The following is a 121,896-nucleotide window of genomic DNA, read 5'->3' as shown; positions in this document are numbered from 1 at the left end:
GGAATAAGACGGAAATGAGCGCCACAGGGAAAGCCACTCTAACGACGAGAAATGAGAAAACTAACGAAACATTTGAGGTGGAATATATAGTTGTACCAAATAATCTAGCATGCCTTCTAGGTAGTGATGGGCAAAAGTTAACTAAAAAGTTGCTAACTTTTAGTTTAACTAAAAAAAATTAGTTAAGGCCAAAGTTTAATTAAAAAAAAATAGTTTAGTTAAAATCCTAGTTTAATTAATTTTTTTTAGTTACAAACTAAAAAGTTTAATTACAAATTTTACAAACTTTTTTAACATACATACGGTCAAAACCAATAAATATTTAGATATATGTAATTCAGAGAATATATATAATGAATGATAGAGAGGAGAATAAACTAGAGGGTGCACAGGTCACTAGAAAGCCTTTTGACCTTTACCCTATAATGGCCGCTATTCCCGCCTTTTAAAAAAAATACACGTGTTCATTATATTTCTAGCAAGTTTCACTGCTTGATAAATCCTGATAATTCCTTGCTTCTATAGATCTACATTTTGCTGTTTTTTTATTAAACACCAGTGTGTTCCTGTATGGCTGCAGGCAAAGAATTTTGCTTTACTATATAGATCTAAAAGAAATGTCGACTCTTTTTATTTTAAAACTTTTTACTAGATAGATCTAAAGTTAGAGTCTAGTGACGTCTAGTCTATTACTAAACTATTAGTATTAGTCTATTACTACTATTCTACTATTACTATTAGATCTATAGTCATAATAGTCTATATTTAATTATTTTAGTCTCTTAGTCTTAAGTAGAGTCTAACTCTTAGTAGTCTTAGTCTTAGATCTAAATGTAAATTTAAAATTAGAAGTCAATAATATAGATCTATTAGTTTAGAGATTCTACTATTCTAGAATTAGAGTCTAGATTAGATCTAGATATATCTAGAAAATTCTAGATTACTTATTAGGCCTATACTAAGACCTAAGATGCAAAGATGATAGATCTATAATATTAATGACTATAATAGGCCTATAGTAATAATAGTCGTCACTATACTAGATCTAATACTAAATTAACTAAATCTAGACTAGATCTACATCTACTTCTATTATAATTATACTTATATCTACTATCTAGATCTATTAGATCTAGTATTATCTAATACAGTATATTATATTATATTATAGATCTAAATACCCATATCTTGTTATAATCATAATAATCTAAAATCTCTAGACTCTAGATCTAGAGTTACTAAGATATCTACTAGACTCTATTTATCAGTCTATTTAGATCTAGTAGTAGTAGTAGTAGTAACTAGTATTTCTTAAATTATTTTTAGATTAAAATATTAATTATTTGATCTTGGTCTAGAAGCTAGATCTAATTCTAGATCCAGATTATATTTCTGATCATTTCGTTTGTAGAAGATATTAGATCCAGAATATTCTAGAATCTAGAGTTAGTTAGCGAGTCAACATGCAGTTTTATCATTACTTCTAAAAAGGTAACTTATATTAGAACTTGGACAATTACTTCTAATTTCTTTCTATAATAGTATCATTCTAGTCTAATCTAGTGATTCTATTAAGATCTACATCTATCCCATAAAGACATTTAAATCTTTTTTCATGTGCACAAATAAATGTTTATTACATTTTGTTAAAGAGATTGGTTGCTGTTTATATTTTTCATTTTTGGCTGTTTCGTCCTTAAAAAAGGTCAAAATAGTTAGTAAAAGTTTAACTAAAGTTTCTTAGTTTAGTTTAACTAATTTTTTCAATTTGTGATTAACTAAAAGTTTAATTACTTTTTTTTAGTTCAAACTTAGTTTTAGTTTAACTAAAAAAATTTAGTTTAGTTCCCATCACTACTTCTAGGTCATGAAACTTTAACAAGAATGAAGTTAATCAAAGTCAATAAAGATAGATTCATAGCATCAGTAGTGAATAACCAAGAAGAAGACTGTAGTCCAAAGTTTACTGGTGATTTGGGTGACTTAGGAGAAGTGTCTTTAAAGATTGATAGCACCATTAAGCCCAAGGTTCTGCCGTGTAGAAAGATCCCTATTGCTTTACAAGAAAGAGTTAAGGAAGAGTTAAAGACCCTAGTGCAGAGAGGAATCATAGAACCAGTGATAGAGCCTACAGAGTGGGTGAGTCAGATGGCAATTGTGGAAAAAGCTAATGGAAAAATTAGGATCTGCATAGATCCACAAGCCCTGAATAAAGTTTTACTAAGGGAATTCTATAATCTTGCTACTTTAGATGACATATTGGCAGATTTGAACGATGCCAAAATATTCAGCAAATTGGATGTGCAAGAAGCTTTCTGGCATGTCAGACTAGACACAGCGTCATCTAATTTGACAGCAATGATAACCCCTTTTTGGTAGATACAAATGGAAACGATTACCATTTGGACTGAAAGTGAGTTCAGAAATTTTTCAGAGAAGATTAAATTTAGCACTAGAAGGACTAAAAGGTTGTTTCAATTATGTTGATGATATTATAGTGGTAGGAAGAGAAAGAACGAAAGAAGAGGCACTCAGAAATCATGATATTAACCTATGAGAGCTGATGAAGAGATGTCAAGAAAAGAAGATTAAACTGAACCACGAAAAGTCTGTTTTTAGAGCAGCTGAGATTAATTTTTTGGGTCCTATTATTACAGAAGCAGGAATAAAACCAGACCCGAACAAAGTATCTGCGATTTTGAATTTGAATGCTCCAAAAGATATTTCATCAGTCCGAAGATTCCGTGGCATGGTTCAAGATTTGTTCCAGACTTGTCGACAGATTTACAGCCCATAACAGAGTTGATCAGAAAGAACACACCATTTGTTTGGTCTGATCAATGCACACGAGCTTTCAACAAGATAAAACAGAAAATATCGACTCATGGCACATTGATATATTTTGATCCTAACAAACAGCTTACATTACAAGCAGAAAGTAGCCAAAATGGGTTGGGAGCAGCGTTATTACAAGATGGCAGTGCAATAGCATATGCTTCAAGATCATTAACTGATACTCAGAAAAGATGGGCACAGATTGAAAAAGAATTGTTAGCAGTGGTTGTTGGTTTGGAACGTTTTGACCAGTGTACGTATGGCAGGACAGTTATAGTTCAGAATGACCATAAACCACTGGAAAACATCCTTCAAAAACCACCCAGTTCTGCTCCGAGAAGGCTACAAAGTCTAATGATGAGTCTTTATCGTTACGATATCCAGTTTCAATAAGTCAAAGGCGAACATTTGTTCATAGCTGATACTTTGAGTAGAGACCCATCAGAGAAAAAGAGTGATATCCCTGATGTTCAGTCGGACTGGCAATACCAGATGCAGTGCTGGAGAAAGTCAGAATCGAGACAGAGAAAGATAGAACAATGCAAACACTTATTCAGTATATCCTAAATGGATGACCAGACAAACATAATAGTCTACCTGAACTCAAACAATATTTTTCACTAAGAGACATGTTAACATACGAAGACGGACTCTTGTTGAAAGGAGAACAAATAATCATACCGATATCACTTCGCAAGGAAATAGAAGAAAAACTCCATGAAGCACATCTGGGAGTAGATTCAATGAAAAGAAGAGCAAAAGAAACAGTTTTCTGGCCTGGATTATCAGCTCGAATACAGGAAATAGCCAACTCATGTTACATTTGTCAAAAAAATAAACCAGCAAATCAGAGAGAAGAATTAATACAGCACGAAATAGGTTCTAATCCGTGGGACAAGATTGGAATTGATTTATTCCAAATGTGTGACCAACAATATCTAGCTATAGTGGACTATTATTCAAATTTCATAGAGGTAGAAAACATGCAGTTGACAACAACACACGCAATTATAAAGAAACTGAAAGTTTTATTTGCAAGATATGGGGTGCCCAAAGTCTGTATATCTGATAGCGGACCTCAATTCACATCGGAATATTTTTCCAAATTTATGATGGAATGGGGAGTGACTCATTTGAAATCCTCTCCAGGACACCATCAATCCAATGGAAAGGCTGAGTCAGCAGTTAAAATTTTGAAGAACATAATGAAGAAATCTAGAGAATCAAAGTCAGGTGCTTATGAAGCTCTTCTGGAATTTAGAAATACTCCAAGGCAAGACACAAATCTAAGCCCAGTTCAGATGGTTTTTTGGTCGGATGACTCGAACACTGATACCAAACAAAAGGAGTAACATTAAGATTTCTACATGTCAAGAGAACATTATGAGAAGGGAAGAAAAACGTCAGATGAGTGTAAAAACATCTTATGATAAGAGGTCAAGAAATTTAAGTCAGCTGAGAACTGGACAGATGGTCTATTTCCAATCTCCTAATGACCCTACATGGAGACGTGGAAGAATCCAGTCTCAAGTCAATCAGAGAGCTTACATTATTCGAGGTGACAATGGTGCAGTGTACCAAAGAAACAGAGTACATATTAACCCGAACAGAGAAACAGAAGAAGATATATTCCCCGATACTGATGACAACTTAGAGGACAATAGAACTCATAATCAACACATTCGCCACTCATCAACTCATCATTCCCTGCGACCAAGGGATCAGTTGAAGAAACCGACAAGATTCAATGACTATGTGTCTTAATGAACTATTGAATGTTGATTTTTAAATGTGATATGTTTCATATTCATTGAAGCGTATATATGTATGTTATGTTTATTTGTTTATGTTGTGTTTTTTTTTTCTATGATACTCCACGAAATGTTTTTTTTTTTTTTAATTGTTTTTTTTTAACGAAAAGGGGATGTTGATATGGTGCGCAAAGGTGCACGCGTTCAATATAATAAAGATCATTCTCCGCCATGACACTAATGGTTGTTGTTGGTTTATTACTGACTGAAGCTAGATCATAATTAACAAGGTGAAAATCTTGTCATCTGTACACAATTGTATCTTAAAGAAATTCAAGAATTTCTTTTTCGTGTTGCCGATATATGTAATATTGTTAGAAGAATAAATCTTGTTTAGTTTCTCTTTATTACATTGTTACATGGTATTCATTTTGACAGTATGGATAAGGTTAATAATTAGTATTTTAAAAAATATAAGTGTACACTAAATGAATATATGGAGATGCTGTGGCCGAGGGGTAAAGCATTTGGAACCGGAAGTCCTGTGATCAAATCCCGGTGAAGACTCTAGGTGGACAACTTCGGGGGCCGATTTTGAATTTGTATTTCACACAAACTGTCTTTGTAACCTTGATGTTTTTTTTTTCATCCACTTGCAACCATTTCCCCCCTTTTGTTTTATTGAACGTCAAAAATGGTTGCTCCAAATGAAGTATACATTGTTTACAATTAATAGTAAAGAAAAAAAAAACACACACACACAATCATTTTAAATAGCATTTTATTGAGAAGAAATCTTAAAATCCTTTAGGCTTGCAAAGAAATACTGTAATCTGGAAAAAAAATATTTTTAAAGATTTTAGTTGTTAGCGATATTTTGGTTATTTGTTTATGTAGAGTGACAGTCTTTGGAATAGGTAGATGGCAGTCTTGAGTCTGTTAAGTGACAGAATAGATGTTAGCGACAGTGGCGAAGAGCAGTTAGTAAGACGATGAGCGACATTCAAAATGTCATCAGATGACAGACAGTTGTACGGAACTCTAGTATAGTCTACGGTGCTGGGCTCAGTGCATGGAGGAGGGTGTAACCGTAGAGGACTAATTGGCAAGGATGACTCATTGGCATGGAATGACTCATTGGCATGGAATGACTCATTGGCATGGAATGACTCATTGGCATGGAATGACTCATTGGCATGAAATGACTAATTGGCATGGAATGACTAATTGCTGTTTTGTTGTTTATTTCTATAATGATTATCTCTATTATGTTAAAAAATACTTTTATTTTATTAGTATATTATATGGAAGAAGAATTATTCACTTGTGTCGTGTTTGTAGTTATCAATTCATTCATCAATTAGTTATTAAATGTATCAAATGATTTTCATCTGGGCGTCGATGCCTTATATAGGCCTAGAAAATTACAAATTAGTTTCAATAAGGAGTTTGAGTTCACGAGGAGTGATGGGCAAAAGTTAACTAAAAAGTTCCTAACTTTTAGTTTAACTAAAAAAAATTAGTTAAGGCCAAAGTTTAATTTAAAAAAAAAAGTTTAGTTAAAATCCTAGTTTAATTAATTTTTTTTAGTTACAAACTAAAAAGTTTAATTACAAATTTTACAAACTTTTTTAACAGACATACCAATAAATATTTAGATCTATGTAATTTGGAGAATATATGTAATAAATAATAGAGAGGAGAAATAACTAGAGGGTGCACAGGTCACTAGAAAGCCTTTTGACCTTTACCCTATAATGGTCGCTTTCCCGCCAATTCAATGTATTTGAAAGGCGAGAAAAATAAACGTGTTCATTATATTCTAGCAAGTTTCGCTGCTTGATAAATCCTGATAATTCCTTGCTTCTATTGATCTACATTTTGTTGCTTTTTTTTTAAACACCAGTGTGTTCCTGTATAGCTGCAGACAAAGAATTTTGCTTTACTATAGATCTAAAAGAAATGTCGACTCTTTCTATTTTATTTTAAAACTTTTTACTAGTAGATAGATCTAGAATTAGAGTCTAGTGACGTCTAGTCTATTAGTAGGCCTATTAGAATTAGTCTAGACTACTAAAGTCATAATAGTCTATATTTAATTATTTTAGTCTCTTAGTCTTAAGTAGAGTAACTCTTAGTAGTCTTAATAGATCTAGATGTAAATTTAAAATTATAAGTCAATAATATAGATCTATTAATTGAAATCTATATTACTTTACTTTATTAGACTAGACTAGAACTATTAGTTTAGAGATTCTACTATTCTAAAATTAGAGTCTAGATTTGATTATTAGATATAGATATATTATATCTAATTACTTATTATACTAAGACCTAAGATGCATAGATAATAGATCTATAATGACTATAATACTAGACTAACTGTATCTAACTAACTAATAATAGTCGTCACTATACTATTACTAGATCTAATACTAAATTAACCAAATCTAAAGTTCTAGACTAGATCTACATCTACTTCTATTATAATTATACTTATATCTACTAACTAGATCTGTTAGACTAGATCTAGTATTAACTACTATAGAGAATACAGACATAAATACCCATATCTAGTTATAATCATAATTATAATAATCTAAAATCTCTAGCTAGATCTAGAGTTACTAAGATATCTACTAGAGACTCTATCTAGATTTTAGATATAGTAGTAGTAGTAGTAGGCCTAACTAGTATTTCTTAGATTATTTTTTGATTAAAATATTAATTATTTGATCTAGGTCTAGTAGCTAGATTTAGTTCTAGATCCAGATTATGTTTCTGATCATTTCGTTTGCAGAAGATATTAGATCTAGATCCAGAATATTCTAGAATCTAGGTCGAGTTAGTTAGAGTGCAGTTTTATCATTACTTCTAAAGGTAACTTATATTAGAACTTGGACAATTACTTCTAATTTCTTTCTATAATAGTATTCTAATTCTAGTGATTCTATTAAGATCTACATCTATCCCATAAAGACATTTAAATTTTGTTTCATGTGCACAAATAAATGTTTATTACATTTTGCTAAAGAGATTGGTTGTGCTTTATATTTTTCATGTTTGGCTGTTTCGTCCTTAAAAAAGGTCAAAATAGTTTGTAAAAGTTTAACTAAAGTTTCTTAGTTTAGTTTAACTAATTTTTAGCGGCCCCCGTAAGGGGAAAAAGCCGCTATTAGGTTTGTGCAAAATGTCCGTCTGTCCGTCTGTCACACTCAGATCTCGAAAACTAGAAGAGATATGAAAAATATTATTTCATCATTAAATCCGGCTTGAAAAGTTTAGGTGCAACGGCTACTTTTGGTTTTCTAAAAGCAAACCGTTTAATTTATAAAATTAATTATGCAAGCGATTTTTTCATAAAAATACACCAATTCTAAAACAATTACGTAAATGTAAGGGAGGCAATGTTGCAATATGCTAACAAAGATGGACAATTTTTGTGTATTTTCAGTATCACTAAGTCAAATATATTTTTAAAATGTACAGGAAATGTTTACAACAAATACAAATAATAGTTAAAGACGTTTTTTCTGGTCAACTAGCTGCTAAAATTAAAAGAAAACATTTCTGTTTGTTTATAAAGGCTAATAATGCACTTTGTATGTAAATATCACGCACATTTTTTTAAATGGACTTTTTATGCAGCGATTTTCGTGCAGTAGCGTAACGTCGCAACATGATCAGGTGCTAAACCAATTCCTTAAACTTTTTTTAAAAATCAGATTTTATTTATTTTTTGTTTAGTGCCCCCATCCGAATAAAAGAAGCTTATTTTTGTGCGTTTTGTCTGTTGGTCGGTCTGTCCGTCACGATTAGATTTAAAAAACTAGAACTCTAAAAGCTATTGAAAATCTGATTTACCCTTTAATGTTCCTCCCATAACATCTCAATAGTTTTAAGTATCCGGATTTTTTTGTGCAAAACTAATCAACGCCAACAAATGTTTGTTTGCTCTTCTAACTTATATTACATTCAATTTCCATGCTTAAACGTTGCAAAAACACATTATCAATAATATGTTGTTCCGTTTTTTATGTAAATAGCATATTAATGCTAAATCAAAATCTCTATACTGACTTATATTTCATTAAGTGTAAAAATGTTCCGGATATTGTTTTATAAAACATGAATTATGCCTAATGATTGTTTAAAATCGCATAAGGCTTTAAAAAAAAAGTAATTTTCTAGAATTGATTACTGAAAATTACTTTTTAGACATTTAATTTTCTTGTAAAACATAACATAGAAGTTTTGTAATTGATAAAGAAAGTTCCGGATTTTGTTTCTTACAAATCGTCGCCAGAAATTTCCGAATTTATTTAAAAATCTACTAACGCCAAATAATTGTTTGAACTCCCTCTTCTAATTAATAAATAATAATAATAATAATAATAATAATAATAATCTTTATTATCCGTAAGGAAATTTGTCTTACAATTTGTGCATTACACCAAACAAAAAACATTATAACTATAAACAAATAATCTTCTCATTTACGAAATAATGTTTTTACGGATTTTTATGAAAAATATTTTAACTCACTACTCTCTTACAGTACATTTAACTTTCTACCTAAAACATTAAAAAATCTAATTATCGTTAATATTATGTTCCGATTTTTAAGGAAAACAGAATCCAAACACCAAAGTAAGGTATGAAAATCTCTCCACGTGGCTGTAGTACATCTAATTTTTATACGAGACCATCCAAAAAATTTAATTAACGGTATTACATTTATCTGAAATTCTCTTTTTCTTTTACTATTTATACAAACATCCGGAACAATCTATTATATAAACTTTTCAATTGTGTTCATACCTAAAAATTATTGCGATGTTTTGAAACGTAAAATAAAGGTTAATCAATTTTTAATAACTTTTAGTTGTTTTTTTTATATCAAGATAACGGACAGACCGACTGACAGACAAAACGCAAAAACAATGTGGCTTTGATCCTTTTTAAATAATATGTATTAGAACTCAGTGCACCAATGTCTATGAACCCTCGTTAAATATCTCGTGTAAATAAAGACATTTTTTTTTATGGTACCGGTACTAGCCTATTGTGAGGTAATGGAATTTTTTTTCTTTGACGTCATATGAATGGACTCTTTAAATGTAATGTTAAAAGAACGCACTCGGTGCACCAATGTCTATTAACCCTCGAAAAAATTGCTTGTATTAATGAAAACATATTTTAGTCTAACTAAGCCGTGTGACGTAGTGTTTTTTTTCCTTTGACGTCACATGGAATGAATTCTTTAAATGAAATGCTAAAAGAACGCACTCGGTGCACCAATGTCTATGAACACTCGAGAAATGGCTCGTGTTGATAAAGGTGATTTTTAGTCTAGCTAGGCCTTGTGACCTAGTGTTTTTTTTTCCTTTGACGTCATATGGAATGAATTCTTTAAATGAAATGCTAAAAGAACGCACTCGGTGCACCAATGTCTATGAACACTCGATAAAAGGCTCGTAATGATGAAGGCGATTTTTATTCTAGCTAGGCCGTGTGACGTAGTGTTTTTTTTCCTTTGACGTCATATGGAATGAATTCTTTAAATGAAATGCTTAAAGAACGCACTCGGTGCACCAAAGTCTATGAACACTCGATAAATGGCTCTTATAGATGAAGGCGATTTTTAGTCTAGCTAGGCCGTGTGACGTAGTGTTTTTTTTCCCTCTGACGTTATATGGAATTAATTCTTCAAATGAAATGAAAAAAGAACTCGGTATAGTAATGTTTATTAAGCCTCGTTATGTGACTCGCGTTTAAAAAAGGAATGATATCTTGATTTAGATCTAATCTAGATTTTTTAAACTAGATCTAGATTTTTATTACAGTATATCTAGATCTGGATTTATATTCTAATTAAAATTATTTTAGAGTCTAGATCTAGAATTTCTAGATCTAGCTTAGACTAAAATAGACTAGATTAAGATGCAGAATTTCAATTTCTAAACTTAAAGTGTAAAAAAAAAAGTGTAGATTTTCATTTCCAAACGTTTTGATCAATATTGTAATGTTTTAATATACTAAAACTAATCTACTATTTTTTTATTAAATTTAAATTTACGGCAAATGAATCTTTGAAACATTATTACTTTTGACCATCGGATGGCTGCCTGGTCGTGCGGTTTGCGCGCTGGACTGTCATTCAGATTTATGGATGGCCCAGGGTTCAAACCCTGCCCGCTCCCATCCCCCGTCGTCCTGCGGGAGGTTTGGACTATGAAGTAATTATCTTCAACTCTGAATGAACATCCGAAACGTGTAAAACATTTTACATCAATATTAAATCACCTCTTGAATATTATTTGCGAATATGCAGATCCGACAGGGATCCGACTTCGACGGGGGCCGCCTCTGAGTTTGTGTAACACAAACTCTCTTTGTAATCTTGTTTCAATTTGTGATTAACTAAAAGTTTAATTACTTTTTTTTAGTTCAAACTTAGTTTTAGTTTAACTAAAAAAATTTAGTTTAGTTCCCATCACTATTCACGAGTATTCATTATGTGCTCATTAATGTTGTGACATTGTTGTCATTAGTTTTAAAAATATAAATTTAAAGTACTCTAGTAATCATGCAAACAAAGTTATTACATGCAGTAAGAGTGAGAGTCATCACTAGACACAAAGAGCCAAGATAATAAACACTGAGACAGGTAGTGAAGTGAAGTAAGAGAGGGATGGAAGGGGAGTAAGTTCGTGATGACAGCCCATACCACACGAATAGGCAACCAGTCAAGTATGACATCCACACGACTAGGCAGCCAGTCAAGTATGACATCCACACGACCAGGCAGCCAGTCAAGTATGACATCCACACGACTAGGCAGCCAGTCAAGTATGACATCCACACGACCAGGCAGCCAGTCAAGTATGACATCCACATGACCAGGTAAACAGTCAAGTATGACATCCACACGACCAGGAAGCCAGTCAAGTATGACATCCACACGACTAGGAAGCCAGTCAAGTATGACATCCACACGACTAGGCAGCCAGTCAAGTATGACATCCACACGACTAGGCAGCCAGTCAAGTATGACATCCACACGACTAGGCAGCCAGTCAAGTATGACATCCACACGACTAGGCAGCCAGTCAAGTATGACATCCACACGACCAGGCAGCCAGTCAAGTATGACATCCACATGACCAGGTAAACAGTCAAGTATGACATCCACACGACCAGGCAGCCAGTCAAGTATGACATCCACATGACCAGGTAAACAGTCAAGTATGACATCCACACGACCAGGCAGCCAGTCAAGTATGACATCCACACGACCAGGAAGCCAGTCAAGTATGACATCCACACGACCAGGAAGCCAGTCAAGTATGACATCCACACGACTAGGCAGCCAGTCAAGTATGACATCCACACGACCAGGTAGACAGGCAAGTATGACATCCACACGACCAGGCAGCCAGTCAAGTATGACATCCACACGACTAGGCAGCCAGTCAAGTATGACATCCACACGACCAGGTAGACAGGCAAGTATGACATCCACACGACTAGGCAGCCAGTCAAGTATGACATCCACACGACCAGGCAGCCAGTCAAGTATGACATCCACACGACTAGGCAGCCAGTCAAGTATGACATCCACACGACCAGGTAAACAGTCAAGTATGACATCCACACGACCAGGTAAACAGTCAAGTATGACATCCACACGACCAGGTACACAGGCAAGTATGACATCCACACGACCAGGTAAACAGGCAAGTATGACATCCACACGACCAGGTAAACAGGCAAGTATGACATCCACACGACCAGGTAGACAGGCAAGTATGACATCCACACGACCAGGCAGCCAGTCAAGTATGACATCCACACGACTAGGTAAACAGGCAAGTATGACATCCACACGACCAGGCAGCCAGTCAAGTATGACATCCACACGACCAGGTAAACAGGCAAGTATGACATCCACACGACCAGGTAAACAGGCAAGTATGACATCCACACGACCAGGCAGCCAGTCAAGTATGACATCCACACGACCAGGTAGACAGGCAAGTATGACATCCACACGACCAGGTAAACAGGCAAGTATGACATCCACACGACCAGGTAAACAGTCAAGTATGACATCCACACGACCAGGTAGACAGGCAAGTATGACATCCACACGACCAGGTAAACAGGCAAGTATGACATCCACACGACCAGGTAGACAGGCAAGTATGACATCCACACGACCAGGCAGCCAGTCAAGTATGACATCCACACGACCAGGTAAACAGTCAAGTATGACATCCACACGACCAGGTAAACAGGCAAGTATGACATCCACACGACCAGGCAGCCAGTCAAGTATGACATCCACACGACTAGGTAAACAGGCAAGTATGACATCCACACGACCAGGTAAACAGGCAAGTATGACATCCACACGACCAGGAAGCCAGTCAAGTATGACATCCACACGACCAGGCAGACAGGCAAGTATGACATCCACACGACCAGGTAAACAGGCAAGTATGACATCCACACGACCAGGAAGCCAGTCAAGTATGACATCCACACGACCAGGTAGACAGGCAAGTATGACATCCACACGACCAGGTAAACAGGCAAGTATGACATCCACACGACCAGGAAGCCAGTCAAGTATGACATCCACACGACCAGGAAGCCAGTCAAGTATGACATCCACACGACCAGGAAGCCAGTCAAGTATGACATCCACACGACCAGGAAGCCAGTCAAGTATGACATCCACATGACCAGGTAAACAGGCAAGTATGACATCCACACGACTAGGCAGACAGTCAAGTATGACATCCACACGACCAGGTAAACAGGCAAGTATGACATCCACACGACCAGGTAAACAGGCAAGTATGACATCCACACGACCAGGCAGCCAGTCAAGTATGACATCCACACGACCAGGTAAACAGTCAAGTATGACATCCACACGACCAGGTAAACAGGCAAGTATGACATCCACACGACCAGGCAGCCAGTCAAGTATGACATCCACACGACCAGGTAAACAGGCAAGTATGACATCCACACGACCAGGTAAACAGGCAAGTATGACATCCACACGACCAGGTAAACAGGCAAGTATGACATCCACACGACCAGGTAAACAGGCAAGTATGACATCCACACGACCAGGTAAACAGGCAAGTATGACATACACACGACCAGGAAGCCAGTCAAGTATGACATCCACACGACCAGGAAGCCAGTCAAGTATGACATCCACACGACCAGGAAGCCAGTCAAGTATGACATCCACACGACCAGGAAGCCAGTCAAGTATGACATCCACATGAGCAGGTAAACAGGCAAGTATGACATCCACACGACTAGGTAAACAGGCAAGTATGACATCCACACGACCAGGAAGCCAGTCAAGTATGACATCCACACGACCAGGAAGCCAGTCAAGTATGACATCCACACGACCAGGAAGCCAGTCAAGTATGACATCCACACGACCAGGAAGCCAGTCAAGTATGACATCCACACGACCAGGCAGACAGGCAAGTATGACATCCACACGACCAGGTAAACAGGCAAGTATGACATCCACACGACCAGGAAGCCAGTCAAGTATGACATCCACACGACCAGGAAGCCAGTCAAGTATGACATCCACACGACCAGGAAGCCAGTCAAGTATGACATCCACACGACCAGGAAGCCAGTCAAGTATGACATCCACATGAGCAGGTAAACAGGCAAGTATGACATCCACACGACTAGGCAGACAGTCAAGTATGACATCCACACGACCAGGTAAACAGTCAAGTATGACATCCACACGACCAGGTAAACAGGCAAGTATGACATCCACACGACCAGGCAGCCAGGCAAGTATGACATCCACACGACCAGGTAAACAGTCAAGTATGACATCCACACGACCAGGCAGCCAGGCAAGTATGACATCCACACGACCAGGCAGCCAGGCAAGTATGACATCCACACGACCAGGTAAACAGTCAAGTATGACATCCACACGACCAGGTAAACAGGCAAGTATGACATCCACACGACCAGGTAAACAGGCAAGTATGACATCCACACGACCAGGTAAACAGGCAAGTATGACATCCACACGACCAGGTAAACAGGCAAGTATGACATACACACGACCAGGAAGCCAGTCAAGTATGACATCCACACGACCAGGAAGCCAGTCAAGTATGACATCCACACGACCAGGAAGCCAGTCAAGTATGACATCCACACGACCAGGAAGCCAGTCAAGTATGACATCCACATGAGCAGGTAAACAGGCAAGTATGACATCCACACGACTAGGTAAACAGGCAAGTATGACATCCACACGACCAGGAAGCCAGTCAAGTATGACATCCACACGACCAGGAAGCCAGTCAAGTATGACATCCACACGACCAGGAAGCCAGTCAAGTATGACATCCACACGACCAGGAAGCCAGTCAAGTATGACATCCACACGACCAGGCAGACAGGCAAGTATGACATCCACACGACCAGGTAAACAGGCAAGTATGACATCCACACGACCAGGAAGCCAGTCAAGTATGACATCCACACGACCAGGAAGCCAGTCAAGTATGACATCCACACGACCAGGAAGCCAGTCAAGTATGACATCCACACGACCAGGAAGCCAGTCAAGTATGACATCCACATGAGCAGGTAAACAGGCAAGTATGACATCCACACGACTAGGCAGACAGTCAAGTATGACATCCACACGACCAGGTAAACAGTCAAGTATGACATCCACACGACCAGGTAAACAGGCAAGTATGACATCCACACGACCAGGCAGCCAGGCAAGTATGACATCCACACGACCAGGTAAACAGTCAAGTATGACATCCACACGACCAGGCAGCCAGGCAAGTATGACATCCACACGACCAGGCAGCCAGGCAAGTATGACATCCACACGACCAGGTAAACAGTCAAGTATGACATCCACACGACCAGGCAGCCAGGCAAGTATGACATCCACACGACCAGGCAGCCAGTCAAGTATGACATCCACACGACCAGGCAGCCAGTCAAGTATGACATCCACACGACCAGGTAAACAGGCAAGTATGACATCCACACGACCAGGAAGCCAGTCAAGTATGACATCCACACGACCAGGTAAACAGGCAAGTATGACATCCACACGACCAGGAAGCCAGTCAAGTATGACATCCACACGACCAGGTAAACAGTCAAGTATGACATCCACACGACCAGGTAAACAGTCAAGTATGACATCCACACGACCAGGAAGCCAGTCAAGTATGACATCCACACGACCAGGCAGCCAGTCAAGTATGACATCCACATGACCAGGTAAACAGGCAAGTATGACATCCACACGACCAGGAAGCCAGTCAAGTATGACATCCACACGACCAGGTAAACAGGCAAGTATGACATCCACACGACCAGGAAGCCAGTCAAGTATGACATCCACACGACCAGGCAGCCAGTCAAGTATGACATCCACATGACCAGGTAAACAGTCAAGTATGACATCCACACGACCAGGTAAACAGTCAAGTATGACATCCACACGACCAGGAAGCCAGTCAAGTATGACATCCACACGACCAGGCAGCCAGTCAAGTATGACATCCACATGACCAGGTAAACAGGCAAGTATGACATCCACACGACCAGGAAGCCAGTCAAGTATGACATCCACACGACCAGGTAAACAGGCAAGTATGACATCCACACGACCAGGTAAACAGGCAAGTATGACATCCACACGACCAGGAAGCCAGTCAAGTATGACATCCACATGACCAGGTAAACAGGCAAGTATGACATCCACACGACCAGGTAAACAGGCAAGTATGACATCCACACGACCAGGCAGCCAGTCAAGTATGACATCCACATGACCAGGTAAACAGGCAAGTATGACATCCACACGACCAGGCAGCCAGTCAAGTATGACATCCACACGACCAGGTAAACAGGCAAGTATGACATCCACACGACCAGGCAGCCAGTCAAGTATGACATCCACATGACCAGGTAAACAGGCAAGTATGACATCCACACGACCAGGCAGCCAGTCAAGTATGACATCCACACGACCAGGTAAACAGGCAAGTATGACATCCACACGACCAGGCAGCCAGTCAAGTATGACATCCACACGACCAGGTAAACAGGCAAGTATGACATCCACACGACCAGGCAGCCAGTCAAGTATGACATCCACATGACCAGGTAAACAGGCAAGTATGACATCCACACGACCAGGTAAACAGGCAAGTATGACATCCACACGACCAGGAAGCCAGTCAAGTATGACATCCACATGACCAGGTAAACAGGCAAGTATGACATCCACACGACCAGGTAAACAGGCAAGTATGACATCCACACGACCAGGCAGCCAGTCAAGTATGACATCCACATGACCAGGTAAACAGGCAAGTATGACATCCACACGACCAGGCAGCCAGTCAAGTATGACATCCACACGACCAGGTAAACAGGCAAGTATGACATCCACACGACCAGGCAGCCAGTCAAGTATGACATCCACATGACCAGGTAAACAGGCAAGTATGACATCCACACGACCAGGCAGCCAGTCAAGTATGACATCCACACGACCAGGTAAACAGGCAAGTATGACATCCACACGACCAGGCAGCCAGTCAAGTATGACATCCACACGACCAGGTAAACAGTCAAGTATGACATCCACACGACCAGGTACACAGGCAAGTATGACATCCACACGACCAGGTAAACAGGCAAGTATGACATCCACACGACCAGGTAAACAGGCAAGTATGACATCCACACGACCAGGTAGACAGGCAAGTATGACATCCACACGACCAGGCAGCCAGTCAAGTATGACATCCACACGACTAGGTAAACAGGCAAGTATGACATCCACACGACCAGGAAGCCAGTCAAGTATGACATCCACACGACCAGGTAAACAGGCAAGTATGACATCCACACGACCAGGTAAACAGGCAAGTATGACATCCACACGACCAGGTAGACAGGCAAGTATGACATCCACACGACCAGGTAAACAGGCAAGTATGACATCCACACGACCAGGAAGCCAGTCAAGTATGACATCCACACGACCAGGAAGCCAGTCAAGTATGACATCCACACGACCAGGTAAACAGGCAAGTATGACATCCACACGACCAGGCAGCCAGTCAAGTATGACATCCACACGACCAGGAAGCCAGTCAAGTATGACATCCACACGACCAGGTAAACAGGCAAGTATGACATCCACACGACCAGGTAAACAGGCAAGTATGACATCCACACGACCAGGTAGACAGGCAAGTATGACATCCACACGACCAGGTAAACAGGCAAGTATGACATCCACATGACCAGGCAGCCAGTCAAGTATGACATCCACACGACCAGGCAGCCAGTCAAGTATGACATCCACACGACCAGGTAAACAGGCAAGTATGACATCCACATGACCAGGCAGCCAGTCAAGTATGACATCCACACGACCAGGTAAACAGTCAAGTATGACATCCACACGACCAGGAAGCCAGTCAAGTATGACATCCACACGACCAGGAAGCCAGTCAAGTATGACATCCACACGACCAGGAAGCCAGTCAAGTATGACATCCACACGACCAGGCAGCCAGTCAAGTATGACATCCACATGACCAGGCAGCCAGTCAAGTATGACATCCACACGACCAGGTAGCCAGTCAAGTATGACATCCACACGACCAGGTAAACAGGCAAGTATGACATCCACACGACCAGGAAGCCAGTCAAGTATGACATCCACATGACCAGGTAGCCAGTCAAGTATGACATCCACACGACCAGGTAAACAGTCAAGTATGACATCCACACGACCAGGAAGCCAGTCAAGTATGACATCCACACGACCAGGCAGCCAGTCAAGTATGACATCCACACGACCAGGTAAACAGTCAAGTATGACATCCACACGACCAGGAAGCCAGTCAAGTATGACATCCACACGACCAGGCAGCCAGTCAAGTATGACATCCACACGACCAGGCAGCCAGTCAAGTATGACATCCACACGACCAGGAAGCCAGTCAAGTATGACATCCACACGACCAGGCAGCCAGTCAAGTATGACATCCACATGACCAGGTAGCCAGTCAAGTATGACATCCACACGACCAGGCAGCCAGTCAAGTATGACATCCACACGACCAGGAAGCCAGTCAAGTATGACATCCACATGACCAGGTAAACAGTCAAGTATGACATCCACACGACCAGGCAGCCAGTCAAGTATGACATCCACATGACCAGGTAAACAGGCAAGTATGACATCCACATGACCAGGTAAACAGGCAAGTATGACATCCACACGACCAGGTACACAGGCAAGTATGACATCCACATGACCAGGTAAACAGGCAAGTATGACATCCACATGACCAGGTAAACAGGCAAGTATGACATCCACATGACCAGGTAAACAGGCAAGTATGACATCCACATGACCAGGTAAACAGGCAAGTATGACATCCACACAGCCAGCCAGTATGAGATCCACACAGCCAGCCAGTATGAGATCCACACAGCCGGCCAGTATGAGATCTACACAGCCAGCCAGTATGAGATCCACACAGCCAGCCAGTATGAGATCCACACAGCCGGCCAGTATGAGATCCACACGACCAGCCAGTATGAGATCCACACAACCGGCCAGTATGAGATCTTACTCTGGCTAAAAGCGGCCAACGAAAAGTGCAAGTGTTTTTGTGTTGGTCAGTGTTTCTAGCCTAAACGATCACATTTCACTATTTCATTCTATACAATCTTTACGAATCAAATTGAAACAGCTAACAATTACAGCGATCACATCAGCTTTAACTAGGCTGTTCATTTATGAAATAGGAAATCTTTTAAAATTGACCTATGTAAATAATACATGAGTTTGTATTTAGCGCAATTAAATAACAACAAGCAGATCTGAGCTGGTTTTCATGGATTGTCTTCCTTTCTTGTTGGTGCTTTCTTTAACTTCCCACGTCTTCCCTTAACTTACTGGTATTCTTTCTATCCACATTCAACACTTTCAGAACAAAATAGTGATGGAAATAAAGTGATCCAAATATAATAGACTGTAATAGTAGACAATCACATTACAAATATTTGTACATATCTTACATCATCCATGTATCCAGTGAAATGTTTAAAGTCAGTTCCTCTACCGATCTGTAAAGCACATTTACTGGGCTCAATTGATCCTGAAACATAGATATATGTCAATGTTAAGCCTAATACTAGCACAAGTTATGAGACTCTAACTGGATTGTACAGAGAAACATCATGTCTTATGTCCACATGACGTAAGCACTAACCTGCAAAGAACGTCTGGTAGGTATTACCATTAACACTTCCACTCAGAATATTTCTATCTGCCATTAGTACTGCATCTTTCCAGCCCGATGCCTGAAAATAATAGTGCAAATAAAAATAAAGACACTTGACAATTCTCTAAAAAAAATTCGTTAAAAAAAATAATAAAAATTAAGTTACGTGGTTGGAATCAATATTCTGTCTATGTAATACAGAGATGGATAGTATGCAGAAGATTCGTTGAAATATGATGTGTTCATTATTGCTGAATAAAGTAAAATAAAAGAACATTCACAAAAAATGATGACTTGCTGAAGTAAATTATTGTTCTCACATTATTAGGTATAGAGACACTGGCGTTCTGGCCTTTATTGGTCCGCAGGCCGACATCCACACGTCCTTGCCCTGTTGCCATATACAGAGAGCTGGGCTTGTTACAGTCGCCATTGGCCACTAGAGCTTGGAGTTGTCCAGCTCCCGAACCACGCCCTTCTTCTTTGTACCTGTCAACATTGAAATATTTTATTTTAGAAAGTCTAAACATATTTTTAGTTCTACTTAGTTTATATTTAGATCTAAATATGAGCGTTGAGACTTCTACGAAATGAAGTTCTTATGTATACTGTCACAAACGTATTTAGCAGTTCAGCTAATGATGTCTCCATAAGACAGTGCTCAAAATGTTCGTAATCGTCTGATAGATTTATTCACCTCTTTACTGAAATCTTATCTTATCTTATATAATACAGACGTTACTTCAAAAAAGAAGATGATTACGTCATATGCGTCATGCATTTAGTCATGCATATTAACCAATGACTTAAATTCTGCCAAGTCACTGGTTTTCCTGGCTAGCTCAGGCAACCCATTCTATGCTCTAAAAGCACTAGGGAAGAAGGAGTATTTGTACACATTTGTCCTAGCATAGGGGATGAGGAATGTGCCTTTATCTTTGTGTCTTTCAGAGTATTTATTAAATTTTGTTTTTGTATTTGAAGATTATGGTTCAGCGTTTTATGTATAATTGCTACTTTACTTTTGAGTCTTCTGTCCTGAAGGCTTTCTAAATTTAGTGATTTTACTAAAGGTGTTACTCTAGTCAAATGTGAATATTCGTTTGTTATGAATCTCACTGCTCTATTTTGTTTCATTCGGGAATTCCAACTGAAGAGTGTTCACAACAGACCAAATTTCATTTTTTAATAAAAATGATTATATTTGTGTGGCTAATGGCTAGCATTTTTTTCCCAAGATATAGGCTACATCAACTGTCCAATTTCTTGGAGAATCATTAGAGACGTTTTCAAAATCCGTGTCCAGGTTCCAGGCTCCATCAATGCAGTTTTTAAGAGGAGAAGTAGGAAAAAAACAACAGATAAGAATTTCTTTCCTGAAGGTTTGTGTACGCTATTCCAACAACAGGCCTATGACTATTTACAATGTGAAGTATTGCTTGCATAATTTGGACTTGCACATTTCTGGCTACCATTTCTCCTTGTTAAGTACATGATCTGTAACCCCGTAGACGCCACGTAATAGAGTCAACTCAAGATCCATTAGAAATAAATAATGAATGTTAAAGTTGTATTAGAAATAAATGCAATGATTTATTAAATTTGTCCTGTTATCGGGTAAAATTGTAATTCATGAAATCGTATTATTCAAAATAAAAAGACGTAAGCCAAATTTAAATTTAAGATAATTTTATTTAGAAAAAAATTATAACGGTCAAACCAGAGTTTTCACAGTGTGGCCAATAAGATAAGTTTTTTTTTCAAAGATATAGTGAACAAGTTACATATAAAGTTTTTAAAACAAAACTATTTCCCCCTATATAGAGCGTGTTATGACAAAACCCTAGATCCAGATATAGGTCGAAACCAACAGGCATAAAGAGACAGTAGTTTGGACTAGAATACTGGATCTAGTTAGAGATATAGTATTTATTGCTAATGTGTATTGACAAAATTTATTACAATTATATGTACCGGCATATGTATACCGGTATATGTATATTGTTAATTCTAGCAGTTCATCTAATGATTTCTATATAAGACGTTGCGAAACAGTTCATAGAATCTACGCAAGTCGAGTGGTTGCTGAGTTAGCTTGAGAAGTCTGAGAAGGCTTTAGATCACAAGTTCAAATTCAGGTCGTTCCTTTTTTTTTTTTAAATACATTTTTAGCGGCCCCCGAAAGAGGAAAAGACGCTATTAGTTTTGTGCGAAATGTCTGTCCGTCGGTCCCGTTTAGATCTCGTAAACTAGAAAAGATATTGAAAATCGGACATCACAATATTTTAGACCATTCAAAGTTCTGATGCAAGGCTACTTTTTTTTTTCTGAAAGCGAAAAATCTAATTTTTAAAATCAGCTATGCAATAGATTTTTTTATGAGAAAAAGCTAATTACAAGTTAGACCTAATTTAAAAAGAATAGTACATTTTTGTGAACTTTTTTTTTATTGCGGAAATTTTTTTTTCTAAGGATTCGAATAAGAGATTGATTAAGTAGCTAACACTTGAGGATTTATTCTGTGGATTACTTGTGTTTCTGTGTTTTTTTTTGTGATTCTGTGGATTTTTGTGTGTTACTGTTTAGAGTGGACGGCGCGAGGGTTGTGTAGTAAAGTACTGTGTAGTTTGTAGTGTAGTTATCGTCTCTTTTCTGTCTCTGTACTTGTGATAAACCCTTGTAAAAATGTCAGTTAAGACATTTTTTATTGAAAAAAAGGACCTGGATGGTGGACTTGTCCACGCCCCAGGTACTTTGCTTCTAAAGCTGTCAGGCCAAGGGGCTGTTAAGGCCACTATGGCTAGCCTAATAGAGTGCCTGAAACTAACACCGGACGAAGTGAGTTCTCTCTATCGCTTCGAGAACCCCTTTGTCTGGTTCCTGGTCCCAACATCCGCCCGAGTGAGAACCCGTATACTAGGGAAATCATTCGGGAATGATAAGGACTTCAAGGTAGATGTCTGTACCTTAGAAGACGAAAAAATCAGGGTTACCCTTCACTGGGTAGCACCAACCATAAACAAATCAAAGATAGGAAAAATCTTTGGAGCCTTTGCAGAAGAAGGCTCCAAGATAGAGCCAATCAAGCTAGGCAACTCAGATAAGTGGGCGGCTTGGATCAAACTCCGCAAACAGACTGAACTCCCCCATTATATTCAGTTACGATACGAGGACGATCCGAGGACCTACAAGGTCCTCGTGACCATCCCTGGACGTAGACAACAGTGCTGGCATTGCGGACAGGATCAGCACTGGTCTAACCAGTGTCCAAATAGGGCGAACCCCAGACGGGACCAAAACCACACAGAAGGTGCAAAGGAGGTAGGAGGGAAAATCTCCTATGCCATGGCCCTTAAAGGGGAGGGAGAGAAAAAGCAATCCGAGATTGATCAACAGCTAAAAAAAAGATGGCTTCACAATGGTTGAAAGCAGCAAAGGAGGGGGAAAAAAACAAATAGAAGCTATGGGAGCTACTCCAAGTGGTCTCCCCCCACCTAACAGCCCTGAAAACAAATCTAAGCAAAGTAAAAAAATTAAAACATCCGGAGGGGCAAGTTCAGCACCCACCACCCCAACCAAAATAACAAGAAAGAGGGCCCCCTCTCTATCTTCCTCAACAGAGGATCTAAACGAGGATCCCCGGGTAGAGGAGGAGAAAAGAGAGGAAGAACAGTTCAAGCTCGAGCTGAACTTTCCAGACTCCCCGTCAGTGCTAGTCATAGATGAGGGCGAGGACCCTAACACACATTCAAACACATAAACAACAAAGCAACTCTTAAAGATAAAACGCACACACACACAATAGAATAACAAACACGCAAACCAATCACACACACACTCATGGCAGACATCAAAATTTTGACACTCAACATCAGAGGGCTTAACAATAAACACACATACATAGCACACCTCACAAGGAAATACAAGCCAGATTTTATCTTTCTGCAAGAGACCAACACACAGTTAGAGTACAAGGCCAAAAAAGCAGTCTCTCTTATGGGCCTCCGGGAGGGTTATTTTAATTTAGGTAGAAAGCCACGAGGGACAGCCATTTTACAAACATCCAATAGGTTTTCAACCACACACTCATATCAAGACAATAGCGGGAGGATAGTAATAATTAGGACAAGCTCACAAAAACACACATACACGTTAGTCAACATTTATGCACCCGCTCAAAAAAAAGAGAAACACGAGTTTTTTGGAATGCTAAGTGACATTCTACACACTCAGTACGCAGGAGAAAAATTGATAGTAGGGGGTGATTTAAATTACATTGATTCCCAATTAGACAAGCAAAACACAAACACAGAGGGTCCTACTCCTCATGTAACAATTAAAACGCATGACTATTTGGGGGGAGTCATCAAGGCTTTCCGGTTAGTAGATGCCTTTAGAGAAGTAGAGGTCACGGGCCGGGTCACCACGTTCAGGGACAAGGCACACCAAATAGAAACACGGATAGATAGAGTGTATGTGTCAAGGGCGTGCGAAACAAAAAGTGTAACACATCTCGTAGAGACGTTACAATATACAGACCACAAAGGAGTCTAAGTGGAACTGCTGAACCCAAAACTAAAAAAGAAAAAACAAAAAACACCGATCTGGAAACTTAACAACGACCTCCTCAATGACCCGCTCTATTTAAAAACAATCGCAAACCTCCTCAAAAATATAATACATGACTCAAACACACCCCATTTCAAAGTCACACAATTATGGACGCTAATTAAAAGCTCCATTAAGCAGCAAAGCCTAATACTGGCCACACTAGTCAACTCAAAAAGGAAAAAAGAAGAGGAAAGACTTAAAAATTTACTAACACACGAAGAAGACGAAGCAGCAAAAACACATATACTAACACAACTAGAAGAACTATTTAACTATCAATACAAAGGAGCGGAATTGAGGTGCAAAAGTAAAAAAATAACCGAAGGGCCAAACAAACTTTTTTTTATCAGTGTGACAAGTCAAAAACTCGCTGTCAGAGTCACTCAAATTTATCAAAGCATTAATTATTATTTTTCATTATTTATTTATTTTATTTTAATTATTTCCACATCCTACCCCTAAATTCTTCACCCGCACCACCTTTTTCCCCTCCAGGCTAGACTTAGTTGACCACCTTGGAGATAGCTAAGGCGCGTCCTGTCATTTATCTGCCCTTGATCGGGGAAAAGTAAACACACAATCTCTTTTGTCTTACCCGCCGGATGTCTGAAGGACGGTCGCGGTTGACACCACCTTGGTTGGAATGCCAACCAATCTTTCCCCCCCCCCTTTCTCCCACGTCTCTCTTTGGTCTAGGAGATCAATAGAGTCAACACGCCTCGTGACGGTCCAAGTTGCGACTCTTGTCGGACTTCACCCACGTGTAAGATAATTCTTAGCCTAGGACATTTCCTGTTTCCGCCCGCACTTTCCAGGCCTATATAAAGTAGATCCAAATCAAATCAGACCCTCTTATTTCTCATTGTCGCTGAGCAATCGAGTCTGGACTACTTCATTTATTCATACTCTTAAGAGGAATACCTGGTGGTAAGCCGAACTTAATCACAAGTTCCATCTTAATTACTTTTGTGCTATTTCCGTTGGATATTATCATGTGTATTTTGCTTATTCCATTTATATATTTAATTAGGGCATTGTGTATTTCTCACTGGCGTAAGTAGAAAACATAAACATGTCCTATGTATTTATTTGTTTATTGCATTACTCTATTAATGCTACGTTGCTCAATTGATCGTTGATGCAACCATGTATATATTTGTACATCTTATTTTACTTCCTTTATCTCGGTTGACCGCCTTGATAATTTTACTAGCGCACTAATACTGCGTCTAGAAAAGAGTTATGAGTTTTCTCCCCTGTAGTCATTTCACTCTAACGAGAGTTGCGCCTCTTGAGCGGACACCCTCTCCATTCAAGAGCGCTCCATTGTTCTCGACCGACGGTCGTATGTAAACAAACCGTCTTGGTCACTGATCACCGCCCATTTCACCCCCCCCCCCCTTCTTTCTCTATCCACCTGTATTATTTATTTGAGATTATTATTTCCCCTTCTTTGTACATTTTATATTATTACTTTCCCTTTTAAGTACATTTTATATTGCTACTATCAGCCATCTGTTTTCCAAATCCCATTTATCATCATCTCCTCATTGTGCTCTAAAGCAATTTCACCAATCTGACGAATGCACCTCAGTCGAGGGCATCGATAAGATGTATGAGAGACATGTCCTAACTTGTCTTTATTTATCCGCAGCCTCCCTCAGGTGTCTGCCTATTTATGTGCTGAGTGCTCTTCAGCACTGCACTTTCCTACTGAGATCTGCCTATTTGCCGCTTAGTGTCTACTCGACACTACTCAACTCTACCACTTGGCGCTATCGGCCTTGCCCGCCTATTCGACAGCCCACCTGTTAACTTGTTAGGTGCGACGTCCCTATAGACCCAGATCTGTGTGAGACGTCATAGCTACGCCAAACCCTCTGCAACTCACTGGACAAATCCTGTCAACTACGCTGCCCACGGCAGATCAGCTCTGCCCGCTGTAAACTTGTGCCCACGGTAGCCGGCCACCCGCCCTACTGTGCCCACTACAGATATTAGAACTTGGGATTGAGACTCCACAAGAACTATATCACCGGCGTCCCTCTATCCGCTAGAGCGCCACCCCCAGCTGCAGAACCTCAAGCCAGGACACAGCCAGCTGCGACATCAACAGGACAACCAGCTAAGTCAGAGGACAAAGTGACATACTCTCTTATTAAGTGCAAGAGTGATGATTAAACATAGTATTCACTAGAGATAGATGCAAACCCTCCCCCTTTTTATTATTATCTGTAAATATTTATGTAAATAAATATTCTTTTATTTTAACTTTGTATCTTTCTTTCATTGCTTGTCTCGTTCTGCTTTCATTGCTTGTCTCGTGCCTGCTTCCGATTTATATGCTGACGGGTTGGGGTGTGATAGCTTTAAAAATAATCATCCCCTAGACATTAAACGCGCCAAACACACGTCACATTTCACCACCTGTCACAAGCAGCAGAACAAAACATTCCAATTGACAGAACTATTGACAACATTGTTGATAGTAAAGGAGAAACTATACACGACCTGGACAAAATAACAGACACATTTACGAAACACTTTACTAATTTGTATGACAAGGAACAGACGGACGACAACGCACAAAAAGTATTTTTACAGAACTGCAAAGAAATACCAATGACAGAACAGATAGAGACAGACGCTCCCTTTACGCTAGACGAACTGAGGGCTGCTTTAGATACAACACAAAACAACAAATCCCCTGGCCCAGACGGTCTGACGTTTGAATTTTACAAAGCCTTTTTTCCCCAAATAGGACCCCTACTATTAAATCTATACAGCGACATGTTAGTGACAGAACAGTTACCTAGAGATTTCAACTTAGCATACATCACACTTCTACCAAAAAGACAAGAAAACAACACCTCACCTAGCGACTTTCGACCGATCTCACTTCTAAACACCGACTACAAACTCCTGACGAAAATGTTTTTTTTTAAGACTAAAACCCCTCATACCACACTTAATAGGACAGGACCAATACTGTAGCAACCCAGACAAAAACATCGACGAACTTAACCATTTTTTAAGAGACATTATATATTACTGTAAAGACAAAGACTTGAAAGCAGCCCTCTTTTCTATTGACCAGGAAAAAGCCTTTGACAGAATAGACCATGACTACCTTTTCAAAATACTAGACAAGACGAAGACAGATGGAAGAATGAAGAAATACATAAAGCTAGTTTACACTGATGCCACAAGCAAACTCATAATAAACCAAACCCTTAGTGGCAGTATCCCTATTAGAAGATCTGTTAGACAAGGGTGTCCCCTTTCTCCCTTTTTATACACCCTTTGCCTAGAACCCCTTTTAGAAACCATCAGGCTAGATAGTGGAATCACGGGGATAAAAATCCCAGGCCCCACTCCCGTAGTTAAAGTTAAAGCATACGCTGATGACACCACCCTTTTTCCCTCCTCAGAAAAAGACATAGCCGCAATCATAGATAAGTTTATTCAATTTGGGAGGGCAAGCGGGTCAAAAATTAACATAAATAAATCTTGTATTATGGGATTGGGCAGGTGGGAAATCCCCTTAAACATCCCCTTTAACCTTAAAATAGAGAAGGAAATTAAAATATGTGGCATCACGTGGACAAGCAACCCAACATATTACCACACACAGCAGTGGGAAAATATTTTAAAGAAAACCAAAAACACACTTAAAAGATTTCATTATGCAGCAACTACTATATTTGGTAGAGCAATACTAGTAAACAACCTGGTCATCCCGAAGATAGTTTATTTAGCAAACATCACAGAACCTCCACCAACTTTTATACCAAGCATAAACACAATCATTAGGAATTTTATATTTAAAAGCACTATCAGAAACATTAAACACACAACACTTATACAAAACAAAGAGGATGGGGGGATAAACTTACAGGACATCAGAACCAAAATACAAGCACTTAGATTAAAATACATAGGACAAGTAGCCAAGAACCCAAACAATTTTCCATTAACAATATACTACTACGGCTTAAGGTTAAATAAAATAATTCCAATAAAAAATGACACCCCACACCACTTTGGTACAAACACACATCCATTTTACAGATCCATATCAAGAATACTCCCCGGCAATGAACATCTAATACACAGTAAATTAAAAGACACATACACAACACTTAAGAAACAGTTACAAGAAAGATTATTCAATAGGATCAAATGGAGTAGAGAGTTAGGTGTAATAGATTTCAGAGACACTTTTATAAATCTACACAGCAAACACATTACACCCAAAGCCAGAGAAATAACATACAGACTAATCTTCGGGATGACCCCTGTAGGAAGTAAGAAAAGAAATGTACACACATGTGTTTTCTGTCACACAGATAGTGGTAACAATGAAAGCCATATGTTTTTAAAATGTAAAATATTTGATAATGTTAGATGCACTATGAAAGTCCTACTAGAGGCAAACTGTAACACCAATGTTAATCTTAACCTATCTATTGTTTTAAATAAATTGCCTAAAATCACAAGTAAGATGATTCATAAATTTAATCTAATAATAGTGAGTGAATACAGAAGTCTTGTGTGGCACAGTAGAATTAAAGTTGTTAATAACAATGTATCTTTAATTCCTTATAATCTAGAGTTCATATTTAGAAATAATTGAACATAGAATTAATAACTATACTGGTTAGATAGAAATTGTAATTATTGTATAGTTTATTGTCCTTGACTAAATTGTCAGACCTCAGAGATAAAAATCTAAATACTGTAATCAATCTGTAAAGTTACTCTATTGGTATTATGTCAGTTAGTTTAAGTGGTTATGCTAGTGTGTGAGAGTGTGTATGTACCTGGGTTAAAGAGAGTTTGGGCTAAGATCGCGGGATAGGAATCAAATTGAACTTTATTTATCTATGGAAAACTACTAAAGAACTGTCTTTTAAAGGGAAGTCAAAACTTTTTAAGAATTATTTCTCCCTCGCGGTTACGTCCTCTTTGATCACATGATCGGAGAGCATGTCACAAGTCAACATCAAGTGTGTCTGTACAACACTCACAGAACACGGCAAGCCCGTGGAAACGTAACAAGAACAGTATGACAATGTCTATATCTTAGCGGCAGCCTCATACTAGGCATAATGGGAAACAAAGGAACAAGAAAACAAGACGCAACTGAATGGAGCCTGCGAAGAGACTAGAAACAAAAATAACCAAAACCAATAATCCTAAAGAATATAGACAAGGTCAGACTATTGAAAGTCAAGAATCTTTTATGAATAATGTAATAGTTTAAGACAAATTAACTATTTTTTATTTATCAATTTTATTAATATTATTATTATTATTTTTTATTTTTTTTTAAACCCCTCGTAATGAGAGAAAAAAGAATCCTTAATCGACACCCCTATCCTCAAATAATTTACACATGACCCTAACAGAACCCTGAACAATTGTAATACAGCAGTACCTTTGCTTGGTTAACTATCCGAGAACAATTCCAACAGACCGAAGGGCCACCTTGATGATGCTAGAGTAGCCCTCTTACATCTCAAGGAGACCTTTAAAAATTGTCGTGAGAGGGATTTACCTGTTCCCTGATCAGTCTTTTTTAAATACATAAGGCATACAGGGCAGCTGTATAAAACCTATATTAGCTTGCCTTGCCTAATTACTTGCTACTACCTGGGAACATGGCATTGCTACAATGTCAATTTCCGGAAAGATTGTTAGTGTTGCTGTGCAGCTTTGTTAATGAACTCATTTATGTAGAAGATTGTTACTGATAAAGCAAAAATACTGAAGCTACTTATCAAGGAAGTCCTTTTTCTCTGTAATACTTTATAGAAAAGATGTTGTTCTGTTGTGTAAAATTAAATATTATTATATGTCTAAAATACTATTTGACGAGACAGAATGGAGGCTTAGGATGAAATCAGTCACTTTTTCCTCTTCGTACTACCACAAAGTTCAATACATTATGTCCCCTTTAGCCATAAAGTGACAATGACAATGCCAAGTGCTTAAAAGGAAACATAAACTAATTGGATACAATTACACTACAGAGTTCCTTTTGTTTCGTTTAATTTTTTTTTGGGAAAATGTCTACAAGATAAGATAACTTAAATGCAGTTTGACTACAATTGACACCTTAACGTTGTCAAACTATTGGATATTAAATGAATTGTAATTTCTTGACCACTCATGTTTTATTTTTATTTTTTTTGAAAATGACTACAAATTAGTAGAAATTAAATGAATTGTAATTTGTTGCCCTAAAAAAAAAAAAAAAGAATTATAAGACATCAGTTAGGCCAGGGGAGACGCGGTGGCTGAGCAGTAAAGCGCTTGGCTTCCGAACCGGGGGTCCCGGGTTCGAATCCTGGTGAAGACTGGGATTTTCAACTTTGGAATCTTTGGGCGCCTCTGAGTCCACTCAGCTCTAATGGGTACCTGACGTTAGTTGGGGAAGAGTAAAGGCGGTTGGTCGTTGTGCTGGCTACATGACACCTTCGTTAACCGTAGGCCACATAAAACAGATGAACTTTACATCATCTGCCCTATAGACCACAAGGTCTGAAAGGGGAACTAGTTAGGCCAGGTTCACATCTAACTTTACATTCACTTTCCCCTATCCTTTGATCTGCGGGACCGTTGGGGCACTATACAAGATCTGTTAACCTTCTTTCTCCATCCTTATCTCTCATTTGTCTTTGATATAATTTCATTTGGATGTTCTTTCTGAAAATATTGAAGCCTGCCTGGGTGGACCACTTCGGGGGCCGATTTTGAGTTTGTGTTTCCACACAAACTGTCTTTTGTAACCTTGTTATAAATGCTTTTCTGTTTTTTGTTTAGATCTATTACTAATTTAATTACATTTCTATTGTTTCTATTTCATGTTTGTGTTCACTAAGCCTAAGACGGCAGCCTAGTATAGGCCTATAGGGGATTAATTCAGCTTATATCATCACTTCAGTCAAGAACTACCTCATCCCCTTGTTTAAGATACCAAACAAAATAATTTATTACCAATAGTTAATTAACTAACTGGTGTTTATTTAAAATTGATTTTTGTGTTGTCAGGTAAAAGAAATAATTTTACGAAATTTCAGCTTGATCCAAGAAATAACGTGTACACATTTATGACCAGACAGGCAGACAGACAAGACAGACAGACAGAGTGAGTTGATATAAGCTTGTTTTAAAAATGGACAGGCCTGTCACTGGAAGAAATTCTACTTAAAGCAAACGATGGTCTTAAGTCCTAAGATAATGTGTGACGCCCCAATGGACTAGGACTAAGGACACAGTTTTCTCTGTATGGCCCATCAGCTAGTCATTTTTCCCAAATGTTTACATCAACTGTCAAATTTCTAAAAAAATCTTTAAAGCCGTTTTCGAAATCTCGCTTCAGTGTCCAGTTTCAAAGTTTCACTGACCTAACTTTAACAATGAAGTTACAAAGTTTAATTGATATTAGTTTAACAATGTAGTTACACAGTTTCACTGATCTTAGTTTAATAATGTAGTTAGAAAGTTTCACTGATCTTAGTTTAATAATGTACTTACAAAGTTTCACTGATATTAGTTTAACAATGTTGTTACAAAGTTTCACTGACCTTAGTTTAACAATAAATGTGTCACCATACTCAGCATTTGAAAACCTTGGAACACGAATCAAACTTTTGCCATCAAAGTGACCAGTGCCGTCCACCACTTTGACTCCATCCACCTGGAGGTAGTTGTTATTGCCGGACTCATCCCGTATATCTCCATTAAATGGGATGTACAGCTCGGGTTGACACACTGGACAAAAAAGGTCCCACAAAATGGCCATGAGGTGGTGTAAATGATAATAAATAATTTGGACATGTTCATTGTACAATGAACATATCTCGTTCTAACAAGACAGTTATTATTTATTCCCCCGAAAGGGGAAAAGACGCTATTAGTTTTGTGTGAAATGTCTGTCCGTCCATCCGTCCCGTTTAGATCTCGTAAACTAGAAAAGATAGTGAAAATCCGACATCCTAATATTTTAGTCCATTCAAAGTTCTGATGCAACGGCTACTTTTTTCTTTTCTAAAAGCAAAATAATCGAATTTTTAAAATCACTTATGAAAGCAGTTTTTCATAAAAATACACCACTTTTACAACTATTCACTATTAATAGTAACAAATACGCGAGGCTCTTTAGTAGGGGAGATTAATAATTATCATATTTTAACACATCTATGTAAATGGTTTTACACTTTTTGTTAAAATTTTTTAATTTTTTTTTTTACATTTGTATTGCTACGTTATGTAAGTTCTGTCCTACTATCCTATATTTACCCAAAAATAATGTTTACTCTTTTAAGAGAAAAATAATATATTTAGTATGCATATAAGTTGGGCATTCTACGAACGTAAAATGCCACAGATAAGTTGGGCATAATTTAAAACCACAATTAATAAGTAGGACCTCATATAATCGCATGAACAAAGCGGACAAATAGCACTCAACTAACGGAAATGTTTTTCTCTTTTTTTTTTTTAGGATTTGAATAAGAGATTGACCCTTTACAAAACAATTAGATCAATTGGGTATTCATTATAAGACATCAGTTAGGCCAGGTTCACATTTAATTTCATATTCACTTTCACCTATCCTTTGGTCTGCTGGACCGCTGGGGCACCACACAAGATCTGTCAACCTTCTTATGTTTTTTTTCTGAAAATATTGATATCTGCCTTTTTACCTGCCTGGGTGGACCACTTCGGGGGCCGATTTTGAGTTTGTGTTTCTACACAAACTGTCTTTGTAACTTTGTTTACTTAGCATTGATCTTTAGCCTGTTATGAATGTCCCTTCAAACTTGTACTATCCCAAGAGGATACGAACTCGTCACAAAGCAACATAGTTATATTCTTCGCAACAAAGATCTCCGCTATAGTTTTAACACAAAGCATTCAATGTAGCGGAGGTGCGATGGCTGAGTGGTGAAGTGCTGGGCCTCCAAACCGAGGTTCCGAGTTTGAATCTTGGTGAAGACTGGGATTTTGATTTCGGGATCTTTGGGCTCTAATGGGTACCTGACATTAGTTAATGAAAGTTAAGATGGGTGATCGTTGTGCTGGCCACATGGAACCCTTGCTAACCGTAGGCCTCAGAAACAGATGACCTTTACATCATCAGCCCTACAGATGGCAAGGTCTGAAAGCTTTTTAACTTAGCTATCGATCTATCATATTGTCATATTGTTTAGACCAGCTATCGATCTATCATATTGTCATATTGTTTAGACCAGCTATCGATCTATCATATTGTCATATTGTTTAGACCAGCTATCGATCTATCATATTGTCATATTGTTTAGACCAGCTATCGATCTATCATATTGTCATATTGTTTAGACCAGCTATCGATCTATCATATTGTCATATTGTTTAGACCAGCTATCGATCTATCATATTGTCATATTGTTTAGACCAGCTATCGATCTATCATATTGTCATATTGTTTAGACCAGCTATTGATCTATCATATTGTCATATTGTTTAGACCAGCTATCGATCTATCATATTGTCATATTGTTTAGACCAGCTATCGATCTATCATATTGTCATATTGTTTAGACCAGTGTTACCCAAACTGTGCTCCGTGTAGTGTTCCGTGAAGCCTGACTAGGAGTTCCACTGGAATAATTAACTAGTAGGACTACACGATAATTAATCTCCAAGAAAATGAAAAAAAAAAAAAACAACAACAACAAAGCTGCAATAATAGATTAACAAATAAAATATTTCTGGTCTCGTTTTTTTAAAGAGTATACCTCGAAATTTCAAAACAAGAATCTGTTTTTTCTACAACCTATTTGTGCTAAAACAGGATTTTTTTTGTTGCATTAAAGTCAAAGTAAACAGGCTTAATGCCACATACGAAATTGGAATTTACAATTCAGCTCAGCAATATGGGCCTTATTTCAAGAAGTGATGCTTTTCAGTACCATCAAAGTCATTCAACCTTTTTTATACGTATGTATATTTTTTTAAATACTTGTTTGTAAGTATTATACTTGAAAATGCTTAATATGGCTTAATCATTATTTAAGTATTTTAAACAATAAAAAAAATTCTAGCTTAAAAATAAACGAAGTGTTCCGCTAAATTTTCCGAAATGTGCGGAATGTGCGAAGTGTTCCGTTAAGGAAAAAGTTTGGAAGACACTCTAGCCTAAAAATAAGCTAAGAATTCGCCGAATGTGCGTAATGTGAGAATTGTTCCGTTATGGTGAAAGTTTGGGAAACATAGGTTTAGACTAAATCGGACGAAAATCTAATCTGTACACTTTGGTATTAAAACAGAGATGAATATCTGATCATCACCATGGTAGACTATCACACCAAGCAGGGTTTCAATAGTTATTTAATAATCTTTTGTATTTTGAAATACTTTTTCTAAGACTTACATATTTCTGTGGAATTAATCTGCGAACTCCAGGCACACATACAATCATTGACATTGAATGTCGTGCCTTGGGCACAGGGCATTTGCACCCATCCTTGTCCAGGTAGATTCTGTTCGTAGACTAGAGGTCGACCTTCTACAGCGCGTTTGTCACAAATATCTGTGAAGTATTATTAAAATAAATTAATGTTTCCATTGAAAACACAGCTCATTTTTCACAAAGCTTTTATCATCTCACTCTGTCTGTCTGTCTGGTAAATAGTTTGTACACGTTATTTCTATCATACCCAATCTCGGATCAAGATAAATTATTTCTTTTACCTGACAAAACAAGAATCAATTAAAAAAATATTAAACAATCAGGTAATTAACTATTAATGATTTTGTTTGGTATCCCAAACAAGGGAAATATATTGTACGTGACTGATAGGTAGTATCAGTTGAATTCCTGCCCTTTATACTTTGTAGCGAGAAAAGCTTGAAACTAACAAATAGATAACTATAAAACCTTCACTGGCACAGTGATTAGTGTATTGGCTTGGGGAGACTTTAGCCGTCGACTTTGAATTCAGGTCGTTCAACTTTTTTTTTGTTATAAATACTTTTAAAAAGCGATCACCCACATACCATCTTCTTTCTCCCTAACCCCTTTCCAACTGGTCTAAACAAGTGATAGGATCATAGCATATTGAGAAAGCTAAAAGCAAAAAATTATTTATTTTTTTTGGTCAATTTAGCTCAAACACTCCCTTGCCAACGAACTGTGCAAGTAACTTACCAAAAATGTTGGGTGCGCCGCACACATCTTTACATTCGGAATTCGGTACGCAGTCAGAAGTAATGACGTCATATGAATGCTGAGGTGGACAACAGTAGCCCTCGGATTTTTCATTTTGACAGATCCAGTATCCTCGACAGTTGGTCATTGAAGGGTAACGGTCAAATCCATCCTTAAGGCACAGATCTAAACAGAAAATAATAACATGTAGATCTACTTATAATAACTATTTGATGCCGATAACAAAGAAAGGTGTGGGTACGTATTTTGTAGCAATCTGGTTGAAATGTTTTGATTTTCTTAAATACGACAAACATATTGGAGAAATAAGATGTCAGAAATCTACTATATACCACTCACTCACTATCTGACTGATGTATCAAAATATCTCATCAACTGTCGTACGGATTTGCATGAAATTTCGTACACAGGTTCCTTTACCTCCTTGGCGCTTACTAAGAACTGGTTTTGACATATTCGCAACCTGACAACCGGAAATAGCGAAAAACCACAAGCTTTCTATCAAACCTTTGTATTTTATTTTCGGTATTTCCCCAAAAGGCTGCAATTTATATATAAAAAAATTAAAAGCAAAAGCACCTTAACTTCGTATTTTGAAAGCAAATCTTTCATAGACTTATATATTATATCTAGACTGGAAATTGGAAACAAATTATTATCCGCGATTGATCAATTCACAGACCTATATATATCCTATACTCTTAAGCGAGTAATTCTTGTATGTATGTATATATATTTATATATATATATATATATATATATATATATATATATATATATATATATATATATATATATATATATATATATATATATAAATTTTATTTCGAAAACGGCTCTAACGATTTTCTTTAAAATTTCACGGTATGTGCATAATAGTGAGAAAAAAATTCTCAACTCATTGGCCACATCGGGAAAACTCAAGGTCGACCGTTATATCGGTTAGAAAATGGCTCATTATCGAAAAATTTATTTTGGCTAGAATGTTTTATGAATGAAATTTTCTATATGACGTCAATGGGGAAAAAAACTTGACACCGCTTACGTCACTAGGCTCACAGCAGTACACGAAGACATTTCTTCGCAAACAAGAACATGTTTTAATGATTCAATTGGCGTAATTAAACATTTGCGCACCATCTTAATTTACATTGATCCATTACGAAACTATGGAAGAAAAATAAGGAAATATCTTTATGTATGATTAGTTATTGTGTTTTAAAGGCTTTATAAATTGTTTACACTTGAATTGCGTATACCCGTAGGTAGCTTTTACTTTGTTATTATTTTGCTGGTGAATTATTGCAATGTGTTTAAGCTTCGAAGTCTGCTGTCCAATACCAAAACGTAGGAAATGGTCATAACACAGCTTATCTATGCCTTACTTGCACAATCAGGGCCGGCCCTAACATTTGCGGGGCCGTATGTGAAAAAAATGAGGATTGCGCGTGGACCAGTAAGGGTATTGATAAGGATAATAAGTGAAAATAAAGATTTTGTATTAGAAAATAAATTCGTATTTGCATTACATTTTTATTAAATGAAAGCTGACGATGCCGTTTTTTTATATCACGCGTAGGACTGGCGTTTACCATATTGATTGACACCCCAAAGTGACAATTTTGTCTTTTTTAAGGACATTTTTATGAATTTCAGGAGATTTCCAGGAGCTCGTTGAAAACAAGGAGACCACGGGAACCTTATTATAAATTATAATGGTTTAATTTAATAATTTACACCTAGAATTAGCGCGGGGCTTTTGAACCTTCGGAGTCCACCACTGTGACAGCATAGGCTTATGGCTGCTGCCTTTTTTTTATTTGTTAACCTATAAACCTCGGTAAAACAGAAGTCATGTTCCAAAAGTCACCCAATAAAACCTACTCAGCCCAAAGATCACTGCCATAGACATCCCTTAAAGTGGTAGATAACTTCACATTATCTGGGAAGCATTGTATCAATTGACGCATTGCTTTAAAGAGAGTTTGATATGTGATCATGGATAGTCGTGCTTTTGGACGCCTCCAAGCGAGAGTGTGGCGAAATAAATCGCTCGCCTGTCTACAAAAATCAGTGTCAACCAGTATTCTCTCAACCCATCTATGTGGATCTGAGACATGAGTACTTTATAGAAAGCAACTAAGACTTCTTGAACGACTTCACTAAAGACCACAATACAAACAGCGATATTCTTGCAAAATGGTATGAAATTCGAGTCCGAAGATAAGTGAGGAATGCAGTATTTCCCTTTGCTGTGCAGCCCCAACTGTGACCTACATATTTTGCCACATCCAGGGCAAGAATAACCATTATCCGTTATGCGTTTGTTCTCGGCAGCAGATTTTCTTTTTGTCTCAAATGTGTATCCCGCGGCCTTCGCGAGAGACCTCCAGATGTCTCGTTCGGAGGCCGCATACAACCAGGTGCTCTCTTCTATGTCAGCCAAGAAAAGTTGACGACTAAGCTGGTCTTTGAAGAATTTCCGTGGAGCGCTTCTGTCACGTCGACCACCTTTTAGCTCACAAAAAAAGACTGCCTTTGGCATTCGTTCGTCTCCCATACGGGATACGTGCCCTACCCAGTGCAACTGACGGACCATAAGAAGTCCCTCTATACTGTCCATACCGGCGTTGGCAAGGACATCGCTGTTTGTAGTGCGGTCCTGCCACCGTATGTCCATGATGGAGCGCAAGCATCTTTGGTGAAAGCACTCAAGAAGTCTTAGTTTTTTCTGTAAAGTGTCCATGTCTCAGAGCCATAATGAATATACTAATTGCAGTATTAAATGTCATGAAGTAACCATTTTAGAAGTTATACTGCAAAGACTTTCTTACAAGCCTATACTAGCCTAATAGTTTTACGCGAAAGAAGCAATGTAAAACGTTAAGACGTGAGCTGTGGTTTACTATAGGCCTACTATTGGAGGGACTTTCTATTCTAATCTCCATGTACAATTACATTGAGAATTGAAAGAACTAAAAAGCAACTCTTCGGATTGATAGTCTTTACCCGATAGTTCATTTTCGTAATTACAACAATATTCCCAAAATAACTTCGGGTAAATATCCTTCCTTAACAAATTATTCATCCGAGCGAGGCTCGGTCACCTGATATTAGATATTTATGTACGTAACTCTTTCTCAAGCTCTAAGGGAAGTCGCCCCAATTAATCTTTTCTGTCTTAGAAAAGTAATGATCTTTAATTTTCAAAGTTTAGAAATGATGCAAAATCATTTCTCGGATTTTCTTTAGAATGGGTAATTAACCACAGAACTATATATTCACGCAAATATATGAAACAAATACATTTACTGTTAGTTTCCGTTGAGATAATGTATTAAAAATCCTAGTTCGAAATAATTCATGTCTGTAGGCCTTACATTTAAATAGATTGATTACCTAGATCTTTCTAGATTATGTATCTGAAAATTGCAAAATAATAATTATGAGACGAGAGTATTCTTATTTTTTTATGTTGAATTACTAGATCTAGATCTAAACATTAAATTATATGTTACAACTTTACTTCTTAGAACTACTTTACAAAACAATGCCTTGTTTCAACTTAAAAAAAAAAATTCACGACATTTTTTGTAGTGTTAAAAGATCTCCATGTCCAGTCTAGATCTAATATCTATCTCTCTAAGTCAATGAAATCTTTCTTTTCCCCTTACGTCATTTACGTTTCCTTTTAGACAGAGTCTCAATAAAAAAAAAACATAACCGATATTAAAAAGCATAAAAAAAAGATCGGGTGTTGAGGGCGGGAGGTAGGGGGAGCAGAACAAATGTTACTAGAATTCACAGGCTAAAAGCATAAGTGCGTATGTGTGTTGGGGAGGTATTATAAAGCGGGTCTTTCCAAATCAAGTCAAAAGTCTTTCTAAATCAAGTCAAAAGTCTTTCTAAATCAAGTCAAAAGTCTTTCTAAATCAAGTCAAAAGTCTATGTGGGAGAAATTACGATTTGCAGGGGAAAAAAATGTGGGTTCTGGAAACAGAGAGAGAGAGAAAAGGAAAGAGAAAGAGAGAGAGAAGAGAAAGAGAGAGAGAAGGGAAGAGAGAGAAGGGAAGAGAGAGAGAAGGGAAGAGAAAGAGAGATGGGAAAAAAAGAGAGAAAGAGAAGGGAAGAAAAAGAGAGAGAGAAGGGAAGAGAGAGAGAAGGGAAGAGAAAGAGAGATAATAAAAAAAAGAGAGAAAGAGAAGGGAAGAAAAAGAGAGAGTGAGAAGGGAAGAGAAAGAGAGAGAGAAGGGAAGAGAAAGAGAGAGAAGGGAAGAGAAAGAGAGAGAAAGAAGGGAAGAGAAAGAGAGAGAGAAGGGAAGAGAAAGAGAGAGAGAAGGGAAGAGAGAGAAGGGAAGAGAAAGAGAGATGGGGAAAAAAGAGAGAAAGAGAAGGGAAGAAAAAGAGAGAGAGAAGGGAAGAGAAAGAGAGAGAGAGAAGGGAAGAGAAAGAGAGAGAGAAGGGAAGAGAGAGAAGGGAAGAGAAAGAGAGAGAGAGAAGGGAAGAGAAAGAGAGAGAAAGAAGGGAAGAGAAAGAGAGAGAGAGAAGGAAAGAGAAAGAGAGAGAGAGAGAGAAGGAAAGAGAAAGAGAGAGAAAGAAGGGAAGAGAAAGAGAGAGAGAGAAGGGAAGAGAACGAGAGAGAGAGAGAAGGAAAGAGAAAGAGAGAGAGAAGGGAAGAGAAAGAGAGAGAGAAGGGAAGAGAAAGAGAGATGGGAGAAAAAAGAGAGAAAGAGAAGGGAAGAAAAAAGAGAGAGAGAGAGAGAAGGAAAGAGAAAGAGAGAGAAGGGAAGAGGAAGAGAGAGAGAGAGAGAGAGAGAAGGAAAAAAGATTGAGAGAGAAAAAAGGGAAGAGAAATAGAGAGAGAAGTGGAGAGAGGGAGAGATAGAGAGAAAGGAAGAGAAAGAGAGCGAATGGAAGAGAAAGAGAGAGAGAAGGGAAGAGAGTGATAAGGAAAGAGAAAGAGATAGAGAGAGAGAAGGGAAGCGAGAGAGAGAAGGGAAGAGAAAGAGAAAGAGAAAGAAGGGAAGAGAAAGAGAAGGGAAGAGAAAGAGAGAGAGAAGGGAAGAGAAAGAAGGGAAGAGAGAGAGAGAAGGGAAGAGAAAGAGAAAGAAGGGAAGAGAGAGAGAGAGAGAAGGGAAGAGAAAGAGACAGAGAGAGAGAAGGGAAGAGAAAGAGAGGGAAAAGAAGAGAGAGAAGGGAAGAGGGAGGGCCGTTTGGCTTCATTTTAACAGATACACTAATTCACGGGCTAAATATGGGGATCATTTTTTAAAAAATTGAGCGAATGTTCCACCCAGATAAACCATATAAAGCCTGGAAACAAATCAAAAGGCATCCCCGGTATGTAATGCTAGTGCTTATAGAGGCCTTTCCTATTTGGTCTGAAAACTTCTTGTATTCTATACAACTAGTCGACCGGCGGCGTAGCATACGCCGCTATTTTGTAGGACCCGCACTTTCATAAGACCCGCGCTAATTCTAGGTGCATAAATTATTAAATTAAACCATTTTATAACTTATAACAGATTTCCCGGGCCTCCTGTCGATTTACCAGGAGCTCCTGGAAATCTCATGAAATTGCAAAATATACGAAAATGTCCTGGAAATATCCGGATATTATTAAAACCTTTTAAAAACTCATATAAATCTCCTGCAATATATAGACGAAAATTGTCATTTTGGGGTGTCATTCAATATGAAAAACGCCAATCCTACACGCCATAAAAAAGAACGGCATTATGCAATAATTGTGGAATCTAGTGAAAGAAGCTTCTCACGCCTCAAACTATTGAGGTCAACAATTCTCAAAGATAGATTGAAACATTTGGTAATTCTTGCTATTGAGCGTGATCTATGTAGGAAATAGAACTTTTATGATGTACTGTATGACTTCGCTACACGCAAGGCTCGTAAAGTAATTCTGTACGTAGTAAAGAATGAATAAAATGCAAAGACGAATTTATTTTCTAATACAAACTCTTAATTTTCACTTATTATCCGTATCCCTACCAAAACTGGGCCCCGCGAAATCCTTTTCGCATAGGGCCCCACAATAGTTGGGTCCGGCCCTGCTATTTAGTGACGGGTGAATAAAGAGTAGATTACTTGTTCTCTTTCCATGACTTCTTGGTCACAATGGTTAAGCCCGGCTATGCTATTTAGTGACGGGTGAATACTACTTGTTCCCTCCCCTATCTTTTTTTTTCGCATCTAAAATTACATGGGGTAACTTTAGTCCGTCCGACTTGCAGATATAAAAGATATATCTTCCCATTACTTGGTGTTCAAACTCTTGAGCCATGAAGAGAATTATATATATATATATATATATATTATATATATATATATATATATATATATATATATATATATATATATATATATATATATATATATATATATAGGGGTGCACCGGATATGACCGGATAGTAGAATTTGATATTCGGCCGGGGCCGGAGCCGGAGCCGGATACCTAAGTGTCTTGTTAATAGCTTGTGTTGCTGAACGTTTTACGAAACTGTTAAATAACATACCTATATTGGTTGGTTTTATTTTTTTCCCTTTTATATACGTTATTGTTTTAAACTCTGTTACTGATTGATTTATTCAAGCTTAACAGTATTTCTAAAAATCTGTATAGCATGAGTGTGTCTGTGTGTATGTACGATGCCACCAACTGTAAAGGATGTGTGTAGGAAGGTCAATGTAAATAATGTTAGTATATATTTAACTAGTTACTAATGTAAATCTCACAAGTAAAGTGCAATCTGCCTTGTATAGTGGTCGGATGTATGTGTTCATGAATTTCAGAACAACACCCTGGTCAGATATACCTAGTGAGCCTACACATGAAGTCCTAGTGTAGTGTGTATAGTTGTTTGTGTTAATCATCACGCATTGTTTTTTCCTTGAGCATACGCACGCAATAGAGTTGGGTGTCAGTCAAAAAAGACAACACATTGGCATCATTGGCATGGTCAGTCAAGCATGTAGATAAGTTATACCCGTCCACTAGTTAGAGGTCAAGGTTTTTTTTGTTGTTTTTTTTTTTACACTCCACTTTTCACTTTACACTTTCTTTGTTTGCTAGATCTAACTGCGGTACTATTATTCAATTTATTTTATGCGATTTTAAAATTTACTGTAAGGTTTTCCGTTATTTATGTGTAAAAGTCGTCCTAGTCTGATACACAGTGGCTAAGTACGCATCTTAAGCTAAAAAAATAGTAATAACAAGGAGTTAATTGACTGTCACAAATTATTAAGAATATTATTATCAAATCAAGACACATATTTGCAGGAATAATATTCAAGTTAACACGTTAGAAAAATTATTTAACCGTAATATTTATTGACAGTGTAATATCCTTTGTTAGCACGTTGTGTTTTTTCATTCTGGCTTAAAAATGGTCAATGTCTATCAATACATTGGGTGTCAAGAACCAAAGAAATAAAATAAAGAGTAGTGGGTGTTTAGCTCTCCATTGAAAGATAGCCCTGGTCGTGTCTTCTACTAAATAATTAGTTACTGGCTTACTGGGCTATATAATCTCGCGGTTTGTGTTCTGTGTAGCTAAAGGTCACTCGTTTAGGTGTGTGCGATCTTTAGTCCAGCTTACTAATTGAGATTTATGTTCAAGTAACTCGGCACACTTGAAAAGGTGTGGCCTCTAGCCCAACCACGTGATTAAGATTTTTCTCCAAATAAGCAAACTCTTTGTCCGGATACCCGTGTAGATGTTTGGCTTGAAGTCCAGTCCACCCCCCCCCCCCCCCAATTAAGATTAACTACTAAGTAAACAAACATAGTTCCCTCGTGTGACCTCTAGAGAGTGCTTACGTCCATCGTATCTGACTTGTGGTCACCTGTCAATCAATGAACTCAATGGGGTGGACTAAACAAATAAAAGGGGGAGGGAGTTGTTCATCTGGAATTATACCTGGTTACCTTAGAGGTGTGGCTATGGTAATCCAGCCTCCGTAATAAAGATAAACTACTAAATAAACAAACTCAGTTCCCTCGAAAGGTGTGACCTCTAGAGAGTGTCAATACGCTGACATGAAACCTACGTCCATCGCATTTAACTTGTTGTCACCTGCCTATAAAAAAAACTCAATGTGATGGACTAAACAAATAAAAGGGGGTGGGAGTTGTTCATCTCTACCTCTGGAGATATACCCGCACAGCTAGACAGACGTCTGGTCAGCATGACGTAGTCAAGGAATGTAGCATTTTAACATGTTAACATTTTAACATATATATCTCCTACTACCCAGGCTTTCTGCAAACTGCACCACACGACACAACGAACTTAAATAACCTCACAACTCTACTCTGTATTCACCCACAAGAAGATTTTTTAACACTACAAAAAATGTGAAACTTTTTTAGAAAGTTGGAACACGGCGTTGTTTTGTAAAGTAGTTAATAGACGTAAAGTGTTTATTTTTTTCTACCCTAACCTATGTAACATATAATTTAATTTTTAGATCTAGATCTAGTAATTGAACATCAAAAACAAGAATACTCTCGTCTCATAATTATTATTTTGCAATTTTTAGATACATAATCTAGAGAGATCTAGTAATCAATCTATTTAAATGTACATAAGATGATTTAAATCAAAATGAATTATTTCGATCTAGGATTTTTGAAACATTATCTCAATGGAAACAAACAGGAAATAGCTTTGTTTCATATATTTGCGTGAATATCAGAGAAATGATTTTGCATTATTTCTAAACTTTGAAAACTAAAGATCATTACTTTTCTAAGACAGAAAAGATTGATTGGGGCGACTCTCCTTAGAGCTTGAAAGAGTTTACGTACATAAATATATATATATATATATATATATATTATGGGCGTAGCTTGGGGGGAGGTTGGGGTTTAACCCCCCCCCCCCGAAATGAAATCGGAATTTAGTGATTGATTTTTTGCTTTTATTTTGTTTATTTTAGGTAAGATTTTAATACTAAACTATCACTTGCCCTAGCACAGCAAAGGAGTTTTTGAGTTTATAACCCCCTACCAGGGTTTTTTGAGTTTAAAACCCCTACCAGGGGGGTTTTGAGTTTAAAACCCCTTACAGGGGGGTTCGAGTTTAAAACCCCCTACCAGGGGTTTTCGCAGTTAAATTCCCCTCTTCTATAACACAAAACAAAAAAAAACAAAAAAAACTGCAAACGAAAATATCCCAAATTTCACGAGCACAGGTAAGGGAGATTTTTTATTTTTAAACCCCATCCAAAATTTTTAGATAAACCCTCTCAAAATTCTATGAGCGTAGCCAAAGGAGTTTTGAGTTAACCCCCACTCCCTCTTTAGTAGGGTTTGAAGCTAAAAAATACCTCTTCAATACCCGGTAGAAAAAAAACGCAAAAAACGCACTCAAAATTTTATGAGCGTAGCTAAATGGGTTTTGACTCAGTTTTGAGTTTCAACTCCCCTTCAGCGGGGTTTGAAGGTAAAAAATATCTCTTCAATATAAAAAAAAAGAAAATTACAAACTCAGAAATCTATGATCGTAGCCAAAGGGGTTTTGGGTTTAAACTCCCCTCCAGTGGAGTTTGAAGCTAAAAAATACCTCTTTAATATAAAAAAAAGAAAATTACAAACTCAGAAATCTATGAGCTTAGCCAAAGGGGTTTTGGGTTTAAACCCTCAGCAAGCGGGGTTTGAAGCTAAAAAATACATCTTCAATGTAAGAAAAAAGCAAACTACGCACTCAAAATGCTATGAGCGTTGACAAAAGGAGTTTTGAGTTTAAACCCACCTTCAGATTGGTTTGATGCTAAAAATACCTCTTCAATATAAAAAAAAAATTACACACTAAAATTATTTGAGCGTAGCCAAGACAATTGAGGGTTTTGAGTTTTTGAGATGGCTTTTTAAAAGTTTAAAACCACTCCAGATGGTTTTGAGTTGAAAATCACCCTACAGAGCGTTTTGAGGTGGAAAACCTCTATCTTCAATATTATTCTAAAGAAAACTACAGTTACTAAATTCTATGACCGCAGCTAAATGGGGTTTCGAATTTTAAAAAAACCTTAACTCCAGAGATGTTTTAGTATAAAACCCCCAAAAGATGAATTTGACAATAAAACTTCACTTTTCGATATAAAATCTAAAGCAAATTACAATCAAGAGCGTATTCAAGAGAGGTTACACATTTCTACCAGTGGTGGGGCTCATTTAATAAAGTGCAGTGAATAGTCATCTGCCAAAATTGAAAAACACTAAATGTGGCTCAACAAAGATGGCTAAGACAGATTTTAGGAGTCAGTTATAGAGATCGGGTCTAAATCAAGGAAATCCTATGCCGAACTGAGAGTCGACCCTTTAGTAAGATTGTGACAGAGCGTCGCATGAGGTTTGCGGGACATGTTCTCGGACAAAATGAATTAGGCATAATAAGAGTTGCGATGACAACCTAGTAACAATTGGCTCCACACATTCATGGAGGTCCTCAGAGCAGGTGGGAAGAGGCATCAGACATTACCTTTGACAGATTTTTGTGGAGACAGCTTGACGGCGAACGGCGCGGGAGGGTCTAAGTTAGAATAGTACATTAGGTTTTTGAAAATAAAAATTTTTAATAGCAGGAAAATGGACTGTCGATACCTCAGAATATGCATTTTGTTGGCTTTCAATATCAGAAATAGTGCTTGGCGGCGGGGCTTCGCCCCGCGCTGGGGGAGCTCTAAGCGCTCCCCCAGACCCCCTTGCTGGCAATAGCGGGGAATCTACAATTTTCCCACCAACTCCAGGAAGAACATATTCTAGGGCACAAAAAGCGTCTTCCTAAAGAATGATGGGTCAGAATATATAAATATATTTTTTTCGCGGGGGGTTCTCCCCCCCGAAAAAAAATCCTGGCTACGCCCATGATATATATATATATCGTTCAAAGAGGAAGCCTCTTCCACCGTGTTATGCACATATAAATTGTTTCTACCCTTCCTCTATTAGTACAAGGAAAAGAGGGAAAAAAGGAGGACTACGGCAAAGACTGAGAAGAAGAGGGTTTCGCCCACCACTTCCTACGATTATTCTAGCTAACGTCCGCTCAATAAGAAATAAAGTGGATGAGATCTGTGCCCATATACGCTACGACCACGTATTTAGGGAAAGTTGTCTATTAGCTTTTACTGAGACGTGGTTAGAGGAGGATGACAACGACAACCTGATTGCTATTGATGGTTTCTCTTTCGTGAGATCTGACAGAACGGCTGAGTCTAAGAAGAAGAAAGGTGGGGGGCTTTGTGTGTACATCAACCTCAAATACTGTACCAACTACACGAGACTATTGAAATGGTGCAAACCTTTAAATATCTTGGTACTATCCTAGACAATAAACTAAATTTTACTGCAAATACTGATTATATCAGCAAAAAAGGGCAGCAAAGATTACGACTACTAAGAAAACTGTCCTCGTTTAATGTTAGCGAAAAGGCCTTGGCTATGTTTTATCACGCTCACATCTGCAATATTTTAAGTTTCAATATCACTGCCTGGTATGGCAATCTGAGCATTAAAAATAAAAATAAGCTTAATAGAATCCTAAATGCTGCTGGCAAAATCATTGGCAAAAAACAAACCCCATTTGGGCAGTTGTTTGAGACAAACATCTATAAAAAAGTTAACAAGATCCTCGAAATAAAGAATCACCCTTTGTGTCAGGATTTTGTGATTTTACCATCACAAAAGAGATACAAGACACCGATAGCAAAGACAAACAGACACAAACACTCTTTTGTTCCCATGGCAATCAAATCATTAAATAAGAACAATCTGGTATAAACTTTGTCACATGTAAATTATGAGTGAGTCTGGTGTGAATGTACACTTTGGTTTCTTATAGTTATAATGTTTTTTGTTTGGTGTAATGCACAAATTGTAAGACAATATATAGGTCTGTGAATCGATCAATCGCGGATAATAATTTATTTCCGGTTTCCAGTCTAGTATACTATATAAGTCTATGGGTGAAACGAAATATAGTAGAGTCACTATTGCGGAACAGTTTGCAGCTACTTTTATTTTTCAATTTTTTGTTCCGTAATGGTTAGACCTATGGAGAAACTGAAAGCATCTAGGCATTGCCCATCCATTTTCCGATAAAAATAGACGCATTGTTTAGTTTTTCAACAGATATTTAAATTTTACATTCAAATCGACTGAGTTGTGGTCAGTCACAATTACGAACAGGAGTTTTTAAGAAGTCACAATTGCGGAACACGGTAAAAATGTCGGAACAAAGCCTATATAAAGCTTATATTTATTAGTCTTATATAATACTTGGACTCCTTATCCTTAATTAATTTTAATTTTACATTAAAGCTTAAGACAACACATTGTCACTTTATTATTCTTTACCTCTTTAATTTAATTGACGTCACACTACCCTGATTATTTTCCACTATTCTTTAATTCTTTTTTGTTATATTAATATTATATAGGCCTTATCTTATCTTATCTTATATAATACAGACGTTACTTCAAAAAAGAAGACTTTGTCTATATGACATTATTTGATATTATGATTTGTCCTCTTTTTGCTGGACGTCTGGTAATCATAAATTATATATTATATGTAATATTATTTTCTAAATGATTTTAAATTATGTATACTAATACAAACTCATATTTAAATTCCAATAATCTAAATCACTATGTAAATATTAAGCTAAATGCGCAGGTCAAATAAATGACGTCTATAGTGTTCCACAATTGTGACTATCTTTAAAAAGGTAAAAACTGGGTAAACACCTCCCGATTTTTTTAAAATTAAATTCCTGGTAGATGGCTACGAAATGAAGTTTTTCCACATTCATTTATAAACCGAAAAATAGGTGTATCATACAGGTGATGTGTCATTATCATTTTTAAAAAGCCTTAAGGTCTGACCTATGCGGTTCTCCTGGTACGTGAAAAATAATGGACGATTCCACATCTGTCAACCTGGAGTCAAAATTAATTTTCTGCTGCGAAAGGAAAACCCTTATATTGGAAATGTAGAGAAAAGGACCATGCGCAGTACCGTTACAATAGTTTAGCAGAAAATTTCAAAATAAAGTAGATTTTAACTAATTTCGACGAGCTGTTCTGCAAACATACCTGCTCCGCAAAAGTGACTCTACTAATCCGATTTTCAACAAAGCATTTAGTTTTTGAGATCTAAACAATGAACATAATAATTATCATCAATTTTACCATAAGGACAGTGGGCGATGTTTCCATTGGTACAAGACAGTGTGTTCTGATCCCAGTGAGTTCCATGCTGGCAGGACTTCATGACAACGTGGACAGTGCCATCTGGCAGAAAGTGACACTGAATGAACTTTGAACAGTCTGACCAATGAGCCTTGTACCCGACTCCATTTATTTCCTGGCCACCTTGACAGAGCTCTAAAAGAATCGAATTATAACGAAGGTGAGAAATCAATGAATCAATCAATCAATCACATGAAATTTGTAGGGGAAACATTTTTTGCGATTACAAACGTGTATTTAGATTTAGATATTTGAAACAGTAGCCTGAGGAAGAGTGTTCTCTTGAAATATAGACCTATCATTAAGCTCGCCAACTAACGCCTGGCCAAGCATCACATACTAGATTGAGTTAACATGTAGTAAAGTAATCAAAATAGAAAAATTGTATTTGTTTTTACATAACTGATGAATGAAATGTCTAATAAAATGTATAGTCTGTACTTTGTATATTTGCATTGCACTGACCTAAAGAAAAAGAAAATAGTCAAGGAATGTGTTGGTCAAACGTAGTTTTATTTGTTTTTATATTTAAAACAATAATTTGTGTCCTAAATAAGAAACCATAGACTAGAATAGAATAGAATGGAATGGAATAGAATGGAATAGAATGGAATAGAATGGAATGGAATAGAATAGAATGGAATGGAATGGAATGGAATAGAATAGAATAGAATGGAATGGAATAGAATGGAATGGAATAGAATAGAATAGAATAGAATGGAATGGAATAGAATAGAATAACCTGGAATGTTTGGTTTCTCTGTTGACGTTATTGATGACGTAGTAGTGGTCAGTCTGGTTGTCGTTGAGGAGCTTCTTGTTGTTGAAGAAGATGACCTAGTTGTAGGATCTGGTACAAAAAAGCAGGTCAGATATAAAAATACATTCTCTAACAATGGCGTCAAATAAATTAGACCTAGATGTAGGCTACATGAATCTTTAGACTCAAATGTACATGAATCTTTAGACTAAAATGTACATGAATCTTTAGACTAAAATGTACATGAATCTTAAACATTTTCTGTAGAAAATGTTGACAATAAATCTTGATGGGGGTGGGAAAAAAAATGCACAAAACAATTGTTTAGATGGAGACACGCGTTTGAAAATCAAAAATGTGTCTTTGTCATTGTTTTTTTTTTCTATCATTCCACAATGACAAAATGAGGTCGAGACTTTTAGTCGATCAATGAGTTTACGCTAATGTATAAATGTATTACAGTCAGCAAAGTCTCGAGAAGCGTCTGTTTAAGCTTAGTCCTATCTTTTCTTTTGTTGTTTCCATGGAATAGGAAATGTTTTTCCTAATGGTGGCATATTTCTAGGATTGAAAACAAATATATTCGCGTCTTCTCTACCTTCTACTTAAAATAACAGTTTTCTTTGTCTTACTGACGATTACTTCAATGTGAAACTGATGACTGTCACGTCATGTACGCGTCAAGGTCATGGTTTCGAAAAGAAACTTGTTTGTTAGTCACTGGTGTATTTTGAGAACATTTTGATTGTTTAGAAGTTTCATAAAAGTTTGTTTAAAACTAAGACGACATTTGGAGGTGTCCATACATACAATGGTTCTAGGCAGAGTGTATAGGTAGAAGCAATAACAGTTTCGGGGCTTCAGTGACTGCTGTAGATGTATTGAAACTAAATTGTAGTGTTTACTTTATCCTAGTGATTTCAAGTTCTAGAATAAATGTTTTGTATTTATTTAAAAAGTCTGTTAGAGTTCATGCTTTAAACTAGTATCTCCGGCATTACGATAATGTTTAAATGATCATAAAATAGTTCCAAAGGTGTATGTCATAAGAATTCAAATAACAATCTATCCTTTAAAAACTATCTCAACCACAATCACCACAATTACATCGTATTATCTATTAACTCCAATCGTTAGAATGGCATTTCGTAACAGCGATTACTTTGCTCTTAATAGCTAATGGATGAGAGTTATCGTAAAGAAGGGATTGTCGTTTTTGTGTAATTGAATGATTTGTAAACACCAATCAATTTCTTTGCAATAAACCTACATGCGTATCTATATGCGTATCACTGACCTAAATCAAAAGAAAGTTAGTTTGGAGAGTAAACCTTGCAATTATTTCATAATTTGGTCTAAACCATAGACGAATCTCACTATCCAGGCTCTCTTCAAACTGCGCCATACTTGACAACGCAGGGCTCCAAAGTAACGTAACACTTTAATAGTTGAATAAATAACTGTACAATTGGCAACACCTACACTGTACAAATATCTCTCCGATAACACCATTCCGCGGTATCAACTCTTGCACTGACCTCTCCGTCTCGTTCCGGGCTTGCACTGGGTTCAACAGTTCAGGACTGACTTTACACACTAAGCTCGTTGTGTCGGACTCGATCACAGACCAAGATCAAGACGCCGTTCGTCTCAACTGTACTTGATAGTACTCCGCACTGAACCGTCGTAATGCTCCGTACAAAACCACACCGCTGAACCACACTGAACTGTGCTGTAGTCGACCGGACTGTAGTGAACCGGGCTCTGAACCCCTGTCGTGAACCTTCTCTCGTGAACCTTGCTGTATTGAGCCCCTTTTCTCAACCGTCTTGACTTCGACACCTCCGCTCTTTATATGGGGTCCCTACTGGCCTTCTAGAACCGGACGGAACATCGCTCGACGTTTCTAGCTTCGTCACATGACTACATCCCTCGTGACGCTTCTGAGCTCTGTTCACGACGGCGATCCTTCCCGAACCGTCATGTTGACACTCGACCCTGCTGGCCGTCGTAACTCGTCACGGTTGACCGCTCGTCTAGCGCTGGCCTGGGGCGATTTGCGTCGGCTGACTACACACACACCACTACCCCTCTCTGTGCCAACACCAGGTTTATAACAATATGTATATCTAGACTGGAAACCAGAAATTAATTCTTATCCGCTATTGATCGATTCAAAGACCTATATATATATAGATTTTTATGTACGTAACTCTATTTCAAGCTCTAATGGAACTATGGAAGTCGTCACAATCAATCTTTTCTGCCTTAGAAAACTAATGATCTTTAATTTTCAAAGTTTAGAAATAATGCAAAATCATTTCTCGGATTTTCTTTAGCATAGGCTAACTACATATTCACGCTAATATATGAAACAAAGCCATTTCCTGTTACTTTCCATTGGGATAATGTTTCAAGAATCCTAGATCGAAATAATTCATGTCTGTTAATTTTAATCATCTTATGTAGCTTACATTTAAATTGATTGATTATCTAGATCTTTCTAGATTATGGATCTTATTTTTTGATGTTTAATTACTAGATCTAGATCTAAAAATTAAATTATATGTTACATAGGTTAGGGTTGAAAAAAAAAAACAACTTTACTTCTTATTACTAATTTACAAAAACAACGACTTGTTTCAACTTTTAAAAAAATTTCACGACATTTTTGTATTGTTAAAAAATCTCCATGTCCAGTCAAGGTATGTCTATGGTCTAAACTTTAAAGACAAACTTAGTTTCTGCAAATGATCTTTTCTTTTCAATTGTTATTTAAAAAGTGAATGTACAAAGTCAAAATGGTCGTGAGAGTCTTTACTTATGAATCTACAGATCTAAACATGCATGGTTATGTAACAGAATACAATTATAAAGTGAGCATTCAATCTTGAGCTTAACACACATCTAATTCTATATAGATCTAGAAATGTTTTAATGTAAACATTTTAAACAATCATGCAGTCTAAGTAAGTTTCTTTGAAGACAATATCTACACAATGCACCAAAGAAACACATTTATTTGAAAACAAAAAGCTATTAATGACGTGTATCTAATCCTTCAACACCTGAGTGTTTGATCTACTCAATGGTTGTAGAGTGGATTCAGAACAAGAACCAATTCTTACAAACTCCAACAGTCTTTTATTTCACGCACACTTTGCTGCATGGAGTATAGAAACTTTTTGGAACAACAGGAAGAGTCCTAAGATGTAGTCGAGACAAGAGAACAAAACTCAAAGCAAAACAAAGTTCAGAGTAACTATCTAAACAATAAAAGCACTTAATACCAACATGTCAACTTTAAACAACTTCACTATATAACTAATTCCATCCCGTTAATACTCGACCTATCTTTAACCATCGACCAATCCCTAATATTTATAAAAACATTTCTCATACATACATGACCTTCCAGTTGTCGATGACGTCAGTGGAAGCCGAGTGGTCGTTAAAATGGAGGAGGATGGTGCTGTGGTAGACGGGTAGTAAGTGAACAGTGTTGGTGGTAGAGATTGTTTGGTTGTGCTTTTGACTAATGTCGATGTCTTGAGGGACCAGCCCACAGACGACGCTGATGTTGGTTTTTGTTTGGTTGAATATTTTGAACTTTCTGTGTTCGTTGGAGTTTTGGGTGCTGTTGTAGATTTCGTTGGTTTTATTGTCCCTTTGGTGAATGGAGAACTGCTTGGCGCAATGGTTCTCGATGTTTGTTTCGTAGGTTGTTTTGTTGGGTTAGAGGACTGTGGTGCTGTTATTGATGGTGCTGGTTTTGTTGGGTTAGAGGACTGTGGTGCTTTTGTTGATGGTGCTGGTTTTGTTGGGTTAGAGGACTGTGGTGCTTTTGTTGATGGTGCTGGTTTTGTTGGGTTAGAGGACTGTGGTGCTGTTATTGATGGTGCTGGTTTTGTTGGGTTAGAGGACTGTGGTGCTTTTGTTGATGGTGCTGGTTTTGTTGGTTTAACTGTTCGGCTTGAGGAGTGGTAGTTTGGTCTGATTGTGGAATGTGTTAGTTTGGAGCCCGTAGTACGAACTAAAGTTGGTGTTTGGGAAAATGGTGACGATTGAGATGTAAACAATTGTAATGTAGTCTTGAAACCTGGAACAAAATAAAAGCATGAACAAAATGTTAAGAGTCTTAATGGTTTTGCATTCAGCACAATTGTAAATCTACATAAAGTATTCGCAGATATATTGCATCAATGTAACAATAATAAGGTGACCAATGCAAACATATATTAAAAAATCGAAAAGCACATTTTGAACTACAGTTCCGGTCATTTCATCCCCTTTCACTTAATCCGCGGTCATTTCAGCGCCGGGTTATTTCATCTTTGGTCAATTCATCCCCGGTCACCTCATCCCCAGTCCTTTCATCCCCTGGTCATTTCATCCCCTGATCATTTCATCCTCTAATCCAACAAATAATAATTGTAAAAAGTATGAAATTAACAATATTTTATAGATTTATTTTCATTTACATGACAAAAAGAGTGACACATTAAATAAGAAAAGAATATAATGTCATTCAAAATAGAAACATTTAACATCAATAGATATAGAGCTACTGTAAACATTGTCTTTGCGTGTTGATTGAAATCAAATCAGATGAAAGTAAGTCCAGGAGACGATCTATTCAGTCGTATTGCTGTACATTGTTGGTCATTTCTTGGCCAGTGTTTCGTGAACTCGGCATTCATTAGAATAAATAAAACGTTATAATAGGGCTTGAAAAGACACGCCCATATTCAAGAAAGAAAGATTGACAAATAAAGTGAAAGCTGGCCATCATGAGATAAGTTATCAACGTCATGATCCTAAGTATTTCCCTCTTTCCACCCCACCTTGGCCTTTGATCATGATGCGCAGGATAATATTGACATCAAATAGAAACAATATAACAAACCACGCATTACACTAGATCTACTTATTGACATCTATTATTAGCGGTCCCGAAAGGGGAAAAGACGCTATTAGTTTTGTGCGAAATGTCTGTCCGTCTGTCCCGTTTAGATTTCGTAAACTAGTAAAGATATTGAAAATCCGACATCACAATATTTTAGACCATTCAAAGTTCTGATGCAACGGCTACTTTTTTTTTTCTTAAAGCGAAAAATCTAATTTTTAAAATCAGTTATGCAAGCAGTTTTTTTAAAGAGAAAAAGCTAATTAGTATGCATTATAAGTTAGACCTAATTTAAAACAAATAGTAATCTTATAAACTCCATTTTTCTGAACATCCGAATAAAAGATATACTAATTTCAAAACAATTAGATCAATTATAAGACATCAGTTAGGCCAGGGGAGGCGCGGTTCTGAGTGGTAAAGCGCTTGGCTTCCGAACCGGGGTCCCGGGTTCGAATTCTGGTGAAGACTGGGATTTTCAACTTTGGAATCTTTGGGCGTCTCTTAGTCCACTCAGCTCTAATGGGTACCTGACATTAGTTGGGGAAAAGTATAGGCGGTTGGTCGTTGTGCTGGCTACATGACACCCTCGCTAACCATAGGCGACAAAAACAGATGAACTTAACATCATCTGCCCTATAGACCACAAGGTCTAAAAGGGGAACTAGTTAGGCCAGGTTCACATCTAACTTTACATTCACTTACACCTAGGAAAAAAATTATTTGGGTTTAGAACTCATCTCAATCGTGACTCTTATACTGAAAAATCGTTTGAATTAAAACTTTTCCTAAGCAAAGTATTTCTTAAAATAATTAAGATAAATTCATGTGAAATTACATAAACTCTGTCTCTGTCTTTAATCTGCGGGACCGTTGGGGCACTACACAAGATCTGTTAACCTTCTTTCTCCATTCTTATCTCTCATTCTCTCATTTGTCTTTGATATAATTTTATTTGGATGTTCTTTCTGAAAATATTGAAGCCTGCCTGGGTGGACCTCTTCGGGGGCCGATTTTGAGTTTGCGTTTCCACACAAACTGTCTTTTGTAACCTTGTTTCATTTCTCAACAAGTATGAAGAGTGGAGGGAAACACTATAAACACTATATAACTGTCCAAAATATCAAAAAGTGTTCTAAATAAACATAGTTATATATTGGATGAAATGAGGGCTTAATGACCAAGCCTTAACAAAAACAATTACACAATGACTAAGAAAAAAAAATTAATTGGGGATGAAATGACAGGGGATGAAGTGACGGGGGATGATGTGACCAAAGATGAAATAACAGAGGATGAAGTCACCAAAGATGAAGTGACCAGAGATGAAGTGATCAGGGATGAAGTGGCCGGTCACCTGAACTACTAGAAATATTAAACTTTGAAAAGATTTTAATTTCAATATTAGTGAGCTAGATTTTTAAAAGTGTCGGTGTACGTGTAATGTTGTAAAAGTGTAATGTGTAAGTACTAAGTTTAATGCTATGTAAGTGTAATGTTGTAAAAGTGTAATGTGTAAGTACTAAGTGAAATGCTATGTAAGTGTGATGTTGTTAAAGTGTAATGTGTAAGTGTAATGTTGTGGCTCTAGTTAGACAGAGCTCAACTCAGTGGGCGTAGCACAACAAAGGATCAGAGCTACCTGTTACATGAGACAGGAAAACCAGTTCTGAACAAGACAGGATTCATCCACACTAGGTGAATAAACTGGTTGGAGCTGACACACGGTCAGTCTGTCGGAGATGTCTTTGTCACCTCAAGGGTGTAACCACTGGGCGAATACGGAAGGGATGGGGGAGGAACACATTTCTAATTTGGATCTTCATCAGATGTGGCAAAATATGCAGGTCGACATTAGGTCTACGTATTCACGTCAACTACAGGGGAGACTATATTAATAAGGGAAATGATTTTCCGGTATTTTTTTTGTTTACCTTTATTCCAACGATTGTTTTTTTTTTTTTCGGAAGCGATGTTATAAAAAAATTATGCATTACTAAATGAAATGTTTTCTGTAATAAAGCTTCTTATAGCTTTTTAGTTTTTAAATAAATGTTTAACTTTTGTTTTAAAAAAGAATGCATTAAGAATGTACATAGCTCAAGCATAGACAACAATTTATAAGATATGTCTCATACTACAATTTTGGAGTGATCCCAATATAATTACGAAGTCAATTTTAAATTGATACTTTGAAAAGTTTCTACTCTGAGGTCGTAAATGAGAGATGGTTCTTTACCAAATTATCAATTTAAAAATCATTCAATAAGTTATCATGAGGTATCATGTCGTCAGTCGGACAAACACTACAATAGCAATAGGCGGCCTTAGCAGAGCGCGGGGCCCTGAGCCTATAGATAGACCGTACCACATTACGCTAAAGGGCCATTTTACCTCAAACGCTGTAAGCCTTTTTTTTCTACTACACATAGTACCTTACGTAGGTACTGTACTATTAGCCTTATTATTGTTAGTTCGTCTAACGACTTGATACCATAGGATACGGAGATTTATTAATGTTATTATTATTACATTGTTAATATTTATATGTTTTCAATTACCAAATATTGATGAAGATATAGTTAAATCCTAGGTGTCACTTACAAAGGCAACATCGTGAAGGAAAAGATTAGAAACATGAAAGCGAGAATCGATTACAAGGTCGCCACACTTTGTCATCAGTGTATATATAACAATCAGATGCCCTTGTACCTTAGCGAACTGATTACTCCATATGTCCCCCAGAGAGCCCTGCGCTCAATGGACTCAACGCTTTTAGTGGTGACAAGTTTATCCCTCAAAAGCTACGGTCTGCGGGTTTTTCAGTGCACGGACCAAAAGTATGGAACTCACTCACTCCCCATTGATCTCAGACAGACAACATGCTATACCACTTTTAAGAAGAACATTAAGACCTATCTATTTAAAACTTTTTTAGATTAATTGTTATTTCAGCTGTCGTGTTTGTGTTTGTAATGTTATTACAGCGCCTTGAGCCTACATTTTGTTTGTTAACAGCGCTTTATAAATAAATAATTATTATTACAGCAATTGGACCCCACGATGACCTGCTAAGCTCTGTCAAAAATGTAAACTCAAACTCTATGGCAACATCACAAGGTCCTTAGGACTCGCAAAGACCTTTCTTCAGGGAACAGTACCAGGAAGAAGAGAAAGACAGAAAGCGAGGGAATAGAACATCAAAGAATGGACAGGCCTGTCTGTGAATGAAATTCTATCAAAGGCAAAGGACAGAGAGGAATAGAGAAAGACGGTGTCACAAACCGCTGTGAGCCCACAACCGTTTGTGTGTGTGTAGCAGAACAACCGCAGTCCACTACCATGGCCTTAGTTATTGTGGAAAGTTTTAAGTTTGTTTACTGTTATTTATATTTTAGATCTAATGTCATTATTTATGTTTTAATATATTTTAATTAGATTTGTTTTATTATTGGAAGGGGAAATAAGTATTTTTTTTTGTGCTTTAATGTTTATTTTGTTGTCACGGGACCAGAGTACCTAGGCTACAACGAGGGCGGGGTGATCTGGGGAAAGGGGCAGTTGGCGCAGCCTACGTCATCACTGGTCAGATACCGATGATGCATGTAGACGTAACCACTGAGGTTATGCGTCACTGATGATGCAAGGGGACGTAACCACTGTGTTGCGGTGTAGTCCACGTGGGAGGGGTTTTTTTTGCTCTGAAAAAGGGACAGTTAGTTGGCGTGGGTTTTGTAGAGCGGACAGTCGTATTTCCCGCTTCTGCTTGTCTTCTTAATATTGTACGAGAAACTTATAGTGAAATCTAACGTTCATAGTCATTAGAGACCTTAGTTTAGTAGTTGATGTACCTGTATATAACGTTTCATTTGGAAGATTATATGTTGTGTGTAAATAAAGTTACAGTTTAAAGTTATAGTTTCTAACTATATTCCGGTGTTTAGTTTCATATCTTAATTATATAGACTAACACCAAAATCGCGACAGGGCTAAAGCCACCAAAGTTCCAGCGTCAACAGTCGGGCCTCCTGAATCACCCTAGACTACGACCAGTTCAAGCAGGCGCCAGCACACTGCTAGCGTCTTGTTACAGACGGTTGACAGATCTTGTGTGGTGCCCCAACGGTTCAACAGACTAAGTGATAGGTGAAGTGAAATGTGAACCTGACCTAACTGATGTTATTGAAGGATTATCTAATTGATCTAATTTGTTTTAAAAAGGGCCAATCTCTCATTGAAGGCCTCAACCAATACTTTTCCCTTTAGTTCTGTGCTTTTCATGTACATTGTGGCGTAGCGGTTTATGTGCATAATATGAAACATTTTTTTTGTAAATGTAGGTAATTAGTATGACAGAAATTGTTTAATTTAGTAATACAATTTTTTTAAAATATTTTTTTGACAAAAATCTAAAAAATGTGTTGAACTCTTAAATGAATGGGTCCTACACGCAGAAATACGCCAAGAAGTAGAGTCTGTTCAATAGATAGAGTTTCTTGTTCTCTAGCCAACTTTAGATTATTTTCTTTTTATACTTTGAGAATGATCAAACTAGAGTTTTCCAAGTGTGGCCAATGATCTAGTAATTCTTTTCCCTATGATATAAATCAATCAATTGTCAATTTTCTAGGAAAATCGTTAGAGCTGTCTTCGAGAACCGTGTCATCCTATGTTTTGGGTTTTGACCACCCATTCTGAATGTGTGACCTTGAACTTGGAAACAGATTTAAGAGAACACAAAATGTGACAACTACTGGTCTGAGAGAGAGGGAGAGAGAACAATAATGTAACGACTCTCACTACCCAGGCACATTACAAACAATGTAGCATACGACTGTAAATAAGTACTCGAGCCAAATAATCCAAATTTACATTTATTTATTTTTTAACTTTAAAAAATTATAACGGTCAAACTAAAGTTATCCTCTCCATGTGGCCAACGAGCTAGTCATTCTTTTCTCAATACACCATCAGCCGTTAGATTTCTATGAACATCGTTCAAGCCATTTTCGATATATATATAAATACATATAAAAGAAAATCAATTAATCGCCACTAATCGATTAACTAATTGGTTAATTGTTTTTATTCCTGCGTTGTCTTTGACCATGAATAATTGTGCACAATTTCAACTTGATCCGAGAATGGGAAGTGGGAGGACATTGTATGCCATGGAGTCCGCACAGACAGACAGAGTGAGTTGATATAGCCTAAGCTTTGTCAAAACATATAGGTGTCAAGGTTTCTATATAATTCATATAGATATTATAAAAATATTTTAATTCATAAAGCTTTTTTTTTTTTTGCTAATTAAAATAAAGAGGGTGTTAGAAGACAGGGACGAACTGTGAACAAGGGGGTGGAAGAAGGGGATATCTGGGTGAAGGTTTCCCTTAATATCTTTTCACATGTATTTTCTAAAAAAAAAGTTGTAAAACTTGAATTTGAACTCGAGGGCTCAAACCTCCCCAAGCCAATACACTAACCACTGTGCCAGCGAAGTGCTGATGAAAATAGAAGGTTTCATACCTAACTATTAAGCGACGACATAATTCTCTAGTATAAAGGAAACTAATACCGCAACATCTGTCCAGTACAATTTCTTTCCTTTGTTAAAGGTAACATAGTAACCACTGTGCCAGGGAAATGCTTATGAAACTAGAAGGTTTTAAAGTTATCTATTGGCTAGTTTCAAACGTTTCTCTTTGTATAAATGGGAATTATGCAACGTATACCGCCTCATCAGTCAAGTACTATTTCTGTCCTTTGTTTGAGATACCAAACAAAATAATTAATTACCAATGATTAATTAACTAATTGATTAATTTTTTAAAATTAATTCTTTTGTTGTCAGGTACAAGAAATAAGTGTTCAAAATTTCAGTTTGGTCTGAGCTTGGGAGAAATAATGTGTACAAACTTTTTAGCAGACAGACAGAGTGAGTTGATATAAGCTTTGTAAAAATCTGTCCATGCCTAGAAGTCTTCAGAGTGCTTACTACTAAACTAGTGAAATCACATTGGAAGATGGAAAGATTCAAGAATGTTAATATTCCCTACAAAATAAACTGTTGTTTCTTAAATCATGCTTAAACTTAATAGTTGCATTCATTGTATTGTAAATATTTGCCACTAAACAAAAACATTCACTATTTAAAACAAACAAACACTTAGCAATAACAGTGACACAGATTATACGCAGCAGCTGCCTAGAGAGTCAGAAAAATGTAAACGAAACAGTTGAAGACTGAACAGTTGTCAAGCAATAGAAGACAATAGCCCAAAAGATGTCTAGTGCTACTTTCTAAATGTCTAGCCTGGATGAGTATTTGCCAATCTATGTCTACATCTTTCAAACTTACCGCTTGGTGGATTCTTAGTGGCTGGACCAGGCGGACTGTAAGAGGCTGAGATACGAGTTGCCGGAGAAGGAAACGGTCTTAGCGTGGAACCAGTCTCTCCTTCACTGCTTCTCTCATTTTCGCCAGAATCGCCATCATTAAGCCCCCCTTTCCTCTCCTCACTGGAGTCGCTGTGCTCATTTTTCTTTTCTTCACTGGAGTCGACATCCTCCTTGACGACATTGACAGGAAACTCAAGTCTGGAGGCATGGGAATCGCGTGCTAACTGGGCGTGTACTAAGGAAAATGGGTTGAGCACGTGATCTGTCTCCTCGCTAGAATCGTCATTGTGAACTGCCCCCTGCTTGTTTATAATGTCCACAAGATTTCTAAACCATTTGGCACCGCCCATCAACTCTCCACTCTCTTGGCTTTTCCCCAGATTTCCAGCTGCTAGCGCTACAAGCGGGTGGACCTGTCCAACTCGGCTGCCCATGTTTAAGGGCAAGTGGTTCTGCTGGAAGCCGCCTTGGTAAGATGTTCCAAGAACGTTGTAAGGGTTCACTGGCTGATGGAGTAGCCGAGGCTGTGGTTGGAAGTGCTGCAGGTTTTGTTGGTACACACTGGGAACATTGAAGTAACTGCCAAATGAAGGTATCTCCTTACTGTCACTGTTACCACCTGCGTGTCAAAGTAAACATTCAAAATGTCATGGCAATAGCAATAGAATGTAACCACCTGTTTGTCAAAGTAAACATCAGAACATTCAAAATGTCAGGGTATTAGAATGTAACCACCTGTTTGTCAAAGTAAACATCAGAACATTCAAAATGTCAGGGTATTAGAATGTAACCACCTGTTTGTCAAAGTAAACATCAGAACATTCAAAATGTCAGGGTATTAGAATGTAACCACCTGTTTGTCAAAGTAAACATCAGAACATTCAAAATGTCAGGGTATTAGAATGTAACCACCTGTTTGTCAAAGTAAACTTTAGAACCACTGCCCTAAGCTATATGAGATTTGGGGGACCCTTATAAGTCTAAATATTATATTTCATTGCTAAATATTTCTTGGAGGCCCTAAGCTATAGGTTGTGTTGCCAATAGGTAACTCCGGCCGTGATTAGACTATTGGCATCTGTTGGTCATTATAACAGTCAAATTGTGTGTGTGGCGGGGAAATATAATGCCACCCTTAAGAACAACGTAAGCATATGGGAAAAAAAAGATTTGGAAAGTTTTGAAAATGAACAATCAAATGTTAAAACAATCAAATGTTAAAACAATCAAAAGTTAAAAATAATCAAATGTTAAAACAATCAAATGTTAAAACAGTCAAATGTTAAAAATAATCAAATGTTAAAAACAGTCAAATGTTAAAACATTTAAATGTTAAAACAGTCAAATTTTAAAACAGTCATATGTTAAAACAGTCAAATGTTAAAAAAGTCAAATGTTAAAACACTCAAATGTTAAAACACTCAAATGTTAAAACACTCAAATGTTAAAAAAGTCAAATGTTAAAACACTCCAATGTTAAAACACTCAAATGTTAAAACACTCAAATGTTAAAACAGTCAAATGTTAAAAGTCAGAGTGTCAAAGAGACTAGATTGAACTGTTGACAACTAAAGAGTACAAATAACTTAGTGCTACAATGTAAAGCTTATCAATGCTTAGTGCTACAATGTAAAGCTTATCAATGCTTAGTGCTACAATGTAAAGCTTATCAATGCTTAGTGCTACAATGTAAAGCTTATCAATGCTTAGTGCTACAATGTAAAGCTTATCAATGCTTAGTGCTACAATGTAAAGCTTATCAATGCTTAGTGCTACAATGTAAAGCTTATCAATGCTTAGTGCTACAATGTAAAGCTTATCAATGCTTAGTGCTACAATGTAAAGCTTATCAATGCTTAGTGCTGCAATGTAAAGCTTATCAATGCTTAGTGCTGGAATGTAAAGCTTATCAATGCTTAGTGCTACAATGTAAAGCTTATCAATGCTTAGTGCTACAATGTAAAGCTTATCAATGCTTAGTGCTACAATGTAAAGCTTATCAATGCTTAGTGCTACAATGTAAAGCTTATCAATGCTTAGTGCTACAATGTAAAGCTTATCAATGCTTAGTGCTACAATGTAAAGCTTATCAATGCTTAGTGCTACAATGTAAAGCTTATCAATGCTTAGTGCTACAATGTAAAGCTTATCAATGCTTAGTGCTACAATGTAAAGCTTATCAATGCTTAGTGCTACAATGTAAAGCTTATCAATGCTTAGTGCTGCAATGTAAAGCTTATCAATGCTTAGTGCTGCAATGTAAAGCTTATCAATGCTTAGTGCTACAATGTAAAGCTTATCAATGCTTAGTGCTACAATGTAAAGCTTATCAATGCTTAGTGCTACAATGTAAAGCTTATCAATGCTTAGTGCTACAATGTAAAGCTTATCAATGCTTAGTGCTACAATGTAAAGCTTATCAATGCTTAGTGCTACAATGTAAAGCTTATCAATGCTTCTGTATTCTGTACACCGGATACACCGGGACTTCAGTTATGAAAATCCCCAAGGTTGAAATTGCCACAGCTAACGCTTATTTAGCTTAGCAGTTACTTAAACCACGGATCATTCACATTGAAGTTCAACCATTTATTTAGTACTCATTTTTATGAACTTATGAAATTCGTTACAAAGGCTCTCTGACTAGATCTAGGTGTCGGTCGGTTTATCAAAGAAGATTTTTTAGAAGATAGATTTTTAATATTTACACTTATAATAATTATTTCAATAATTAAACATCAATAACCTTTTTTTTTTGCACCTTGGACAAACATTGACCTGCTCCCCTCCCCCATACACTTTTGTCAGGATGTCCTGCCCACCTTGAGAGGCCCTCGCGCCTAAAAGTTTGAGAAACGCTGTTGTGTAGAGAAAGATGATGTTTACACATTTTGTTTTACGAAAAAGAACAATCTATAAAATAGTTTAGCTTAGTTTTGTTTTTGAAAGATCTAGATCTACATAATAAATATAAAAGGTCATATAATTTGACATCTACCTTGTAGCGGCACAAAAAATGACATATCGTCATCATCACCTGTCACTGACATTACTTGCACAAACGCAATGAATAGAATTTCCAATACAATCATTCTGTCACTTTTGAAGTCCTCCCTGTACTGTATTCAGCTGACGGTATTGGATGAATTGAACTTGTATGTGGAGTCTGTAAAAGTAAAGAAAAGTTCCCCTTTCAGATCTTCCGATCTATAGTGTAGTTGATGTTTAGGTCATCTGTTTCTTTGGCCAACGGTTAATGAGCAGGGTGTCATGTGGCCAGCACAACGACCTACCACTTTTACGTTCCCCAACTAAATTCACCCATTACAGTCGGGTGGACTCTGAAGGGAAATCAACTGATGTATATATATAGAAAAACTCACTTGTTCATTTTGGTTTTCATTAAATTGAACTTTTAATTACATTAAACAAGAAAAACGTTTTACAAATATATCTTTTTTAACATTATACAAACTTTAAATAGAATCAAATAATTTTTACAAAAATTGCACAAGCTGGGTATCCTACTTGTTCTTCAGTACCGTCAGTTCGACGTCGTAACGACGTAAGCCACTCAGCCCAAGCTACAATAGTTCAATATATAATTATTTTTTGGTACTTTCATTGTGTAGAACTAGATATAGATCTACCTAAACGTCTGATTTAGAACTAATTTAGTCTAGATCTAGTTTAGGGACGGACTGGGTGTCAAAATCAGCCCGGGCATTTCTATACACTCCGGTTTACAAATTGTATCCCCTATATCATATGTTGGACATCTAGGCCTACCTGTCCTATAAGTCACTATGTTACGTTTCATTATGTATCGATAACTGTATGCATGTATGCAATGAATTATTTATAAGAAATATAAGCCTTATGTTGCTTTTTAATGGCTAAGTGTGTAGGTCTAAAAGGATGAAGCTTATTAGTAGCACTGTCTATGGATGTAGGCTATTACATTGTATCTGTACAAGTTGTTTTGAACACGAAGCTCAGAGGGCCTCTTTTATAAAGGAATATTCTAAAACCAATAACAATTTAATACTTGTCATAGTGGCATCCATGCGGCCCTTTTGGTGGCCTATTTGGATACCGGCCCACCGAACGCTTGCCTAAATGCCCATATAGCCAGTCCGCCCTTGATCTAGATCTACTTCTAGATCTAAAATCTAGATATAATCTAGATTAGATTTACGTAAAAATATAAGCAAAGCTTAGATAATCTATCAATAAACTGATAGCAACATTAAATTTAATAAACAATTTAGTTAACGGTACACTATGGCTGACTTCGCCAATCTTTTTTTTTTTTTTTTTGTTACTCTTAATAACTGACATTTGTCTAGTTGGAAAGACATGCTCCAATTTGATTCCCATTTCTGTAATTCTTCTAATTCTTTTTGTAAAATTTCATTATCTTGTGTTGTTTTTATTTTTCTGTATACTATTCAATCGTCTGCAAATAATCAGACATTTTTGCTGAGCTAATGCAATTTGGTAGGTCATCTATATAAATTAGAAACAGTAGTGGACATAAGACTGTTCCTTGAGGTACACCTGAGTTTAGTATTATTGGTGTTGATTTGAAACCATTTATTATTAGCCTACAATTTGTTCTCTTCTTATTAGAAAAGAAAATCCTGAAACCATTGATGTAATGAACCATTAATGCCATAGTATTTATATTTTATTCAAGCAGGCTATTGTGGTGAACGACTGCCTTAGCAAATTCTAATAAAGTTGCATCTATTTGCGTACTATTATCTAATCCCTTAAAAAATGATCCATTCATCGTATGAGTTAAGTTTTACAGGACCTATATTTCCTGAAGCCATGTTGGTATGGAGTGAGGACATTATGTTTAGATGTGTGATTTATGATGTTGCTACATATTATGTGTTCTAGTATTTTACATGTAATGCTGGTGAGTGATACCGGTCTATAGTCCCCCGGATTAGATTTTTCTCCTTTTTGTTAAATAGGCGAGTGACATTAGCTTCTTTCCAGCCCTTAGGTAGCTTGCCCACATGCCCTGGTTTAGTGATGACTGAAACTAGCACTTAGTTACCTTCAGCAATCTGTAGCACTAATCTAGCAACCACAAAATCAATACTAATTTAATGACCACACTTTCTAACACTAAACTAGCAACTACACTCTCTAGTAAAAAGTAAAGTTCCCCTTTCATACTGTCACAGCCTCGTTTTGGACCTCAATGTGACATGTAATGACTTCTGTCACAGCCTCGTTTTGGACCTCAATGTGACATGTAATGACTTCTGTCACAGCCTCGTTTTGGTACTCAATGTGACATGTAATGACTTCTGTCACAGCCTCGTTTAGAACCTCAATGTGACATGTAATGACTTCTGTCAAGGCCTCGTTTAGAACCTCAATGTGACATGTAATGACTTCTGTCAAGGCCTCGTTTAGAACCTCAATGTGACATGTAATGACTTCTGTCAAGGCCTCGTTTTGGACCTCAATGTGACATGTAATGACTTCTGTCAAGGCCTCGTTTAGAACCTCAATGTGACATGTAATGACTTCTGTCAAGGCCTCGTTTTGGACCTCAATGTGACATGTAATGACTTCTGTCAAGGCCTCGTTTAGAACCTCAATGTGACATGTAATGACTTCTGTCAAGGCCTCGTTTTGGACCTCAATTGTGACATGTAATGACTTCTGTCAAGGCCTCGTTTAGAACCTCAATGTGACATGTAATGACTTCTGTCAAGGCCTCGTTTTGGACCTCAATTGTGACATGTAATGACTTTTGAGTCACTACTGAAATCGTGAATAAAGCACGAGGAAAAGCTTTCAGTGAGAGAACGATAGCGCGAGAAGTCAGCAGCACTGAGAGTAGAAGGGCGTGTAGTTTCAAGTTCTTTGATATAGCAGAGTCGTATTGTAGTCCTGAGAGTAGAAGGGCGTGTAGTTTCAAGTTCTTTGATATAGCAGAGTCGTATTGTAGTCCTGAGAGCAGAAGGGCGTGTAGTTTCAAGTTCTTTGATATAGCAGAGTCGTATTGTAGTCCTGAGAGCAGAAGGGCGTGTAGTTTCAAGTTCTTTGATATAGCAGAGTCGTATTGTAGTCCTGAGAGCAGAAGGGCGTGTAGTTTTAAGTTCTTTGATATAGCAGAGTCGTATTGTAGTCCTGAGAGCAGAAGGGCGTGTAGTTTTCAGTGAAGTTCTTTGATATAGCAGAGTCGTATTGTAGTCCTGAGAGCAGAAGGGCGTGTAGTTTTCAGTGAAGTTCTTTGATATAGCAGAGTCGTATTGTAGTCCTGAGAGCAGAAGGGCGTGTAGTTTTCAGTGAAGTTCTTTGATATAGCAGAGTCGTATTGTAGTCCTGAGAGCAGAAGGGCGTGTAGTTTCAAGTTATTTGATATAGCAGAGTCGTATTGTAGTCCTGAGAGCAGAAGGGCGTGTAGTTTCAAGTTCTTTGATATAGCAGAGTCGTATTGTAGTCCTGAGAGCAGAAGGGCGTGTAGTTTCAAGTTCTTTGATATAACAGAGTCGTATTGTAGTCCTGAGAGCAGAAGGGCGTGTAGTTTCAAGTTATTTGATATAGCAGAGTCGTATTGTAGTCCTGAGAGCAGAAGGGCGTGTAGTTTCAAGTTCTTTGATATAGCAGAGTCGTATTGTATTCTATGTATCCAGTAGATGAAACTAGTGCATATTTTGTTATTTATTGCATTCTAATCAAACGTCATGTCTGCTACCTTGGACTTCGTCAGGTGATTACTCGCTATTTCGTCATGTGCGTGTATTTCTAGTCTAGACACAGGTCAAGGTAGAATCCACGATCAGGAGTTTCACATTAAATGATAGCCAGTATGCAAAAGAACCTTTACATTAATTGATGGCCAGTATTAATGGTCAGTCATTCTTTACATTAGATGGTGACCAGCATATCACAACAATAAATAACGCGTTGACATTAAATGGTGGCCAGTATCTAATAATACCAATAATTAACCATTAACATAGACCTTGCAATCTATAGGGCAGATTATGTTAAGATCATCTGTTTCTTTGGTCAACGGTTAACAAGTAGTCTGTCATGTGCCCAGCACAACGACCAACCACCTTTTTTTTTCCATTATTTAAGTCAGTTATTAGAGTTGGGTGGACTCAGGTCCGAAAGCCTAGCGCTTAACCACTAGCTTCTCACATCCTCTAGCACTAAACTAGCAAATACACTTCTAGCACTAAACTAGCAAATACACTTCTAGCACTAAACTAGCAAATACACTTCTAGCCTAAACTAGCAAATACACTTCTAGCCTAAACTAGCAAATACACTTCTAGCCTAAACTAGCAAATACACTTCTAGCCTAAACTAGCAAATACACTTCTAGCCTAAACTAGCAAATACACTTCTAGCACAAAACTAATGAGTATAGTTGAATAGAAATATTGTAATAAACGGCTTGTTTTTAACACAAATGAAATTAAAATACTATCGAACTTTTTATTTTACTGGTTAAAGATAAGTTGTGCATTTCATCGCCCCTTAGTTTTGTCATTACCCCGACATACCATTGATCTACCAGGTGATAATTTCAATGCCCTATTACTGTTGGAGGTATGCATATTAAAGTAAGACTCTCTTGTTTTCAGGTTTTGAATGTTCTTCCAGATTTGAACATTATTACAGACTAGCCAAAACCTCCCGTGGGACAGTGGAGGATAGCGGCGGGCGGGTTCAAACCCGGGCCCAACGAGATCGTTGCATACAACACGACCATCAATCTTAACATGAAAGAAAAATAAAGGAAATATTGTAAAAACCTTTTGAAAGTGAACAACTTTGTTACAATACCTCTAATCACTTCGTAACTTCATTGAAACTTCAAAACCTAAAACCAAAACTTTTCTAACAATTATCCTAAAAATTTGACATTTGCTGTATATCTCTGGAAAAGGATTACTAGCTCGTTGGCCACACAGGTAAAGCTCTAGTTTGACCGTTATAATTTTTCAAAGTTAAAAAAAAAAGAAATAAATTTAATTAATTAAAATTTGGTTACATATGGAGACGATATTTATCTTGAAACTTTCTTGTTCCTTTTTTTGTTTCCAAGACTATCACGTCATTTCTCTCACACCCAACCTGAGGTTAGGCCTTTCTCCTAGAGTTCGAATTCAGGTCGTTCCCTTTTTTTTTTATTAATGCATTTTAAAAGCGATCAAACAGGTACCCCCCTCTTTCTTCCCTCCCCCCTACTTTCCAACTGATCCAGACAAGTGATAGGATCATAGTGTATCCAGACAAGTGATAGGATCATAGTGTATCCAGACAAGTGATAGGATCATAGTGTATCCAGACAAGTGATAGGATCATAGTGTATCGAGACAAGTGATAGGATCATAGTGTATCCAGACAAGTGATAGGATCATAGTGTATCCAGACAAGTGATAGGATCATAGTGTATCCAGACAAGTGATAGGATCATAGTGTATCCAGACAAGTGATAGGATCATAGTGTATCCAGACAAGTGATAGGATCATAGTGTATCCAGACAAGTGATAGGATCATAGTGTATCCAGACAAGTGATAGGATCATAGTGTATCCAGACAAGTGATAGGATCATAGTGTATCCAGACAAGTGATAGGATCATAGTGTATCCAGACAAGTGATAGGATCATAGTGTATCCAGACAAGTGATAGGATCATAGTGTATCCAGACAAGTGATAGGATCATAGTGTATCGAGAAATATAAAAACATGTCATTGCACTAAATAAATACAATTGGTAAAAATATTTCTAATCGCACAGATTGTTAGTCTAGAACTCAAGATCTACAACAAATTTAGGTACATGACTGATACAAATACAAAAAAAAAGTTTTTTTTTGTTTTTCTTGTTTTAAATCTTGCATTCGTTGGTGTTTTTTTTTTAGAGAAAAACAATCACTCTGTAAGTCGTATTAAGGAGCTATTGTTTTTTTTTAATAATTATTTTTTAAAACATTTTTCTTGTTTTTAATTTTTCTGAAAAAAAAATTTCCGGAAATTTTGGGTACCGTCTTCTAGTTCAAGATCTTAAGGGCCTATCATTAGAATAGTTTAAAGTCTAGTAGATTTATACATTCGCTTAACTGGAAGGGGGGGGGGGGGAGGAGGAATGAGGCAAGGTTAAAAAAAATCCTTTTTTTTTTCAAAAACTCTATCATTATATAGTTATTAAGAACAAAATAATCGCTCTATTAGATGTATAAAGGAGCTATTGTCTTTTTTTTTTAAATAAAAGTATTTTTCCACTTTTGCTAAAAACAATTCAGCTCTATATCTCTATGTTGTACCTATGTAATACTAGAGAATTAAAGAGGAATGATAGGCAAAATACAAACTGGTTCTCTCCACATTTAGACTTACATGTCACCAAAACAAAGGTTGCTAATGAATCCAATTCAAACTTCGATGTAAGAACAAAGTAATTCGAGACTTGTGTTCACAATGAAGTTAAAACTAACTGGTTGAAGTTGTGAGAAGTCTCTGGAAAAGGCAATGTCTATTTTGAAAGAAGGTGTATCCCTACTCCCGTCCAGCAGGAGGTGTGTATCGACCAGTTGTCCAAAGAATCTCTAGACACAACATATTTTATACCAGTAGATCCAGTGCGTTACCTGGTCATTTGTCTTCACTTGACTCACTCCTACTGTACATCAGGAGACAGGAAGACGAACAGCATTGAATACAATTCATGATTTGAGACATTCTCAACAATGGGCTATGCAAAGGGAATTTTGATAGGTTAGTGATTGGAAGTGCACGACGCATTTATTTCCAAGAATGACTTGATGCAAGACCATCACAATCAATTTGTTTCAATTTAGAATTTAAAATCAATTCAGATATCGCTACTTTATATTTCGTTCCGATATATCTTCACCACAGACCGTTACCTTAGTCTAGAGTGTCCCTAAAATGTGCTAATCATAAATATTCCCTAACTAAAATCTTTGATAGTGCTAAACTATTGTAGACGGCGACAAGAAAGCCTAAATCAACCACCGACTGATACTATCATATTCAATAGGGACACAACATTGAAACAGAAATTGTCTAGTTTAGATGTTTTAAAAATATGCAGACATTGTTGCTGACAACTATCTTTTATAACTTTCCAATTCATCTGCAAACTATCTTTTATAACTACTTTCCGATTAATCTGCCAACTATCTTTTATAACTACTTTCCGATTCCTATGCCAATTATCTTTTATAATTACTTTCCAATTCATCTGCCAACTATCTTTTATAATTTTCCTATTCATCTGCCAATTATCTTTTATAACTTTCCAATTCATTTGCCAACTATCTTTTATAACATAACTTTCCGATTCATCTGCCAATTATCTTTGTAACTACTTTCCAATTCATCTGCCGACTATATTTTATAATTTTCAGATTCATCTGCCAGTTATCTTTATAACTTTCCAATTCATCTGCCAACTATCTTTTATAATTTTCTCATTCCTCTGCCAACAATATTTTATAAATTTCTGATTCATCTGCAAATTATCTTTTATAACTTTCCAATTCATCTGCCAACTATCTTTCGTCATTTCCCCATTTATGCTGCATGCTTCGGCACTCTCCCATGTGATCTTACCATCACAAAAGAAATACAAGACACCCATAGCTAAGACAAACAGACACAAAAACTCTTTTGTTCCCCTGGCAATCAAATCATTAAATACAATTAAACTTTCTGATATAAACTTTTCACATGTAAATTAGAGTCTAGTGTGAATGTATATTTTGGTTTTCTATCTTTATGATGTTTTGTTTGGTGTAATGCACAAATTGTAAGACAAAGTTCCTTATGAATAATAAAGATTATTATTATTATTATTTTGTGAGCTGAGATAAATTATTGGATCATAGCGTTTGATTTTAAAATTACTAGGTCTAGACTCTAGACTGATTTGAGCAGGATTAGGTCTAGTATTGGTAATAGTGTACATTATGCTGTTCTCGTACGATCCGCGTCTTACTGTGATACTATCGTATACTTCCTAAATAAATTTGCACCCTTAAGCTGTCAGAAGGTAAGCTATTGCCTTAATAATTCCTAGATGCAAAATGTGGTCAAATATTTCTACATTTCTATCTAGATCTGGTCTCTATTTAGCCTGATCTAGTTATAAATTAAGTATTTTTAAAAACTTACAACTAAAGTAAAGTTCGTATCAAAATTGTTTTTATAAACAACACTTAAATCAACATTTCATTCCATGAGTTGGTTAATAAATGGACATTATATTTCTAAAATGAGCCAGTGATACTTGTTCCATTGTGACCTTAGATGAAATCTATGAATGAAGATCGTATTATTTACGAAGAAATCTGTGACATTGTTAAGATAACTTACCTTCCCTGCAGTTTTTCATTTAAAAGTGGCGTATTGTGTAATAGTATTGTAAAAGCTGCTTGCATAGTTCATTTAAATATTAAATGGTTTACTTTCGGAAAAGAAAAAAGTAGCCGTTGCATCAAAACTTTAAAAGGTCCAAATATTATGATGTCCGATTTTCTATTCTAGTTTCTGATATCTAAATGGGACAGACGGACAGTGAGATCGCACAAAACTAATAGCGGCTTTTCCCTTTTCGAGGGCCGCTAATAAAAAAGAAATAGGAAGAGAGAATGAACAAATAAATAGAAAAAGAATTAACAAGGAAGAGAAGAAAAAAAATGAACAAGAGATAGAAAGAAAGAGTGTACAAGAAAGAGAAAGAATTAAGAAGAACAAGAAAAATAAAGTAAACTAAGAATAGAAAGATGAAAGAATCGCTTTTATTTTGCGTAGGCCTACTCACTAGATGAAAAAAAAAGTCGATGTATTTATAGAAAAGTAGGTAAACTATTTTGTTTGAAAAGTGACTGGAGTGGAATTACTTGTTTGACTTCTTGGCCTACTGATATGAATGTAGCCTGGCTACTTTTTATTGCATTATAAGGACGACAACTCCACGAAATCAACCAATCAGTGCAATTTAATTAATTATCTATCTTGCTTCAAGTAACCTTAGGAGTTAAGGAGCTTGTGACCATTAGCGGATCCAGAAAGGGGGGGGGCGGTAAGGGCGATTCCCCCCACTCGGCCGACCCCCGGCGGACGAATTTTAGTAAAGAAATCACACACTTTGTAAACGAATGTATTAGTTATGTAAATAATATTTACTAATTATTTATATTTCAACCTATTTTTAGTTTATTTCGCCCCCACCTCTAGTATGTTGGCCGAGTTGGTGGGATGGGGAGGTGTCAATGGTATCAATCCCGCGCCCCCCCACCCCCACCATGAACTTTCGAGTGGGGGGTGCGGTACAATTTATTTGTAGAAATCACATCTTGTTAATGGAATCAAATATCTAAATAATTGACACTTGTTATTGATATTTTAACCTATCTTTATATTATGTCGTTCCCCTGTTAGCCGATTAGGTGAGGGGGGGGGGGGGCGAATACATCTACTGCCCTTCCCACCTAAACCCTTTGAGTGGGGGGGGGTGGTCCTACTTTTAATTAGACATCATAGCTTGTGAATAAAATTAGTTGAATTACAATATATATTTTTATATTTTGTCGCTAGACTTCTGGTATCGTAGCCGATTCGATTAGGTGGAGGGGGGGGGGAGAGGCGATGCTTCTACTGCCCTCCCCACTCTAGCCCTCTGAATTGGGGGCGGTCCTATTTTTATGGTGTTAAGGTGCAACGGCTACTTTTGGTTTTCTAAAAGCAAACCGTTTAATTTATAAAATTAATTATGCAAGCGATTTTTTAAAATAAAAATACACCAATTCTAAAACATTTACGTAAATGTAAGGGAGGCAATGTTACAATATACTAACAAAGATTGATGATACTTGTGTATTTTTAGTATCACTAAGTCAAATATATTTTTAAAATGTACAAGAAATGTTTACAACAAATATAAATAACTACACATATGTTACCCGCGACCCGCGGGTCTTTATTTGCGCATTACTGTCGATATAGTCACTGAGAGTGTTTTGTAAACAATTAAACTAAATAAAAATGTAATAAGTAAAGCGAATGTGTCAATGTAAAAATAGTGTGAATGAAGCTATCAAATCAAAATATCATCTTAGAGTTCAATTAGAGTTTTAGACCTAGGCCTAGGAATAGACTCAGTAGAGAGATGTGTTATATTAGATTTTATTTCCATGCTTAAACGTTGCAAGAAACACATGATCTTTAATACATTGTTCCGGTTTTTCAATGTAAATAGCATATAAATGCTAAATAAAATTATCTATACTGCATGTGCGTAGCCAGGATTTTTTTTCGGGAGGGGTTTTGGGGGGGGGGATCCCCCCCCGCGGAAAAAAATTATATGTGTGTGTACATAATTAATCTTTATTACATTCTGACCCTTTCGGAAGACGTTTATTGTTTATTGTAGACTCCCAGCCCTTGCTAGCAAGGGGGTCTGGGGTAGCTCACAGCGCTCCCCGAGCGCGGGGCGAAGCCCCGCCGCCGAGCACTATTTCTGGTATTGAAAGCCAACAAAATGCATATTCTGAGGTATCTACAGTGCATTATCTGGCTATTAAAAAGTTTTATTTCAAAAAGCTAATGTGCTATTCTTACTGACTTAGACCCTCTCGCACCGTTCGGCGCATTTTCCGGCAAGCTGTTTCCGCAACTCTTATTTTGCGTAATTCATTTTTTCGGAGAACATGTCCCGCAAAACCTCATGCGACGCTCTGTCACAACCTTACTAAGGATTCGACTCCCAGTTCAGCATATGATTTCTTTGATTTAGACCCGATCTCTATGACTGACTCCTAAAATCTGTCTTAGCCATCTTTGTTGAGCCACATTTAATGTTTTTCAATTTCGGCAGAAGACTTCACACTTTATTAATGGAGCCCAAGCCACTGGTAGAAATTTGTAACCTTTCTTGACTACGCTTTTGGAATTACATGCCTGTATTTCGCTTTAGATTTTATATCGAAAAGGAAAGTTTTTTCGTCAAATCATCTGTTGAGGGGTTTTAAACTAAAAAATCTCTGGAGTTTTTTTTTTTTTTTTTTTAATTCAAAACCCCATTTAGCTACGATTATAGAATTTGGTGACTGTAGTTTGCTTTAAAATAATATTGAAGAGAGAGGTTTTCAACTCTTAACGCTCTGTAGGGGAATTTTAAATTCAAAACCATCTGGAGGAGTTTTTAACTTTAAAGAAAAAGCTATCTGGAGGTGGGGATTTAAACTCAAAACCCCTTTGGCTACGCTCATAGATTTTATAGTGTGTAATTTGCTTTTTTTTTTATATTGAAGAGGTACTTTTTAGCTTCAAACCCCAACTGGAGGGGGGGGGGGTAAACTCAAAACCCCTTTGGCTACGCTCATAAAATTTTGAATGTGTAATTTGCTTTTTTATATTGAAGAGGGGTTTATCGTAAATTTTGAAATCAAAATATTCCTTAACTGTGCAGTTGGAATTTGGGGATTGCTGTTTGCATTTTTTTTGTTTTGTTTTATAGAAGAGGGGGATTTAACTGCAGAAACCTCTGGTAGGGGGTTTAAAACTCAAAACCCCCTGTAGGGGGGTTTAAACTCAAAGCCCCTGGTAGGGGGTTTTAAACTCAAAACCCCCTGGTAGAGGGATTTGTATCTCAAAACCCCCTGATAGGGTTTTTTTAAATCTCAAAACCCCCTGGTAGGGGGGTTTAAACTCAAAACCCCCTGGTACAAGGTTTTTAACTCAAAACCCCCTCGGCAGTGCTGTGGTAAGTGATGATTTAGTATTAAAATCTCTCCTAAAATAAACAAAATGAAAGCAAAAATCAGTCACTTAATTCCGTCACCCCCCCCCTGCGGGGGGGGGGGGATTTCATTTGGGGGGGGGGTTTGAACCCCAAGAACCCCCCCCCCCCTGGCTACGCCCATGCTATACTGATTTATATTTCATTAACTATAAAGTTGTTCCGAATATCAAATGATTGTTTGAAATCGCATAATTGACTAATATTACACTTATATTCTTTGACACTACGTCACTGTTGTTTATTTATCAATATCAATTGTTCCGAATTTTTAACTTAAAACAAATTTATGTCAAATGACTTTATGTTTTTTTAAAATATCGACAATAGGTTGTTCAGGATTTTAAAATAAGAAAGTAATTTACTAGAAACGATTATTGAAAATCACTTTTTAGACTTATTTTACTGTTAATTTTCTTGCCGAAACATAATAAAAGTTGTTTAATCGGTAAAGAATGTTCCGGATTTTGTTTCGAAAAAGAAATCGACCTACATTACCTTAATTTTCTTACAAATCGTCGCCAAAAATGATCCGAATTTTATATGAAAAATCTAATAACGCTAATAAATGTTTGAAATCCCTCTTCTAATAAATAAAACAAATAATTTTCTCATTTACGAAAATTGGTTGTTCCAGATTTTTTATGAAAAATATTTTAACTCTATTTATGTAAAATCGCACTTCTCTCTTACACTACATTTAACTTTCTAGCTAAAACGTAAGAAAATCTAATTATCGTTAATCTTATGTTCCGATTTTTAAGGAAAACAACTTCCTAACACCAAAGTATGCGGTTTGAAAAAAATCTCTTCATAAGGCTATGGTACATCTAAATTTCATAACAGACCATCCCACAGATTAATTAACGGTATTTGATTAATCTGGAATTCTTATTTTCTCTCACTATAAATATATAAACATCCGGAACAATCTATTATAGAAACTTAAAACTAATGCGATGTTTCGGCAGGTAAATTAAATTTTAATCAGATTTTCAATAACTTTTAGTCTTTTTTTTTTCTCGCTATTAACATGACAGACAGACAGACTGACAGACAAAACAAAAAAAAAAGCGTCTTTAATCCTTTTATATATATGTTATATACATATTTAGTCTAACTAGCCCATCAAATGAAATGCTAAAAGAGCTCACTCGGTGTCTATGAACCCTCGAGAAGCTGCTCGTATAGAAGACATTTTTTAGTCTAGCTAGGACGTGTGACGTAATGGAATTTGTTTCCTTTGACGTCATATGGAATTAATTCTTTAAATGAAATGTTTAAAGATCTCACTCGGTGCGCCAATGTCTATGAACACTCGGCAAGCAGCTCGTATAGATGACATTTTTTAGTCTAACTAGGCCGTGTGACGTAGTGGATTTTTTTCCTTTGACGTCATATGGAATTAATTCGTTAAATGAAATGCTAAAACAACTCGGTATAGTAATGTTTATTAAACCTCGTAATGTGACTCGCATTTTAAAAAGACTATAGGTAGATTCAGATCTAATCTAGATTATCTACACTAGAGCTAGATTTTTTTCACTAGATCTAGATTTTTTTTTACACTAGAGCTAGATTTTTTAAAACTAGATTTAGATTTAAGTTCTAATTAAAATCATTGTAGAATCTAGATCTAGAATTTCTTGGTCTAGTTTAGAATGTTTGTTGTTTTACATGTTTCAGATGTTCCTTCAGAGTTGTAGTCCAAATCTCCCTCAGGACGACGGGGGATGGGAGCGGGTAGGGTTTGAACCTGGGACCATCGATGAATCCAAACGACAGTCCAGCGCGCAAAACCGCACTACCAGACAGCCATGATTTAGACGAGATCAAGATCTATAATTTTAATTTCTAGACTTAAAGTGTAGATTTTTATTTCTAAAGTCTAGATTGTCAATATGTCATTTAAATGGAACTAGAATGAGGGTTAGGGTTAGGGTTAGGGTTAGGGTAAACTTCTAATTTAGCACTCTCAATTTAAATGAAAATGCTCAATAACAAAAGATTATCTAAAATTGCTCTTCTGACATATTGTACATATATTCGGTAGTTGTCATTCCGTAATGTGTAGGTATATTATTAATAATAGGCTATTAGTTTGTAACCAGTTTGTCATTAGGTTAAGAGCAATGCCTTGTCGTGCGGTTAGCGCGCAGGACTGATTATCTCTAGGGTCTCGGTTTGATACCCTGCTCGATGCCATCCTCCGTCGACCAGCGGGAGATTTTACATTAAAAAAAAAGTATTTTTTACAACGTCGAATGAATCTTTGAAACATTATTAATTTTAACAATCAAAACAAAATCACGTCTTGGATATTCCTTGCGAATATGCGGATCCAACAGGGATCCGTCTCCCTCGGGGGCCGCCTCTGAGTTTGTGTGGCAGCACAAACTCTCTTGTTATTTTTTACAACGTCGAATGAATCTTTGAAACATTATTAATTTTAACAATCAAAACAAAATCACGTCTTGGATATTCCTTGCGAATATGCGGATCCAACAGGGATCCGTCTCCCTCGGGGGCCGCCTCTGAGTTTGTGTGGCAGCACAAACTCTCTTGTTATTTTTTGTAGTTTAGTTAAGAAATTAAAAATTAAAAAAAAATGTCACTAATATAATCTATATATGCTATAAATGAAATTCTTTTATCGAGTCGTCCCACCCCCTATTCTTAAATGCCAAATGCAATCAGTAGCAGAAATTATAAAAAGGAGCGAGGATTAACGTTTTCACTCTACCTCCCTCTCCCCTTTCTAGACGAATAGATGACGTTTTAAAACAGAAAAGTCAAATATGGCGACAGAGTTTATATAATTGCACACACATTTTTCTTAGGTTTTTTAAGAAAGACTTTGTTTTGGAAAATTTAGAATTCGTACGAAATGTTTTCATTATAAGAGTAATAATTGAGATGACTTCTGAACCCGAATATTCTTTTCCTAGTCCTCTTTTCCCAACCTTTACTCAGACTCATAGTTTTCTGTTGTATACACAAAATGTCGGACTATAACCCACAATATATAGGCCTACCAGTATTCTAAAAATGCAAAAAAGTTTAATTTAGAGTAGAATCCGAATTTTTTTTTTACAAGCCTGCCCTAAAGCCAGCCTGCTCTGGCGCTAGGATACCGGCACTCTCAAAGCTCCACACGAGTCGCTCGCAGACGATCCGTTCTACTATCTTGCCGATAGTGGAGGTCAGGGATATGGGTCTGTAGGACTCCACGTTAGTCGCGTCTTTGCCCTTTTTTAGTATTGGAACAATGGTAGCACAGCGCCAGGCCCTGGGTAGTCTGAACTCTACCCAGGTTCGATTCGCAAACTCAAGGAGCTTGTCTTTCACAATACCCCCGAGGTGTTTTACCATCTCAGGAGTAACCTTGTCTAGCCCCGGAGCCTTTCTGTTTTTGCACTTAGCTATCGCTCTGTCCAGCTCAGCACGGCAGAAGGGCGCGTTGCACGTGTCCAGGTCTTCCGACCCATCCGACTCCCTCTCGAGTCTCTTACGCTCCTTGTTGAGGGCTATAGACGTGGCTGACTTCTTTTCGGACCTGCTTATCGAAGCGAAATATTTATTAAGCAAATCGGCCATTTTTTGATCTTTTGCCACTCGATCCCCACTGGGTGACAATAATGGGGTGGCTGTACGCGCCGAATCTTTGGCCTCAAGATTGCGAAGAAGACGCCAGGCTTTGGAAGTATCCCGAAGATCCAGCCCGGCACAGGCATCCCTCCAGTGGTCCGCCCGTACACGTTGGGCCACCTCGCTGGCTTTCCGGCATAATGCGTTGAACTCCCTGCGGCATTCGTGGGTCCCCTTTTTTTGTGCTCTGCGCCTCGCCCGTCCCTGGCCCTGACTATTCGATCTAATTCTCGGGACCAGGCGGGTATATGCCGTGTGCCGGGATAGGTCCGCGGGATATACTTCCTAGCCGCACCAAAAATCGCTGCAGTGATTTCGCCGTATTTAGTGTCGACTGTCCCTTCCTCCACCGCGATACATGACAGGGCGGAGTCGACAGCTACCCCGTACGCTGGCCAGTCAGCCTTAGTGTAGCTCCATTTTTTGGGCCGTTTAGTGGCTACACCCCTGGCCTCTGAGAGTGCAATAGTGATTCTATGGGCCTATGATCGCTTCCTATTCGCCCCATGCAGGAGACTTGGCATTTAGGTCCCCAGCTAATAGAGTTTTAGTGAGAATATTCTTATTGCCGAGGTTAATGGCAAGTTCGTGTTTTGGCGGATTATAGCAGTTAATGACCGTAAGTTTTCTACCATCCATCCATCCATGCCAGTGGCGCTACAGCCCATGGAGGGCTCTGGCCTGCTTTAACACATCCTTCAATTCAGATCTCTCCTGGGCCTTTCGTCTCCACGCCCTAACCCCAAGCTGCTTCAGATCTGCTTCCACGTCATCTATCCATCGCATTCGGGGTCTGCCTTTGGGTCGCCTGCTTTCTACCAGCTTTGAATATATCAAGCGAGATGGCGTCGGTACGCCCGCTTTGAGGGCCAGGATTTTGTGAAACTGTCATACCGTTTCTTACATATGTGATAATTCCACGGCATTCATCGCATTTACATTTATAAGCCGTGTAGCCACTGATGTGGCTACTTCTTTTCTTGCCTACCAGAGTCTCCTGCAAGAGCGCGATGTCTATTGCCCTCTCATGGAGGAGTTTTGTGAGCTCTAATATCTTAGGTATTAAGCCACAGATATTGTGCTGAAGTACTTTTATCTGGCTAAGTTTATCGCTCCCTAAGGGTTTTGGACTGGAAGTGACAAACCGTTGTAATGGTTGGTGATTTGGAGGACCGATGGTCCTCGCTTCGTTGGTCGTAGTCGGTTGGGCCTTTTTGGTGGTAATAGTTGGTTGGGCCTGATGCGGGACATGATCACCAGGTTGGTGTGGTTGGCTAGCCATACCTTGGCTACCGTTCTTCCGAGGGAAGAACGAATGCAGTGTAGCCTGGGAAGAGGGCTTTGTCCTGGGAAGGGGAACCTTCGCTAATTTGTCTTGGTTCGACAGGTTCCACCGGATCGGAACCACGGGGCGAGTAGTAGAGGATTTTTCGTTGTCGGGCCTGCCGCCCACTACCCGCGCGACGGAGCCTGTTCGGGTCTGCTCGTACCCGGGTTTTCTGGTTTGATGTGTATTATTCATGTTTGCATAGAAGTCGAAGGCCGTTGGCGGCCTTAGTTATTGCCGATTAGAAAGTAGTGTACACAGGGCCTGCAAGAGGGTCCGGGATGTTAGGGTGCGGGAAGTCCGCACCACTGGTCACCACCTCCGTATGGCAAGAGCTCACCTACAGGTGGAGTGGTTGTGTAAGGATTGTTCGATATCCCCAGTATCGAAACTGCTTATTGGGAAGCGCGTTTCTCTACTACCTCACAGGGGACGGGCTAGATAGAGCCTAGCTCGTGGACGCCGACCAGTCCGCCCGACGCAGCCCGCTAAGGCCGCGCCAGTCAGTCCAGTCTTTGCCCAATGGGAGACCCGAGAATCAGCCGAGTCCCAGGAGAACCCGACCAACCCTCGAGTTGGTGTCCAGCGCTATCCGCTTTTCGCAGATCGCGTTAGGTCTCTTACTCACCGTTGCCCCGGGACCCCACAGGGGGGGGGGGGGGGCTGAACATAACCCCTTTGAGTTCCTTTTACACTTGCCAGCTGCTCATTCATCAGCGGCAAGCAACCAGTACTCTTGGCCACTCCAGGCGAACGGAGTATTCACGCGGCGACTACGGTGAGGTGGTACTGGAACGCCGCGGAGACACCGTACCAGGAGTTTTGAGTTTGAAACCCCCTACCAGGGGTTTTGAGTTTAAAACCATCTAACAGGGGGTTTTGAGTTTAAAACCCCCTTCCATGGAGTTTGCATTTAAACCCCCTCTTCTATAAAAAAAAAAAAACATTTTAAAAAATGCAAACGAAAATCCCCAAATTCCAAGAGCACATCTAAGGAAGATTTTGATTTTAAATATAAAAAAAAGCAAATTACACACTCAAATTCTATGAGCGTAGCCAAAAGGGTTTTGAGTTTAAACCCCCCTTCAGCCGGGTTCGAAGCTAAATAATACCTCTTAAATATAAAAAAAAGCAAATTACGCACTAAAAATGTTATGAGCGTAGCTAAGTGGGTTTTGAGTTTAAGCCCCCATTCAGCGTGGTTTGAAGCTAAAAAAATACCCTTTTAATGTAAAAAAACAATGCAAATTATACATTCAAAATTGTATGAGTGTAGTCAAATGGGGTTTTGAGTTTAAATTTCCCTTCAATATAAAAAAAAACAAATTACACACTCTAAAATCTATGAGCGTAGCCAAAGGGGTTTTGAGTTCAAACGCCCCGCCAGCGTGGTTTGAAGCTAAAAAATAACTCTTCAATATAAAAACAAAAAAAAAGCAAATTATGAGCGTAGCCAAGCCAATTGGGGGTTTTGAGTTTAAATTTCCTTTCAGAGGGGTTTGATGCTAAAAATTCCTCTTTAATATAAATTACACACTAAAATTCTCTGAGCGTAGCCAAGCCAATGGGGGATTTTGAATTTAAACCCCCCTCCTCCAGATTACTTTTTTTAAAGTTTAAAACTCCCCAGATGGTTTTGAGTTTAAAATCGTTATACAGAGCATTTTAAGATTAAAAGCCTCTCTCTTCAATATTATTTCTAAAGCAACTACAGTCACCCAATTCTAAATGGGATTTTAAATAAAAAAAAAAAAAACTCCTTAGATTTTTTAGTTTAAAACCTCCCAACAGATGATTTTAACGATAAAACTTCCCTTTACAATATAAAATCTAAAGCAAAATAGTCACCGAATTCCAAGAGCTTAGTCAAGAGAGGTTACAAATTTCTACCAGTCGCTAAGCTCCATTAATAAAGTGCAATGCATAGTCATCTGCCGAAATTGAAAAACACTCAATGTGTCTCAACAAAGATGGTTATGACGGATTTTAGGAGTCAGTTATAGAGATCGGGTCTCAATCAAGGAAATCCTATGCCGAACTGGGAGTCGACCCCTTAGTAAGATTGTGACAGAGCGTCGCATGAAGTTTGCGGGACATGTTCTCCGACAAAATGAATTACGCATAAGAAGACTATTCACACTCTATTAATGTAACCTTTCTTGACTACGCTCTTGGAATTACATGCCTGTATTTCGCTTTAGATTTTATATCGAAAAGGAAAGTTTTTTCGTCGAAATCATCTGTTGAGGGGTTTTAAACTAAAAAATCTCTGTATTTTAATTTTTTTAAATTCAAAATACCATTTAGCTACGATCATAGAATTTGGTGACTGTAGTTTGCTTTAAAATTGTTATGACATGATTAGGAAGTAGTTAGGAATTAGTTATTTGTTTCGGGAATAGGGTAAAGTTTTAATTAGCGACAAGTGACGTGACAGATCTTTTAAAAATAAGAACGCTCTAAACGACGCTAGAAGGAGGACGCTTATTGTAGAGTAGTAGACTTGAGTACGACATTATTGACATCGGACGATTCCCTTTTGAGTATTAAACATATTTGTAGAACAACATAGCAGCGTCGACTACCTATTTGATTGTTTCGGCCTTTCGCCGGTGTTACTGACGTGTTGCGTTCAGCGTTACCTACAGTAAGATCTACACTAGACAGATTGTCAAGAATCAACACCGCGCAGAGGTCTTAACAACGTGGCGACCCCAGACTCGGAGCTCACTGGCATCAGCATTCAGAAGGATAGAAGCCCTCTGTTAGGAGGAGGCAGAAGTTACGTCAGCGGCCTAGTCTGCAGCTAGACCCTGGTTATACAGCCGCGTCGGCGAAGGAAAGCCAGTGAGACCCTGGACTCGTAGACCTAGGAGGTAACGAAATATAGATCTAGATCTACATTTGTAATTGGTAAACGCCCATACGTTGGGGCATCGTATTGAAGCCTGTAGTTCGGTATCGAGAAGGCTACAGTTTGCTGAAGGGAAGAAAACCGTCCTGTCGAAGCCGTACTGAAGAGATATCGCCTGCCCGGCATCTTGAGAACGAACGTGAAGGTCACCTCTGCAAGGCCAAGATCGACCGTTGAGGTCACGCCAAAGAACTTGTGACGTAGGAACCATCTTACTGCCTACGGCATTTAAGTACAGTAGTGCTAATTTGATCTACGTCTCGGCTGAATCTGTGCTACACGTTAGATAGCCAGATAGCCGGTATTTTAGCACTGGACTTTGACTTTGTCGCTGTGTCAACTGTTGGACCGTTCCAGTTTCACTTTGGACAGACGACCACCTGGAACCACCGTACCAGCCTTGGAACCAGCAACCGGAACCAGACTCTACGCCACCGACGAACCGGAGCCAGACGACAGATCACCGTGAACCAGAACCAGACGCCGTACCACCGAAGAACCGGAGCCGTTGCAGACCAGTACCGAAGGACCTTGGAGAGCCGAAACGTTCGCTGTCTTTATCTCACCGCTAGGGAAGACATCGCCGTGAGCCTTGCCGCCGGGACAGACATTAGCGTAGGAAGAGTGGACCCGAGACTGACTGTGGAGTTATCGCATCGCCGCTTCTTAGACAGATAAGTCAAGTGTTATTTAACTACTTTCTCCTTAGAATAATTAGAGTCTGTAGGGAAGTGACCACTCGCTAGATTATCACTACCAGGTTAAATCGTGGTGGATTGGGGATATCCTTAAAATTAGGTGTAATCTAGCAAGAGGTCCAGATATACGTTTAGCTGTTAATTCGTCCTGTATGTGAATGTGAATCATTTAGTTAATCATTTTTAGTAACGTCATGTATTAATTGTTTGCAATACTCCCGTCTTAAGTCTTACTGTCAGACGAAAGTCTCATTCATTAGAAATAGAGCTATAGTTTGGTGTTTATCGTATTTAGGTTTAATTTCATAGTTTATTGGTATGAGTAAGTTATATACACTCCTGGCTGTGAAAGAAGGTAAGAAGTAAATAAGATCTAGCGTAATCTAGACTAGATCTGAGGGATAATCGAGGTGAAGCCTGATTGCCAATTTGTAAATTTAGTATTTGTAAATAGACAGGTTGGTCTATTTACCGGCGACTCGTGTTGAGTAACACGTAGTCGGTTGAGTGTGCGTGTGTCGCAAAGCGTATTCAGTCGGGTCAGAGTGTAGCCTACACATTGGTACCAAGGATACTAAGTGTATCTTGGAAAGTACAGAAGTTATTAAAAGTCGGAGTTGGTAGTCTAGACGCTGAGGGTAGAGTGACGAATTTAATTTATTTGAATCAAGAGGTATTAGGTAGCCGCGGAGCGAGGTTACGCTCAAAAGGTAATTTGATTTATAGAACATAGGTAATAGACGCTATTAGGCCTGTGTGTAAGATAATTTAAATAAAAAAGCGAGGTAAAGTAACAAAGGTAATATGGCAGCTACTCCAGGGTACGACCTAGAAGAGTTTAGGAAAAAGCTAATCCAAGAGGCCAAGACAGAACTGGAACTACGCGGCAAAGAACTGGCCGCCTATGTGAAGCAGATGGTGGCGGCAGAAACAGACCGCAGAGAGCGGGAACGAGTCAGAGAAGCTGAAAGAGCAAGAGAAAAAGAAAAAGAAGAAGCAGTTCGCATAGAGCGGGAAAAGGTTAGAGAGGCAGAAAAGTTGGAGAGGGAAAAGGTTAGAGAGGCGGAACGTGTAGAGAGGGAGAAAAAAGAAGAGGCGGAACGTGTAGAGAGGGAGAAGAAAGAAGAGGCGGACAGAAAAGTGAGAATTCAAGTTGAACAGATGAGGATAGAGGCTGGTGTAAGTGTGCCCACCGAAGGGAACAGCAACAATAGTGCCGACATAGAAAGCCATAGTAGCGCCGCATGGATGAAGAAGAAAATCCAACCTTTTGCGGAAGACAAGGACGACATCGGCGACTATCTGAAACGCTTTGAAATAAAACTTGCAAAGTTTAATGTCCAGGAGAAGGAGTGGTCCGAAATCTTGTTGGACTTCGTACATGGGAAAGCCCTCACGATTTGCCAAAACCATGACCACGCCATGCAAAACAGCTATCAGGTGCTAAAGAAGGAACTGCTAAACGCATACGGGCACAACGCGGCAACATTCCGAAAGAAGTATTACGAAAACACTCCATCCAGCCAAGTTGATCCGCAGACAACCATCAACTCAGAGAAGGACTTCTTCACTAAATGGCTCGCATTCGAGAATGTAGAGAACACCTACGAGGGGTTGAAGAACTTCATTCTGATTGATAACTTTATCAATAAGTGCGACCCTCAGCTACAGTCCTTTGTAAAAGAAAGAAACCCTAAGGTAATTGAAGACTTGGTAGAAATTATTAGGATCTTTAAGAATGCTTACCCAAATAACCCACTTTCAGTTAGCGACCACAAAAAAGTTATTGACCTGGTAAATTATGTAAAGAGAAATGATGGTAATGATAGGGATTATGGTAGGAGAAATGATAGGTCCAGGGAACGGGGGAACAATGGTCGGGATAGTTATGAGGGCATAAAGAACAGATCCTGGGGAAATGAAAACAATGGCAGGGAAAGTTATGATAGGAGAATAGATAGACCTAAAGCGGGTGATAGAAACTTTAGGGATGTTACATGTTTTAACTGTCAGGAAAAGGGACACATGGCATACCAGTGTAGGAAACATAGAGGGAATGGAGCTGGCAATGGGAATACACAGGATAATAGTGGCACTAGGGATAGGAGAGGTAATCAAGAAAACCGTAGACAAGAGAGGGATAATCGGCCACCGGATAGGGTTAATTTTGTAAGGAGCATCCAAGACAGGGATCGTGATAGTGGACATAGTGAACCGGATGAAGAAATTAATTACGTTGATTGTGGGGAAGATAGATTTAAACTATATCCAGGCATGATAAATAATAAACAGGTAAATGTGATCCGGGACACAGCTAGCAGTACACTCGCAGTTCGAGGAGGATTAGTTAAATCTAAGGATTATTTAGGCTATACCAAATCAGTCAGGTTGGCAGACGGCGCAGTTAAGAGGTTCGAAGCGTGCAAAGTGTTCCTTCGATCTCCATTGTACACAGGGTATTGCGAAGGAGTAGCCATGCCGAGGTTATCTAGAGATGTTTTACTTGGAAATGTAGCAGGTGTCAGAGCCGCTTCTGATAAACAGGTTAGAAGTTGGAAAAGCAGGTATGGCAACATGAGGCGAAATAAACCTAGAAATGACAGAATTTGTTTTAACTGCCATAAACATGGGCACATCGCTAAAGACTGTTGGAGTAGGGCAGAACAGTCTGAACAGAAGATTGCGAGTTCGGATAGGAGGCACAGGTCTGTATCCGACAGTGACGATAGAAGAGATGACTGTGGTAGCGGTAATCGCAAGTCATACCGAGGTAGAAGGCCACACGCGGGCTATAGTGGAGTAAGAAGAGATGTAAACTCCAGTTGGAGAGAACAAATGCATTGCTCGGGCAGATAGCGGATATGACATAACGCTCTACGACCATAGTATGTCTATAAATATGTAAATAGATGTTATTTTAAGTATTTCATTCTTCATTGATTGACTTAACTAGTAGTCATAACTAGACGGATATTAGGTTGTTTTAAGGTATCTTGAATAGTATATTTATGTTATAAGATACATGCAATTGGGTTAGTTTTAGATTGACTCATGTTAATTATTTAATTTCGGGTAGTATGTATGAATTGTATGTATGTTGGTATGAATAGAAAGGGCATTTATAAGGCGACGATGTAGTTACATCAAGGAAAAGTAAGTTTTATAATTTATTCTTTGTATTTGATCATTATCATACATCAGTCAAGAGTTAGGTCGTGTGGGGACAAGTAAGTGGAGAGAGGAAATAAAATACACTTGTAGATGCCCGAAAGAACGTTAGGTGTATAGTGGAAGAACGAGTATTGATAAATATCAATTTGTCATATTAGGTAAATTGTCTGTCCTGACGTGTGAGGGAAAGTGGTGTAACCTCTGGAACGTGATGTGATGATGTATAGATAGACACACCTATAGTGTCAGCGCAAACGAACTATGTCTGCGGTCACCTATGGCACATCACATTGGACAGTAGCACTTAGTGACACTTGAGGGAAATATGTATTCAGAGGAACTTGATTGTGGACACAGGAAGAGAAGTTGAAACCGCAATCAAGAATCTTTTATGTTTCCCTACATTTTGGCCCTTGCACATTGTAAGACTAAGACAGTAGATTAAAAAATTGACAGGCAATTTTTTTTAGCGGGAGGGGGAGGAGTTGTTATGACATGATTAGGAAGTAGTTAGGAATTAGTTATTTGTTTCGGGAATAGGGTAAAGTTTTAATTAGCGACAAGTGACGTGACAGATCTTTTAAAAATAAGAACGCTCTAAACGACGCTAGAAGGAGGACGCTTATTGTAGAGTAGTAGACTTGAGTACGACATTATTGACATCGGACGATTCCCTTTTGAGTATTAAACATATTTGTAGAACAACATAGCAGCGTCGACTACCTATTTGATTGTTTCGGCCTTTCGCCGGTGTTACTGACGTGTTGCGTTCAGCGTTACCTACAGTCAGATCTACACTAGACAGATTGTCAAGAATCAACACCGCGCAGAGGTCTTAACAAATAATATTGAAGAGAGAGGTTTTCAACTCTAAACGCTCTGTAGGGGAATTTTACACTCAAAGCCATCTGGAGGGGTTTTAAACTTTAAAGAAAAAGCCATCTGGAGGAGGAGGATTTAAACTCAAAACCCCTTTGACTACGCTCATAGCATTTTGAGTGCGTAATTTGTTTTTTTTTAATATTGAAGAGGTAGTTTTCAGCTTCAAACCCCGCTGCCAGGGGAGTTTTAAACTCAAAACCCCTTTCGCTACGCTCATAGATTTTATAGTGTGTAATTTGATTTTTTTTTTATATTGAATAGGTACTTTTTAGCTTCAAACCCCAAATGGAGGGGGGGGGGGTTAAACTCAAAACCCCTTTGGCTACGCTCATAGAGTTTTGAGTGTGTAATTTGCTTTTTTTATATTGGAGAGGGGGTTTATCGTAAATTTTGGAGGGGGTTTTAAAATCAAAATCTTCCTTAACTGTGCTGTTGAAATTAGGGGATTTTTGTTTCCTTTTTTTTGTTTTGTTTTATAGAAGAGGGGGATTTAACTGCAAAAACCTCTGGTAGGGGGATTTAAACTCAAAGCCCCTGGTAGGGGGTTTTAAACTCAAAACCCCCTGGTAGAGGGATTTGTATCTCAAAACCCCCTGATAGGGGTTTTTTAAATCTCAAAACCCCCTGGTAGGGGGTTTTAAACTCAAAAACCCCCTGGCAGATGGTTTTTAACTCAAAACCCCCTCGGCTGTGCTGTGGTAAGTGATGATTTAGTATTAAAATCTCACCTAAAATAAACAAAATGAAAGCAAAAATCAGTCACTTAATTCCGTCCCCCAAACCCCCCCCCCTGGCTACGCCCATGATATATATATATATATATATATATATAATATATATATATATGCTGTACGCGCGATTATGCTTAGGGTTAGGGTTTACTGGGCGCTAAGGTTAGGGGTTGGAAAAAAATCGCCCCCCCCCCCCCCCGACTCCAAAGCTCTGGATTAGCTAGTGCATGTGACGTCATCAATTTCAAATCGCAATCTATTGTGAAGCATGATATATATATATATATATATATATATATATATATATATATTATATATATATATATATATATATATATATATATATATATATATACATATATATATATATATATATATATATATATATATATATTGTTATGACTTTTCCATGCGCACCACCATCCAGGCTAGTGCAGAGATGCGCACTTCTAGTAACTAAACTAGAACAGGATGTTGACATGAGTAGACTAACGATTTCCGAGCAAGTAGAGAGCCAATATGGAGAGATTGTGCCTAAGATAGATGTTGTTTGTGTACCTGTGATGTCTTGTAAATAAAGATATATGTGCTTCTTTGACTTGCCTCAATTAAGTTAATACAATTGGTTTCAGAAGTGGGATTATAGGCAACTCAACGAAAGGAGGTAGGCTTTGATTACAATGACATATTTGAAGCTATTACATCAGCTCTCAATTAAAGAGCTACGACAAGAGCTTCGGGACCGAGGTTTAAAATCCCTCGGTAGCAGGGAAACGCTCACGGCTCGTCTGCGGCAAGCCTTGATCGATGAAGAAGAAGATCCGGAGACCTACACATTTGAAATTGAACTTGGGATTGTTGAGTTCTTTGGCAGGATACAGGAAGAAATTGATGCAATGCGTGAACAAATTAATAGGATTGGGAGTAAAGTAGATGAAAGTGTATTGCAAGTAGAAGGCCAAATAGACCAAAGTGATAAAATTGTGTCGCTAGCAAAAGGAGGAATAAACTCGTTAGGGAAGGAGCAGTTACCTGGTCAGGACTGTGGCTGCACAAACAGTGGTGATGGAGGCGCTGGGGATTGGAGCGCTGTCTGTGACTGTGTTGTGGGCAAGTCTGGCGTGGATGACTTTCAGGGCGAGAAACGTGACAACGATTGCTGCGACGATTTAAATGGGATAAACAGAATTGAAAGAAAAGAAACAAATGAAGAAACTAGAGAAGTCTGTTATGCGCCTGAAACTTTTGTTCCTGGTATACCTGCAACGAGCCGGACAGATCAAGACAACGTTGGGTCTGCGTCCAAGCTGGCTGCTGTGGACCTTAAAGACCTCTGTTTATCTGTCAGTACCTTTGATGAGAACTCAAACCATGAAAGCCTCAGAACCTTTTCTGATTCCTTGCCTCAGATGTCGTCGAGTGAAATAGCGAATACGGGCCCCAACAATGGCCGAGACAGAAACAACGAATTTGACTTTGCCAGCGGCATAAGAGAAAACTCGATGCTTGGCAACTGCATCCAGGCGATTGACATGAACTGTATATGCGGCGTCCTGCGGTGCCAGCGGGGACAGTGCACATGCCAAGAAACCCAGCTACAAGATCTGAACTTGACAGAAATGTGTACTTCTGCCCACTTCAGTGAGAATGACTTGAACGGTGGTGAATTAATCCCAGCGAAACCTGATGTAGTGATGGATGAACATTACAAGGATGCTTCATGTGCATACCTTACAGATGAAGCTGAGAAAGACTATGTGCTTGAAACCATGGCTAGCTCTGGGCCTACGACTGTGTCACAACACGTCCATGAAAAAGGTCCGCTGACTCAGCGTCTTAGAACAACAACCCTGGAATCTACGGTGATCACCACAACATCCATTTGTGTTACGTGGCTAGAAACCCTGACCTCCACTAACTCTCCATGTGTCAGCTGGGTGGCATCAGCGACTATCGTCATGAGGTCGAAGCAGCGACCACGATATCACCTCAAGCGTAGACTGGCCAACTGGAAGAAGCGGAAGCGACGACCACGGGAAACTGTGCAGATGGATTTGTGGGCAACAGACACCCTAACGTCTGTGGTTCCCACCGATCGACCTCCACCTGAACTGTCAAAGCTCCACTGCACTGTTTCTTTTCGGGACGAAAAGTGCTAAGACGGGGGCAATGTTATGACTTTTCCATGCGCACCACCATCCAGGCTAGTGCAGAGATGCGCACTTCTAGTAACCAAACTAGAACAGGATGTTGACATGAAGAGACATACGATTTCCGCCCAAGTTGAGAGCCGAAGTGAAAAGACTGTGCCTAAGATAGATGTTGTTTGTGTACCTGTGATGTCTTGTCAATAAAGATATATGTGAATCGTTGAGTTGCCTCACTTAAGTTAATACAATATATATATTTGCAGCATTTCCTGTGGTTACGCAGCCCCATCTGTGACCTACATATTTTGCCACAACTAGCGCAGTCATAACCATTGTCCGGCGGTGGTCGATTAAGATTTTCTTTTCGCCTTCTTCTTCTGTCCTCGGCAGTGGATTTTCTTTTGCTCTCAAACGTGTATCCCGCGGCCTTTGTGAGTGACCTCCAGCTTTCTCGTTCTTAAGCTTGCATGCAACCAGGTGCTCTCTATGCCAGTTAAAAGCAAGTTGGCGCCTAAGATGGTCTTTAAAGATTTTCCAATTTTTGCGCATGTGCTATAGGTTGGCCACCCTTGAAATGCAACGCGACAATATTCCAGGTCACATCAGTAATATGAAACACTAATTATTAATTATATTCGACTTATATGCATAATAAATATATTTTTTTAAAATAAACATTTTATTTAAAATTTAAGTAGCTGTTATGACAGAAAATACTTAATATGGTAATACAAATTTAAAAACATTTTTGACAAAAGATCTAAAACCATTTGCATACATGTTTTAAAATTATACTAAAATGTCGCCTCCCTTACTAAATAGTCCACCGTGTTTTTACTATATACTATAAATTGTGAATAGTTGTAAAAATTACTTTTTATGAAAAACAAAACTGCTTGCGTAGTTGATTTTAAAAATTTAATGTTTCGATTTCAGAAAAAAGAAGAAGCCGCTGCGTTGGAACATTGAATGGTCCAAACTATCGGATTTCTAATATCTTTTCTGTTGATGAGATCTAAGCAGGTCGGACTGACAGAGAGACAGACCGCACAAAACTAATAGCGACTATTCCCTGTTGGGGGGCTGCTAAAAATTAACCAATTAGAAATTAATTATTCGTGATTGATTAGTTGTTTAGTATCGAACAAGAGAAAGAAATTGTACTTGATAGGTGTGGTGGTATGAGTTGAATTAGTCCCCTTGAGGAGGCTTGAGTCCAGAGTTTGAATTCAAGTCAACTTTTTTTTGTTAATTTATAAAATGCATTTAAAAAGCGATCACTCAGATGCCCCTCCCCTCACTTTCCCAAATGGTCCATCCAAGTGATAGGATCAGAAAGCTAAAAGCATGAAATTGCGCTTTAAAAAAAATTGGTAAAATACTTCTAATCGCACAGATTTATTATTGTTAGTCTAGATCTATTACAATTTGAATGACATGACTGAACTCATTGTTACACTTAATACAAGCTTGGTTGTTGTTGTTGTTTTTTAAAGTATTTTTCTAAGTTTTCCTTATTTCACCTTCTCCTAACGACGGAAGCATTCCATCAGCCCTCTTTTTCAAATCACGTGACTCAAACCATTTTTGTTTCCGTTCACATTTGTAACCGATGAAATCTTCCATGGAAGTCAACATTGAAACTGAAACAGACACTGGTACAGGAAGTCAACATTGAAACTGAAACAGACACTGGTACAGGAAGTCAACATTGAAACAGACACTGGTACAGGAAGTCAACATTGAAACAGACACTGGTACAGGAAGTCAACATTGAAACTGAAACAGACACTGGTACAGGAAGTCAACATTGAAACTGAAACAGACACTGGTACAGGAAGTCAACATTGAAACTGAAACAGACACTGGTATAGGAAGTCAACATTGAAACAGACACTGGTACAGGAAGTCAACATTGAAACTGAAACAGACACTGGTACAGGAAGTCAATTTCCCAAATAGATGAATGTAGTGTTCAGGAATGTATTCACTCTTCTAGGGATGTGATTCATTTAGACTTGTGTCCAAATATTTCCCGAGCAATTTTGTACATCCAGAATATACACTTCCTCATTACTCGCTGTACACTAGTGAGACTCGCGAATCTTAGATATATAATACAGTAGCATTACACACGGCTACGCACTGGCGGATCCAGGGGGGGGGGGGGGGGCGGTAGGGGCGATCGCCCCCCCCCCCCCCCACACTGCCGACGAATTTTAGTGTAGAATTCACACAATTTGTATACGAATTTATTACTTATGTTAATAATATATAATCATTATTTATATTTCAACCTATTTTTAGATTATTTCGCCCCCCCCTTTTTCTAGTATTTCTTATCTTATCTTATATAATACAGACGTTACTTCAAAAAAGAAGATGATTACGTCCTACGCGTCATGCATTTAGTCATGTATATTAACCAATGACTTAAATTCTGCCAAGTTACTGGTTTTCCTGGCTAGCTCAGGCAACCCATTCCATGCTCTAATAACACTATGGAAGAAGGAGCATTTGTACACATTTGTCCTAGCATATGGGATGAGGAATGTGCCTTTATCTTTGTGTCTTTCTGAGTATTTTATTAAATTTTGTTTTTGTATTTGAAGATTATGGTTCAGTGTTTTATGTATAATTGCTACTTTACTTTTGAGTCTTCTGTCCTGAAGGCTTTGTAAATTTAGTGATTTTACTAATGGTGTTACCCTAGTCAAATGTGAATATTCGTTTGTTATGAATCTCACTGCTCTATTTTGTGTCTGTTCTAGTTTCTTAATGTTTTCTTGAGTTGAGGGGTCCCAAACAGAGGATGCATATTCTATTATTGCCTAACCAAGGTTAAATAACATTTTAGTTTTATGTTCTTATTAGCTTTATAGAAATTTCTTTTAATAAACTCTAATGCTTTGTTTGATTTTTTGATAGCTTCATCAGTATGGGGATTCCATGACAGTTTTTCATTTATTATTTTATTATAACACCTAGGTATTTTGCATTTTTAGTCTGGTTTACCATGAATAAGATAAGTGGAATTAATTTGTTTTAGTTTTTTTGTTACTCTTAATAGCTGACATTTTTCTGGGTGGAAAGACATGCTCCAATTTGATTCCTATTTCTGTAATTCATCTAATTCTCTTTGTAAAATTTCTGTATCTTGTGTTGTTTTTATTGTTCTATATATTATGCATTCGTCTGCGAATAATATGACTTTTGTTCCTGAACTAATGCAATTTGGTAAATCATATATGCAAATTAAAAATAGTAGTGGACCTAAGACTGTTCCTTGAGATACTCCTGAGTTTACTGTTATTGGTGTTGATTTAGAGCCATTTATTATTACAGTTTGTTCTCTCCCTATCAGAAAATCTTTAATCCACTGATGCAATGGACCATTAAGGCTGAAATATTTTAATTTTTTAAGCAAACTATGGTGGTGAACTTTGTCAAAAGCCTTGGAAAAATCTAGTAAGATAGCATCTAAATGTTCACTATTATCTAAACCTTTTGAAAAATCATCAATTGGTCCTATTAGTTGTGTTTCACATGATCTATATTTCTTAAAACTATGTTGGTATGGGGTGAGGACATTATGTTCGTCTAAGTGGTTTATGATGTTGCTTGATACTATGTGTTCTAGGATTTAACATGTGATGCTGGTTAGTGATACTGGTCTGTAGTTTCCTGGGTCAGATTTTTCTCCTTTTTTAAATAGGGGGGTGACATTAGCTTCTTTCCAGTCCTTTGGTACTATGCCCTGGTTAAGCGATGCCTGAAAGAGTATTTTGAACACTGGGGCTAGCTCATTGCTTAGTTCTTTGAGTAATCTAGCTGGAAAACCATCAGGTCCAGACGCTTTATTTGGTTTGGTGTTGGCTAATAGTTTTTGGATTCCATTTTCTTGTACTACTATATCTTCTATGTTGTCTACTTGGTTCAAATTAAGTAATATGTCTTTGTCTCCTGGGGCTGAGAATGCTGATGCAAAGTATTTGTTTAGGATGTTTTAATGGCGCTATGCCTGTTGTTTCCATTTTCTTAGACTTAATGTATGACCAAAGGTTTTTGTTGTTATCTTTAGATATTACTGTGACAGGTGGGGAAATGTGACGTGTGTTTGGCGCGTTTAATGTCTAGGGGATGATTATTTTTAAAGCTATCACACACCAACCTATCAGCATATGAATCGGGAGCAGACACGCAACGAGACAAAGCAATGAAAGATAGATACAACAGTTAAAATAAAGAATATTTATTTACATAAATATACATATAAGAATAAAAAGGGGGAGGGTTTGCATCTATCTCTAAATAATATTAGATTTAATCATCACTCTTGCACCTAATAAGAGAGTATGTCACTTTGTCCTCTGACTTAGCTGGTATTCCTGTTAATGTCGCAGCTGGCTGTGTCCTGGCTTGAGGTTCTGCAGCTGGAGGTGGCGCTCTAGCGGATAGAGGGACGCCGGTGATATAGTTCTTGTGGAGTCTCAATCCACAAAATCTAATATCTGTAGTGGGCACAGTAGGGCGGGTGGCCGGCTACCGTGGGCACAAAGTTTCTGCGGGCAGAGCTGATCTGCCGTGGGCAGCGTAGTTGACAGGATATGTCCAGTGAGTTGCAGAGGGTTGGCGTAGCTATGACGTCTCACACAGATCTGAATCTATAGGGACGTCGCACCTAATAGCTTGACAGGTGGGCTGTCGAATAGGCGGGCAATGCCGATAGCGCCAAGTGGTAGAGTTGAGTAGATCTCAGTAGGCAAGTGCAGTGCTGAATAGCACTAAGCACAGATGCAGGTAAATAGATCGTTGATCCAATGAATAAATAGGCAGGTAAATAGGCAATAGGCAGACACCTGAGGGAGGCTGCTGATAAATAAAGACAAGTTAGGACATGTCTCTCATACATCTAATCGATGCCCTCGACTGAGGTGCATTCGTCAGATTGGTGAAATTGCTTTAGAGCACAATGAGGAGATGATGACAAATGGGATTTGGAAAATAGATGGCTAATAGCAGCAATATGAAAATGTACATAGAAGGGGAAATAATAATATAAAATATACATATAAGGGGACATAATAATCTCAAATAAACAACACAGGTGGATAGAGAAAGAAAGGGGGGAGGGGTAATTGAGCGGTGGTCAGCGACCATGACGGTATGTTTACATATGACCGTAGGTCGAGAACAATGGAGCGCGCTTGAATGGAGAGGGTGTCCGTTCAAGCGGCGCAACTCTCGTTAGAGTGAAATGACTACAGGGGAGATAATTCAATACAGGGGAGATAACTCATATCTCTTTTCTAGTCGCAGTGTTAGTGCGCTAGTAAAGTTATCAAGGCGGTCAACCGAGATAAAGGAAATAAAATAAGATGTACAAATATATACATGGTTGCATCAACTATCAATTGAGCAACGTAGCATTAATAGGGTAATGCAGTACACAAATAACTACATAGAACATGTTTATGTTTTCTACTTACGACAGTGAGAAATACACAATGCACTAGTTAATGTAAATAAAATAATAGAATACACATGATAATCTCCAGTGAGAAATATACACAAAGTAACTAAGATGGAACTTGTGATTAAGTTCGGCTTACCACCAGGTATTCCTCTAGGAGGGAGAATAAATGATATAGTCCAGACTCGATAGCTCAGCTCGAATGAGAAAGAGAGAGTCTGACTCGATTTAATTTACCTTATATACAAAGGCCTGGAAAATGTGGGCGGACACAGGAAATGTCCTAGGCTTAGAATTATCTTACACGTGGGTGAAGTCCGACAAGGGATGGGATTCGCACATTTTGAGGTCAATGGGCGTGTTTGTCCTCGTGGTCTCCTAGATCAAAGAGAGACATAGGAGAAGGGGGGGGGAGTGACTTGCATTCCACACACGGTGGTGTCCACTGCGGCTGTCAGACATCCTGCCGATAAGATCAAAGTCTATGCGTATCTTTGCCCCGGTCAAGGGAAGATAAATCGAAAGACGTGGCCTAGCTATCTCCAATGTGGTCAACTAAGTCTAGCCTGGAGCGGAAAAGGTGGTGCGGGGTGGAGAATTTAGGGGTAGGATGGGGAAATAATTAAAATAAAATAAATAAATAATGAAAAATAATAATTAATGCTGTGATAAATTTGAGTGACTCTGACAGCGAGTTTTTGACTTGTCACATACGCCGCCGCCAAGATGGATCTATCGCAGAAGATCCATAAAGTGCGAGCAGACTGATGTCACTCTAACTTTAAGATCAGTTGTTATCACAGCAATAGAAAAAAAAATTGGAAAAATAAGGGGTGGCCAGGTCAGGAGGAGAGTCTGTCCAAGTCTGTCCGTGGTCTACTTTCCGTCCCTGATTATGTAGTCACCTGGGTGAAACATTTGGGGTTGCTAGGGAGAGAAGATTGGGCGATTGGGTGAGTAATAATTCCTTCCTGGGGCGGATTGGGGAGCGTGATTGGGGCTTAGACGGGGTGCCCAAGGCACGTGTGCTCGTTGGGGCTTACCTCCGAAGCCGCTATGAGGCGCTTCTTCACGAGAGTAAGTAGTCAGCTTACCTCGGTATCGTCTGACACGATCAATGTCAGGGAAGAGTGGCCTGATAAAGAATGTGGAGTTCTGCTGGAGAACGTCCCCACGAGTGCGATAATCTGGCTTACATCGTGGCTTCCTGACACGGTTAATGCCAGGGGAAGGTTGATATTGAGTGGTGACTGAGGAGCCAGGGTAAGAAGAGTCTTCACGAGCGCGAGGGTTCGGCTTACCTCGTGACTCCCTGACACTATCAATGCCAGGGGGAGGTTGATTCGGAATGGTGGCTGAGGAGCCATGAAGAGGAGTGAGTCCACGAGAGCAAGGGTTCATCTTGCCTCAGGGCATTCTGACACTGTCAATGTCAGAGGAATGTTGCATGATTTTGGCTGAGTAGCCTGGGTCAAGTAGACCCTCACGAGCGCGGGTAAACGACTTAACTCGTGACTTCCGGCGCGGGTGAAGAATTTAGGGGTAGGATGGGGAAATGACTAAAATAAAATAAATAAATAATGAAAAATAATAATTAATGCTGTGATAAATTTGAGTGACTCTGACAGCGAGTTTTTGACTTGTCACAATTACATTGTTTATGTATTCACTCTGCAGCTGTCTGCTTACTTTTTGGGTTAGGTGTTTAATTTTTATATACTTTTTGTAAACTCTTTCTGCCTCAGTTTCTTTAAATTTTCTATATAGGTTTTCCTTCTGTTTACAAAGCTTCTTTAGTCTATTATTAAACCAGCATTTATTTATTTTGTTTAACGTGCGTTTAGTTATTATATGATTTTCTGTAATGCTTTTAAGATGGTTTTTAATGAAATTCCAGAGGTCATCGACTGGTTGGTTAAGGACTTTTTCTAATAAGAATGTTTGTTGAAAGTTTAATGCAGCATGGTGTAGTTGTGTTAGGTTACATTTATTCCAGAGTAAGATTTTTGGCCGATTTGATGGGGTAGGGAGGGGGGCGATGGCACCAATCCCGCCCCCCATAAATTTTCAAGGGGGGGGGGGAGCTGTCCAATTTATTTAAGAAATCACATCTTGCTAGCAGAATTAACTAAATATCTATATGATTAAAACTTGTTATTGATGTTTTAACCGATCTTTATATTATGTCGTTCACCTGTTGGCCGATTGGGAGGGGGTGAATACCTCTACTGCCCTTCCTACCTAAACCCTTTGAGGGGGGGCGGTCCTACTTTTATGGGGAAATCATAGTTTGTGAACAAAATTAGTTGAATATCTATATGATATAAACTACGTATTGATATGTGAACCCATTTGTATATTATGTCGCACCACACTCTAATCTCAAATTTTATCATTAGTAAATATAAAATGAAAAAAAGTTGTACCAGGTGGGAGGGGCGATACATGCAATCGCTTTCCGCCCATCGGACAAACCAATACTTTTTCTTTTTGTATAATAAGAAATTACAAAATTGAATTAATATATTAATATAATTTATATATGCTATAAATTAAATTCTTATATCGAGTCGCCCCACCCCCTATTCTCTAATGCCAAATGCAATCATTAGCAGAAATTATAAAAAGGAGCGAGGATTAATTTTTTCACTCTACCGCCCCCTTCCCTTTCCAGATGAAAACATGACGTTTAAAAACAGAATAGTCAAATATGGCGACAGAGTTTAGGTAATTGCACATGAATTTATCTGAGTTATTTTAAGAAAGACTTTGTTTTGGAAAATTTAGAATTCAGACGAATTTTTTTAGCATAAGTGTAACGATTGAGATGACCTCTGAACCTCTTATCTTTTCAAGGAATAACTCGGTTTTATTTGCAATGTAGTAAGGGCCTGTAAATTATAAATTCATATTAGAATATTTTTCAAGTAAAATATTATTCAAAAGGTCCTTTTTTAATAGCTCCCACAGTGTGGTCCGGGGCGAAGCCCCGAAGCCAAAAGCGTTTTATTTTAAAACGGATCTTTTGAATAATGTTTTAATTGAAAAATATTATGATATGAATTTACAGGCCCTAAATACATTGCAAATACAACCGATTTGTTCCCTGAAAAGATAGGAAACCCCACATATTTATATTAAGACTTTGAGGATCGCCGCTGAAAAATAAATATTCGTAAATAATATTTTTTAAAAAGCTCATTTGTAAGTGATACATTTTGTTCAAAAGGCATGTTTGTAACTTTGTTTTGTTACAAAACTATTATTCAAAGCTCTAAACAAAAAATTTCGAAGTGGGAGGAGAAATTAAGTGGGCCAATCGTGTTAATTAGATTTTACTCTAAATTTTTGCATTTTTAGGATTCAAGTATACATTGTGAGTCTCAAAATTTTGTATACAATAAAAAAAATATGTGTATGAGTTAAGGTTGGAAATAGGCGACTAGGAAAAGAATATTTGCAATCAGAACTCATCTCAATTGTTACTTATAGAATGAACAAGTTCGTATGAATTCTAAATTTTCCAAAACAAAATATTTCTAAAAATAACTAAGATAAATTCTGTCACCATATTTGACTATTCTATTTTAAAACATCATGTTTTGGTCTGGAAAGGGGAGAAGGCGGTAGAGTAAAAACGCTAATCCTCGCTCCTTTTTATAATTTCTGTAAATGACATAATATAAAGATCAGTTAAAATATCAATAGCAATTTTAAATATATAGATATTTAGTTGATTCTGTTAACAAGCTGTGATTTCTACAAATACATTGGACCGCCCCCCACTCGAAAGTTTATGGGTGAAACGGGATTGATGCCATCACCACCTCCTTATCCCACCCAATCGGCCAACATACTAGAGGGGTTGTCGAAATAATCTAAAAATTGGTTGAAATATAAATAATTAGTATATATTATTAACATAACTAATACATTCGTGTAAAAATTGTGTGATTTCTTTACTAAAATTCGTTCGCCCACACCCTTTCAGTGGGGGGATGTCGGCCTAGTGGTGGGAGCCGATCGCCCCTACCACCCCCCCCCCCCATAGATCCGCCAGTATCTTCCATTGTAGTTTGTCATGAAAATGTATACAACTTTGTGACTACTAAATTTGTTCAATTCAATTCGGGGAATCTCATTCACTTCCAAAGATCTTCCTGGTGAAGGACTACCACTAACAAAATTTGAAGATTTCGGTAGGAAAAAAATCTTGAAAGAAAATATTTAGGTCATTTCCCTCTCCTTCCTTTCTCTTTAGTTTCAAGGACTTGAAGTTGAGTAGTGTAGCCAATTCAAAGTCTAGCTTATTTAGACTTGAAGTTGAGTAGTGTAGCCAATTCAAAGTCTAGCTTATTTAGACGTGAAGTTGAGTAGTGTAGCCAATTCAAAGTCTAGCTTATTTAGACGTGAAGTTGAGTAGTGTAGCCAATTCAAAGTCTAGCTTATTTAGACGTGAAGTTGAGTAGTGTAGCCAATTCAAAGTCTAGCTTATTTAGACTTGAAGTTGAGTAGTGTAGCCAATTCAAAGTCTAGCTTATTTAGACGTGAAGTTGAGTAGTGTAGCCAATTCAAAGTCTAGCTTATTTAGACTTGAAGTTGAGTAGTGTAGCCAATTCAAAGTCTAGCTTATTTAGACGTGAAGTTGAGTAGTGTAGCCAATTCAAAGTCTAGCTTATTTAGACTTGAAGTTGAGTAGTGTAGCCAATTCAAAGTCTAGCTTATTTAGACTTGAAGTTGAGTAGTGTAGCCAATTCAAAGTCTAGCTTATTTAGACGTGAAGTTGAGTAGTGTAGCCAATTCAAAGTCTAGCTTATTTAGACGTGAAGTTGAGTAGTGTAGCCAATTCAAAGTCTAGCTTATTTAGACGTGAAGTTGAGTAGTGTAGCCAATTCAAAGTCTAGCTTATTTAGACTTGAAGTTGAGTAGTGTAGCCAACTCAAAGTCTAGCTTATTAAGACTTGAAGTTGAGTACTGTAGCCAATTCAAAGTCCAGCTTATTTAGACTTGACGTTGAGTAGTGTAGCTAACTCAAAGTCTAGCTTATTTAGACTTGAAGTTGAGTAGTGTAGCCAATTCAAAGTCTAGCTTATTTATACTTGAAGTTGAGTAGTGTAGCCAATTCAAAGTCTAGCTTATTTAGACGTGAAGTTGAGTAGTGTAGCCAATTCAAAGTCCAGCTTATTTAGACTTGAAGTTGAGTAGTGTAGCCAATTCAAAGTCTAGATTATTTAGACTTGAAGTTGAGTAGTGTAGCCAATTCAAAGTCTAGCTTATTTAGACTTGAAGTTGAGTAGTGTAGCCAATTCAAAGTCTAGCTTATTTAGACGTGAAGTTGAGTAGTGTAGCCAATTCAAAGTCCAGCTTATTTAGACTTGAAGTTGAGTAGTGTAGCCAATTCAAAGTCTAGCTTATTTAGACTTGAAGTTGAGTAGTGTAGCCAATTCAAAGTCTAGCTTATTTAGACGTGAAGTTGAGTAGTGTAGCCAATTCAAAGTCCAGCTTATTTAGACTTGAAGTTGAGTAGTGTAGCTAACTCAAAGTCTAGCTTATTAAGACTTGAAGTTGAGTAGTGTAGCCAATTCAAAGTCTAGCTTATTTAAACTTGAAGTTGAGTAGTGTAGCCAATTCAAAGTCTAGCTTATTCAGACGTGAAGTTGAGTAGTGTAGCCAACTCAAAATCTAGCTTATTCAGACAATTTGATGATGACAACATTATCATTCTTGTAGTAGATCCTACAAGTATACAAACTGCTCCCCGCCCGCCCCTTAAAACAAAATTTGTATAGTCTGTAAATGGAAGAATAGTGATGATTCTGTCATTGACGGCTATTTCTGTCATTTATAGATTTAAAATCAAGAAAAAAAATCTTTAAAAAGAACAAAACTTATAGGAGGTGTAATTGTAGCAACTAGTTTGGCTCAGCCATGTCATTACATTTGTGATAGATCTAGGCTAACAACAATACATCTGTGAGAAATATTTTTATCCAATTGTTTATGTTTAACGCTTTTTCATGCTTTTAGCTTTTTCAATATGCTATGACACTATCACTTATCTGGAGTAGTTGGGAAAATTAGGGGGGAGAGGGGGGGAGAAAGAGATATCGGTGTGAATTGTACGTAATCATTTTTTAAAAGCATTTAGAAAGGATAGGGGGGACGATCTGAATTTGAACACATGACTCAAGCCTCCGCAAGCCAACATAATAACTACTCTGCTAGTGAGGTGCTTATGAAAATGGAAGTTGTTTGTTTCAAGCATTAATAAAGGGGACTAATTCAACTTTTACCACAACTTCAGTCAAGTACAATTTCTTTCCCTTTTTTGAAATACCAAACAAAATAATTAATTAACAATAGTTAATTAACTAATTGGTTTTTTTTAATTCAGTGTTGTCAGGTATAAGAAATAATTGTGTAAAATTTCACCTTGATCCCAGATTGGGTGTCGGAGAAATAACGTATACAAACATTTTTCCTGACAGACAGACAGAGTTAATAGAAGCTTTGTTACAAAAAAACAACAACTTCAGTCTCCAAATGTTACAATCAGACAGAATTGGGGGCCGGCCTACTTGTTTGTCATGATGTAGTTCTTGCTGGTCCAATACAGAAAAAACTCAGGCATTAATTAATACATCTTCGTAACATTAAATTGGTCTGAAGGTCTAGACAATCTATTTCTTGAGCACATGCGTCATAGCGTATTCCAGTTTGTATTCTTGAAAGAGTTGTATTGTGAATACATATCGCCCACTGTTAAATAAGTCTGGATCTATAGGCCTATTATTAGAATTTTATATACTCTTAGTAGATTTATGTATACATACAGACATAGTGGGAAGCGTGGTCGAGAGTCCATTGAACTTAGCTTGGCTTGGCTACCTATGAAGGGGGCTCGAGGTTCGACACCCGATTCGGGCAGAGTTGTGTTTACTGAGCGCATAAAGGCAAAACCTTCTCCTAGATACCCCTCCCCCACTGGTCCACAGCTGAGATTGGACCAAAGCGCTCCGAGCATGCTATAAGCATGAAAGTAGCGCTACATAAAGGCCATAATTTATTTATTTTATTTATTTTACATGAGCTTAACCAAGATTTTTTCGGGGGGGGGGGGGTTAAAATGTTCTTTTTTTTCAAATCTATCAGTTCTTTAGAACAAAGTAATGGTTTTCAGCGTCAGACCAGTGTCGGTAGGATGAACACTAAAATAAGTTTAAAACAAGATTACAAAGATTAGTTGACCAGCTTGACATTAGTTAACCACCTTGAAATCTGTTGACCAGCTTGACATTTATTGACCAGAAGTCTAATGACTTCCTTCATAGAGAGTAACCGAACAAGAAACAAAACAAAAAGACTTTAAAAAAAAAGACAATACCTCTTTGATCTTATAAAGCGATTCTTTTGCCCTTTATAACTTAAGAAAATGAGACATTTTGTACCCCGCCCACGAGAAAGAATCCCGGTGAAACGAAAGTTAGGACTTCTGGTGCAACGTCAAGTGGACGGCCTTATTTTTTTATTTCCTCTTTTCGGCTTTCATGTAGATATCTTTTAGACCATAGATTCTCAACTTGTGTGTCGCGACCCACTTGGGGGTTGATTGACGATTTGTTAGGGGTCGCTTAAGACCATTGAAAATATGGATTTTTTTGGTCAATTCTGACATGTAAAACTTGACACATGCTAAGTTTCATTGAAATTTACTATTTTTATTGTTATTCGAGTATAGATGTTGCAGACAACTGAATCAGAATTGATTTGATTTCAATCATTTTAATTATCGCAGCAGAAATATTTTAAATAGTTTAAGTTAATGTGCATTAACGCATACCGTTTTGTTACGTCTGGTCGTGTTGTAAAGCTCTGGCCTGTCGTCTTCAAGGTCAAGAGTCAACAATACTCAACATTATTAATCACGAATATTTAAGATAAAAAAAAAACAACTTTTAATTGGCCTATACCAAGTAAACATATTAAAACTATAAGATGTGACCTAAAAATGTGTATGTTTTGAAAAAGGTTAAATAACGCATCCATAAATTTCAATTTTAATACGTAAACTTTTTATAGAAATACATGAACCTTAGATAAACTCCTAATGGTAGCAGGGGAGGAAAGTAGAGCTCTGGTAAGTAACTAAGTAACTCTGTTGTTGAACGTAGTGCCTCATAGCTCCCATGCAGTTCAAGTGACTCTTCAGTTGTCTCCATTCATCTCTTGGACACTCTTGTAAGCCATGCCTCACTGTTTCCTCTGCCTGCCTCACTGTTTCCTCTGCCTGCCTCACTGTTTCCTCTGCCTGCCCCACTGTTTCCTCTGCCTGCCCCACTGTTTCCTCTGCCTGCCCCACTGTTTCCTCTGCCTGCCCCACTGTTTCCTCTGCCTGCCTCACTGTTTCCTCTGCCTGCCTCACTGTTTCCTCTGCCTGCCCCACTGTTTCCTCTGCCTGCCCCACTGTTTCCTCTGCCTGCCCCACTGTTTCCTCTGCCTGCCCCACTGTTTCCTCTGCCTGCCCCACTGTTTCCTCTGCCTGCCCCACTGTTTCCTCTGCCTGCCCCACTGTTTCCTCTGCCTGCCCCACTGTTTCCTCTGCCTGCCCCACTGTTTCTTCTGCCTGCCCCACTGTTTCCTCTGCCTGCCCCACTGTTTCCTCTGCCTGCCCCACTGTTTCCTCTGCCTGCCTCACTGTTTCCTCTGCCTGCCCCACTGTTTCCTCTGCCTGCCTCACTGTTTCCTCTGCCTGCCCCACTGTTTCCTCTGCCTGCCCCACTGTTTCCTCTGCCTGCCTCACTGTTTCCTCTGCCTGCCCCACTGTTTCCTCTGCCTGCCCCACTGTTTCCTCTGCCTGCCTCACTGTTTCCTCTGCCTGCCTCACTGTTTCCTCTGCCTGCCCCACTGTTTCCTCTGCCTGCCCCACTGTTTCCTCTGCCTGCCTCACTGTTTCCTCTGCCTGCCCCACTGTTTCCTCTGCCTGCCCCGCTGTTTCCTCTGCCTGCCTCACTGTTTCCTCTGCCTGCCCCACTGTTTCCTCTGCCTGCCTCACTGTTTCCTCTGCCTGCCCCACTGTTTCCTCTGCCTGCCCCACTGTTTCCTCTGCCTGCCCCACTGTTTCCTCTGCCTGCCTCACTGTTTCCTCTGCCTGCCCCACTGTTTCCTCTGCCTGCCTCACTGTTTCCTCTGCCTGCCTCACTGTTTCCTCTGCCTGCCCCACTGTTTCCTCTGCCTGCTTCACTGTTTCCTCTGCCTGCCCCACTGTTTCCTCTGCCTGCCCCACTGTTTCCTCTGCCTGCCCCACTAGTTGAAGCAGGAATTGAAAAACCCCAGCATGTCATTTATAAGGAAGTTCTTTAAGTCTATGGAGCTGAAATAACTGTCATGTCATTTGGATAGCTAGCATCGGAACTCATCAGTATGCTTGCATTACGCTTTTCAAATAAACAATTATACTTGATAGCTACTTTGTACAAATGTCGTCATAGATCACCAGTAGTTTAGAGGAAGGATTATGCATATAAATGTTGGCCATTCTGAGATTTTTGCATTCCACAACATTGTGTGTGTATGTTAGAGGGTATTAGTTCATCTTCTAAAAAGTGTGAAATAGTTTTGAAACTATTTTGTGGTGTCTGGACAGATGGTACTCAAGTACACATTATTTCTCACAAACCCAATCTCTTATTGAGCTGAAATTTTTTCGCAATTATTTTTTTTTACCTGACAACACAATAATCAATAATAAACATTAACCAATTAGTTAATTCACTATTGATAATTAATCATTTTGTTTGGTATCTTGAACAAGGGAAAAATGGTACTTGACATGTGATGGTATAAGTTGAATTAGTCCCTTTTAGGACTTGAGCCCTGAGTGAATATTTTTTTATGCATTTATCACGATCACAAAGATCTTCCCTCCCCCTTTCACAAGACAAGTGATAGGATCATAGCGCATTGACACACGTGATAGGATCATAGCGCATTGACACACGTGATAGGATCATAGCGCATTGAGACACGTGATGGGATCATAGCGCATTGACACACGTGATAGGATCATAGCGCATTGACACACGTGATAGGATCATAGCGCATTGAGACACGTGATAGGATCATAGCGCATTGAGACACGTGATAGGATCATAGCGCATTGAGACACGTGATAGGATCATAGCGCATTGACACACGTGATAGGATCATAGCGCATTGAGACACGTGATGGGATCATAGCGCATTGACACACGTGATAGGATCATAGCGCATTGACACACGTGATAGGATCATAGCGCATTGACACACGTGATAGGATCATAGCGCATTGAGACACGTGATAGGATCATAGCGCATTGACACACGTGATAGGATCATAGCGCATTGAGACACGTGATGGGATCATAGCGCATTGACACACGTGATAGGATCATAGCGCATTGACACACGTGATAGGATCATAGCGCATTGACACACGTGATAGGATCATAGCGCATTGAGACACGTGATAGGATCATAGCGCATTGAGACACGTGATAGGATCATAGCGCATTGAGACAAGTGATAGGATCATAGCGCATTGAGACAAGTGATAGGATCATAGCGCATTGAGACAAGTGATAGGATCATAGCGCATTGAGACAAGTGATAGGATCATAGCGCATTGAGACAAGTGATAGGATCATAGCGCATTGAGACAAGTGATAGGATCATAGCGCATTGAGACAAGTGATAGGATCATAGCGCATTGAGACAAGTGATAGGATCATAGTGTGTTGAGACAAGTGATAGGATCATAGCGTACTGAGACAAGTGATAGGATCATAGTGCATTGACAAAAGCTATGAGCATGAAATTGTGCTAAATAAAAACAATTGTTTAAATATTTCTAATCGCACAGATTTATTATCATTAGTCTTGATCTATTTCAAATTGAATGACACGACTGATTTACACGAATGGATACAATTACACTTACTAAAAGCTTAGTTTTTGTATGAAAGTATTTCTTATGCTTTTCTTGTTATGTGCTAGGCTCTCTAGTCACACATTGAGCTCTTCCTTTTGTTTTGCCTAGTCATGTTGTTCTAGTTTCTAGACGTTTCAACCCAAGTGTCCTATTATCATATCAGAAAGAGAGATTCGCATGTATCCCTTCATTTTCACTCACAGTAATCCAACTAAAGGACAAAATATTGTGTTCTAAAGTTACCAGAACAAGCATAAAAAACAAACTTTAATACTATTCAAATTAGATCAAGGCATAGGTAGAGAAACAAAAGGAATAGCGCCAAAATATATGAAATTAATTATTGTCATTTGGTTGTTGTTTTTAAGAATTTCAATCTTTTTTATTTTAGCGGCTCTCGAAAGGGGAAAAGACGCTATTAGTTTTGTGTGGAATGTCTGTCTTTTGGTCTGCTGGACCGCTGGGGCATCACACATTCTTTCTCCATTCTTCTCTGTCATTTTTCTTTGATATAATTTCATTCTGATAATTCTAAAAAATATTGAAACTTGCCTTTTTTACCTCCCTGGGTGGACCACTTCCACACAACCTGTCTTTTTAACCTTGTTTTTTTTTTCAGGTTTCGCTGGAAGATACGCTACTTGTATTACGCAGCCTACTTAAAATTGAAACAAACTGACCAATCAGATGACCAGCATTCAATGTATAAGTATGACGTATTTCTGTTGTATTCACACAGTGATGAGACATTTGTTTTAAAGGAGCTTATGCCAGGTAATATATTTCCAACTGTCCTGCTGGGTGTATTGAACATGAATTTTACATTTAATTATTAACTGTAATAGTCTCCATGAGGTTCTAACCTTTAACCTAAGGGCCAAGACCAGTGTTCATTTCAGGTTTGCGAAACAGACACGTGGATGACACACAATAATAGTCTCCCCTTTCAGACTTTGCGATGATGTAAGTAAAGGTCATCTGTTTCTATGGCCCACGGTTAACGAGGATGTCATGTGGCCAGCACAATGATCAACCACATTTAATTTTCCCCAACTAATGTCAGGTACCCATTAGAGGTGGGTGGACTCAGAGAAGACCCCAAAATAAAAATTTCCAGTCTTCGCCAGGATTCGAGCCCGGGACCCAGGTTTGGAGGCAAAGCGCTTTACCGTTCAGTTACAGCGCCACCGACACACACTAATGCAAGGGAGAATGAATTTCATTGTAAACATATCAAAAGACCGGCTACTCTTGTTTAGTAGTTCCCAGGTTATAGAGTGTTTATTCTAAAGGCCCAGAAGTAAACACTCCCCCATACATTCCTAAGGCCAGCGAATTCTATTACATTAAATTGGACCGGCCCGTAAATTCAAAAATCAATTCCTAGATATATATATATATATATATATATATATATATATATATATATATATATATATATATACACTCACACACAAAACTCTCCGTCATAACAAATGGTTTTATTGACACTATCTGACTCTTCTTCTTCTTTTACTTTTTATTTAAAATAGATGATAGACTCTAGGAGATTTTCAGTCTGGGCCTTTTTTTTTTTACATCCTGCAAATCTAAATATTCACATAATACTTTGGCGGTATCCACTCCTTATTTTTTTTTGTACTTTCAAAAAAACTTCCCTCTTTTCAACAATCCCCCTTTTGGTAAGTAGGTGGATTTTCGTCTCTAGTCCAATAGCTTGGCCTTGTCAAACAGGCCGCAGCCTTTGGAAAATGCTTCCTGCCTTTTCTATTCGGTACGCTACGTCATGTCAAGAAACCCCATCGTTTGCTATAATGTTCTTAGGTATGTGGTACCAAAGTGGTGGAGGAGGCTTTAAATTAACGACAAATTTATAAGACCCCAAGACGCATTAGGAAAACCATTCGTTGCTGGAAGACTCCTGGTCATGTAAAAGGAATTGTAACATAACGTTCCAAGGTCGTGCGTCAGAACATTAACCGCTAAGGTCCAACGAGTTCAGGAAGAAAGGACTGGAAGTCCAAAACCAATCCCCCTGTCACAGTGCTGGGTTCAGGAAGAAAGGACTGAGCCAGGAATCTCGAAAGTCCAAAACCAATCCCCCCTGTCACAGTGTTAGGTTCAGGAAGAAAGGACTGACAGCCAGGAATCTCGGAAGTCCAAAATCAATCCCCCCCCCCCGTCACAGTGTTAGAACAAACTAGAAGCTTGAAAGGAAGGATCGGTCTTGCTTCTAATATGTTCCTCTTGGACACGAAAGAGAGGGAGGTGTCATGACCCTGCATTGCACACAGCTATTTGGCACAAGATTGTGCACCATGAAACACAAGAGAGAGATTGGTAAAAGATAAAGGAATTGAGAAGCAGAGTATCTTGAGAATATAACAATGAAGCTTTAGCGGTTTTTAGTTTTAACTCTAATTATTTATCATTCAGCTAGGATTTTGTACAGCCTTTTCGTTAAGGTTATTTGGCTTAGCTGTTGGCTAAGTAATATCTTAGTATTTCTAGCCCAAAGGCAAGTAATAACAGGTTAAATTTTGGTATTTCTTCGTCCACGGCAAGTGGGAAAATGAGTATAGGTGAGTGTTGAATGAATGAATCAGACCCCATTGCGCTTATAATATAGATTTAATGAATGAAAATGTTTAAAAGTGTAGATGATAACAACAGCAAGTAATTTATTCATTCAGATCAGAGAGTTACATTCACTCGACTGCTGATGATAGTATAGATTTTTATGTGCCTTAATGGTTCTTTAACTTATCTTGTTGTTTCAGTGTCCAGTTGTTGCTTTCTTGACAGCGGTTCCTTTTACCGTAGAGGTAGGCCCGTCAAACCTGTTAGCGGGTGTGATGAGATTGGGTTGTAAGCCAGCTTTAGTGGCTCTAAACTCTTTCGCAGAATGTCATTCGGCAAGATTTGAACAGTCTCGATGGCAGCACGTCCGTATGGACGCTTAGGGTGCATTGAAATAAACTGTTGTAAAAACAAATATTGCATTGAACAGGACGATGTGGTAGCAGTGATTCGTTTAATGGATGCGATTATGGAAAACTGGGAACTAACTTAAGGTGTAATCAAGATGACTAGAGTTTAGCCGGTGGGAATGGATCAAGAGCTGCCGTCTTCCAATCAAGGAGTTAAGAAGAAGTTCTTTCTTTAAGATGTGGGATCTAGTGATGGGACTAAGACTCAAAAACCTAAATCAAGCTAATCAGGTATTAGGAGTCTACTTAATGCTTGGGTCAGGAACTTAGTTGATAATAGGAACTTAGTCAATAACAGGAGCCCGTGAGTTAAAACATGTAACCAAACTGTAAGGGCCGGTGCCCTATTTGCGCCGAGCAGCCAATCCTACCATATAACACACAGATACACAAAGAATGCAAGTAAACCTAGTCGATGAGATGATCAAATTTACAGTTACAAGGGGAGATAATAATATAATAAATGTGGTAGACAATAACTAGTAATCCTTATTGTTTACAAATGGCCCACAGTAGGAAGGTCACTGGAGAAACATTTGTGACGCCAACTAGGTTTCGGAGGACAAATAAGAATGGGATCGCCCAATCAAGTCAACAATCAAGTCAACAATCAAGTCAACAATCAAGTCAACAATCGATTGGGCAATACTTAATGTAAAGACTATAAAAACAGGAGGAATGTAAAGTGATATAGTGTAAAGACTATAAAAACAGGAGGAAGGTGAAGTGATATAGTGTAAAGACTATAAAAACAGGAGGAAGGTGAAGTGATATAGTGTAAAGACAATAAAAACAGGAGGAAGGTGAAGTGATATCAGGGGCGGACAGGGTATCAAAATCGGCCCGGGCATTACCAAATAAACCGGCCCACAAATGGCATGTCATATATTTTCGGTTGGGGGGGGGATTTTTACCCCACTCCGCAATTTATATATATATATATATATATATATATATATATATATATATATATATATATATATATATATCGTAAATTATATAGAAGAGATAAAGCACCACGTGGCTAAATGTTGTTTGTTTACGATTGGTGAATGAGGTCCATTAAGATCACAACGAGATTGGACCCCAAAACGACCTGCTAATAACTATATATATTAGGGTGTGTGTATATGTAATTAATTAAATTATGATCTTTCATTCTTTCAAAGTTTTTTCTACCCTAGAATACTCTCTTCCTATAATTAGTGGAAAGACAGTACACACCGCCAAAGGGCAGCTAGGGAGTCCGGGGGAGCGCTGTGAGCTCCCCCCAGTGGGGTCCGGGGTGAAGTATTATTTCCGTTATTTTAATCTTAAAAAATGCATATTCTGAGGTATCTACAGTGCAATTAGCCTGCTACTCTTCTGCTAAAAAAAATAATAAAAAACCAAATCTGCTATTCAATGGAGTCCAGCGTTTGGTAGAAAATGGTAAAATGCTTTAGTTTTTGTATTGGAGGGGGAAGGGAAACCACAAAACCCCTTTTGGTTACGCTCAGTTTGGTAACTAGTTTGCTTTAAGTTGGCTGCACTGGGGCAGTAAGTAAAGTTTCTCTTTTAGACAATGAGGTCTGAGGCAAGTGAAGGTTTGAAGACCCTCCCCTCACGGCTACGCCCATGTGTTATATTATAGGTGTAAGCCTAATTCTCTACAAAATATATAAAGTTTGATAACGCATCGAAAACTGGATTGATGCATAGTCATGCATGTTGATCTGTGACTTAAAATATGCTAAATCAAGAGTTTTCCTGGCTGACTCAGGCAACCCATTCCATTAAAAGATAAGAGAAAGCAGAACGGTTAGAGAGGCACTTACTTAATGTGAAAAGCTCTTGCTTCCTCCTAGCATTATCAAAAACGCGATTTGTATATGAATATACCATGACCCATTATTTAAAATATAAATCTCCTTTCAATAAATATCGGATGTGACAGTGTTATATACATTATTGTAATTATTGTAATAATTTTCATCATTAATGACTTCATACTAAGCATAAGTTTGCCATTAATTATAATAGTATAAAAATTGATTTAGATCTAGATTTATTTTTTAATTAAATATTTTTTTTATAAGCCTTAAGTGTAGTATTTGTAGATCTATGTTATTAAAAATAAACAAAAAGAAACTTTCTTTTTCTTTCCAAATCGCAGAAAGTAGAGCTTTATACCCATATTGAGCTGTGAATAAGTTGGGTGGTTTGCTATTTCGCGGCTGTGTGTATGTGTTAAAGTTAATTTCTATAAAGTATTGTTAAAGAGCTAATTGTCGCACCTATCTTTATTTATTTATTTAATATTTTTTTGATGCGTTATATCAATGTTTTCTAATTTAACCTCTCTCATCCCTCTTCTTGGTTAAATTTCATTGGAACCATTAAAAGACTGGAGAGGGAAGGAGCGAAAAAAAATGGAAGTGCCATCAAAGGCCCATGCCGACCTGCAAAATGATTAGGCCAAACACAACCTCGAAGACTTCAAAGCAGTCCATGCCGCTCGTGCGTAGCAGAAAGTACGGCCTAACGTTTTGCAAATACGTACAGTGTATAATGTTTTGTTTTTCATATTCTTGTTGAATTTCAAACAAAATTAATTGTAATAAGAAAAAAAGAAAATGTGTTCGGGCCTTTGTGTCTTGCTGCTGTCACTTTTTTTAAAAAAAAGTTGTCTGCATTGAATTTTTTTTCCTTTCGTCGCGACCAGACCGGCCCATTTGGTACCGGCCCTCCGGGCATTTGCCCGTTTGCCCATATAGCCAGTCCGCCCCTGAGTGATATAGTGTAAAGACAATAAAAACAGGAGGAAGGTGAAGTGATATAGTGTAAAGACTATAAAAACAGGAGGAAGGTGAAGTGATATAATGTAAAGACTATAAAAACAGGAGGAAGGTGAAGTGATATAGTGTAAAGACAATAAAAACAGGAGGAAGGTGAAGTGATATAATGTAAAGACTATAAAAACAGGAGGAAGGTGAAGTGATATAATGTAAAGACTATAAAAACAGGAGGAAGGTGAAGTGATATAATGTAAAGACTATAAAAACAGGAGGAAGGTGAAGTGATATAATGTAAAGACTATAAAAACAGGAGGAAGGTGAAGTGATATAATGTAAAGACTATAAAAACAGGAGGAAGGTGAAGTGATATAATGTAAAGACTATAAAAACAGGAGGAAGGTGAAGTGATATAGTGTAAAGACTATAAAAACAGGAGGAAGGTGAAGTGATATAATGTAAAGACTATAAAAACAGGAGGAAGGTGAAGTGATATAGTGTAAAGACTATTACAACAAGGGGAGGCGACGTTCAGTACTAGTCTAAAACAGATGTGAACACGATTCAAGTAAACCAGAAGATGATGCTATGAGGAAGTGATCAGCCACAATGTAGGAGAATATAATCTACCAAATAAAAACACAGTGATGGTCAATGATCTTTTTTATAATTACCCATGTCGAGGAGGACAATATAATTAATAGTAATGTGGCAAACAGAGTTATTAAAGAAATAATCAATAAATACTTTGAACCAACTCTTCAAGAGTTAAAAGTAAATAGTGATGTTTAAATTGTCTACTTACGCACAATAGTTTGAGTAGCGAGGCTACCTATCAAGAAGGCTCCAGTTCAAATCCCGACTTGTTGTGTCTGCTGAGCGCCTATAGGCAGCAACATTTTTTCCCATATACCCCTCTCCCACAAGGGTCATAGCGCTCTGGGTATGTTAGAAGCATGAACTTTGAGCTATGCAAATAAATAAGTAATAAATATAAATACATTCAAATATTTACAAATAACCCACTCAAGTTTGGGTCAATATTTAACTCTGAGAGAAAACCCTAAACATACAGAACAAACAAAAACATTAGAATGTGGAATGTCAAAGTTTCAACTTCATCCGAGATTTGGTGCGAGGGAAGTGACGTGTACACACTTCACCTTTTACCAGACAGAGTCAGTTGGTATAGGCTTTGAAACAAATACAAATCAAAAGAATTTTCGGTGTAATTGTCAACTCTGCACAATTATTCATTGGCGTAGACAAGACATGAACCAATAAAAAAAAATTAAGTCAAATCAATTACTGGTAATTAATTATATTGTTTGATACCAATTAATCCTATAGTATTCACATAAATATCTAAATATATAGAGTTTTGTCCCTTGAGATGTCCTATACGTCATTTCTGTCATACCCATTCTTGGATCAAGTTAAAACTTCAAACTATTATTTATTTTACTCAGCAAACCATGAATCAATTTAAAAATTAACCAATTAGTCAATTTTTTATTTGTAAATAATTATTTTGTTTGATACAAAATAAGGGAAATAGCTTCTACATTATTGAGGAGAGGTACAGTTGTAAGTGTTGCGTTATTGTCCCTGAGATAAGCTTTGTTTTTTTTTAAAGGATTTTTTCAAGCTTTGCTTCTTTAGAACTACAGTCACGTGGTTTGAAAATACACGTTCATGGCCGTGACTTCGCAGTAGGAGAATACATTGCATCCAACATTGCAGCGGCTGTCATTAATAGCAGAAAGACTTTAGCTATCCTGACTCGGGGCTTGTTGACTAGCCACTGGTGCAACTATGAACTACAGGTCATCTATCTGTTGAGCTATCTCTCATATATAAAATAACGTAATATATAATAATGAGATTAGGAACTGTGTTCTGTCATTTTTCATATATTTTGCATGACTAAATAAACTATCCACTTTTCTTCAGATGGCCAACAATGAATCAATCGATACAGGAAGACCTGTCTTGGTATTTCTAATCAAAGACCCACTCTCCATCGATGAACTAGGACGAGAGTTGCTGAACCACATCCGCTGTAACACCTACACTAGCTACCCTAGCAACGAACAAGCCAGGAGCCAGAGCTACATGCAAATGTTCTGGGACAAACTGGCACATGACCTGAAGCAGTAACAAGAAATGAGAGATCAAGATACATTTCGTCCTTGTTATTTTCTTACCATAGACACTTTGGTTCCTAACTTCCTACTTATCTTACGGAACGGAAGTGGGAACGAAATCTGACAAAATAAACCTATACAAGATATGTTGAGAAATAAGCCCCAAATAAACTTAACATTTCTCTCATTTCTCTTATTTGGGGCATTTGAAAAGTTACAAAACTCTTGGCAGTTCACTGTTGCAAAAGATTTGTATTTTTCACTATCCAAACTAGAATCTATTTTTCCACGTGGTAATAATGTGAACGTTTTTGTTTTGTTTTGGAAGGCGAGGGGGGTGTCTATCACTAAGGTTACTGTCAACTACGTTATTACACCACTATAAGATGTGGGTTGATACATTTTTACACCACTATAGAGATGTGGGTTGATACATTTTTACACCACTATAGAGATGTGGGTTGATACTCAATTTCTTCACCACTATAGAGATGTGGATTGATACATTTTTACACCACTATAGAGATGTGGGTTGATACATTTGTACACCACTATAGAGATGTGGGTTGATACTCAATTTCTTCACCACTATAGAGATGTGGGTTGATACATTTTTACACCACTATAGAGATGTGGGTTGATAAATTTTTACACCACTATAGAGATGTGGGTTGATACTCAATTTCTTCACCACTATAGAGATGTGGGTTGATACATTTTTACACCACTATAGAGATGTGGGTTGATACTCAATTTCTTCACCACAATAGAGATGTGGGATGATACATTTTTACACCACTATAGAGATGTGGGTTGATACTCAATTTCTTCACCATTATAGAGATGTGGGTTGATACATTTTTACACCACTATAGAGATGTGGGTTGATACATTTTTACACCACTATAGAGATGTGGGTCGATACATTTTTACACCACTATAGATATGTGGGTCGATACATTTTTTACATCACTATAGAGATGTGGGTTGATACATTTTTACACCACTATAGAGATGTGGGTTGATACATTTTTACACCACTATAGAGATGTGGGTTGATACTCAATTTCTTCACCACTATAGAGATGTGGGTTGATACATTTTTACACCACTATAGAGATATTGGTTGATACTCAATTTCTTCACCACTATAGAGATGTGGGTTGATACATTTTTACACCACTATAGAGATATTGGTTGATACTCAATTTCTTCACCACTATAGAGATGTGGGTTGATACATTTTTACACCACTATAGAGATATTGGTTGATACTCAATTTCTTCACCACTATAGAGATGTGGGATGATACATTTCTTCACCACTATAGAGATGTGGGATGATACATGATTGTATGTGTTACAAATGAAATGAAACGGCCCGCTCTCTTTCTCTCTCTCTCTCTATCTGGAACCCCAATTTTTAATTCACCCTGCGTGTCATCATTGTTCGGACATAGACTTTTGGGTTTGGAACAACCCACTTTATAACGTCCCCGCACCAGCAGAAATACAAACACGCTTTTTGCCCGTAAAATATCTTATCGCTTCTACACTACCTCCTCAACCCGCCCACAGTAAAAAAAAATAGTGAGTCAGAAGGAACCAATATTTCACTTGACTTGGACTTCTCAATTCAATAGTGAAACATGGAATAGACTCTTTCTCTCTATCTAGACATTCGACAGCTCTCCACCACGTACACCCCCCCCTGTAATAGACTCTTTCTCTCTATCTAGACATTCGACAGCTCTCCACCACGTACACCCCCCATGGAATAGACTCTTTCTCTCTATCTAGACATTCGACAGCTCTCCACCACGTACACCCCCCATGTAATAGACTCTTTCTCTCTATCTAGACATTCGACAGCTCTCCACCACGTACACCCCCCCCCCTGTAATAGACTCTTTCTCTCTATCTAGACATTCGACAGCTCTCCACCACGTACACCCCCCATGTAATAGACTCTTTCTCTCTATCTAGACATTCGACAGCTCTCCACCACGTACACCCCCCCCCCATGGAATAGACTCTTTCTCTCTATCTAGACATTCGACAGCTCTCCACCACGTACACCCCCCATGTAATAGACTCTTTCTCTCTATCTAGACATTCGACAGCTCTCCACCACGTACACCCCCCCCCCCTGTAATAGACTCTTTCTCTCTATCTAGACATTCGACAGCTCTCCACCACGTACACCCCCCATGTAATAGACTCTTTCTCTCTATCTAGACATTCGACAGCTCTCCACCACGTACACCCCCCCATGTAATAGACTCTTTCTCTCTATCTAGACATTCGACAGCTCTCCACCACGTACACCCCCCCCCCATGGAATAGACTCTTTCTCTCTATCTATACATTCGACAGCTCTCCACCACGTACACCCCCCCCCAGCTTTCACCCCCCCCCTATTTTATTCCACTGACAACTCTGAGCTTTTTGAAGCCTCTTCTAATTGATCGACCACTCACCTCACACTTTTTAGCTTTTGAATTCTTGATATAACACTTTTGGTACTTTGAATTATTTTATTGTGGAATCCTTTAATAATAAGGCTAGCAATGTACAGCATTAGATACCGCAAACATTTCTTTAGACCAGAATCAGTTTCAGGCCTAGAAGTAAAAAAAACATTTTCCTTAGGCCCCATTGCCCCACCTTACCTTTCCCCACATTTCTTTGGGCATTGTGTCCACTTAAAAAAAAAGGAAATATTAATTTGCTTTTAATTAACTGCTTTCGTTTAGACTCTAGACTTATCTTTTAGATTCAATTAGGCTAAGTTTTGTTCTCTAGTTAGACCATGGAATAGCAGCTTCGATGTTGTCTTTTTTTACAACTCACTGCCGATTGTAAAATTATTGAAACACTTCGTTGACCGCGATGTATCAGTATTGGGGAACTTTTTGTTTGTTGGTCTCTGTTCAAACCTATGTGTACAAAGTTCATTCATTTTCCGATGTTGAGGTAGATATCATTTATTAGAGTAAGAGATGGTCACAAAATATAATATTTTCATTTACCCTATCTGTCAAATTCACTGTCATTTTTTATGTTTCTGTTCCTTTAGTATAGTTACATTTTGGATATTTTATCTTATCTTATCTTATATAATACAGACGTTATCTTAAAATAGTTGATGATTACGTCCTACGCGTCGTGCATTTGGTCATGCATATTAACCAATGACCTAAATTCTGCCAAGTCACTGGTTTTCCTAACTGCAACCCATTAGATTCTCTAATAGCACTAGGGAAGAAGGAGTATTTGTACAAATTTGTCCTAGCATATGGGATGAGGAATGTGACTTTATCTTTATGTCTTTCTGAGTATTTTATTAAATTTTCTTTTTGTATTTGAAGATTTTGTTACTGTTGACATGATATTGTCGTGTGCTACCTATAAATGTACTTATATACACTACCGTAAAGGTGGATTACTTAGTTTATTAATATTTGCATAAGAACTGTCATCAGTAATTAAAGCAAAACTTAGATACAATGTAAAAGAAGTTAATAAAAGTATCGACAGAAAAAAAACAGCACCATTTAATAACAAGAAAAAGAGAAACTTCCTTTTTTAAAATTAAAACAAAGCTTTTATTAAATGTCATCTTATCAATTAGTTTGGATCATTCTTGTCAATAAATTTGTAATAGATCTAGACTAACACATGACTAACACATGACTAACATATGACTAACACATGACTAACACTAATATTTTTGGGCGATTAGAAATATTTTTACCAACTGTTTTTGTTTAGTGCAATTTCATGCATTTAACTTTCTCACTACGCTAGGATTCTATCACTTGTCTCACTACGCTAGGATTCTATCACTTGTCTGGACCAGCTGGGAAGGGGGGAGAAGGGGGTAACAGGGGGATTGCTTTGTAAATGTGTTTATTTAAAAAAAAAAAGACAACTAGTTGAATGCGAACTTGAGGCCTCCTCAGGCCAGTACACTAGCCACTGTGCTAGACAAGTGTGTAGGAAAACTTTTCTCTCTACCAAGAGACTAATTCAGCTTATACCAACTTATCAGTCAAGTAAAATTTCTTTGTCTTGTTCGAGATACCAAATAAAAACTTAATTACCAATAGTTAATTAATTAATTGATTTTTAGTGGCCCTCGAAAGGGTAAAAGATACTATTAGTTTTGCGTGGCCTGTCTGTCCGTCCGGTCTAGATCTCAGAAACTAGAAGAGAAAGTGAAAATCGGGCATCATAATATTGTGATAACTTAAGTGAGGCAACTCAACGAGGCACATATATCTTTATTTACACGACATCACCGATACACAAAACAACATCTATCATTCTTTTCACTTCGGCTCTCAACTTGGGCGGATATCGTTCTCCTCTTCTAATGTTGACATCCTTCCCAGTCTATTCTATAACAGTGCGCAACTCTGTACTAGCCTGGATGGCGGTGCGCATGGCTGAGTTATAACATTGCCCCCTTCTTAGAGCTTTTCGTCCCGAAAAGAAACTGTGCAGTGGAGTTGAAATAAGTTTTGTAAAAAGAAAGCTTATATAAGAGAAATAAATGCACATATTTAGCCATATCTCTCTATTTTGTAAAATTTATTTCCTTTTTCCTATATCAAATAACATTATTAATAACCATTTGTTTTACCACAAAGCAAAATGCTACAAAATCAGTGAGAGTTACAAAAATGACAACCTTAAAATAATCAACATACTCAAGTAATACCAGTGCCTTAGCCGAAGTTAGGTCCCTGGTTAACATGAATGACTACATGCATGACGCGTAGGAGGTAATCATCTTCTTTTTTAAAGTAACGTCTGTATTATAAGATAAGATATAAATTATAAATTAAAAAAAAAATCATTACCGCAACTATCAGATCACACAATTTACAAACAGTGAAATAATTATCTAAGCACCTAAATATATTTACAGCTTTTATATAGCGCTACTTTCATGCTTATAGCATGCTCAGAGCACTTTGGTCCAATCTCATTTGTGGACCAGTGGGGGGGGGGGGGAAAGGGGTATCTAGGAGAAGGTTTTCCGTGCTGCCTGTAGGCGCTCAGTAAGCATAACTCTGCCCGAGTCAGGTGTCGAACCTCGAGCCCCCTTCTAGGTGGCCAAGCCAAGTTCAAGCGCACTGAGCCTCTCGACCACTTAGCCTCTCGACCACGCACTCCAAGCCATCATCAGAGTGACACACAATATGAGAATAGTAATCACATTTACGCAATAAAGTTGCATATTAAAATAAAGATAGACAATTCTATAGTAGTATTGAACTTTTGAACAAAAAAAAAAAGCCAGAATCATTTGAATCTACAATTGAACAGTTCAGCTAATTTTTCAGCATTAGGACTGGAATACTAATATTTGTTACTAATATTTTTCTGTATAATTCCTTCTGCTTAACACCAGAACAGATAATGCAATTATGTCATGAATACAAAATGGGCCTATTCTGTCTTTAGAGTTCGTTCCGTTACGACGCGGTCTAGTTCTACCGGGACGTTGTTATTGCTACTTCCTATCCGAGTAGCAGGTGACCAAGCGTCGCTCGGTTGAATGAAATGGGATTTACAAGGTCTCATTCTGGAAACATTTTTGTAATAACGACAATGATCGAGCGTTTGGAAAACGACTACAAATCCGAAGAGTTGTTTTTATGTTCTTCTAGTTTTGCGACGCCGGTGATCCCAAACTGTATCGGCACTGCCGTTCCTTTGGATACATCAGCTGTCTGGAGAGAAGGAAACTGATGTGTGAGCGACATCGTTCCGACTGCAACTAATGCCTAGGCATTCATCTCGTTTCCATGAGATGATCCATAGTCGCTTCGAGACTGAAGGAGGCCCTAGAGAATTAGGTACATGACAATTTGAATAGAAGTTATGTGCCCCTACAACTCATGTCGTCTCGCATTGATTCTTAAGCTTCCAAATCTTGGCCTCTATTGGAAGGAAGTATTGGAACTTCTCAAATGAGTACAGCGTTATTCAAGACGGAGCCATCAAATCAATTTTTTATATCTCCCCTTCAGACACACATATGTATATATGCTTTTAGCCTGTGAA

The 121,896-nt window shown here is 38.0% G+C and overlaps 3 protein-coding genes across 5 annotated transcripts; 1 reads left to right on the top strand and 2 right to left on the bottom strand.

Moving 5' to 3' along the window:
* Window positions 1-5,350: 5,350 nt before the first annotated feature.
* Window positions 5,351-72,826, bottom strand: LOC106057861 (uncharacterized). 3 transcript variants are annotated; one of them, XM_056044642.1, is made up of 13 exons: window positions 72,522-72,826; window positions 64,129-64,296; window positions 61,090-61,749; window positions 53,229-53,921; window positions 49,805-49,912; window positions 49,003-49,197; window positions 35,766-35,951; window positions 34,989-35,147; window positions 32,158-32,344; window positions 20,275-20,443; window positions 19,943-20,033; window positions 19,749-19,828; window positions 5,351-5,419 (listed from the first exon to the last, which is right to left on the bottom strand). In XM_056044642.1, the coding sequence occupies exons 2-13, from the start codon at window positions 64,220-64,222 to the stop codon at window positions 5,384-5,386; spliced, it is 2,658 nt and encodes an 885-aa protein (XP_055900617.1). In that variant the 5' UTR covers window positions 64,223-64,296; window positions 72,522-72,826; the 3' UTR covers window positions 5,351-5,383. The 3 variants fall into 3 exon arrangements, with proteins under 3 accessions (XP_055900617.1, XP_055900616.1, XP_055900618.1); XM_056044641.1 differs by lacking the exon at window positions 72,522-72,826 and adding an exon at window positions 70,521-70,727; XM_056044643.1 differs by lacking the exons at window positions 53,229-53,921; window positions 72,522-72,826 and adding an exon at window positions 70,521-70,727.
* A 32,335-nt stretch (window positions 72,827-105,161) lies between these two features.
* On the bottom strand, window positions 105,162-106,283 carry LOC129928520 (spidroin-1-like). The gene has a single exon (XM_056043145.1). It carries the CDS (start codon window positions 106,281-106,283, stop codon window positions 105,162-105,164), a length of 1,122 nt encoding a protein of 373 aa, XP_055899120.1.
* Window positions 106,284-108,592: 2,309 nt separating this feature from the next.
* On the top strand, window positions 108,593-116,011 carry LOC106075163 (toll-like receptor 4). Its single transcript, XM_013236087.2, has 3 exons — window positions 108,593-108,682; window positions 115,335-115,498; window positions 115,626-116,011. Exons 1-3 carry the CDS (start codon window positions 108,610-108,612, stop codon window positions 115,830-115,832), a joined length of 444 nt encoding a protein of 147 aa, XP_013091541.2. The 5' UTR covers window positions 108,593-108,609; the 3' UTR covers window positions 115,833-116,011.
* The last annotated feature ends 5,885 nt before the right edge of the window (window positions 116,012-121,896 follow it).

This window comes from Biomphalaria glabrata, chromosome 10 (assembly GCF_947242115.1).
Source record: "Biomphalaria glabrata chromosome 10, xgBioGlab47.1, whole genome shotgun sequence".
Lineage (NCBI taxonomy): Eukaryota > Metazoa > Mollusca > Gastropoda > Planorbidae > Biomphalaria > Biomphalaria glabrata.
The sequence above is the reverse complement of the archived record's forward strand: the minus strand, read 5'-3'. Positions and strand labels throughout refer to the sequence as shown.

What these genes read in the sequence shown, in the direction of transcription:
- LOC129928520 (XM_056043145.1), bottom strand. Translation starts at nt 106,283, where the DNA reads ATGACATGCTGGGGTTTTTCAATTCCTGCTTCAACTAGTGGGGCAGGC.
- LOC106057861 (XM_056044642.1), bottom strand. Translation starts at nt 64,222, where the DNA reads ATGATTGTATTGGAAATTCTATTCATTGCGTTTGTGCAAGTAATGTCA. An exon ending in CACTAAGAATCCACCAAGCG is followed by an intron (nt 53,922 to 61,089) that starts GTAAGTTTGAAA and finishes ATTTTGTTCCAG; the next exon opens with GTTTCAAGACTACATTACAA. An exon ending in CGGCGCACCCAACATTTTTG is followed by an intron (nt 35,148 to 35,765) that starts GTAAGTTACTTG and finishes AATACTTCACAG; the next exon opens with ATATTTGTGACAAACGCGCT.
- LOC106075163 (XM_013236087.2), top strand. Translation starts at nt 108,610, where the DNA reads ATGTATAAGTATGACGTATTTCTGTTGTATTCACACAGTGATGAGACA. An exon ending in TTTAAAGGAGCTTATGCCAG is followed by an intron (nt 108,683 to 115,334) that starts GTAATATATTTC and finishes TTGCTTCTTTAG; the next exon opens with AACTACAGTCACGTGGTTTG. An exon ending in GGTGCAACTATGAACTACAG is followed by an intron (nt 115,499 to 115,625) that starts GTCATCTATCTG and finishes ACTTTTCTTCAG; the next exon opens with ATGGCCAACAATGAATCAAT.